General features: G+C 38.9%; 1 protein-coding gene and 1 long non-coding RNA gene across 2 annotated transcripts; both read right to left on the bottom strand.

Annotated features, from left to right (window-relative positions):
- Positions 1 to 27,803: 27,803 nt before the first annotated feature.
- On the bottom strand, positions 27,804 to 99,299 carry LOC116992244 (glutamate receptor 4-like). The gene is made up of 3 exons (XM_033051700.2): positions 98,778 to 99,299; positions 97,479 to 97,637; positions 27,804 to 28,144 (listed from the first exon to the last, which is right to left on the bottom strand). Exons 1-3 carry the CDS (start codon positions 98,863 to 98,865, stop codon positions 27,804 to 27,806), a joined length of 588 nt encoding a protein of 195 aa, XP_032907591.1. The 5' UTR covers positions 98,866 to 99,299.
- Positions 82,326 to 83,273, bottom strand: LOC116993054. Its single transcript, XR_004417176.1, has 2 exons — positions 83,162 to 83,273; positions 82,326 to 82,537 (listed from the first exon to the last, which is right to left on the bottom strand). It is a non-coding gene; the product is annotated as an uncharacterized LOC116993054 (long non-coding RNA).
- Positions 99,300 to 144,179: the final 44,880 nt, after the last annotated feature.

The raw sequence follows: 144,179 nt of genomic DNA, 5'->3' as shown, positions 1-144,179 counted from the left end.
CTCCATGCAGTATGACAAAAATGGTCAAAAAAGCAAGTTCCCAATCAAAGCGCAACATGAAGTGTAGGCATAGCCCACACTGTCTTGACTCATGTCTTATTGTGCTTAATGAATCGCTTGTCAGCTATCTATGCGAACCAAGAATTCTACATCTGAAAAGCTGGAATCTTAAAACCAAAGGCTTTGAATAATACTCGATGAAACAATCACCTGGATGTTTTGTTAGTAGCTATTCCATCCTACCGGAGGTAAAAAATAGTCATGACTATGCCACACTCCCACATTAATTCCTTTCAGCAACTCTGCCATCTGTAAGTGAACAGCACCTTGGGGATTGAATGCTCTTCTACAGAGCAGAAAAATCAGAGCACTGTGCAATGGTCCTCAGCTGTTTTGTACCCGGGCCTTGGTGCTGCCACCTTCTCCAGTTTTGCCCAGATTCCTCAAACATCTTTGCAGCTATATGAAATTAAAAGTTGTATGCCAGAGTACATTGAGAATCAGAAGGAAAGAGTGAGAAAGGAAAGGAAATAAGAAAATCCATTGCTTTTCATTTGCTGTTGCACCGCACTCGTGACAGGGTTTACCAGGTGACAGTGATAATTCAGTATGATCAGTAGTTGGACTTCTAGTAAGCGCAAGAGAAGCCAGAAAGTCCAATTAAAACTGCAAGAAAAAACAACACAGGATGCCTCAGTGTGCTCCTCTCTCTATGTTTCTGCATGTAATCAATCTATGAAATATATTTCATAAGAGGACGTAGAGTGTTATTGAGTAAGTTGCCTTTTTCATGCTTTGGAAAATTGTATCTGACAGATATTGAAGGGGAATCATCTGCACTTGGTTGTTTTGGCTTTCTACATGTAGCTGACATCACTTTATTAATTCGGGGGGGAGAGGTTTAAATAAAAATGTGAACTCCTGTAGCATAATGAATAGTTCAAAAAGGCAAAAAGGGGCATCAGTTTATGTCATAAACTGGCTCCTTGCCTACTCAAAGGATGTGACAGAAGACATATAGACTTTATTCTCTCCACAAACAAAAGTCATTTGCCATGTGATTTGACAAATCACGAAATAGAGGAAATGAGGAAAAACCCCTCTGTTTTATATTAATTATCACTTCTTTTATAATCTTCTGATTCCTTTTTCATAGACTTCAATAGCTTCTAGTATTCCTTTATCTCAGCATCTCAAACACTGTTCTTTATTGTGTATGTTTTTGCAACAGAGACCAGCTATTAACCCCATTTTACAGACAAACTTGGACAGACCCTATTCACTTCATATAATATTAACACTCTTAATATGCAGCTGTATGCCAAGGCCTGGTCCTTGACAGGCACCTAGAGATGAAGTTTTTCAGTGATCCCAGGGTAGGAATAATGTAGCCACTTGTAGAACACTTGTCTGTTATAAGGTAAAATCATTCTGTTTTTCAAAAGAGAAGGAAGTTGTTAAGAAATAAAATTATTGACAAAAAATGATAAATAAACTCTGCTGTGTCATTGTTGAACTATATGGTACAAATTATATTCCTGTGATTCTGTGAAGACTATGAAGGATTCCAATGACTGCCCACAAATATGTCCCCCTTTATGGAACATGGATAATTTGACCACTGCTAAAAAATACTGAAGCAAAATTTTGTATAAATCACTTTATAAACATAATTATTTTTTCTGTTCATACTTTGTTACTTCCTTTTTCTCAAACCCATGCAAAACTTCTTGCTCTTTTTTTTTCATTTTCCTCTCCAAGATCCTCATTAATTTTGCTATTTTTAGTACTTTGATAATATTGATTCCACTGTGATGGTGCAGCATTGCTGTTTGCATTTCCAAAGTATGTGTGTCACTGTTCTATACCAGACTGACATATTTCAGTATGCATGAGAGATAGCCTGTTTCCAAAAAGGAGGATGATACTATTACTTCTCAATCTCCCTCACTTCAGTTTTTAACTCTTGCCTGGAACAATGACTCAAAATCAGATCTAGAACAAATGCATCCATTTTAAAATTACAGCCTGGTCATTGCTGACAGTGTAGTATTGAAAAAATTGTTTTTCCCTTCCCTCTGGTGCTTTCATCCTGAGTTCACAGAATTGTCAGTCTTTACATACAACAGCTGCACACAAGCAGTGACAAGGAGAGATTTCAGTAGCTACAAGTGCTTATGCATTTCATTATGCTATCTCATCATATCCTGCATTTTTGCGAAGTCACAATACAAATGCATCCAGATCAGATGCTGTCTCAGTTACAGTACAGAGCCTGAAAGAAGCATCAGTTCAGGGACAGACTTCTGAAAAAATTACACTGTATCATTCAGGAATGTGCACTGCTATCTGTCTAATTATGCCCCCTCCTTTCCTGACTTTGTGCCTCCTTTCATCCTCATATCAGGACCCACAAACCTTTCCACTTACAACATTGGAAAAATGTACTGTATGAACACATAAAACAATGAGAATCTGAATGAGCAAATTTCAGTAATAATAAATCACATGTAAGGTAGCTATGAAATTAAAATTAAGGACAAGAAAGCAGTACTGAGAAATGCTAAGTTCTGCATATACCCAGCAGAAAGAAACTGCAATCTGTGAGAACACCAGTGCAAATTTTCTGGCATATGGACACTTAAAATTGTCTGATGTTGGATGTTCTGCATTAATATATTTATGGTTTGGAGGAGCCATACTATGATCAAAAATTTTCATCCTGCATAGTAATTCCATCAGGAAAAAATGCAACAAAAGGTATTTCTGCTGATGTTCCTATAAGCATAAAATGCAGTTATGAAGCCTTATGCTGTATAAGAAGCGCTCAACTTTTCAAAGAAAAGAAACAAAGAGCTGTTTTTGTTGGAGGAAAGTTAAATTGATACAAGCAACCTATCAAGAGCAATTATGCTGATTCATGTTGCAAACATCATTCCAATGTATGCCCACCAGAAAATGTAGAAGCATGACATTTAGTGCATTTAGTGCATTTAGTGAAATTTAGCTTTGTCATTGCCTTATCTACAGGGTAGAGAGCTTTGCACACATCTCCCAGGAGAGAAAAATATTCAGTTAAACTCTCCTCAAAATTACCCTTCATTTATAACTTGAAAATCAAATTTCAGTTGAAGAAATAATTATTTCAAAATTTTCTTTTTAGCATTTCTCTACACTCTACATAGACAGAGTGCACTGCAGTTCCATAAAACAGCCATTGTTCCAACTTATCTAATCACAGCTACATGAAAAGAAGTTCTGAAATTTATTTAGATCACATAGTCAGCATGATCCCTGAATAAGGAAAATGTGTAATTGCATAGCTCAGGGGCAGATTCGGGTGTGCACGGTGACCCAGAAAGTCACATTTCAGTCCCCTGCTTCCTCCTTGCAGTGGGAGCAGCCGGAGCCAGGCATGCACCAGGTGTACTGAGATGCCCTCCTGACAGCCCAGCTGCTGTGAGGAGAGTGCTGGGGGTCAGATGCAGCAAGCCTCTCATCTCTGCCTCCTCTACACTTCCTCCATCAGCTCACAGAGGTGCAGCACACTGGGGAAACAGCCCCCAACTACAAAGGCAAAAAACTACTGGAGCAAAAAAAATTCAGCCCTTAGCATTTTGTGTTTGCATATCTGAGAAGTGGGACATTTCCATGCCATTAGATTATCCCTACCCCTTGTGCGAACAATTCCTCACGCACTGCTCACTGAATCCTGAAACTCACTGGCTTTTCAAGAACTTTACTGCATCTGAGTGTCTCAGAAAAGGATGGGCTAAGGTGGAGGGGAGACAATAACCTAGAGAGTACAGAATGGAGCAGTGTCACTTGTTTTTCCCCCTACTAACAGGGAATATAACCAGCAAAGTCTAACACAATGTGCAGTTTCTGTCTCTGCAGTTAGTTTTGCCTCAAGGCAGGGAAAAAAAAATCCTATTATAAAATTATACTACTGACACTATAACTAAGATTGAAAAAGGCTATTACTGGTGTAAGTGACTCCAAATAAGTTTCTTTATTCATTTTGAATAGCTATGAAAAAAAGGTGCAAATAGATGCGTGCTCCAGACCCAAAATTTTAAATTCTCATAATGAAGGTAATCAAAATGAGAGATTTCTCAGAAATCTGTGATCCTTATCATTGGAGATATTATAAACTGATGAGAGAAGGTTTTGAGCAACCTTTCTAAGCCTGAATTTCACCCACATATTTGGGTGGGAAATTTTCACACGACATCCAGAGGTCCCTTCCAACACAAATTATTCTTTGATTCTGTGATTTTAGCAGGGATATTGGTCTGTTTTGCTATTGACTCAGATGTGTGTTTGCACTGAGTTTGCATGACCAGGTTTTGGTGGCAGAGAGTACTATAGAAGCGGCTTCTGTGAGAAGCTGCCAGAAGCTTTCCCCATGTCCAGCAGGGTCAATGCCAGTCAAAGATGTAACTGCAGCCAGGGAACAGCATGGTGAGAACACGTGAGAGGAAAAGCCCTGCAGACACCAAGGTCAGTGCAGAAAGGAGGGGCAGGAGGTGCTCCAGGTGCCAGAGCTGAGATTCCCCTGCAGCCCCAGGTGCATCCCATGGGGAGGCAGCTGTGCCCCTGCAGCCCCTGGAGGACCATGGGGACACAGAGATCCACCTGGAGCCCAAGGAGGAGATCCACACCAGAGCAGGGGGATGCCTGACACAGAGATCCACCTGGAGCCCAAGGAGGAGATCCACACCAGAGCAGGGGGATGCCTGACACAGAGATCCACACCAGAGCAGGAGATGCCTGACACAGAGATCCACCTGGAGCCCAAGGAGGAGATCCACACCAGAGCAGGGGATGTCTGACAGAGGGCTGTGACCCCATGAGAGGCCCATGCTGGAACAGGCTCAGCATGACCTGCAGGCCCATGGAGAGAGGAGCCCAGGCTGGAGCAGGTTTCCTGGTAGGTCTGTGACCCATGGTGGAGCAGCCTGTCCTTGAAGGACTGACCTTGTGGAAGAGTGGCCCATGGTGCAGAACTCTTGCCTGCAGGATGGACTCACGGTGCAGCAGTTTGCTGAGAACTTGAAACACTAATTTTAAAGAAATTAGGATTTTAGTTAAAAATTAAAAGAAACTAGGCTTGAGATAGTTACCTGAAACTTAAATAATTGATTGCCTGTCAATTTATGTTTGCTTAGCTGTGCTTGCAATGGGAAAGGAACAAACTAGTAGTTAGGTCCAAAGAACACGAACAATTGCAACCAGAAACTCATTCTTTGCAAAACTGGAGTTGCCCCAAAAGCCATTTGTATTGTCATTAATAGAAAAGGTCAGGGCGAGGAAGACTCGCCTTACTTCCTCCTTCTAAGACCCCTCCCCACAGAAACGACTCCAGACTTAATTCAAGAAGCCAACCACGCATGCTTCATAGCCATTCAAGCTTATTACCATAGGAAGTGGGGATGGGAGAGGCTGGTATTATGAATATGTATTTATTTAAACCTTTTGTCAATAAATAGACTCTGTGACCACCTGTAATTTTGCAGTGCATATTAGGGGGCTACACCACGCTGCTGCCCAGCGCTGAATAAACATTCACTTTCTAACTTTAAATTGTTAGAGAGTCTTTTGTCCATCACAGGTGAGTATTGATACTAGACCAATACTCATATTTTGGTAAATCAAACTGTTGCCCCATGTATGGCAAAATGCCCAGGGGATGAGCACAGCCCAGTAACTCATCTTTAGAACCCCTCAGTTCTCATTGAGTCAGACTGACAGGAACAGTAAGAAGTGCTGCATTTCTTCACTATTTTTGTGGTGTCCATCCAAAACGTGATGGTTTGCTATTCAAAGACAAAAAAGAAGAAACTAGACAGAAAGAATGTAATGTTAGAAATTCTGCCCATGTCTAACAAGACAATCTCTCACCCTCTTTTCATCTGTGCTCTCATTTTTAACACTGTGTCGAGTCTAACAAAGTAAGAAACCCATATAAAGGCAGAATACATAAATGTAATCCAAGAATTAGCAGGGGTGTTGATCAAAACTTTAGTAGTGGTATTTTCTCAATGAAGAAGACAGATTTTTTCTTGTATACTAACTCAAGCACTAACTACTAACTAATAGCAACTAAACAGGGCTTTCGTTCATTCTTTTTTTTTTTTTTTTTCATTTTAATAGCCAGATTAATCCTTTAAAGGGGATTCCCCAGTTTCCCATTTCAAAACTGCCACTGGGGCAGACCCTTATCAGGTTAAGAATCAGCCAAAAGGAAAATTGTATTTCCTTTAATTTAACTACATCTTTTTTGATTAATTCTCACAATGTAATTTGTACATGAGCATGTTTTCAAATGAATGTCAGTTTCTAGTAAAAAATTACTAGGAACATTCTAGAGCATCAACTTTCTAGCGAATATTCTTTCACTCATTAACAATAAACCACTTTTTTATTTTTGCATGCTCTCGATGTGAACTAGGCTGTTCTGATTATTTATAATTCCATTATTCATTATTAGGATGTTGCTATAAAACACTTTGTTGTGACATTGAAAATCTGCAAATGCATATATACTATGTAAAAAAAAGAGTTCCAGAGGGCAGACTTTGGCCTGTTTAGCATCTCACTTGACAGAATCCCTTGGGAGACAGCCCTGAAGGGCAAAGGAGTCCAGGAAGGTTGCACATTTTTCAAGAAGGAAATCTTAAAGACATAGGAGCAGGTCATCCAAAGGTGCTGAAAGATGAGCTGGCTTACCCACCTGGCTGAGCAGAGATTTGTCTGGAACTCAGGGTAAAAAGGAGACTTTAAAAAGGGGCAGGCAGCTCAGAGGGGCTACAAGGATGTTGTGTGGCTATGAAAGGAGAAAACTAGAAGGGCCAAAGCCCAACTACAACTTAATCTGGCTCCTGCTGGAAAAGACTAAAAGAGGTTTCTGTGAATGCATTAGCAACAAAAGGAGGGCTAAGGAGAAGCTCCATCCTTTACTAGATGCAGGGGAAAACACAGTAACAAAGGCTGAGGAAAAGGCTGAGGTACTCAGTATTAAGTACCTCTTTGCCTCAGTCTTTATTAGTAAAGATCAGTTGTATGCCAGGTATCCATCCATTCCCTGAACTGAAAGACAGAAATGGAGAGAAGAGTGGACTCCCCATAACCCAAGGAGAAAGAGTCAGCAACCTGCCACACCTGCCACAGAGGTTTTAGCTTGTTTCTGACAACATCTGGCAGTCTCTTGACTGTTGTCTAAATAATTCAGCTGGAGTTCAGCTGTGCATAGTGATATGGAACAGCACCTATTCCTAATTAGTAGATAGTGATAAAATACTTATTAACCATAGGGTGAGCAGTGCATGAGTTAAAGTGTAATGTACAGCAGAACAGATAGAGGTGAAGTGCAGATTCCTGATGCTGTAATCACAAATCACAGTGGTCAGTGGCTGGTCACTTAGTCAGCTGACATGACCATCAAGGATAACAAAGAGAACAGAAAAAAACAGGTAAGACAGAATTGGAAACCAGTGAAGAAAGACCAAGTGAGACAATAATTCTCAAAGCAGCTTTGTAATTAGCTAATTGCCAGTTTACCAGAAGTATCACTTTTTGGTAAGTGCTAAGAATATGCACAAATACTCTTTGCAAAGCAATGAGTAGATGTGTAAGACCTGATAACAACAGCAGAGATCTATGAAAAAACTTGGTTTAAAACTTCACTGAGGGTGGTTTTAGATTTTTAGATTCCTTTCCCTCTTTACATATATGTGTACCTTGTTACATTTGAAGCATGGCATTTTTGAGCTACCAGAAGGAATTTGTCCCACCTGTTTTGTGTTTTATTTTCATTACACACTTTACTTATTGCTACAGTATTCATAGAACTTTTATTCCTCTAGTTCAGAAAATATGACTCTATTTTCTGTGGGTTGATGGCCATTCTAAAGACTGATTATAGAAGAAGCACCAACATTTTCTAGGATATGGGTTCTCTCTTTTTTTCCCTTGTTCTATATATTTGAATAAGTTTTTCATTCTATGGTTAAAGAGTTTGTGGTAACTTTGACTGTCATGGCATCAGATATATGAGTATCTTTGACGCTGCTTAGGCAACATAATACCAAATGATACAGAAACACACACATATTTTTTCCTACTATTTCATCATCTACATTTATAATTTTATTGCTCCCAAACCCAGTAATATTAGCTGTTCAAAAAGTAGCATGATATTAGCATTTGAATGTTCCTATTTCCCACACAAACATTAGCCAGCTGTACTACCTCAATGGCTTCACCTGAAGATGAATTTTACCAGTTAACAACAGAAATCACGGGAGCTGCTTCCTGTGAGGAAACTATGTGATTTGGCTTGAAAATCAGAATGAAAGGCTGCTTCCCCACAAAAACTAGATTTTCACTTTATGTTGTCATTAGTTTAAAAAACAATTTGTTAGCTTTGTGGTAGTTTTTCAATCAGGAGTTAAAAGATTGATTGCTTCTCAGTGTTTTTTTGCTGAAGTCTCTTCTCTTATGTAGCTTATCTTAAAACTCTAAGACCTACTGTCACCTAGGATAAATTACCGCAGTTCTACTACACTGAATGCAATTGGGCAAACTATCCAAGAGAAACTTGGTCCAGATAATTTTTATAGACAGGTTTTATATCACCGTATTTGAGAGTCGTTGCCATCATTTTTACTTTGCAGCTTATACTTTTTGACACTGAACAAAGCCAAATCCATCCAGAATCCTACCTCTTATACTATGCAACACCAGCTGCTTCACAAGGCCAAAAGTCAGTTGCCATGTTCTATAGTCTCTATCAGTTTTGTCATGCTCCTTTATAATCAGATACTGGCTTAAAATCTGCCATAAAGTGTCTTCCTTCTAATAGTTCATCTTTGGTTCCACTCCAGAGATGTTATTTCTCATCACAGTCTGCAATTGATAATTGAGGTAGGCTACATTTATATCTTCAGCAATATCCTGTGTCATTTTCCTGGTATAATTCAAAACTGTATACAAAATTCTTCAGGAGTTTTAAAATGGTCACCTTTCCATGTCTGTTTCAATCTATCATATCTTTGCTCATATGCACTCAAAGGGAGAAAGAGAACTGGTCTCTTGTAACAACAGCTTTATTCTCTTTATGGGATAGCTTCTGTATTTCCTCTGATTAATTTCAAAGGCAATGAATAAAATCTACAGCTGTCTGTCCCTGGTATTCAATTGTTAGCTTTCTTTCCCTTTAGTGATAGTCCTGTAGTTACAACATTTTACATTTTCCAGCATCTGGATTCCCACTAGGCATTTTCTGAGCCTAGGACTCTGTTCCTTAAAGGTTTTCTTTAGCTACTTTAAAATAGTGTTCCAAGTAATTTTCCATGTAAGTTTTTGATGCTTAAATCTCCCATCTTAGTAGTTCTTTTTTAATCTTACCAAGCAAAAATAAGAGTTTGATATCCTTCTGCTTTCCTTTCACTAAATTTATTGAGCTCTTGTTGGCTATTAAAATTCTATCCCTGAGTGAATCTTGTGCCCTCTGCATGTTAAGCAGTTAGACTTAGGTGTCAGTTTGCACTTTGATTCGTTAGAAGAATATAGTGGCACTTTTTTGCTAAAGATCAAAACCAAGTGTTAGATCTAATTTGGAAAGAACAAGGACTTGCAAGAAAAAGATAAATTAAATGGCTTATTGAATTTTACTAACACCAGGTAGTGACTTGCAGTGTTCACTGTTAACCAAATATAAGCACTATACTAACCTGTACACATGGAAAGTTGAGAGGAGATAAAGCAGTTTGAAAAACACTCTGGAAATTAAATTCTTCATTGATCTGTTTAACCCAAAGTCATCCATCATTTATTAATTAAAGAATTAAACAGTCATAGAAGATTGCAATAGTTCAAAACTACATACATTAAAATACTCTAATCTGCAAATAAAGAATATTTCAGGGCAGTCTCTGGCATACATTTCTCCAAGTTGTCTGCTACCAGACAGACTTTGTCACCATTTTCAGAGACAAAAAGGCAAAAATACTGTGTTACAATCATTAAAGTGAAAATATCTTTGCAAAAGATCTTCCCATCCAGTACAACCTCTTCAAATTTTTTCAGTTGTTTTTCTGCATAAGAGCAGTGGCTAACAATGGCTCTACTTTTGTTCAGCATTGGGAAAAAAAAATCAATTGCTCATAGGCCACTACTATTTTTCCTTCCTTCAAGCTGTGTCATAGTCCATAAAGAAATAATCCATCACTGTGGTATATTTTCCTCACAGCTGTGACAATAAATTCCTCATTTTGTTCTCATCTTGTCCCAGGTAGCTCCACTGCCTTTGCTGGAGTTGCTCCTGATTTTCACCACTGTCAGTGAAAGCTGAATCAGCTGAAGAAATAGCCACTGCCATGTGCACTCTATGAAGTGTATCTATGAATCACAAAGTGTTTTAAAAGCTCTGTATCCCTTGTTTTATTAATTGAAGAACAGTTCATCTAGAATTTAATTTTCAGCCCCAAATGGTCCTTTTAACTCAGAAGGACAAGACATGCACATATATTAGTCATGCATTAAAAAGCTTTCACATTTGTAGAGCTGATATTAACTCTTTGCATACTGTGATTTATTTTGATTGATGTGATCTGTTCTAAATTTCTTGTCACATAAACCAGTGGCAGACCAAACCTAATTCTATGACAGAAAGCTTATGCTACATAAAATATAAACAGGGATAAGAAAATTCACCATAAATATTTATATGTTTTTACTTGCAGTTTTCTATTTCTATAAATCTGCTACGTTTCACTAGAGTTCTTTAATACATTATTTTAATTTCAAACACCCTATTTGAAAATTCAAGCATATGTATGATTCAAAGTAAGGCCAAGCTAAATTAATAGATTGTAATTTATAATACAATGATCCATGTGGAAAAAGGAGAGGTAGTAAGGAGATATACACTTTAGATGACATTAGGATTTGAATGTTTTAAGAGATAACACTGACCATCATCAATGTGAAGGTCAATACTCACTTGCCAAATGTACTGTAAACTTCAATGATCTGAAGAGTGAGGAATCAATATAAAAGGCCTTGCATTTTCATGATCATTTATGGTAATTAAATGCAAACCCAGTGTAGTGTGCTTTAATTCAGACAAATAATATTTCACCTAAGAGTAATCCTATTTTGTCTAGAAGTAAGCTACTTTGTCTTGCGAAACACCTGTACCAATATTGCTCACAACCAGTAAGAGCTCAGTGTGCCCAATACAGCAATGTCCTCTCCTTGTGCTTAGACTGCAGGATGCTGGAGGAAAATGTGTTTGCTCAGGGCCCAGAAACACCACCCCAAACACTTTAGGGGAAAACATCTCACCAAGTTTTACCAAGCGTGACTCTGAATACCCTGAATTCCTGGAAATGCAGGAAGCAAATTCTCTAGTTATTCCATGCTGGTGCATTTTCTTCTTCTGCCCAGGTTATGAAAATTCTGACAGCTATAGCAAAGATGGTACCAAGATGCTGGCAAACACCTCTTTTACTTACAGGAACATTATTATTATCTAGAAGATAAGAAATCAAAGAAAACGAGAGGGTAGGGGATAATCCAAATTAACTAAACTGTCAGTGATAGTGGATTTAATAGGATCTTTAGCAGTGTGTTGACTTTGGGGGTTCATTTTTTGGGGTTCTTTTTTTTTGGTAGGATCATGTTAACTAAAGTTTAACTAAGAAAAAAAATTTCCAAAGCAATTGCTTGATACTAAAAAAAAAAAAATGAAATAAAAAAAATTACAAGACTAGTACAAATAAAGGAATTTAAAGATAAATGTTTTGTTGCCTGATTTCAGAGCCAGTGCAGTGTCTGGGATCACAAACTCTTTTGCACAATGGAGGATGACAGAAATTTCCTTTTTTCATGTTTTCTTTTTGGGCAGAAAGAAGTGCTGAGAGCTTCACAAAACTGCCTGGCTCTCCAAGCAAGAGATTCAAGGAAGAAAACACTAAACACTGTTAGCTTTGAAATTAAGCCACCTGGTTTTGCAGAATGGGGTGAGAAGAGGTGCTATGAAGTCAAGAAAAAATGGATTTAAAAACAGCAAGTTAAAATGAGAATTGACTGTTTATGAGCTCAAAACAGCCTCAAAGGAGATGGCATCTTGCCATGCCGTGCAGCTAGTTGTGGCAAAAAAAAAAAAATATTTTCCTGATTATAGCAAAGCTGTTTATCAAATTCTAATGTAATAGATTTAGTCATTTGACACAGTGATATTCCAAACTGCAAGGTCTATACAGATCAGACACTAGTTTGCATTGTTTTTAGTACCATAATCCGAAGGAACCAGGGAAAAGTAACCTGGAAAAAATTCCTGACCACGTTAAACAGTTTAAGGCATTAGGTCTCATTAAAAGGCCTCAGGTCCTACTCTTCATTTTGGACAGCCTGATGTCAGAGAGCCATGTGTAAATCCATCTAATAGGATTTTTAGTTAAGTAGATCAAATTTTATAACTTCAGTCTCTGCCAGAGAGTGGATTTTTCTCTACATGCCAGATAACTTTTTAGGCCTTCAGAAACTGCCTCTTCACTACAAATGGAGCAGAGAACCAGAAAGAATTTAGTGTCTTGTACCAGACAGTTCTTTCAGACATATCAATTAAGGTACTCTGTTATTATCACAGCCTATGTGGTGTAACCCCTAATGAATAAGAGCAGTGGCCAAAGGGGATGTGATGTGGTATTTTAATGCAACTCACACACTTAGGGCAGGACAAGGCCAAGGCACAGCCACTGATAAGTGAATGCCAAAGTATCAGGAGCCTGTTTGCTTTTTTACAAAGGGGTTTGCCTTTTGCCACACTACTTTTTAATTACCACACTACTACCAAATTACTGGTATTTAGGGATGCTGTTGCCAGCAGTCAGAGTTGCCCTTCGTTCCAAACAGTAGACAGAAGATGCAGGCTGCAGAAATAGAAATGAGCTGTAGAACTGTTGCCTCAAAGTCTTCACACCCAACAATAAACCAAAAGCACTGCAGAGCACTGGAGACAAGCAAAGGATACCATACAAATATGAAATAAAGTTCATGACTGATGTGTGGTAGAAGATGGACAGGAGAGAAGAGAGGGGAGAAGCTCAGAGTGTACCAGCTTATGCTTGTTCTCCACATTCCTGGGGAAGGAAAACTCAACACCTAGCCAAAGCAAGCCATTGGTAGCTGCAACAGGAATGAAAGGTGCCAGGAGCAGAAACAGGTGCCATAGCTCACTGGAGCATGATCCACTGCTTTGCTCCTGCTCTGCACACATTCATACAGTTTGTAGAGATTTCTAGAGACTAAAGGCCAAGTTTTCCTCTTGACACAAAAAAATTAAACACTTTTAAACCTAAAAGGAGTGCTTTTTAGCATGTCTTGACACTAACTGGGCATGGCTATCCCAAAGCCTCTTCCACTATTAATTTTTGAGAGTTCATCTTGACTCTTTAAGACCTTTGCTTTTGCTTCCAAATAGGGCAAAAAGGATGAAACAAGATGAAATAAAGAGAAACAAGCTAAGCTCACATTGCACTAGAAAGTTGCTGCTGGAGATATAGTAGGCATGTATATTGCAGGTATTATCAGCTATGGTTCAGCTTTAGTAGTTTTTCCCTATTAGTTTAACCTCCACTCAAACCCTTCAATTGTTTCAACTCTTCTGAGTTTTGGCCACGGGGACACAGAGCACACTGCCCTGTCCCAGCTGTCCTCACAGGCATCAGGGCAAGGCTGTGGCCACTCGCCAGCTTTGGCTGGAGTCCATCCACTTTGCACCAGCTGAGCAGCATGACATGGACTGGAAAATCTGGCCTAAAGGTTTTTAAACATTTAGAGCTGCAAAGGCAAAAGGGTAGGCTGAAATAATGGTGTGGCCTGTCCTGACACACTTCTCAGCTCTGGGGCTATAAGAGATCCTTCCTATTTTCCTGGACAGAAGCTGAAAAATTACATCATACTGGAGGAATAGGACACAGGGGTTACTTTAGAGATGATTCAGATCTTGTTATTAATTCTCTCTACTTGGCAGAATGTTTAAAAATTGGCATTAGCATTGCTGGCAGAGCATTGTTACAGCTACACAGGTAGAGAGAGAAGTCAGCAAGAAGCTCTTTCCAGCCTGGTAAAAAGCAGAAAAGAGTACTGGCCCCATATACCCATGACAAAATCATGTGACAAAACTGAAAAGCAGGTCAAAAACCAGACAAGTGTTCTATCCTACAAGGTTGGCACCACAAAATTGAAGCATGTCGTATGTTGATATTTGGCCTGGCTCCATAGCAGATGTCTTTTCCACAGGTCAGGCAGAGAGGGTGAACAACTGATTCAATGGCTAGAAAAATGCTGAGAGAAAGAGAAAAACCTGGAGATGGTCCAGTGTGTAGTACACGTTTCATAAGTGCATGCGTAAGAAAGAGAGATAATCTTCTTCACAGTTCTTTCAGCAGGTGTTTTTCCTTTTTGGCATTGACAGCAATATTTTGTAGCTACACAGCAGATATGCAGAATAAGATTTCTTTCCACACTTGCAAAGAATAATTTCCCCTTATGTGATTTACAGCTGCTCCAGTCATTCATAGCTGATGTCCTCCTTCTTCAAATAAACACTATGAAAATACTGCTGCTTCTGGAATTTACTAAGAAAAACACAATCTCCAAGTTGTGTCCATTAGAGAGTGACCAAGGAGTTCTATTGGCTTCCTTTAAAAGCTAAGGAAGATGCAACCCTATGAACAAAACAGTAAAGCCTCAGAAGAAATACCATGTGCTGCTTTGATGCTAAGATGAAAAAAAACATATAAAGATCCAGAATAAGACAAGGATCAGTGTATGAGCAAAATTTAAACAATCCCTAACAAATTTTACTCAGACAAATTTTTTTCCCCTTCTTATATGCACAGAGGTGTGAGTATGTCTGCAATGCCAAAGTCAAAGACACTGTTTTCTCACTGTAGCTGAGGTGAACCCCTTGCTGGAATAACTGAAGTAGCTCAGGACAGTAACCACCTTTTAGTTAACCACTTCCTCATGAAATAGTTCAAATGCAGCTCTACAAAACCACCAACTGCTACTATGGACAAAGCCGAAATTAGACCTGCCCCAGTAACGAGACCTCTTGTAAGGACACATGGATTCATAAATCCTGCATGAGCACAGAGTATAGGATCTGTCCTGTGGAACAGAAAAGCTATATAACATTAGATGTTTAAACCCAGTGGCCCAATTCCTCCCCAGTACAGGATGCAGTCAGTAGTCATGCTGAGTTGCTCTGAGGATCTGACCCTGCATTTCCTTACATGTGAAAATGTTTCTCACATCACTGATGAATTAATTTACACTGTGTTTTCTATTGTCCTGGTTTCTGCATTTACCAGAACAATTTTATGTTCAAAACAAATTAAAATATTGGTTTATATGTTGTACCTTCTTTTAGCCAGCTTTGATTTGAAGTGAGCTGTGTTTTTAAATAAAATGGTACCATTTTATGCTAAAATAAATAACAAAATGGCAGACAAATACACAAAAAATATATTTCACATATTTTGGGTAGATTAGGCCAGTTATTCTGAAAGTGAAATGGACACTTCATACCAGCAATATTTTCCAGTGATCTCTAGCCTCATTAGGCATTCTCAGTACACCCAGAAGAGTAGTGTAAATAAAATACACTGTTTTCTGATGAGCTTTGATGAGCAGATGTTTGGGGTTTTTGTTGATTCATGTCTGGGATGTTTTTAAAACTTTCTGCTTGTGCTCCATTTCCTGTTGAAGGAATTCAGAATGACCCAGATGAAAAGAGACAATTGTGACTGTGTCTGCCTGGATGTCGCCCAGGCCAGCAGCTGTGCAGTGGCCACCGCAACGTGCCTGACTTGCAGAGGAGAAATTATGTAATTTTGTGTTTAGAATACTTGTGAATTCATCTTTTGGTATAGATGAAATACTGCACCTCTATGCATTTCCTATTGTCACTTGTCTGGAAGCTTGGAAGTGCAGTTGAGATTACAAGATAATGCACTTGGTAAACCTCTCCTTTTGCTGTTTGGTGATTCACGCACATGAAAACCATGGACATTTTAGCAGAAGTAAAGTAAGTAAACAAAAACTGGAATTCTTTCTCGTTCTAAAATGACTTAGACTAAAGCCAAAAATAATTGATATCTGGTTTTGTTTTGGGTTTTTGTTTTTTATGTCTTTTGTTTCATTCAAACTGGAATGTTGATGCATTAAAATATATTGATAACTATTTGTTCACTCTGAGACAAAACTGCATTTTTTTTTCACTATGACAGCCACAGACTAAATTTGAGTCTTATTACATGTTTGGTTTTGCTAATTTTTCAAGATAAAAACTGTAATCTATGATAATTGCAAATAGCAGAAATAAAAATAGGTGGCAGCGGGATGCTCCCAGACTCTGAAATAACATATAACAACTGAAAGTGGCTGGAATGTACTGATAGAACAAGAAAAGGTGGCAAAAGGAGTAGAAGAAGGTGTGGGGGAAAAGCCAATATAAGTTATCAAAGAGGAAAAGAAAAGCAGAATCAAGCTAATAAATGTGAAAGTAGGAATGCAGAGGTAGATCCTGAAGCGATTCACAAGATAATGCAACTGAAAATAATTAAACCTCCCTGAAGCAGTGGAAATGTGAGCAACAAAAAAGGTGAGTTTTGGGAGGTCCTACCAAAGAAGAGTTTCTGAAGGTACAGAAGAGAAAGTTGCTGCAGTTCTACCCATGGTCCAGAGATTCAGAACCCACAAGGGGATTTTCTGACACAGAGGAGAAAGGAAGTTCCTCTTCTCACAAGGGGTAATGAAGAGATCACCAGAGAGAAGGATGCATCAAGTGGGGGGGTTTAGGGGATGTTTCACAGAATAATAGAAGTCCTGTGCAGAAAGGCACACAGTGAACGTCACCCTTGGCTTCAGAACAGAGATTTTCATTCTGCCTCAAGATCAAGAGCATGTAGCTGCATTAGGAAATACCTGGCAGAATGCTTTGCTTATTTGAGGGAAATTGGATGTGAAATCAATCTAGCAAAAGGCACAAATGAAAAGATATATATAATGACTTACTGGTCTTTTAATACACATTTGTTAAATCCTTCAGAAGAAGGATATTATTTTTTGCAGTAAAACAATTACTTGATAGAATTAGCTGGGATGTTTTTTTCCTGAATCTTTCCTTGAAAAACAAATATTGAAATGCTTTTCTCAGGAAAAGGCTATTTTAGATGAGTTTCTTATTTTGAATAGTTTAAAGCCAAATAATGGAGATGTTGAGAAATATCAATTGAAGGTTGTAAAAAGACTTTGGTTTTAACATATTTCTTAATGAGAATGAAAATACAAATTAAAAAGAGAATATAATCTAAAATTACTGCTAGAATATTTTTCAGTAGTATGATTTGAATTTGTAAGATATGAAGATTTTTGCAATTTAAATGACTTCAGCTGTTCTGCATCCAGGGAAAGCTAGGAAATAAAATTATTAGGCATACGTGTACATTTCTATATAAATATAGAAATTCATCCACACCCTCAAAAGAAGATTCCACACAAAAAATAATTGATAGATCTGTGACAGGGATAGTCACTTGTATTTAAGGACCAGGTCAATGAAACTCTTTATAATGTAAATTTAGCAAAGCTGCCTTGTTTTTACTACCATTAAAGCTTCTTTAAAAGAGTTTTGAATAATTTAGGTCTATTTGAAACCCTCCTTGTCCCCTTATATAAAGGAGAATGCTTTGTTTTTTACAGGAAGGACATAATTGAAGACGTAGTTATCACAAAGCCTTACTTTTATCAAGTTTACTAACATAGTAAAAAGTTTTCTTTCCACTTGATTTATTTATATGTATCATATCATTTTATAAGAGGCATCTGCAAACACATTTCTCTGCTATGAGAGACTTCTTTGAATAACACACTTTAAAAAATGTTGCTTATTCTTTTTCTGTGTTTAATACTAGTTTATGTACACTGGTTATGTACATGTATGCTATGTACACTTGAAATTTTTTATTTTGTTTTCTTATTTCAAACTCACTATAGAGGAAATTCGGTTCTAATACCTTTTATGAAATAAAAGCATGTATTTAGGACCTTCCCAAGCTCACTGTCCATGCTGACTGGACTCACCCTTAGGAGAGGGATGATCTAGGATATAATTCTTTACTACCAGGACAGTTTCTTTATTTTTTTCCCAGTGAGAGGTTAACATAATATGCACATTTGTTCCAGGGACTTACACTAGCAACCAGTTGTGTATTCACAACCCTTCTCTTTGGTGACACTTCCACAATTTATTATTCCCAGATCTTCAAAACCACATTAAGTGTTCTGCTTGCCATTTGCAGATGAAGTCACACTGGGACAAAAAGTATTCCCCTTGTCCAAAGGAAATCGTCCTGCAGCATCCAGGTGTGCATTAATATTAAAACCCACCGAGGTAGTAGCACAAAAACAGGATTTTGAGACCCCAGGATTAAAGGACCCTTTGGTAACTCTCTTTCCAATTGCAAAATGAGAAATACCACAAACATGCATTGCAATTTTGGTAACAGAAGCAGCTGCTAATGCTGTTATCTGTGAATACTAGTGCAGGAAATTCCCTGTACAGAGGCAGAAATAGCATCTGTAGCACTGTGATAAGCAGTCAATCATTTAAAAGGATGTCTACACTTCAACCACCCCTTCTGGAATTGACCAAAGACAAATTATTTGTATAAATATGTATGCAAATAGGATTCAGCCGTAAGTTATGAGGAAACCACCTAAAATATATTTCATTTACAGGGAAAATGCATCTCTGAATAGTGAACCTCTAAATACATTGGAATATGCTTTTTTACAGAAGCAGAAAATGTAGCCCAAAAATCACAGATTGCATAGATGATAGAATGACAGTTCAATCAGCTGAACGAAGAATGTGTAACTCCAGAAGTACCCTTATATACAAACAGATTTACTCTAAAGCAGAATTACCTTTACTTCCTGCTCCAGCTCTGGAGGAGTAACTCACACTACATGAGGGATAAATGTCTCACAGATATGCCAAGGAGTGATCATGAAGAATTAAATTAGCCTCATACATTTTGATTCTTTTTTAAGTAATAGGCGCATAAAGAACGAAATAATATGTCTTGATATTTTTAAGTCTATATCTTGTTTATTTATTTTCATTTTTTAAAAGCCTGCTTTATAATCTATTAAAACTTGGAACATTCATCTACACATAGATAATACTATCAAAAGACAAGCTATTTTTTCTAACTAAAAATGCATTTAGAAACAACTTGGCACAAGCATTTGTTTTACATTCAGTATTAAACTGCACCACGTCTGGTCTCTGGCAGCACTGACTATGCTCCCCTTTGTTTGCTACCACCCCGTGCTCCCGCACTGAAGCCAACACCTGTGGCCATATAAAAGGCTACGTTCAGCAGCTGCAGGACTCGGATGTCCATACTGGAAGGAATTTCTAAAGCACAAGCATTTGGATGTGCGGCTGGCTTCCTCGTCTGAATCTTTTCAAGGCCTCCTTTGGCGGCCCACGCTGCTGGGTGCTGCATCCATCAACTGTCTGCACTGTTACTGCTGACCAGTGTGTAGTGGTGGCATGGCACAGCCATGAAGAAAAGATGCTCTGGGTTATGCTGATGTAAGGCTGCCTTCACTGAAGGTAGTTTTTTGCAGGGTTTGTCAAACGTGATACCACTGATACAGATATATGTAAAAAAGGGCAAAGTCTACCCTAAATATCAATATGAAAGCTAAATACTAGTGAACCATAACACAAAATTCTGCTTAACACATTCGCTCCCTGACAGTAATTTGTTTAATCCACAGAAAAGATGAACACAAGTCCAATCATTACATTATATATAAACACCCCCTCTTATTTGGGATCAAATAATAATAAAATCAGAAGTGTGATCAGAGTCGCTATTTGAAAATCATAAGAGCAGCTGAACTTAATTCTTCTATCCAGAAAATCCAGAAGAGAAATGCAAATAAATGAGAAAAAAATGGTATGAAGTCACTTTTTTCCTTAACTGCAGCATAACATTCTTGTGCGGAAAAGCTCTTAAGCAAATGGAAACATACATTCAGAATTACAGACCATACTGTCCCTGGTCTCAAGTAAATACAGAATGTGTGTAAAAACCAGATAAAAATGACATGTTTTCATTTAAAGGAATGTATTGCATATGCAGGTAACAACAAATTAGCTATTCTCTAATTCTCTGATATCATTAGAATAAGCCATTGGAAATTGCAATGTTATTTACAGTTGGATGTTGGAATATAAAAGCATATAGAAGTTACAGGCATAATCTTGTATTACACATGTGCAAAACTGAGATAAATGCTACTGAGAAAAGAACTTAGCTCTAAGAATTCTACAACACTGTCACAAACAAATCATGAGAAAGGGCAGAGATGATTCACTGGCATGGCAAGTTAAAAAGCAACATTTAAAATTATCATGAGTCTCTTGTCTTCTCCATGGCACCCACTAAGTCAAAATAAAGGAAAAAAAATTCTTCAGATTAGGAATATAATAAGCAGCAGTTTAGTTCATGTTTTAGGATTTATTTATTTTATGGCATTTGCATATTAGGCTGTGCTCCAAGTTCTGAGCGTTTAGCCAGATGACCAAACACACAGAAAAGTTCTGATGCAGCATAATTTGACCCGCATCTTACATGGAATAGCAAAGTCAGAGGACTCATCTGTACACTTAATCAGCTTTTGCTTCCAATACCTACATTTCCTGTTAATTTCTACCTTGATCTAATGTTCAATCATTTCAGTCAATAAGAGGAGCACTTTTGTTAAATGAAGCATTCTGAAAGCTCTTGGAAGATTTTTCACATATAGTAAATTAAATGATGACCCTGTTGATTTACCAGTATTGCTTCTCTTTAGTGGCAAAGACGAGAAAGATAGAAAGTCACAGTATTATTATTAATGCTGATTTTAGGATCCAGCTGTGTTTCACTTTCACGTGTGCATTTATTACCTGTATTTTCAAGCTGCTACCACCTGCTGTGAAGATGAGGATGAGCTGGCATTTTTCTGGTATAATTATTAATGAGCTAACACTGGCAAAACAAAATTTGCTGCAAGCCAATTTCTTCTGGAAATTTGCCCTATTTCATTAGAAACATGGAGTTTTCTGTTACTGAGTACAGAGAAAAGTGGATCATATGACAAACCTACTGCAGTTCTCTAAATTCACTGATATTTGACAAAACCTTTTTTCCAATGTTTTGTGTCTCAGTTCAGATTGGTCTGCATTATTAAATTACAATACAACTTTGGTAAAAACCAAACACAGTGGTAGTTGGATCCCAATATGTGTGACATGATTCACTGCCCATGTAAAAGTGTTTTCTGAAAACAAACAGCTTTTTATCAGATCTAGTGAGGAACATGGAAAAGTTCAAACCTGCATGATGTTGGAACATCTAAAAACTATGACAGCAGGTATTGGATGCTGTTTCTTTTATCAATATTTCTTCAATGTCATGACAACACTGATCTTTATTTCACAAAAGTTTGGGACAACACTGCATGATGCAAGTAAGAACCTTCCATTTTTAGTGGGCCCAGCCATGACCTTATGTTCTTTTTATATTGTCCAACATTTTGCCAAAGATCAGTAGGATGAAAAATTCATATTGCAGGAATCTTACCAAATTCTTCCTAGTGATAGTAATGAAAAAGGGCCCAAGACCAAGTGAATAACTGCAATTGAACAAAGTCAGATTCCCAACATAATGTTCTTTACAACTCAAGACATAACTTGTTTTTTCAGGCTTACCTGTGATGGTACTCTAGATGTTTAAGGTAAGAGTGATGTAGGTTTGGGCTTAACAGTGCTATGCAGAAAACAATGAATAAATAAAGAGCACTGGGTCTCAAAACCAATTTTTTCAGTATTGAGTTGTAAGGTCACCAGAAATTTGCTTTTTATTAGCAACATTTGGTCCTTTTAACTTATTTCACAAATAAGAGCCTTGACTCAGTATTTTTATACATCTAAAAATGTAAGTTATATGTTTGTATCACTACTGACTTTAGTAAGTTTAGCTCCTTCAATTGAGGTATTGAAATAACTTTACAACTTCCTATTATATTGCCACTGCTTTCACTACTGAGACATCAAAAAATTTGTTCAGAAGTGCAGCAAAAATATGGAGTAAAGCTTGATGCAGGGCCAATTCTTCCAGCACCTACATGCTCAGCAAATGATAACTTATTGAATACCATATTATACTGATAGTCCTTCAACCTGATTTTACAGTGTTTTTATGTAGTTCCCTTAGAACACTTTTGATCTGATTTTTGAATAATAGAACACACTAAATGTTTTACAAAGGCTACATATATATAATTGAATAGAAATAATATATTATTGAAAGTATGATAGAAAATTAAGAAAATTGTCTTTTCAGCATCCCAAATACTGTGAAGAAGCCATTCCCAGGTCCCTAGAGACATCATGACAACTACATAAAAAATCCTGAGGGGACATAAGAGATCATCTGAGGTGGATATAGCAAAGCCCATCACCACTGCAGATATTTACTAAACTCTTCAAAACCTCTGAAGAGGTAACAGTCTTACCCTAGTGGTAAGAACCTCATCAGCTTTTTAGAACGTGATTTAAACTATTTTTCCTAGCAACACTTTAAATCTGCCTAAAAACTTTTTTTTAAATATTCTTTCTCTTCAGTGGACACTTGAAACTTATATCTGTATGTGGTGGTCAGTGATCACAGTGCCATTCCAGCAATGGATCCCCGTGCTATGTTTATACTGAAGGCTCTTGTTAGAGCTGAAAACAGTATCTAGTGCTTTAAAAGGGGAAGAAAAAAATTTTTATGAAAATTTTTGATGTTTTCTTTTGCAGTGGAAATCTCAACTTGTGACACAGCAGCATGGTCAGCTGGGTGAGAGCAATATTCAGCCTTCATGTCGCACATGCAACACCGTTTTTCAAAATTTCAAAATAACCTCTATTGGACACAGTATGGCTTTCTGTACTTACATTATACTTATGGCTAACTACAACTCCTGAAATATATCCCATTATACTTATGGCTAACTACAACTCCTGAAATATATCCCATGATATTAATTCTGAGACAATAACTCTGCACTTTGTATCTACGAGTCTTTTCTACTATGTTTAGTCTTTATACCACCTTATCACATTTCACCTTCTTGAACTATCTATTTGGCAGATCCTTTGAACCCTGAACCCTTTTTGTACCACTGATACCTTGGCCAGGCTCAGGAACTCACCAAAGCCTTTCTCTGTGCTGTCATGCAAATTCAAATAAAAATCCCTTGCACCTCACCTGATACCTGCTCTTACTTTTAAAATATGTTTTTAGAAAAAAATTTGGAGTTATGGTTTCTACTTTTCAAATTGCCTTGCTATAGTTGAACCTTTATTTTCTGTGAGAAAGCCAGTCCTGAGAAAGTATCACTGGAGGTTCTAATCATGGATACACCAAAGCTAATAGCTACTGCTGAGCCAGACACTCTGCCAAAGCTGGAAATTAGATTAGCCGGATAAACTGATTGTAAATAAAATCCATAATCTCCCTCAGAATAAGAGGGAAAACTTTAAATTTCCTGTACCACTATTTGCCTTCTCCAGATATCTTCTGTTCTCTTCTGGGACTCACTTATCCTCTGCAAGTTCTTAGAGACAAAAGCCTAGAGATTGCTACTCTGTGTACTGTAGGATTAATTCAAACAGGCCACCAGTACTTGTATAAACCTTCTGCAAGGTTTAGATTGTCATAGAACAATTTCAATTTTAAAGGAGTTGCTATTAAAACACTATCCAGAAATGTGAGAAAATTACATTTACTTTGTGCACAGTGAGCTAATTTTCCTCATCTGCAGTCATGTCTGAGTTGGCTTTATGAACATGTAATTAAAAAGAGTGGAGGGCAAGAAAAAACCATTAACATAGGTACATAAGCAGGCTCACACATGATGCCTAATTTCTATAGAATATAACTATTTTACAGTCCTTGCCTCTGGTGAACCAACTGCTAGCCCAGCTGGTAGCTCTCCCCTCTGTGCTCCCCACTTTACTCACAGCCAGCCACTGAAAACTCTTGCTGGGAAACACAGCTGAATTCAAATGGATGCTGACATTTTGTGAAAGCAGTTTCCAGCTTGCTGGCTGCCACCCACCCTGCAGTCCTATGTGTCCCCATGCTGCTCTATAGCCCCTCTGCCACTCTCCGTCCTGGGACCCCCAGCTCTGGGCAATCCCTGCAGTTAAACTAGCATAGCCATTCCAGCTCTCAATAAGGCTGCACATGGTGTGGGAAACCAACACTCACCTCTTGTAGGCTCAATTCTCGAACCACTCAAGTCTATATTGGATATTGGCAGTGAGAGGTGAATGGTTGGACTTAACCTTAAGGGTCTTTTTCAACCTAAATCGTTCTCTGATTTAATTATTAAGCAGCTTCTCACATGTCACACAAACTCCTCCAGCCTTCTGTGGTTTCTGGGACCAAATTTTTATTTCTGGTGCCAGAAAATGTTGTCACCAACTAGTGAAATCACATTCAGGCATACTTGTTCTAGACCAAAAATCCCATGGATTTACAGATACACAGCTCCACTTGATTATATGCCTCTTTTTAAATTAAATACCTCCCAGTCACAATAAGACAACATATATAATGTTCTTCTGCTCTACTAATTTGGGTTTTTTCACTTAATTCTCTTTAGAGATGACATCAAATATTACCTGAGCTCTTTTTCCCTGCTGGACTTCCCTTTCCTCTGGGCAGCTCAAAGAGGCAGTGTTTTTGTTTGTGTTTGTTTGTAGTCCTTTCTTACTATGTTTTGTACAACTCAAATAGATGTTCTTCAGCCTTCTTTTTCCCTGTCCTGTCTGTTCCCTGTTCCTGTGCCAGTGTTCCTGGCACTTTGCTGTTAATATTAATTGTATTAAGCATCAGGTCATAATTAAACCTTTTTAAACCTGGAAGGAGGATAAGAAATAGAGGAATGTATTGAAACAAAAGGACCCTTCAGGCTTTAGCCTTCTGTGTCATTCTTTACTTGCTCATTTTTCCCTGTTAAATAATGAGCTGAATTTTCCTTCATCTTTCTCTTAGGTCTAATGCAAAACCTGCTCTCTTTTTCCATAATGTCCCCTGCTAGATCCAATTAATTTTGTATTTTTGCCATTCTTCCTTGTATCTTCATTCTGCCACAGGACAGTGATTTTCCAGACTCTGAGTTTGGCAGAACATCAGAAAGGGAGATTTAACATAATAGCTAAAGCCACCACCTCATCAGAGTTTGTGTGGTCCAAGACTGCTGCAGGGCGCAACCCCAAGTGTGATATGTGGGAATGACTTAAAGAGAAGCAACAAAAGTACATTCCTGACTTAAACTGAAATGTTAACATAGGTGGCTTCAGCATTAAAGACTGGGGTTCTGCAGGGAGCTTAGGGGCCGTCAAAGAGATGAATGGAATGACATAGCAGAGAAACCTACCTTGATAACAGGATTTAATTGCTCGACCCCCAAGAGTGAGCAGCAACTGAGTAACATGCAACAGAACCAAGAGGCAAGCAGGACAGAAAGGTTTGAAAGCAGGTCTGCAAACAACATTCATTTGTCCACCGCTGCTGAAGGTTTGCCTAAGTGTGGTTTGTCCTTGTACCTTTTGTGAAGGACTTCTGCCTTTTGCAATACTGACAGGTGCTAAATACTGCCTTCTTCACAGACAGCTACTGTGTCAGGCTGGAATTTAGGCTTATTGCTCACCTTCCCCCATAAGAGCTTATTCACAGCTTCCCACTTAAGCTGCAAAGATCAGCTTGCAAGCCCAGCAGCAAAATGCTGAGGGGGTTCACCTTCCTTCAATTTACTTTGATGGGGCTGCTCAGAGAAACAGGGAGACATCTGGCATGTAAAGGAAGGATCTCTGACAAAATCTGGACAAGGTTAATTTCTGGTCTCACCAACAGAGATTCTATGACTCAACAATAATGATTTTTTTTTGTGTTTACAGTTACTCTGATAGTAAGGTGGTGCTTAATTTTTTAAAGAATATCTCAGCTTCCCATTGAAATTTTGTCTTGTGCAAAATGTACTCAACAACTATGTAACTTTACAGTACTCTTAATACCAAAAGATACATTGAATCTTATTTTCTCCTGCATGAAACTGCATCACAAGACCTATTCAGAATTTGAGAGGCTACCCAATGCAGCACTCCCTGAATCCAAGCTGGAAAATGTCATGTCTTTATCAAAGGCGTGCTGAGGAGTTCAGAGTGGCCAAGTTCAGTGCCACAAGAATTAATTATTAACCATGCTGTTATAGACTGTTCTGAAACTGTCCTTGGTGCGATATCACCTGCTCAGAAATGATGTCTCAATCTAATTAAGTGTGTGAATTTAGATGAGAAAGGTAACTGCAGGTTGTGCACTTCTATACTTAACAGTCTGTTGAATTTGTAAGATCACATCTGTTTCTTGTTACCCATAACTATATCTTGTGTAGAAATACTTCAAAATTCTGCTATATTTTTCTCTTTCCAGTCACCTAATACATTCTACAATGCTTCCCAGAACTTCCCTTATGGGTTCAGCAGGCATTAAAATTATTTAATTAAAAACAACAAACAAGCAATTATGAAACAATATAAGCTCTTTCATTTTCTTCCATTATTCATCTTGATTCAAATTCAGGTATTTAGGCAGCACATCAAGGTAAAAACTCACTAAAATGTAGTGCTTATATATATGAGAAAATTAACTTCTATAGCTATAATCAAATAATTAAACAGATTTAGTTAGGTCTGTGTAATTCCTTATTTCTTCTGTAGAGTAATTATACTGGAATAAAGCCACTTTAATTCTGGAATAGAACTGTCCACATGGGGAACTATACTGAAACAGCTGTAGTAAACTAATTATTTGACTACAGCTATGCTGTTTGCTTCCTCCCAAATGCAAGCCACCAACATAAAAATCTTGCCTCTTTTGCAGCTCAGCTAAGCTGGTTCAGTCCTATTCCACAAACAAAGACTTTGCCAGCAAAATGAACACACAACTCAGAGAACAGCTTTTACCTCTCAATTCCTCACTGAGTGGTGGTGTACAGTGAGGCACTTGAAGTTTTTTGACACTTAAACAGTTCTGAGATGCACTGGGATGTGGAATGGAGACCATGGGTAGAAAAATACACCTTTTCTGTAAATAACTATATATTTTGTAAGAGTGTAGTCCATCACAGAGATAACTCCAGCTGAAAGGAGTAGAAGATGGGCTGTGGCAGCACTCCCTCCCTCTCTGGCCTGTGGATACCTCGTGCCTGGCAGGTATTGCCTCTGACCTGGACTACTCTGGCACAGACTGAGGGCAGAGCCTTTCTCTCCTTGACCTTCCAAAGCCTGGAAGTCCCACAGGCTCATTCTCATCCCAGCTTACACCAGTGCAGAGGCAGAGAAGTGGCTGTTTCTCGCTACTTCTTTGTACTGCTGTCACTTATGAAGTGAACTGAAGAGAGAACAGAGCTGTAACATTCTGCTTATTGAACTGTGCTTTTATTTCACTACCATTAGTTTAAAGATTTTAGTATTCTAGACTTCAAGCACAGGCTTTGGCTGGTCGATTAGATACTATGTGAATCCAATATCCAATTCTTGCAGACTAAGGAGTTCTTCCTTCAGCCACACAGCTACTCAATCAGAGGTATTTTGCCTCAAACGCCCTCTAAAAATTGGCTCCCCAAGCTCTCAACGGCACACAAAAGTCCTCAGATCTTGCAAAAGACATTTGAATGGCGAAGATGAGGAAGGTGGGTCCCGACTCACCTCGATCTGTGTCGTACAGGAAAACAAAGCGGTTCCATTCATAATGGTCCAGCAGGCTCAGGAGGGCTCCCCGCAGGGACGGCCGCAGCTGCAGCACGAACTGGCTCTCGCCCTCCGTGGGGAAACTGGGCGTGATGAGGGAGATGTGCAAGGCGCTGCAGAATGAGGTCAAGGTATGTACTGATCTCTTATCATACAGTCCAAAAATGGCAAAAACTCCTCTAGAGTACTGGGAGCAAACTGAAACAAACAAACAAACAAACAAACAGGGTTTAAGTAGTGACAAAATCTGTAAGCATGGACTTTCACATTCCAACATCATCAAATTATTAATTTGAAGATTTAAAATTCTGCCTGTGCAGTTACATTCAATTTTCACGTGTTTTATTCTGGAAACCAATAAATAAATAGCTAAATAACATTTCATGACCTTCTGATCCCATGCATGGAACACTAAAGTAGTGGCTTTGTTCTAAAATAAAATGTAAAATGAATAACGTGTTTTTGCATACCAGTGGGAAAAAAATTCATAGCTGTGCATAGCATCAGGCATTGAGCATTTCCATTACCTTGAACTGAAAAATGTTCACATCCTAAAATGTGAAAATCATCAAAACTATGTTACTGACCTTGTAAGTGAATTTTGGACATTTTGAATTGTAACAATGTAGAACCTTTGCTCCCTTTTAAGCAGGATGCCCTTGTGGTAATGAAAACACTTCTAGAGACAGGGAGTAAAATCCTACCTCATGAAAAAATGCCTTGATTTTAAGGGGGCAGTTTAAGTAAAACGCAGTAAGTCAATGTGATCTGACTTTTGCCCCAATCCTTTTGTTTCTACTCTGTGCTAACTGAAAACCAGAAAACAACTGACCTGAATATATATTCTGAGTTTTGATTTGCTCTTGGACTCAGACAAAGGGAAAGACTTCCATTGATTTCATTAGACTGGGTAAGGACTTTACTGATCTCTGCACATAAAAGTAGGCATGTGAGTACTTTCTTGAGCAACTACTGCATTTCTATCAATTCATAAAGGGTCTTATGAAAAACATCCCATTTTTTTGAAGCACAAACCAAGTTATTAGAAACTATGTGATCATTACCAGTGTTACCTCTCCCAGAATCAGAGAACATGGAGAAAGGAACAGTCAGTTAGGAGATCATCATATTTCTTATGCTTTCCTCTCAGTATTTCCTATGCTCTCTTGCTACAGATCCTCTCTTCTCACAGTCCAATGTTGCCTAAACATGGGAAAACTTTAAACACCCTCCCACAAGCCTGGAGTTAACAGTCATTCTGCATGTGCAGCACACTCAGGGTAAAATGTACACCCTTAGCAAATTTAAATCGCTTCAGCTTTAATTTTTTCATATTACATTTACTCCATAAAGAGCTGAAAATACGAATTGTGCATTTTTCTCATAAGATTTGGGTGATTTACCCAGTTCTGATGCCAGAACTAGAGTAAGTAGCTTGAGGGCAGTTTTGTGATTTTATGTTCTCCTCCACTGTTATGGCTCCCATCCTAATGATTTTTATAGCCAGATTTTATATCAATAAATCTTTCTGAAAAACTTTCTTCCTTTACCTAAGTTCACCTTCCATATACACATTCTGTTAGTATTTTCTTTGCTGGCCCACACAAAACAGATTCCCACAGGCCTCTCAAATGATTCCAATAATTCCTTTGTCATTCCACTAATCATCACAGAGAGCATTGCACTCTGCTTTCCCAGCTCCATCTCATCTTGCTTGAACACAGATAACCAACACGTTGAGAATTTCACTTAAATCCTCAACGTTTCCTGCTTTTTTAAAAATAATTTTTCCCCATCTCAACCATAACATATTTCTTCTGACACAACCTAAGAAGACACTGTGTTTTTCTAAAATCTGAACCTCAGTGATGGCTGATGATCATGTTGGGATCAAAAGTCTGCTCCTTCTTCCTTCTGGGCCATTTGCAAATTATAAGTTTCTGCTTATAGCAGAGTATTTTCATTAGCCACTGTTATTCATTTTCCATCATGCCACACATATTTATACACTCCTTTAAAATTACTTGCTTCTATGCTTATAGTCTTAGTCTGCTCTGCTGGATGTACTTATCTGCCTCTCCAGCAAATTCCGTCATGCTGCCCTGACATTTGATCTCTGTGTCTGCTGTAGAATTAGACCCTTATGATCTTTCTTCTGTAATTGTGCTTCTCCAGCCTGGTACCTCCTCTTCTACCAAAATTTGTTGCCATCTTCTCCACAGTTTCATGCTTATCTTTTGACTATGTTTGTCTTCATTTCCATAAATCTCTTGTCTTAAGAGCATGTCTATTTTATTGCATTCTCTTGGCAATTGGAAGATAGAGATCAATCCTCTACTGTCTACCTTAGTAACTTCTGGTTGCATTTTTTGCAATTTTCAGTCTATATACATATTTTAAAGCTTTCTTTCCATCAAAATCTGTTCTGTAACTTCACTGACCATACATATCACAACTTACTTAACAGGTGTAGTAAGAGATGCTTTTATTGCATCTGCCCTTCAGTAAACCAGTTCTTGAGGAACCAGGGAAGAAAGATGTGAGTTCTGTGCTCCCATTAGCCATCACACCTCTTTAAACATTCTTCTTGAGTGAAAATCAATATGAAATATCTATTAGTTTTAAATCTCCAACCAGATTTTCCTGCTTTTTTGTCCCATCATCAATAGAGAACAGCTTCAATTATTTTCCTATTTCCTGCATTTTTATTCAAGTATCTAAATGACCTTCTACTGTTTTAATGTCCTTTAAAAGTTTCATTTTTCAGTGGAAGCCCTAACTTAGGCTTTCATTTCTGCAGCAAATATCCTTTATATCTCCTCTTTTTAAAACACAATCTTTCTTATTAATAATTCTTTTCAAACACTTGTTTATTGTATCTTCCTTCTGTAATCATTCATTCAGTCAAATCCTGTATGTTACTTTCTCCTGCAAAGGGATTTCTCTGTGTTTTACAAGTATTTCTGTGAGGGTATGGCAGGCCTTCTCTATTTTTAAACACAGTTCAATTAACTCTGACAACTGAAATAATTGAACACAAACCTCATGTAAGTGGTAATTACTTTATGTGTTTCTTGTTTAAACAAAGTCTTTCCTAAGGCTCTTTGCTGTTGTATTTCTTTTCAGTTTTACAGGGGCACAGAGTACTTTTTGTAACACATGGTCCTTACAGTAGGAATCCACATGATGAAAAATTCAAGAAATCAATGCCAAGCTGTGAAATTGTACACTTAGTAAAGTTAAAGCTCGAATTCATTCTCAGGATGAAGAAAAAAGTCAAACCTGAAATATCATTAAATAACATAATATGACCCTGAAGTACTTATAACTTAAAGTAACAGAAAAATAATTCTTCATGTTCAAAGCAAGTTATCCTTTCCCCAGTCTAAATCCAAATGTGATAAAACATTATCTGAATACCATTAAAGTCCTGAATAGCTGATCCAAGAAAACTTGTGCTATTATACATGAGATCAAGTCAGGGAAATAGCTAAAGAGTGTCCTTCTTTGCTCCTTGATAAGAAAAGATGAGTGTTATGAGAGTTTTTTTCTTACTCAGTACAAAACCCATAGAGAGGAAAAATGCCCATGACAACACGGAGATGAAGCTTAAACATATGCAGAGATGCTGCAACACTCCTGAATCAATTTTACAGTAATCAGCAGGGACCACAAAATCAGCCATGAGGATTTGCATTCCAACTCACTACAGTTCTCAGAAAATGCCTCCCAGCAAACATGACTACCTGAATTTGCCAATTCTTCTTCCATTTCTCTAACACTTCTAAAGGCATTTTACTTATTAAAAATGCACTAAATTATGCTTGGCAGAAGAGTTGCATACTAGCATTCTAAGAAAATTTTGTTCAAGACTTTTCCCCTCATAAATACAAAGCAGTGACAAATACACTTTTATGAGCATACTTCGGAAACTATTACAGATATATTGACAGACACACTGATCTGTCATAAAAACACAAACTGTGGAAGTGCCAAAATCGAAAGACTCAAAAGTAGTTTGTATTGTGGAAGTTTTCAGATACAAGAAAAGTCTTTCATTGCTGTTTCTTCTCCCTATATTTCCTCCCTGCAGCCAAAGAAGGGCAGGCACTGATCTCTTCTCTGTGGTGACAGTGACAGGACCTGAGGGAATGGCCTGAAGCTGTGTCAGGGGAGGTTTAGGTTGAATATTAAGAAAAGGTTCTTCACCCAGAGAGTGTTTGGGCACTGGAACAGGCTCCCCAGGGAAGTGGTCACTGCACCAGCCTGGCAGAGTTCAAGAAGCACATTTGGACAATGTTCTCAGGCACATGGTATGATCTGTGAATGGTCCTGTGCAGGGCCAGGAGCTGGACTTGATTATCCTTGAGGGTCCCTTCCAACTTAGCTTGTTCTATGCTTCTTTGATCTGGTAAACTCCAGAGAGCAACCAATTTAAAAAAGTATATTTCGGGAATCACATTTCCTTGTGCCACCATAATAGCACACGGAGACTTTCATTTGAGATGCATCTGCAATGCTATCAGTGGTCCATGTCTTCATGGGTCACAGTCATAAACACTATTTTGTTCAGCTGCTGTGCACCTGCCAGCACTGATGTAAAAAATACCGTGTAAATTTTCCCAACCTGAAGAGCTCCTTCCAGGAGGAGCAGCCTACCCATATGGAGATGCAAGCTCTACATGTGAGATGAAGCACAGAAGGGAGAATAATTTAATCTAAATATGAACCTGCCTCCTAAGGTCAAATGATTTATCAACTTATGTCCATGATAACTCAGACATTGGAGATGAGATTAGGCAGTATTTTTAAAATAGCTCTGAGATTGGCCTTTCCTGTTAAAATGTCCAAAGATCTTTCTCCTCATTTTGCACAGGTAATCCCACCCCTCTCTTTCTTCTCTGTGCTCTCTGATCCACTTCTACCTGATCACTCCACTCCTGGAAGAGGACATATGGCTAGTTAGAGCTCTGGAACTAATATCAAAATTCATCCCTCTGAAGTTCTAAACTATCTTGCACCCAAACCCAGTACAGATTTGAAGCACATATGCTTTTCCTCAGTTGTGATGGAGACTGCTGATTTAATATTAAATTATGCTCTTGCATTAAGAAAAATTCCCAACACTGAGACGGACTTAATGAGCTGAGCTAAATCACTGATATAAGATGACAGACAGGATTATAAAAGAGAAACAGTGTTACATAAAGTGGGTAGATGAAAAAACATTATAGATGTATTAGGACCAGTTTGCTATCTTAAAAGTTGTCTGGAGTACAATAGGATACCTCTAAATATGGTTATCCAAAATAGGACAAAAGGGAAACAAGGAGTTTTTTACAAATTATACTGTTAAAACATCCAAAAACCCCCTATTCGTGTTCTATTTATAGACCCTGAACCCTCCAAATCATCATCTACCTTTGTCTTTTGATCACAAACTCCTTCAAGAAAATTAATTATCTTTCATTTAGGAGGCATATATCACATGTCAGGTAGTAGCATATCTAAAGCGTTATAACCAGAAATAATATCACAGCATTACTTGAACCAAAACCAGATTTTTACTCTAAAATTTAGCATCGTATTAGTGGTTGAGGTAAACAAAAAGACACTACATGAATCACAAGAATTATCCTCTTGAGTATTTATTCATCTCAAACATTTGTCCTCCTATAATAAGATATTGCATAATGAGAAGTCTGGCATGTCGGGTACTGAATCTCTGAAACTAAATTCATACCCTGGAGCAAGTCACTTTGCATTCCCACGTCTCAGTTTTCAAGGTTTAAACAGTCTGTTCTATTGAGGACTATAAACATTTGACAGGAAGGCCAGATTCCTATTAGTTATCTGTAAAAAGTGGAGCACAATGGTCCAGCTGTCTCAATGTGGCTCCTGAGTGCTACCCCAAAGTGTATGAATGTTACGCCTAGTGGGCCTGTATCTTGCAGTTCCTTAGTAAATTCTGATGTATTGCAGTTCCATAGTAAATTCTGATGTATTGCAGTTCCACAGTAAATTCTGAAACCCTAAAACCACATGAGCCTTTGTCCTAAAGGTCATTGTGTTTTGCTGTATGCGTAAGATTAAGCACGTACTAAAAAGTGTGCCGGAGTATTTAACTGGAGTTCAACAGACACATCCACTGAACACAGAAAATTCATGAGTGTTTTTTACTCACAGCAGTGAGTTCCTTCTAGTACTCCCTTCTAAGAGACTTACCAGCTCACTTAAAAATACTTTCCTAAGTACAAGGAAAGCCTTGGTTTAATGTGCTAGATCAAATGGTAATTTGGGGGATGCAATTCTGTTTGTTCAGATGCAGATGTGAGAACATATTGCAAAACAAGATACAAACTTACTATATTTTTAAATTAATTGTTGCATTTCCAGAAATCATTTTTGTGAATTGTCTCTAAAAGACTATTTCTGCTCAGACAATTCATGAAACAATATCAGAAAGTGATAGGGCATTTCTTGCCCATTGAATGGAAAATGGAATTGAATGAGCTTAACTAACATGCACGGCCTTTTCATCTTTAAAAATAAATTTAGACTTTGTAATACAGTGTTTAGGGTACAATGTCTTATATCAGATCACTAACCTACAGAACATTAACTTTAGAAGATTATTCTGAGAGATGCCCAAAATAAAAGAGAAGCCCATTGAGACCAGGTAAGACTGGCTTGTAGATCCAACTGCTGAACTCTTCTCCATGCTTCATATAAAGGCAAGATTTTCTCTCCACAAATTAATGCATTAATTAAAGTTTCTTCCAAGCCAATTGCAAAAGAAGTTGTGAAACAAGCCTGTGTGTCTTTGTATGTATGTCTCACCTGGTTCTTAGCACCCAAAAGTCAAGGGCTTAATTTCTGGTGGTTTTTTGTGTCTCTAAAATAGAAAAAAGGTAAATTCTGAAGACAGATGTTAAAATGGGTGATAAATTGCTTGTACTGATTTATCCTCTAGAGGTAACTTTCTCTTTTTAACTGCAAAATGAAACCACACAATTATGAAAGGCTTGGTACCTACATTTAGGTAGATAGATAGATTAAAAATTGTTCACACAATCTCAGTTTAGGAAAAATACCTCTGTATTTTTAATTCCCATTCCATCCCTTGACTCAATGTGATTTGGAGCTGCCCTTCTCTGAGGCCATCTCATTTGACTGACACAGGTCCCTTGCAGCCAGGGGCTCCAGGTGTTTCTCACACAGAGATCATGTATCTCTATTTTCCTTAAAAGCATTCTCAACTCTCATTTCTTGATACAGAACACAAAGTAGCCAGGCCATTTATAAATTTCTGCGAGGGAAACTGCTTTCATCTTTAAATATTTTCCATCTGAAAAGTTGGGCACCACTAAAGTATTTTACTTTCATTAATATAAAATTCTGCATAATTTCAATCCAATGGAATGTTTTTCCAGAACAAGAAAAAAAAACTTCCATTGTGTTTATTTACAAAATTTCTTTTTCCTCTGTGCCTTGGCAAACTTCCTTGATAGAACACCCCTCATGAATTTCACATTTGCTGAACACTTACAAATTTTTCTCATTTTTAAAAGCACTTCACAGCTCTGTCTACAATAAATCATCTAGTCTTTGTGCCTTTGTCCCCCAGTCCTGTGCACTCCATGGATCCGATATTTATAGCTGTCTGGCAATGCATACACACGTGCCTATCGCTAACTCTGCCAAAACTTTCTTTTTGAAAGCTCCCCCATAGAGAATCCACATGCAGCATTTACCTTTCACAGTCACATGAATGGGAATCCACATCAGTACAAAAGTTCTTTTTTGGTTGTTTTTAAAAGCTGATAAAAATAACAGTAGCATGTGAGAGTTCCAAGCTTTTCAGAACTACAGAAGTTTTGTAAAAAGTTAAACATGGTAGGAAGTTCCTATGACACTGGCAGGTTTTCCCAAGGACAAAGTCTCTACAGCCATATTTGAATTTTTTTTTTCTGCTTCAGGATGAAAGCTTAGAGAGGCATAACAGATTGCATGGAAATTAGACTGGACTACAGTAAAAAACTGGTTTATGGAATCAATTGTAAAATTCCCAGTTGCTTAACTGATGTGAACATTTCACCTCTGATACTCCTCTTGGTTAGAGATCTTGCAAAATCCTATCACCTTTTCAGTTTGCCAGCTGCAGGAAAACTCATCCTCATTAAATGAGTATCTAGAGAAATCATGTTTGATAACTTATCTAGCTTTCCTGTGTGATTAAACATTTTCTCTCTTTCTTAGATTGATTCATTTTCTTGCAGGACATATTACTTCTTTCAGCTCAAATTTGAACTTTATCCAAACATTTATTTGAAGAGAAAATAAATTACTTGGCAGCTTGTTTCTTCCCTCAAAATCTGGGATTTATAAAACCTGCCCCCATATCCTATTTTAATGAAACAGAGCAAAGAAAAATACTAATTTTGTTTTTTAAGAAGTAATCCTTTGATGGCCCCTTGTCTACAACACTAGCCACTTTATTTTTTTTTGGTTTATCTTGAAAAGGGAAAAAATAGCTGTATTTAAAAAGAAGTTTTTCTTTCCAGAAGAAAAAGAGCTGAATAAAACAATTAGTTGAATCAGTTTTAAATCAGAGGGTATCTTATGAAGCATGCAGTTAATTACATAAAAATAACTTTTTATACATAGCTATGTAATCACAGTTTTTTCTTACACATAGAACTATTTGCAGTTTACAGAAAAAAAGACCAACATTTTTTTTCTTCATTTTGGAGAAATACATGTTGATTTTGCAGTACTCCCACCAGCAAAACAGTCATTGACAGAATTAACTGAATTTCATTTGAGATGTGAGGTGAAGCCATACAATATGGCTTGTAAACTAAATTGTTTTGATGAAGCCTTTACCATAATTTGTACCTCAAACACTCTTTTCAGTTCTGGGCTCCTCACTGCAAGAAAGACATTGAGGGGCTGGAGCGTGTCCAGAGAAGGCAACAGAGCTGGGGAAGGGTCTGGGACACAAGTGCTGTGAGGAGCAGCTGAGGGAGCTGGGGGTGTTCAGCCTGGAGAAAAGGAGGCTCAGGGGGGACCTCATCACTCTACAGCTGCCTGAAAGGAGGGGGTGGCCAGGTAGGGTCAGCCTCTTCTCCCAGTTAACAAGTGACAAGACAAGAGGAAATGGGAAGTTGTGCCAGGAGAGGTTTAGAATCGAGATCAGAAAAATTTCTTCCCTAAAAAGGGGTCAAGCATTGGAACAGGCTGCTCACAAAGTGGTTAAATTCGCATACCTGAAAGTGTTCAGAAAGCCTGCAGATGTGCCACTTTTGGGACATGGTTTATAAGGCATGTAAATGTCTGGACACAATGGTCTTAAAGGTCTTTTTCCAACCTAAATGATTCTATTAAACTGGGGGGGTGGGGTGGGGCTCAAATGTTATCCATCATCTAAAGGGAGCACATGCTGGAGCATTCTACATCATAGCCTGCATTTTCTCTTGAAAGTACATTTTCCTAATGTACTGGTTTTCATATCTCTTCAGAGAAGGTTAGACTTCCAATCTTAGTTGCCTTTTCCAGCTTTAATGATTCTGATTCTGTGATTCTCTAACTCACATTTTGAACCAATGGTGCTTCTTTATGACAAACGTTGGGCTCTAATTTTACTGAACTAAAAAAAAAAAAAAATGAATGCTGCTTTAATCTGAGGAAGCTCAAGTACAGCATTTTTTGAAGTGTTGGGGAAGCTTGTTATAAGGCTTCCAAGTCATATTTAACTGCTCCTTCTGGTTTAGGAAATATCTCCCCAGATCACTGAAAAAAGGCAAAGGAAGATACAGAAGGCAGGTAACCATGAAAGAAGTAACTAACTTGGTCCAGCATGAGGACTCATTCCAGTATGGTTTTCATTCAAACTTGACCAAAGATGTTATTTTCTGTCTGGTTTGTAGTTTTATATTTAGAATTATAATCTGTCTTTAAGGGAATGATGTCATTTGATCCATCACTAGAACTCGATTTTTTTTTTTGTTGATGAGTCTGTTTTTCAAATTCTTATTCTTCCACCTTAACCTTCCAGCCAACGCTTCCAGGTTGTTCCCTGCGTGAAATGATCTCTCTCCAGGCTTTTGAATGTGTTGGCCCAGAGTGGGCCTGAGGTTCTACTTTCTCTCCTTAGTAACTGATTTCACACCATCAGGAGTTCCCTCACTAGCAACTTAAATCATTGCTGACTTTGATTCATGCTATTGTGCAAGGACATAATCTTAAATAACTTCTCCCACTTTGCTGTTCACTATTAAGAATGAGCGAAGCCATGGATTCCTTTTGGCCTCAATAAGATTAACAGACATTGATCACATGATGTTGATTAATAACATAAAATAAAACATTGCTTCCTTGGCCACTCTTAGATCTGAGTATCTTTTAAAGATACAGAAAACATGGTTTCTAATTTCTGAAAACATTATTCATGGTAAGAGGATATGTGTGATGAAAATATTACCTGTTTTTTTTTTTTCCAATTTCTCATGGATTAATAACCACTATTACCTAATTAGATATACTTTAACTTGGAAAAAAAAGCATTTTCAGTAATTTTTTTAACCCCCACACCTGGAATTTGCATACAAAAATTTCTGAATACTTTAGAAAAAATCTGGTTTTCTTTCCCTTGCTTCCTTCCTCTTGATGGTAGGAAGCACAACTTGAAACCAGCGTTACTGTCAGATAAATGGAACGTGCTATCACATCGTGAGGATGCATGCAACTTGAGCAGAGACACAAAACTTCAGAGCATCTAGAAAAATTCTGCTGCTGCCTGCTGCAGTCTGTGACTAGGTATTGGCAGGACAGCAGTTGTTGACAGAATGCATGAGGCTCTTCTGAAGCTATTCCCCAAACAAGGAGGATCTTCTGAGCTGTCATTTCAGGGATGAAGATATATAAAGTGCCAATTGTTCTATTAGCCTACCCACATTTGAGGACTTTTTATTGACAGTGGATAAGAGATTTACAGGCTCCCAGGAGTTTTATTATGTGATAGTGCAAGTGTGTTCTGAAGAGCAAATAAATTAAAAAAAAAAAAAGTGAAATTTACTTTGCCATGTACATCTAAAATGTATTTCATGATTATTTAGATTGTTTCTTCTTCCACACAAGGATTGGTAATGCTAGATTTTTCAGAATTTAGGTGCTTCCAACAGCCCAGAATTACCTCATAAATGGTACCATCTTTCTATTTTCACTGCTTTTCCTAGCCCTGATCTAATGAACTGCCCTAATGATACCTGGAAGGACAGAGAAGTGAAAGCCGAGGAGTTTGTAAATTTTCATACTTCCATTTTAATTTCCAATAGACATGTCAATTAGCTCTTCTGAGTTTTCCAAGAATCAGTTTTTGGAAAACCAAAATGCTAACACTTAAGTTCTTCCTATAATTGAAGTAAAGAATAAAATATTTTCAAAGAATCAGTAAGATGACTGTAGATACCCTTATTATCCATCTGTGGCCTGTTCAGCAAAGATTCTCTGAGATTTATCTCCTCATTCTGTACTTCATACTGCAGCCCTCCCTCAAAAATCCTAGACATTATAGTCTTTACTTCACAAAACCAAAACCATACCAAGAGATTGTCTCTCCAGAAATTTGGGTCTTAGCTTGCTTGGGTGACTATATACATCTGGGAAACACTTCAGACGTCTCATGCTGAACACTCAAACAGATTCTGTCTTCTGTATTTGTACTTGGTCCTCTATGTTGCCGTGGTGTTTCAAACATCTCACTGCACTGAGGTTTTTCCAGCATCTTATAGATTGCCTGTTTTCCCCAGATAATGCAGTAATCATAGCTAGGGATTTTTTTCAGATGTAGACTCTGCCTACTGCAGACATGTCTGATCAAAATGACATTAGGGAATTACTGTCTGTGGAGGGCCAGAAGTCCAAAATTTAAGAAACCCCAAACTAGCCCCCTACCCTCTGCCCATTTTCTTCCAGTGTGCCTTGAAATTTCTCCTCTACTTATTTTATGAGAGCTTCTTCCTAGCCTGTCATGTTTATGTCAGTGGAAATTAGCCACAGTACAAATGGGTGATTTTAAAATCAAATGCTTGGCATGGATGATTGGAAATGTATGTTTCACCGTCTTCCATTTTTGTCACCAAGCTGTTTTTTCTTTCTTTAAAAAAACTAATCTTTCAACTTCTTTTATGCATAAAAGACATTTTCCAATAGCTATAGGTCTCATATAATAATAAAAGTAATGAGAAGAAGGAATTACTTTTCTAAAAATAAAATATGGATGAACCATTTGATCAAGGTTATTTTTTTTTTTTACAGTGAAAGCCATTCACCTTCTAAATGGAAGACCAGCCTCATCAGACCCGAGTGCAAAATATATTCTGGCCATGCCCTGTGTTTAATGACTTCAAGCTCCAACTGTTTCCTATGAAAGGCAGTTTTCAGTGTCAGATGCCATGAATGGGGAATGCTTTCTAAATAACTCTTCTCAGCTAAAATAAGACTTAAGAAGTTTAATACATGCTTAAGCATACCTGTGTACACATGTATGCAAGTTCTCTGTTTCTGTCGATCGCAAATTTTTCTGTTCTGTACAGCTGCTTGTTTCAAACATAAATCTCTACTATCAAAAGACAGATGTTAGATGTGTCTAGAAGAAGTATGCAGATAAGCCTAATAAAGGACATCACTTTGTGTCTAACATATTTGTCTTACATATTTCTCCATGTTTAGTTTAACAAGGAGGGTTTATCTCATTTCAGTTCTGGGGCAGGACATACTTATGGAAATGAACATGCTATTGTCTGAGGGCCTAGCAGTTGATGAGAAGAGAATGTTTATGCTGTCTCATAAAGCATTGTTACCACACACAAAACAACTTTTCACATGAAATAATTAACATCTACATTAAATAATTAACTTCTGCTATGATTGAACATCTCTTTTTTAAGACTATACTTGTAAAACATTAAACAAAGTGGTGTCTTTGCCCAAAACTGAAGCTCTTAAGGGCTTCCAAACTAAAAGCAGACTGTAGAAGAGAGGTAAAGGTTTTGAATGCTTGGCATGACCTATCTCTCCTTGACTCAAGTAGCCATTCTGAAACCCAGCCCCACCCTTCATAGGCAGAAATTGCTTAGCACACCTTGTATTCTCCTCTAAGAGCAAAACTGCTAACTTGCATTAAAATCAATTGATGTTACTAAATTTAATTTAGTAACATATAACACTCTTGACTACAGTAATACCAGAAACTTTCTTGCAACCACACAAAAAGATGTCAGTACAACCTACTAACTTAAAATCATAAATCCCAAGAAATCAAACTGCATCTCAAAAACCATTTCCCCATTGCTCTCCTGAGGCATGCTGAGATGCAGATATTTCACATTCCATCCTGCTTTTGGCACAACAATCAAAAATGCTGTTTCCATCTCTCTTCCTATGACTTTGCCAGTTTGTGAGGTTACAAACGAGCACAATAGTCTGTAAAGCACAACAAAAAGATGGCAAAATGTATTTGAAACCATTTAAGTGAGAGGGCATTGCTGGTCCAAGCCTAAAGCAGCTGTCAATATCCAGTTTTGTGCACCAATTAACATCTTTCTACATGCAATGAGTTTTCTTCATTTCACAAAAAATACACCTTGTGAAGGCAGAGCTCATGACTTTTGTAGTTGGAAAATGCTTAACAACAACAACAACAACAAAAAGCAGTGACAAAAATATGTATTGAGTTCTCTCCATTTCTTCCTGAGTTTGCAGCTAATTCTGTCTTTTGTATGCCTGGTTTTGAGGCACCATCTTAATTATTTCCATAATTTCACTAATTTAAAACAGGAGCATGAGCCCTCTCATTTTGTTCTCTCATATCTTTTGCAGGAATGGGGCTTCATCCATAAGGCATTTTGAAATGGCCTATTTATAACTGGGATTTCTACAGAACTGGCAAATGTGCAGGTGATAGTTTTTGAAAAGCAGACAAGAAGGGAGCTGAGATTGTTTGTCTGGAACCCTGTTATCTCTGTGAAGGGACCAAAGGAGGGTATAGTGTGGAGTCTGGGGGAAAAGGAGGCAAATTGTTAAACAGGCTTTGTCATTACAATATTTTCTTAAAATCATGTTTATCACAAGAGATTTAGAATAGCAGTCATCTTACATAAACTTCTTTTGCTGTTCCAACAGCAACCTTCTCAACTGAAACCTTTGTTTTTCTATTTATTTTTGGAGTTTAGGCTGATCAAAGCAGAGTCCGTCACTTCACTGAACTGTTTGGTCAACAAAACAAGCAGTATACACTGTTCTTTTGTACATGAAAACAGACTACTGAAATTTAATAAAATATTTAACAGCTTGATATGCAAGAACATGTCTCTTTTGATGTATTGAAATTAATTTGCTGTAAAGACTGCTTTAAGAATAATAAAATATTTTACTTATCACCTTAGGCATTATGTAAGGCATTTGCAGAAATAAGCAAAATTAGCTCAGCACAGCTCACAGCTGTGATCACTGGACTAAAGCTCAGGGTCTAGGGCCCACTAGCTCTGATACTCTACTAAAAAGGCAGCTGTACTTTACTACTGATCCACTGGGCCTGATGCTAATAATTTTTAAATTACCTGTTTGTGGCCTCAAGCTACCTCTTATTTCAAATCCTATTAACATTTGTGTATCTTTAAACTACTTTATTGTCGTAATTAGCATATATTCATTCATAATTCCCAGCCAGTCTGTTGCAATATACAGCAAAGAGAAATGAGAAAGAAATATTAACAGTGGTCGAGGAGTTGGTGGATGAAATGTGACTGTGGTAATGTGGAACCAAACCAATTCCACGAAGCAGCGAGTGCAGAAATGCTTCAGTACACACTGCTTTTCTCCACAGTGCTCCGCAGGATCAAACTACTGCCTTGGGATAATGGATTGGTGCTGCCTACAGGCATACTGGGGGAAAAGAAACCAATATAAGTAGAGTATTTAAGAAAAACAGGTTCAATCTTATTTTTGTTAGTTATAAAATTAGATTTTAAAAAAGCAATGAAAGGTTTTCCACAGTTTTATTCATTCCAGCAAGATCTACTCAAAATAGTTCTAATAAATAAATTTTTCCTTATTACTCACACTCTGAGACTTATCTTGATTAGTCTTCTGTTTCAGGTAAAATTTCATTAACAGAAATGGAAGTTTTCCCTGAACAAGGATTGTAACACATTTCTTAATGCATATATGGTAACATATATAAGTACCTGTGTCATTAAAAACTATTAATTTCTGGTAGCTCAAAACTACCATAGTGTGTGGTTTTTTTTAAAGTCTCATTATATTGGTCTTGAAGAAGTTTTGTGACTTTACATTTCTAATATACAGAAAACTCAGTAGTTAGGCAGCACAATGATTTTATTACACAGATATGCAATTACTGGCCAAAATCAACTTCTTCAAGTCTAGAAAATGCTGATGATGCTGATTATGACTTTTCAATCAACCAAAGATTTAAAAGAAATGCTGACATATATCTAAACTTGGTCAGGGAAAAAGGAACAGAGCAAAGCACTTTTTACTCCTACACGGTTATGCAAAGTATAACTACTCTTTGCCTGATTAATTTGTTTTGCTTATGGGTAAACAAAGGAAGATAGATGCTACTCAAGCTTCAGAAGAAAAATGCAGAATATTTTTCACAGCTTGATTTGAAGTAAACGGGTTGTTGCGGAGAAGCACAGAAAAATTGTCCTTTTAAAACTTAATTTTCTCTACAGTCTCTTTCTTAGCCTATTTTTTAGCATTTCCACAGTACAGTAATTTCACGATTATAAGCCGCACCATTTTGACTAAAATTTTGGTCCGAACCCAGAAGTGCGGCTTATAATCAGGTGCGGTTTATATATGGACAAAGAATGAAAAGTTGCTGACACCTGGAGTTGCGGCTTATAGTCAGGTGTGGCTTATAATCGTGAAATTACTGTAATCATGCTTCTAGACTACTAGTTAGTCTTTTGCCTAAAGTAAAACATAATCTAGATAGGGTCATTTAACTTCCTTCCAGATTCATCTGGATTTAAGGTGTGTCTTGTTGAAATCACACTGCAGAGATAAAAAAAAAAATCCAGTCCTTCTTGGTTTTCATTGCCTGGATCATCTACTTCACAGCCACATCTACTTGCTGAGTGATTCTTCCTCTAAGTACGATATGATCAAGAGATATTTTAACCAAACCAGCTGCCTAATTTTCTTCTCTCCTTTATTCTAGACTGAAGAAGAGGGATGGCCTGCCAGCTGATGGCCTGCGAGAATAGAGAGGACTATATTGGAGACTCAGAGGAATCTCCTCCAGCATCATGCTCCTTGTCACAATGCTCTGATCTTAGTGCTGACAAACTCAGTACAATCTTACAGGATTTCCTTACCATGGTACCTTTTATCCTTGAGTTTAGCTGAGATCAAAATTCAGAGGAAGCAAATAGAGATAGAGGTTTCAAGTAACCTGTCTGGAGGGCAGAAACAGAATCACAGGATAGCTCAGACTGAGAGTGAACTCAGGAGAGCTCTGGTCCAACCTCCTGCTCACAGGAGGTCAGCTCTGAGGTCAGACCATATTTTCAGGGCTTTACCTGGCCAAGGCTGAAAATCTCTAAGGACAGAAAAGGCACAATGTATCTGCTTGTTCTGTTGCACTGCCGGTCTTCACAGGGGCATTTAAAAAAAAAAATCAGTGTGAACCTCTCTTCATTCACGTTACTTTCACTATCCTCTCACCCAGCCTCACTTCACTGAGCCCAGTTCCATCTCCTAGATGATCTCCCATAGGCACTGGGGGCTGCTGCCAGGTGCCTCCCAAAGCCATCCCTGCTCCAGGCTCAACAAGACCAGTGTCTCCAGCCTCTCCTCACATGGGTGAGTAATACTCTGATCTACTGTCTCTGCCTCTTTTCATACAGCCCAAGACACTGATATTGGTTAACAGGCCCTCTTATAAAATTTACCTGAAAACATCACAATTTTCATTGCACATTGCAAGCAGTAAGTAACTACTATGATCAAAGTCAGTACAGCTACTAGGAAAATAAACCATCCCAAAACCTTAACAACCAAGGCTTATCAATGAACACAAATGTACATATGTGTCTGAAAATATGACTTAAAACAATCTTATTTTCACTTGATAATCCTATTGTTCTATCCCAATACAAATTTGGACCACGAGCAAGCCAACTGTAGAAACATAAAGAAAGTCACACCCACTTATGCATGGACAAGCCCATGACAAAATGTTATTAACACACTGAGGAACATGTTTTATTCCAAATCACTTACTAACTCCAGAAATCCAGACGGATCATTTATTATGGATTTGCTGCACTATGAGGTGTTGCAAAAACACAGCTCCAATTGATTAGATAATTGCACTGCCATAAAGGCTGAGAGACAACATCCCACTTCTGTGTGGAGTCACCTTGCCTCAAAGTCAGTAAAAACTGCTTCTGCCCACACAAGGGCAAAATCTTGCCTGAAGTCATCCCACAGCATCAGAAAATAAAACATATATCAATGAGTATTTTAAACAACACAATTTGATTATTTGACACTGTACACAGCCTAAGGCATAGGTCTAGACATGTCAGAATAGTGCAAAGGCCTTGCTCTTTATAGGTTATATTTCATCCTGTGGTACCATTCTCTATTTACTCTCATATCTTTTTGCATTACCTCAAGGAAGTAAATGGCAGAACAGAGCTGCAACAGAACACCTGTGGAAATCAGTTCCTACATAGCAGATTCTGTTTATTAACAAAATTAGGAGCCTATGTAGACAGAGGACACACATTATAAGTGAACTATACCCTGAAGTTAATGGAAAGACTGTGAAGAAAATAGATATATGTCTTTGAAATATATTTCAGTTTAGTATTTAAGGAATATGACAGAGGTGTATATACATTTAAGAGAATCTGTTGGCTCTTCCCATTTTTTCACTCATCATTCCCTGCAACTGGATCAACAGAGAATATGACTAGTGCTCCTCATCCCTTGACTGGTCATCCCAAGGCCATAAAAATCTCTGGATTGCCCTTGGACTTCTTGGTGCAACTTCAACACTGCACACCTGATAAATCAATAATGATCTGAAAATCTGAGGCCCATGTCCAGGGTAGGAGGCTTTCCCTTCAAATGTTTAACCAGACCCCCCGGGAGGCAGCAGGCTTCCCTAAGGAGTGGGTCCAGTCTGCATATTGTGTTCCCTGCAGGAGGCCGTCCCCTATGGCAATGACAGGTCTTTTTTTCTTTATGGAAGTGGTTCTAATGCAGGGTGTAGGATGGGTTACTCCAGGCTAGATGAAGCATCATCCTCGTGGTTGCTCCATCCCACTTGCACAGCCTCACTCCTATTATGCCTCCCTGGGAAGGGGAGGCAGTCACAGCAACTGAGCACCTCACCACACAGCCTGTGATGGGATGCTTCTCCTTGGAGATAAAGCAACGAGCTGATGGTTACTGAGGGAAACACCAGCACTTAAGCCTCCTCCTGGTGCTTACATTTTGCCTGACACTGAGTGCTGTGACATTTCAGTGCTGAGCAGTGTTTTGGTTTGCACTCGTCTGGCCGGGTGAAGCGAGGTTATCGCCTGGCTTCACCTAAAAGCTCCTCTGCGCCAAACTAGGAAAGAGCAAGTTGCTTTCTGCACTAGCCTTGCAGCAAAGAAATAGTGAATAATTTGTCAAAACCACATAACTTTGCTTTTAGTGTAACTCCAATCTTCTGCAAAATGCTGAGCAATCAGGAAATCAAGCAGCTAGTGAGATATGCCTTAAGCGGTCGCTGATAGAGGGCTCTCTCTTATGCAAAATGCTGCATTTTTATCCTTGCTGTACTGCATCACATAGGCAATGACAAAATATCTTCTTTTTGCAAGGCTACTGTCTTTAAATTACATCTACTACATGATGCACATCTTTTAGATTTATGATAGGGACAAAACAGAATGATACAATACACAATGAAGTAAAAAGCTAGTTACATGCGCATATGCACACAGTCAAATTATTTTTTGCCATAATTACTTTTGGTTTTTGTATTTAACACAAGAGAAAAGTTATTAGAAGTGGAGACATTTTTCTGGGTTGGATTTCATAAACAACATGAAGTATTTTTAATTGCATGGATGATTACTTACTGACCTCTCTCGAATTTTCATCTGTTCATCTCTTGAGATCCCACATGTCAAAAACCAAAGACTACCAAATAATCTCAAAACAATAAAAAATCTAATGAGAACTAATGGTTCTAATTTCAGTAAAAGAACCACAAGCGTAGTATCACAGGGTAGAGTGATACTCTCTTTTTCTGACATTTAATTAGGAATTTCTATAAATGTAGAGGTCTCTGACATATATTCATAACTACCTGAAGACTTCCATATTTCACCAGTAAAATCTAAACAAATAATTATATTTGATATGAGATTAAACTATTTAATTAAAACTAAAATATTTCTTTTTTATAAACTGACTCAGAAAATTTTTTTCAGAACTGTCCATCCTTATTCATTTTATTTTCCAGACAATTTTTCATTCTCACTTGAAACAGAGCTCTCTGGGTAGACCACAATTCCCATGATGGAACAAAACATTTCCCCTGTCCTCCTGAACAGGATGGTTACAAGAGCTGCTGACAGGGTAGAGGGAAGAAGAAGGAGTGGAGGAACAGTGTTTTTGATTTACCATCTTAATTTATTCTAAAGATATGTAAGTATGTACCATATAATACAACTATTTGATCTCCATTTTTACTATAAATGTCTAAGAGCAAAGCAGGAAGAGGATTTTTTAACACGTGGCTTATTCATACCTGACACTAGGGCTACTCAAAAAACCTGACATGAAATGTCTAACTTTGAGAGCTGTGCAACTGGAAATACACCTGACATTCAAGGATCATGAATAATACACACACCTTCATCTCTGCCAAGTGTTGAAACAAGGACATCAAAATAGATAGTAGTTTTATAAGGACAGGAAGTCATAATTTTGTAAGTGAAAAACAGTTGACTTGGATTTCACAAAATATTGCAATTAAGCTTTGGTGACTCAGATTTTGAACTTGCTAAACAGAGCCCTGCAGTGATTATATTTTTATACTTCAGAAGATAACATTTCACTAAGCTAAAATCACGTGTACACAGCTCATGTGTTCAGCTTACAAGCTGTCCAGAGATGGATTTGTCAAAGATTTTTTAGCATCTTTTAGATTGTTAAGCTTTTCTCAGATCAGGAATGTTTAACTAGCTCCCCACAAAAACTCAGTTACTGAGTCTAAATATTCCCATGTTCCATCTCAGTTTTCCTTTCACCAGAAGACTCCAGTAATTAAGTCATCTGTAACAGTGAAAGAAAAGAAGTTTGAAACCATCATGATAAAGGATAGCTGACATAGTAAGAAAAACATAATTTTCAATCAAGAGTAGAGTGAGAGTCTGGGAAAGATATTAAACCATTCATAATGGTGGCTAAAGTTTATGGAGAGGAAATATTAATGTCATATATAATAATTTACAAAATACATGTAAGAGATGTTACACATATATCTGTATGGAAAAAACTCTGAGATCTCAATATCCACCTAACAGAAGGGTGAAATATAAAGTAGGCTAAGGTAAAAGATAGTATGACTGTGCCAGTGTACAATCAAATGTCTGAGGCTTATGAAAACAATTTTTCCCATGGAAAACAATAAAAGAAGTCCAAGAAGAAAACCATATTTAGTCCTGACAGCAGTGCAGAAGCACAGTAAGAAGCAAACTGGATTTGGTAATGCTGTCTAAAAGGGTAAAAGAGGCAAGGTTTGGGCAAGGATTGGGCATCAACCATATTCATGCCCAAGGCACAGTGGAAAAGAAGGAAGTGAATGGGCCCAGTGCCACAGACTGGCCCTCAGATTCTGAGCAGCAGCTATGGGGAAGCTCTAGCAGGCCACCAAAAGGCAGAATAATTCTCATCAATACAGAGCAGTAAACCCTAATTAACAGTTGATTGTGAGAGGGGAAAAAAATGGAGATAACAACCAGCAGAGTGAGGGAGATAAACTTATGCAAGAAGCAGCAGCATCTTAGGAACTGAATGATATAATTTGAAAAATATAAAATTTATATATAAAGCAAGATAGTAAGCTTTCATACATATACCCACACCAGAAAAGAACTTTAGCACAAAAGTACTAGAAAACAGAATGGAGAAAATGTATTTGGGCTTGGGAAGAACTTTTCTTTGGATGTTTTCACTGAATTGTGTCCCTTAGTATGAGTGTCAGCACCCAGGCACTGGTCAGGAGGGGTGCAGGGACCAGAGTGAGGGAGGCCTGGGCTGCCCCCAAGGGCCCCACCACAGGGCATGGCTGAGCCCTGCAGCCAAGGTGAAGGACTCAGGAGGGAAGGACTGAAGCTCACCCTGGGAAAAGATGCTTAATTAGTTTGCCCAAAATCAAGTCTGTGTTGTCCATGGCAGTAATTGGTAAAGTAGCCCTTAGCCAAGGTCAGGCAATGACACCCTTTATGAGATTCTTTCTATTATTAAAAAAAAAAAAAAAAAAAAACCAACAAAAAATACAAACATACAAAAGTGAGAAGCAAAGGGGAGAAAGAAGATTCTGAAGAAAAAATAATGTTAAATTTGCTTCCTCAAAGAGATCAGAGGAAACATTTCTAAAGGATAGAAAAGTAATAGTCTGCAAACATGTAAATGAAGAGAAGGATAGAAAAGATACTTTGGCTTACACAAATTGCACACTCAAGCAGGACAGAACTAATGCAATGCATGACTTAAGACAAGTATGAAGAATCAATCCAGCTATTCCAATGTGCAGATGAACTGCCCCATAAACAGAGGCAGAAGGCCTGCTCCCTCAGACACACTGAACTGCAAGATGAACACTCAGAAAGCTTCGTGAGATGAGAGAAAACCAACACCAACAGGACATCATGGAATCATGAAGGTTGGAAAAGACCTCCAAGATCATCAAATTCAACCTTCCAAAATACACTGGAATTTCCAATCTATGCACCGTAAAAAAACTCTTATTTCTCAGAGCAGATAAATTGCAGCAAATGTCAAATTCATGAAGACAAAAAACTCTTCAGGATTTGAAAAAAAAAAAAAAGGCACACTTTTAAGTAGTTTGTACAAGAAACGCTGTTCCAGCTAATTCCAATGTACACAATCTTCTGCATTGGTAAAGCTTAAAGTATGAGCAATTAATGCTCTGCCACTCTTAAGAAGGCCAAATACATCCTATAGCTTCTTCCACCAGTAGAAATTTCTGTCATCCCATCTAAGAGACGAGCTACTGTTACCCCAGCCAATATTTACAAGTAAGAGCCTTTGCGATCAACCAATCTACCACAACATTCTGAACACACAGATTTTTAGTTCAGAAGACACCATACTAAAATCTTGTCTAGGCACTCTCATGATATAAACTAATTAGATTACAGTAAATTCACGAATACAAGCTGCACTGAGTATAAGCCGCATCTCTGGGTGTTGGCAAATATTTCGGTTTTTGTCCATAAATAAGCCGCACCTGAATATAAGCCGCTCTGTCGTTCGCAGCGAGGACCCGCGTGCAACAAAGTTGCCAAATACTAACAGAACTGCGGCATGGCGGGGGGTTTACTGGCTCAACTAAGGCTGTGCAGGCTTGGCCCGCTCGGGGCTGCTGACGGGGCCAGGTGGCCCAGCTCAGTGGTGCCGCTTGGGGCTGGCCGCTGTCTCTGGGTTCGCTCGCCCCAGCTCCGCTCCCGCCGCAGCCCCGGCCGGGCAGGAGAGCGCGCCCCGCTCACGCCGCGGCGCCGGCCGGGTACCGAGCACCCCCTGCTCCCGCCACGGCGGCGGAGGGCGGGGGCAGAGCCCCCCCCGCCCTCCTCCCCGAGCCACGGCACTGGCGGTGCGGGGCCACCCCGTCTCTCCCCCGGGCTGTGGCAGAGGACGGAAGAAGAGAGCTCTCCTGCCTCTCTCCCCGCCCCTCGTGCAGCCTGCAGGGAGCCAGGGCAACAGAGTAACACTTTGTAACAATCGCGAAATGCCGGCTTTTACTGGCAGGTGCTTGGCTCAGCGCCCTGGCTGGCACGTCTGGGGTTGTAAATGTCAGAAAATTATTCACATATTAGCCACCCCCGGGTATTAGCCGCACTTCTGGGTTTCCACCAAAATTTTTGTCAAATTGCTGCGGCTTGTATTCGTGAAATTACTGTATTTGCCCTATTTAAATTGATTAATTAAAACTTTGATGACTCTTACAGATTTTTGAAAGTTAAATTTTGGGCGATCTTTTGTTTGTTTGTTTTTAATTGTAATAAAAAGTCTGATCAGATTAGAGAAAGGCAAGCAGGTATATTTGTAAATTAAGAAAAGGAATGGACTACAAAATTATGATGTTTTTTCTTGTTTCCAAACCTGCATTTAAAATTACATGTGCTAGAGTCATAGCCTCTGGTACCAGACTTTTGACTGATCCAACTCAGAGTCTGTAGATCTCAGCCCATTGAGCACTGGGGAATCAGTACCTAAATAACCCAATGCAGAATCCTGCAAATCCTGGCTGTGACTGTAAACCCTTTTCATGTGAGGAGTTTCACAACTGCAATAGCTTCCACTTGCTCTTGCTCATTGGTATAAATGTGGTACATTACACAAATAATTGTTTGATAATTGCTACAATAATTTTCCTAGATGGTCCATTCTCTGCTAGCACCCCTGCATAAACCATAACTTCAGGTTCACCTGCCTTAAGGTTATGGGTTTTTGTTCTCCTTTAATCTTAGAAAGTCTTAGGAATCTTAGAACATAAATCATATTTAAATTAATTTGTATCAGAAGACTTCAGTCCTTTGGGGTTGTGATTATTTCGCCTCAACTGTCATGCAGACACACTTACTTTTTTGCATTTATTTATTTAAAATCTTCTTTTGGGTATCACTACACAACTGGTTCATATCAATGAGGCAGCAGAAGTCATCATATCCCACTGCCTGAGGTTAACCCCCTGATAAACCTGGCTTCCTTCCATGTGAGACTGAAGCAATGCTTTTATGGGATCTGCTGCAGGCTGGTTATTGAAAATGGAAGATGCTTAGTGCTTTGCATGCATAGCCCTTTATAAATAATATATAAAGGTCAAATAAGTTATTTATTGGGTCTTTCTGCCTGTTTTATGTATGCTACTTTGTTTCAGTATTGAAGGTCTGATTTTCAGTTGTTATAAATTCAAACCAATTGACATGTTAATTTACCATGAGCTGAGAAACTGGAAAACAGTGAGAACAGTCATTATATTTTTTTGGCTCAGTCAAATGCAGTTGTCTATCCATATTCGCTGATTTCTCTTGAAGCTGCCTTTTTTCTCTCCTTTTTTTCCCCCAGTTTTGCATGCTCACACACTGTTAGGTAATATTCTTGTATAGGTGACTCACAGCAAAGCTGCTTCTTCAGTGATGGCCTGTCTCAATTTATTCAGTTCTATAAATCAACATAACTCAATATTTCACAGTATCTGCTCAACTCACAATGGCAAAGCAAAGCTCTTCTATTTCCTCTAGGAATTGCTTCACCATGTAGTTCTGATATAGCCCAACACAATGCTGACCCCTTTTCCTCATCTTCCTTCCTCCCACAAGTCACATCTAATACCTTTTTCCTCCCACTGCATATAAGACATCTTTGCTGTGTTCTCCTACTGCACCTTCACTAGCTCAACTCACAGCGATGCCTGCACACTGGCCTGACAAAAATCACACTCATTACTTTCTGGTCCATGTAAGAGTCATCTCTGACAGGGTGTCCCTTGCTGCTCCTCATCACAGCATCACCTCTGAGCTCTCACCAGTGTTACTTCTGAGATCTCCAGCTGCAGCAAATTGAAAGCAAATAGTCATGAAGGCATTATTCACACCTCATTTATTACATTTCTCACAGTTATGCCCTCACTTCCTTCCATGGTTCAACTCCAACGGGATCACCTGCTCTGAAATGTTTGGGAAAGCTTTCCACTCCCTGCCAGGTGTCTCCTTGAGTCACTCTTCCCTATGGCAGCTCTCAGATACGCATTATAGGGTCCATAGTTACAAAGCCTTCATTCAGCTAGTCAGAACTGTTGCAGGAAAAAGGCTAGAAGCAGCCCAAATTCCAGCTGCTACTACGTGCTGCATCATCACACTTCATGGGAATGAAAGTAAGAGACAGCCTGTCCCCCGAATGGGGCTGGGAGGCAGTGGAGCAGGGAAGCAAATCCCGAGTTCTGAAGCATTTCATACACAAAGGATGACATGGGAGCATTCCCCAGCCCAGCCACGAGCCACAGAGCCTCCCTGGCCTTGGCAGCATCCTGCAGCTGCTGTGGCTGTGGGGTTTGTTTCTCCAGTGGTGCCTGTGATGAACAGCCCCATGGTGGTTCCGCACACAGGGCTGCCTGTCGCCTACTCCAGAGCCACAGGCTGGTCACTCCTGACTGAGATGGATCCGTGTGGACAGCAACGGCTTAAATACCACACATGTGGTAAATTTAGACTCAGACAGGAGCAAACCTGTAAATAATGAGATATTTGCCTACCATCAATCTGACTCTCTGCATATTACATCTGTTCTTGCTGGTTTATGCTTTTTTTTAGATACAGGCTATGCTGTCTTCTGCATTTCTTAAGCACTCAGTAAATTCTGGAAAATAACAGAATACTAACAGTAGCAATAATTATGGCCCTGCTCTTGTCTAAAACACTTAATGTATTAATAATTTTCCACAGTATCAAAATTCTGTAATAATGAAATTGATAACTTTTGTAAAAATCATTAGCAATTAAAATTTATTTGTACACTATAATTTGAATATCTGAGAAATAACATAGTGCTAATTAGTGCATGCAGAACCTCTTACTAATGAGTAAAGGATATTAATTTGTTTTTTCTTTAATAAAGCCATATTTCTCTAAAATGACACAAACAGTCCAACAAGAAATTAAATTCTATAGAAATAGTGATTTTCAGCACTAGTCATTTTTTCAACAGTGCACCAGAATTCAAAAAGCAAGCCTTTACCCTCTGCCTTATGAATACTAAACAGCATTCTTTATCTAAAGGTTAAACCAGAAAAAAAACTCAGTCTCCCTGCCTGTATTTTTATCATTGCAGAGTATTTTATGTGTATTGTTCTTTTTAAGTGTAGTTAAACCTGTACTGTATGTCAGCAAACTTTAATGTAGCATATTGTTTTTCCATAAAAACATAACACTATAAATAACCTTCAAGTCACAATCCTGTATTTTCAGTCAGTTAAAACAGATTATTCAAAAACACCTCTCCCCTTCTTTATCTCATTCAGGAAATCCGCAAACACATTCCATGTCTTGAAAGAGACTGCCAATACATAAACATTTTGGGAGTCTTGTTCTTCAAAGGGCTCCTTTCAAAACAGGGATAGAGGCCACAAAGCATGACTATGGCCATTGAATTTAATTGACTCTGAGTCAGAGTTCAAATGACAAAAAGAGACAGTTACGAAACGGAAAGATTTCCTATCAGTCGGAGTCCATGGGCTGCATTACCCAGCACCTAAATCAGGGATGAGCTGAGCAGTACCAGACCTGTTTTTTGACACATGTATTTGAGGGATTCAACCAAAAGCAGTGTGGATGTGAAGCAGTTTATACCAGGGTTTTCCTGCCCTACACTCTGTTCTCAGAGCTGGACACAGGGGGTTCCCCATACTTCCAATGTGGGCAAACCACTGTAGGCCTGACAAGTGCTCCTGCTTTCAAATGTCACAAGCCTTCAAGACCAACATGATGAACCAGCTCAGTCAAAGATGATGCCATCAGATACGTACGATGAAAATATGTGTCTGGGGGAAGGATGCTGACAACATTTTGCTAACACACGCAAGACAAGGAAGGATATAAATTCCTGTGCTGTAATTCAGAGTGCTTCAAACACAAGTTCCCAGCACCAAGAATTGTTGCATCACCATCCAACACATATTGCAAATGTTTCCAGCAGTGCAGCATTAGCTGTAGCGCTATGGGGAGCATCTCTAGCATGGTAGGACCTTACTAAACTTTTTTAAAGCAAGGAAAAATGTGAATTCATAGCAGTCAGAAGCCTAAAATTATCCTTGGCAAATGCATGTGAAGGAAGATAACCAAAAATATTTTTCATTTACTGAGGGCAAACTACACATTCTAGGCAATGATTAATTCATTGATTGATGAGAATAAAGATCTCTGGGGAGCATCACCAGTTTAGACTGACTTTCCAGGGACGCTAAATTTTATGTCTGGATCTCTGTTTTACTAAAAATTGAGAGAAAAAATTACAAATCAAAAGTACAGAAAGTACAGGTGATTGTGTCTCTTTGTGGAAGGGTATTTTTGAAGGATCAAAGACATATTGATTTGAGGAAATAAAATGTATTCTTATGTTGGATACACAATGATATCTAAAGACAGCACCACCATGAGAGAAGATGAAAATATTGCAGACTGGCTCCACTTCCTGCCTTTACCTCATTGTTAAAAAAACAAAAAAACCCCAAAAAACCCCCAAAAAACCCCAAATTCATCCTTCCAATCTAACACATTTTAGGAGACAGGAGGAGAGCAGGGTAACTGTTTTGGACAGAAACTGCTATTAGCATTTCCAATACAGAATTTATTCCAAATTTGGTGCTATGCCTTTGCAGATCTCAGATCAGAATCAAGCCTTTAGGCATGAACTGAGATAAACAAAGTACGATATGTCAAATCTAATTATGCTATAAATATCCAAATAATATCTAGATCTCTAAGGTAATTCTAAAGAGCCTCAGTGGCAGAGAGGCAAATATGATTAAGTTTAAACTGCAAACAGCTTGTGAAATATGGGAAATAGCATTACATGTGAAAATATCTGTAGGGAAATATTTTCTTTTAACTAATAAGGCAGGAAATTTTGTGACATTGTAAATGATTTTTTCAGTAGCTTAAGGCATCTTAAAGAAAAAGCAAGGATGCTAAATAACTACTATATATTCCAGCTTTAAAACCATCATCAATAATACTTGTTTCATAACTACCAAATAATAAAAAATAGTGAAACAGCAAAGCAGTAGTAAAAAATAGTGGAACACACCTCCCCTTATACGTTTGCATCAATTATAATAATGAAATAAACACTTAAATTGATTAATGATTCAGTTTTATTCAGGACATGTGGAAATAAACCCTTTCTCCCCTCTCCTTTCACAATTTTTATAGCAAAAATAAATTTTCAGTAGGTAATTCAAATACAATGCTTTGCCCAAGAAGGGTTTGAAAAAAAAAAATAAAATTGTTAAATGTCAGACCTCTGCCATCCCATTTACTACCCATAGAGGCACTGATGTATGGTTAAGTGCACCTAGCTACAAATTTAAGATCAAACTGAAACTGAGCTTGTAAAATGCATACCAAGCATCTGTCTGACCCTACCCTCTACTCCTCCTGTTGAGTTCAAGTCATAGAAGTCCACAGATACTTCATGGTTTTCTCAATCAAACGACAGAAATTCCAAAACTGCTCAGTGAAGTTTTCAGGAACAAATTTGCTTGTAAGTCTTGTAAGGCACCTGAAGCTATATGCCTTAATTAAATCTTTTTCCTTTTGCGTTATCCTAAAGCAATTCCTTGAACTTTTTACCTCTTTGAGCTATGTGTACTGACACAGATTTATAGAACATTTGGCCAGTTCCACACTCACATGCCCTGTGGGAAACCTTTCAGGAGAACCCCAGGAATACCTCTTGGCAGGAAATCTTACACCCTGCACTTGTTAAACCTCCCTCTCTCCCATGCAAACACCGTACATACGGAGTGCCTCCATCTCACACTCAAATCCAAAGACAGCCACTTGGTTGTATCCTCCAGTGTGATTGTGGTACCACTCCTCTGTCAGTGACTGAAGTTGGCTCAGTTTGTACCACAAGTGATAAAATAGCAGATCACTCACACACGTGCATGAATACAGCTACCACTCGCTAGATTTTGACTCTCCACTAGGTTCTGTACTTCTCCTCAGTGATCACTAGCTAGGACTTGTTTCAACACATGGGTGTTACAGAAAGGACATACACCCAGCCACACAGGCTAATGTGGGATACAGCTTGGCCAAGGTGAAAAGCCCTGAACAGTCCAGAATTATCCTAAGCCTTCAGGTGCAAGTACAAAATTGTGTATACAGGCTCAAATAATTCTAAGACCCAGCTTCTAACTTTGGGGATGTAAGTAGAGAGATGTATAGAGAAATGAAACATCAGCTTTGACAGATACAGATTTAACTACTGGGACAGTTCTGCAGCAGCCAGCCTGCCGCATCCCCACAGCCTGAATTGAGGCCAATGACAGATATATTTGCAGGTCTTCTTCCAATGCTGAAGGAATATATTTCATGGTTTAAGAAAAGTGAAGTCATGTAAGAAGAACTAGATAAAGACAGAAACATCACCTAAAGGGAGGAATTATTCTGAGCTGCAAGAGGGACTTTTCTGAGCTGCAGATAGATAAGGTCGTGCAATGTGTAGTGACAGATGCAATCCCAGATCCCAATGGACGTTGCCACAAGTCCTCTTGTTAGCTATGCCCATTCTCAGGTCATTTCATGTTCCCAAAGCAGCAACCTAAGTGGCCCCAAAGGAAAACTGGGGCTGGTGGAAGAGACCCCTCTTGTCTTGGTACCTGGGTATCAATAGAACATTCCCCACAGAGCCTTGGAGCAAGGCTTTCAAACAGAGGAAATCTTAGGAAATGTTCCATTTCCTTCCTACTCTTTTGAGTTGTTGCAAAACAAACTGGAGGCTTTGGACACACTGCACAATTCCTTTATCATTCACAGTTCCCTCATATAACACTTCAGAAAATGCAAAGACTGAAAAAAGCTCTCCAGCCCCTCCAGCAATGCACTTTTTTCCTCCCCATTCACCTTGTAACCACACAGCCTCACCAGACATTACTGGATAAATATATGTCCGTTAAGTTATGATTCTGGTCAACAGTATCACATCTTTAAATAGCACCACAGATGTAAGCAGACAGAGAAATTACAACCCTGATCTGAAGACTTTAAATTAGACCCATTGAATACAGAAACATTATATTTGTAGGAGCAAGTGCTGAACAGAGTGACAGAGGGCTAATTGCACAGATATATTTTGCAAGGACAGTTTTATGGAGAAAACTCCTATGTTTACAAGACTGTCTCTACTGTTGGAGCAGGGAAGATTACAGGATCTTAGAGTCTGCCTCAGGAAAACCAAGCACCAAGATATACATCCTCAAAGCAACAACATGCAGTTACAATCCTTACTATTAACTATTAAAATGTGATCTTATAGACTTAAATACATGTATTTTTTAAAGGGTGCACTTTTAAAATTTACATTTATTTTAGGGACAGAAATTCACCGCAAACTATAAAACTTCATCCTAGAATTTAAGGTCACAGACACATATTTACATTGCAGGCAGCTGGAAGAGCTGCAAATGTTAGTACCTCAGGCCATTTTTTTCCACTTCCATGTTGGAGTTCACCATGACAACAGCAAGGCAAACTGAATGAAGCCCATGAGTGCTTCCTAGACTCAATGCCCCAGTGAAGAGCTTTTTTTAAAAAAAAATCCTAAATCAACAGTGAAGGCATTTCAATCTAACATGCTTGACTCCACAATCAAACAAGGAAAAGGTCAAGGGAATAGGGAAGGCAGCAGTCACACACACCGAGTTGTACAAGAGCAGTAACATGGAGTTACAGGAGTTGGGTTACCAGCATTAAAAGCATCAGCAGCTAGCTCCAGCAAAGAACAGCTGCCACTGCCAAGGAATTCACAGCAATCTCAGGCCAAAATATCCCAATGAGCAATGTTCTAGTGGAGTTTCTGGATCCATGATGAGACCTGCTTTGCAGTTTCTCGTCTTTGAAAGACATCAACTTACAGCTGCCACTTAGCTCACAGTTAAGACACAAAATGTTTACAGACAATTCTTAAGAAAAGACAGTAAATGATGATATTTTTCTACTGTTCCATTCACTTCTAATTACATACATGTATGTAAATTATAATGAACACCAGCTGATTTATGGTTCAGCTTTTGTTTCATTTCTGAGATGATATGCAGATCCCTAGACTTTGAAGTCATGAACATAAACTCCAAATTTATGTTTCTTCATTTTGTATAATGTTATCTTCTTTGTAATTTGACTGCAGATACCATGAGTTCTTAGAAAATTATTTTCAGTATCTAGAACAGTAATTAAAACATATCCCAAGTTCATAAAGTTTTTTGCAGACTTGCCCCACACTCTCATTACCTGGATTTCTGCATATAATTTAATATTCTGATATTTTGTCTCATGTTATCAGCCCTTAGAATTAATCGACAAATCTTTTTCTTGTAAAATCTGTTATTCAGATCATGAATGCCTTAAGCTTCAGGAAGCTGAAAAAATTGAATGTGATTTCTTTCAACAGAAATACCAGATGCATCTTGCTATGCTTCCATAGTATGAATGAAAAGAAGCATTTAATGATCCAGGAAATTTCTCTGTAAGTATCTGCAAGCACAGTGGTTTTTTATTTGCTTTTTTCTTCATTGCATTTGAAATTTCAAAATGCCTTCATTTCTACAAGTATAAGCAATATTTACTTTATGGAATTCTGTTCACAGGACTTGTTTCTTATATTGTGCATTGTGAAGGAGGCATTTAGTAGGTGGGTGAACATTTTATTCAAAATCAAAGTGCAATGGGTAATGAGAATAAGACTCAGAAAACCTGCAATTTCTGCATCCTTAAAAGATATAATTCAATGTTGTTTATCATTCTAAAACTCATAAGTTGGCTGCAATATGGTCATATGGAATTGAATGTAGTTTCTTGCAGGCAGTAACCTGTGAATAGTACTTCAAAAAACCCTTTTCTGACAACGAAGAACAAGGTTCTGTCTCTTAAAGTACCCTGGGCAATGGCTACCATGCACAATGGTTTTATATAGTCAGAAAAAAAAAATATTAAGTGACACAATATAATGCCATTATTTTATAGAAATTATTCATCAAACAACAGATATTAGAAATTAACTAAGAGGAGAATATCAGAACTCTCACTGACATTTTTAAGCTTTTCAGGACACCACTGCTCATTTTTATTAACTGCACTAAATAATATTTATTGTCTATGCACTAGATTTCTTATTCCACTGTACTTTTCCCTATTACTCATCATATCACCAGTATCTAAGGAGATAAACATAACTGTCTGAAAGTATGTTGATTGAAAATTAGCAGCAGGAACAGCATCTCTGACTGCTCTTTATTCATAAACTATTCGTTCAGCTCAATTTTTCAACATATCTTCAAAATTTAAACAGACATTTGAGCCATTAGGACTAGATTGGAAAGGCAACACAGTTAATTATGGGTTGGAGTGATCTTTTATTTAATCGAGGTTGGTTCACAAAAGTGGATCCCAAATGCGCTCAGCCCAGCACCGTACAACAAACTTGCATTTCTGTGATCTGTAACCTGACAAATAACATATTACATAAATCTGACATTACACAATGATGCTGTTATTCAACATTATTGGCAGTGAGCTATTTGGACAGCTGTTATTTGAGTTAGGATGACTATCGAACCTTACTTGTCTCAGGTAATCAAAATACAAAAGTGATCAAAAGCAGATGCTCCTACCACCTTTTCACAGCAAAGGAAGTCTATCTGAACTGTCTCCATGGCAGTGAATTTCCTGAATTTACTTGAACAGTTTTGTTAGCTCTCAGACATAAAGCAAACCTTAATATTTTGAGTTTCTCTCTGCCTGCTGTGGAAAGATACCCTGAGGAGCTACCCTTTAAAGGGTCTCCAAACACCAGTGATCCACTGTTATTTAGAAACCCATATCTCCAGTACTTTACATTACACCAGTCTCAGAGGATTAGCATGAAAAGGCTGATAGCTGAGGAGGGACTAGCACTGCTGAATTTTCAGTTTTACTCCCCAAGCCTCTATGTAAGCTGAGTCAGCAATTGCTTTATTTTAAAGACTCTCTTTATTCACCTGCACTGCTGCAAATTGATAAGACCTATAAATTTCAGTTACCTCTCAGAGTGCTGCTTTAGAGATTAAAAGTATATACCTGCTTTGATACTACAGTGTTGGTCCCAAAAGGATTAAGAGGAGTTAAGTGCGTGCATGGTATGCAGGAGACACTCTACACCTCCTCCCTACAGAAGGCAAGAGAGGAAACAGACTCTGCACAATCCTTCAGAGAAATGTAAAGGTCATGTAGGTGAACTGCTGACGAGCCCACCCTTTGCTCCCTCAAGCACGGCTGCAGCACACTATATGGTTCATGTTAGGAGTTCAATTCTAAGCAAGACACAAAGCCATTAATTAGACACTGAAATCCTCTTGTAGGAAAAGGCTTCACTGCACATTTACTACAAACTGGTAATACAATTTCAGCTTTCCTGATCTGCCCAAAAATTACGTTTCTTTTTTCTACACTGCAATTGCTTCTGATTTAATAGCTGTATTGCATATGTTCATAAATCAGCACAGGGTACTGAACCGTTCTGCTGTTTACCTAGAGCTTTTTACTTCATAGCAGAGAATACAAAATACAGGTAAAGACAGTGACCCGTCTGGTGACAACTGAGAGAAAACACCAGATCAATTCACAAGCTCACTAATTCTACATAGGATACAATGCAAGTTGATAGTACTTCACTACATAACTATTGCTCCCTGGTTATGCAGCAGGTTCAGCTTATGAGTGCAGGGTGTCATTTGCTCTTTTAGATTGTAAATACTAAAAATAAGAGGGGAAAAAAAAGCTGTATAAAACAGGAAATATCCTTGTGTAAGGCTATTTAATTAAGTTCAGGAAGTGGGGTCCGTATTCAGGCTTTAGAATTTACAATGAGTGCAGTTCAAAATGGACACTTTATTTTTGTTTTTCATCCTACCTGTTACTAGCCCTCTTCTATGCCAAATACTTTTGTAGAAAGAATTATGACAAAGCTTTTGTTTCAGCAGTTGCACAAAGAGTAAGTAACTTAAAACTGAACTAACATTTTTAGTAGCTTGTACAGTAATTTCACGAATACAAGCCGCACCAATTTGACCAAAATTTTGGTGGAAACCCGGAAGTGCGGCTAATATTCCGGGGCGGCTAATCTATTAACAAAATTCTAAAAGCTGCCAACACGGAAGTGAGAGCCCGCGGCAGCCCCAAGCCAAGCTGGAGCCCGGCCGGCCCCGGCAGAGGTGGGAAAGCCTGGCAGAGGCGGGGCCAGCAGTGTGGGGGGCGGGCGGCAGAGCCTGAGCCAGCAGGGCGGGGCAGGGGGGGCGGCAGAGCCCGGGCCAGCAGGGCGGGGGAGCCCGGGAGAACTGGGGCTAGCAGTGCAGGGGAGCATGGCAGAAGCAGGAAGGCCGGCGGGTGGGGCTGCCTGGCAGCGGGGGAAGCCCAGCACAATCGGGGCCAGCAGCGTGGGGGAGCCCGGCGGTGCGGGGGCCTACAGTGCTGGCCAGGGCGAGGAAACGCGGCGGCGGTGCAGACGGGAGGGGGCGGCCAGCGAGCCTGGCAGGGGCGGCAGCGGCTGGCCCGCCGGCAGGGCGAGTACGTGAACGCAGCAGCGAGGCGGCCGGCATGCCTGGCAGCGGCGGCGGCGGCAGGCCGCCGGCAGGGCTAGGGAACGCGGCGGCGGCCAGCAAGCCGGGCGGCGGCGGCGGCAGGCCGCCGGCAGGGCTAGGGAACGCGGCGGCGGCCAGCGAGCCGGGCGGCGGCAGGCCGCCGACAGGGCTAGGGAACGCGGCAGCGGGGCGGTGCTGACGGGAGAGGGGGGCCAGCGAGCCCGGCGGCGGCGGCAGCACCACCCGGCCAGCCCCGCCGAGCCGTGGCGCTGAGCTGGGCTACCCGGCCCCGTCGGCAACCATGAGCGGGCCGAGCCTTCCTGGCCCCGCCCCGAGCCAGTAAAGCCCGCTATGCCGCGATCCTGTTACTCATTGGCCAATTTGTGAAAGCTGCGCACGGATTCTCGCGACGAACGAAAGTGCGGTTAATATTCGGGTTGCGGCTTATCTATTGACAAAGACAGCAACATTGTCGAGGCACCGGAAGTGCGGCTTATAATCCGTGCGGCTTGTATTCGTGAAACTACTGTATATATAATGGGAAGGGATACTGCAGCAGTGCAAACAAGTTACAGGCACTTACGGTTCAAACAAGCATAGGTTTTATGGCAAGCATTTTCTAAATTAACAATGAATAAAATAGCAAACATTTCCACAACAAATGAAATTTGTAGGTGCTTTTATTCTGTAAGGGCTCTTTCCTAAATAAGTTGTGAACTATCTGAATATGGGGTACATTCTTGCAGTTGCCTTCACAGGAATATCTTCTCCCGACATGCAAGTGACAGGATGCCAACCCTGCAAGGCTGGCAAGGTCTGCTAGAATCTCTTTATGCCACAAGTGTTGTATAATGCTGCTCCTGATGGTGAAGGTCTAGTGATGCAGGTGAAGAGGATAGGAGAGATCAGAGGAAGACATAAAGACATAGTAGCTGCAAGAAATGAAGGATCTTCACAAACTGAAAATTTTTAAGCTGAGAAACAAGGAGACACAGTAGGAAGGACTGGAGAATGATCCAAGGAAGCACATATCCAAACAAGGTAGGAAGTTGAGATAATCTCAGGGCACTGGAATGGGAAAAGATACAGTGCACAGAAAACACTCTAGAAGAATCTACTGAATCCCAGTCTCACTAGCTGGTGTACCTGGTAACCTGCTGTTAGCAAAAACTTTCTAAGGAACCTGTAAAATTCCCAACAGGTTTATACCATTCAGTATCTCACTATTTATTCAGAGTGAGTTTTATCTATTTAGTTATCTTGTATCTTATCTGCAATTAGGGTTAGAAATTTAATGGATTCAAGACCGGTAAGCATACAATTTCACAAGCAAGTCAGTGTTGGAACATGGATTTGAGGCACAGGAGATACTGGACACAGGATATACAGACAGATCTTAGAACCAAGAAACACCTCCACGTCCAACAACTCCGGCACAGTCACTGCAGATGGCATAAACTTCAGCCACAGCATAAAAACTCTCCTAATGAGACTCTGGAACAATGCTACCACACACTCAGCATCAGCACATGTAAGCCATAAAGCTTCTTTGGCTGTTTTTCAGCAAGTTCCAATGAAGACAACTTGCCAAAATCTTCATTTCAGGAGGCTGATGACAAAACCCAGGGTAGAACAACTACTGCAAATTGGAGCTTTCTGTCACTTTCTGCCTTTTCCTAATTCAACATGGGCATGCAGCACTCCTCTCAGACCCTGCAGGCACTCATGAGGTGTGTAAGATGCCTAGATTACACCTGCAAACATATCCTTGATTTTCAAACATTGATTATTAATATTATTGTTTACATTTACCTTTCAATTGCTGAGATACTTTAAACTCTCTAAAGGAGACTTAAGTAAGAAGGCAAAAAGAACAAATGCTTTCATCTCCTTATGAGTCTATTCTTACAATATTTGTGTAAAAAAAATCTATTTTCTAGTGGTTTTATGCCAGTGAGACAAATTCAGTACAGACTTACATGGCAGAAGTGAATGCAACCACACTACATCTCTACTGGTGTTCTAACGTATTTCCTTACTGAGTTTGCAAAACTCAAAGCACAAAATCACATGAATGTTTCCTCTAATTTAATAAAATGTATTACCATACCATAAGTATTTAATAAATGAAGGAAAGAAAGCTTGTGGAGAGGCAGAAAGGGACACACAGAAAATGAAAACGGTGCAGTTTTTCTAACAGTCCTGAAAACAATTTATATTGAAGAATACTTATGTCTGTCATAATTTTTTTTCTCCACAGGTGCTAAAGGGCAATCCCCAGTGCACCCTTCAGAAAAATGGACAGCCTCCAAGATTTCGTTCTTGTGAGCATCAAGTCCTGAAGACTTGACACCAGAAATACCAGAAAACCCTTGATTTCATTTCCTAGGAGCCCTCAAATAGGAAGAGAATAACAATATGTTGTAGACCTTTGTGTAGGGTTTACATATCCATGATCCTGACAAAATTGTGCTGTGCAACTTTTGTATGTGGATACAGGCAGACCTCTCCTGTGTGATTTTGTTACTCCGGTTCTGCCCTTCCCTCTTAGAAACTAGAGAAATTGCTAGAATTCTAATTATGTTTTAAATAAACAATCTTTTACAAGAAAAGTAAAGGATGCAAACTATGAAGGAACACACTTATACATGGGGGTGGGATATAAAGGCGAACACCTCAATATTCATAGATTCAGGCCTGACTGAGGGAGCTGCCTCACCATCAGGTAATTTCAGTGGGAATAGTACGACATTCTCACTCCTCTCAAGCACTTAAAGTACTCGGTATTCACACCTGTAGTAGAAAATATAGGCTAAAATATCTTGTTTTCTTCTTTTCTCATATCAACGTGATTCATCCATAAATATTGTAGAGTTTGGTACCACTACTATCTTATCAGCATTGCTGACTCTTTTTGGGAGGGAGGGGACTCCTGCTCCCTGCAGGGACTGATTCCTTATGTGGCTGTCGTGCCTAGCACAGCATTATTTTAGATGTTACTAGCTTCAAATTATAACCACAGACAATACTAATATACAGTATACATGGAGACCACAATCTGGGACTTCTTGAAATTAAATACTTCCATTAGACTGACTTTTGGTAGTGAACAACTTGCAGTCTAAACCTTCATTGAACACTCACAGGCAGCTCTCACCTCTATGCTTTTCTGTATACTTCACATTCTAAATTCAGCATTTCATATACTCAACATTCAATATTTTTATACTAAATCAACACTTACCATTACACTTCTGTTGGACTGAAAAGTTAAATGGATGAAAAATGTTATGCTTCCAAAAGAAAATTTATGCATGAATAATATTCAGGGACTCATACACTGATTCAAGTAAAAAAAATATCCACCAAGTCCGCTTAAAATAGACGACAAATGGGCACATAAAAAACTTGTTGAGCTGCTGTAAGTTCTCCAAGAAAGTAATAAATCTATGTGATGGTTTCAGTACCTTGGTGTCCAAAGAGAAAAATTCACAAGGCAGCCAGATTATGAAGAAGTCTCTTTACATAGGTTACCTTTTTATTAGTAAAATTGACACAGTGTACCCATGCTACCCAAACTCCAAAGCATCTACAAACCCAGGACTCAGCCATACTCACAAATATGATATAAACAAAACAGAAATTTCAGTATAAAAAGTATAGTCCTAGTTTGGATTAATCTTTTGGCTCCAGATAGAGTCTTCTATTTGAATCTAGCAAAAAAAAAAAAAGAGAGAAAAATACCAACAAATAAAACAAAGTGTCAGTTCCCCCATTCCAACCAAGCTTCCACAACACAGTCTTGCCTGCTACATACAGAGTAAGAAAGTGTTAATAGCATGTAGCTACTATTGTAATAAAGATAACTAATCATCCTAGAAATTATTGTCTTACAATTTGAACCATATGAACTCAATCTACCAGAGCCAGCTCATATTTTCTCCATCAAAACAGAAAGAATCCTGCTCCCATCGTAGTCCCTGACACTCCCCTGCATTGCACTTCCTACAGACACTCACATTTGTCCAAAAACCTCCCCAAAATGATATTAGAAAGAGCTGTGTACCACTGATGAGGCTCCGAGTGTGCTTTATAGCCACCTTGCACAAAGTAGGGCAGAAGCACATCCTCCATGTCTCTGTTCAGCACTGAAAAGCAGCACAGCCTGATGGGGATCTGAGGTGACAAGCCAAGACGGCACATCAGGATATTTTAGGTCTTCAGCTGGGAAAGTGCATTTCTGGCTTGCACTGCAGCCAGGCAGCCCACCCTGGCAAGGCTCAGGGCTGGTGCCTGCAACCATCTTATAAGTGGTTCCTACCAGGAAACCTCAGGTATTAAAAAGATTTGATAATGCTCCTAACTGCTGAGTGAGCCACTGCTGACATAGAAATGTAAAGCAGAAATATCGAGCTCTTGCTTAGCAGCATTTCATCAGAGAGCATTTCATGTGGCTTTTAATTAGATTAAATCAAATCAATACTGGACACAAAGGGCATCTGTTTTGTATCCTTCCACCAAAACTACAGCCTAGTCTAACTTCTATAATAAATTCTTATGAGGAGATAATATTCCATTCTTAGTATTATAAAGAGTTTCTGTAACTAAATAGTGGTGGATTCCTGACACTAAATAATACATCACATCTATTCAAATACAAAAGAGCACAAAAGACACTGAAAGCCAAGGCATATAGTTGAATAGTACACAGAGGTATATAAGATTATCTTTTCTTAGAGAGAATATATAATAGAAATTTCAAAAAGCAAGGTAAATTTAATAGTAACTTGGTTTTATGTAACTCAAAGGCATTTTCTTTGATAATGCTTTTTTTTATTGCAAATAGGACTGCCTTTCTTTGGCATAAGAAAATATTCATCCTTCTATTCAGAAAGTTGTCAGTTAAAGAATACAGCTGTGATGTCTTAATGTTCTTCTCACTACTAAGAAACATAAACCATAAAGTATGTTTAGAAATGGCAGATATTTTTGCCAGATTTTTTGAAAGAAAGTTTTGCTTTGTTCAGTGGAGAACAATAATTTCATTTCTCTTCTGCCTTTGAAGTAGTATTTAAAACAGGCTAAAATAAAAATTTCAGTTACCTCCAAAGGATGAAAATAAAAACATAAACATTTCTTAATCTAAAGTAAAAAATCATCAGTTTTATTTAAAGATTTCAATTTTGCTAATTTTTAAACAATTTTTTTAAAAATCTACAGAAATTCTTTGGAAAAAAATGGTTTTGTTTTTTTGTCCAAGTCTATTGTAAAAATAAGGTATCTGTAAACCTTTCCTAGAATCCTGTAGTACAAAAAACCCAAAACCCTTACTATGATTGGCACATATAAAAGTATGTATTATGATACTTCCAGAACTCTATCTCAAAGTTAACTATGTAAATATACATTTTTTTTTCAGTTTGAAACACACAGACACTTCTTATTCCAATTCAGCAGCAAAACTAGAACCCTTACTACAGTCCTAAATTCACAGATCACATTTTGATTTCCATTTGATTTAAACAGTACTTGTATTAATGGAAATAATTTTCAAGCAAGAAAGAGAACATATTTCATCATTCAAGAATATACTACGCATCTGAAATAAAAAGACTCAAAATTATACTCTCTTACACATGTGTAAAAATACCTTTCCATATATTATCTATCCTAAGTGAAGAAACTCCACTGTTCAGGCACTTGAAAACCTCAAGGTTGTTGAGAGTTTACTTTACCTTCAAAAAGAAGTTAAGGCAAGGGTTAGGACATTTAAAGTAATAAAACATTTAATATTAATTATAATATTAATGACTATGAATCTGTCTATTAATTATTTGAACATTGCCTGCATAAAAACATGACTGACATTTCAGTATTATTACCCAGCTATAAAAATATTTTATGAGATTAAATTTGGCAGTGCAACCTTAAGTACAGGTTATCACTGCAATACTACAATGAATTTAGGGTTAGACATTGATTTATTTCAATTATCCCTTGTCAAGCTCACCACATCTTTTACTGAGCTGAGGAAATATGCTATCAAGCAGTTCCACCCTGAAACTGAAGAAATGTTGTTACAGTTCATATTAGTGAGATTTTCTCCCTGTTTCAGTGCATTGATATAAAGAATCAACTTGTTTTTTTGGGTTTTTTTTTTTTTTTTTTTTTTTTTTAAATACTTTCAGTTAAGCTATTATTTTATTTACTCTACCTGATTTTATGGTTTTTAAGTCCATAATCAATTTTAATTTTGAGATATGACTTCTCTTCAGCAGTGAATTCCTGCTGTTATTCAGTCGTAATACTGCACTCACTATCAGCTCTGATGGACAAAACCGCTGTGTTTTTTCCTTGTGTTGCACATCTAACCCAATATCTGGAAAGAACAGATTCCTTTTAAAAAGCCCACAAGGTCTGAGCCTGAGTTAGCAGCACTCGGATAACCCATAACCCAAATTTCCACATTTAGCATCCCATCCCAAGCTGGTCTCACTATTCCTGGCACGAGAGAGCTATTGTTAGTCACAGTCCTCTTGTAAAAGTGACACAACTGGACATCCCGAATTACTGCCCAGAGCTACTAATACTGCCCTCATTTAAGAACTGTATGTAAGGTTTTCTTATTTCTATGGCAAGAAAAAGTGATAATAGCATTTGGCAGTGTATTTATTTAATAGCTGTTTGCAGCTATGCTAGTCATCTCTGTAGAGAAAAGACATGTACCATGGGCCTGTGGTTGTTTTCTTTACTAAAGGAAAGACTGTGCATTTGCACTGCAGTAAATATTGACTTCTTACTCATGATCACTCAATGTAAATAGCATTTTCCAGATGTAAGCTTCCCCTCTCATTGTTCTATCTCTTCATTAATTTGTGGCACAAAGAAGACTGAGTAATGTTTAACTGAATCCCAGGGAAATCTGGTGGAGCCCCACTATAATTTTTTTATTTAAATATATATTATCTTGTCAGTCAACCTGGAACAGTACAAGCTGGTTAATGTTGTGGTATACAGACACTGATATATATTTTAAAGGTTTAAATTATAATTTTTAGTCAGTAGAGCAAAAAGAGATGCACTCTTTAATTAGTGTATGAAAACTGCCTTCTAGAAAGGCCCTCTATGAGTTACAGGGCAATTCCCTTAATTTCCAGCCCTGCTTAGCACTGACTGTAATACACTGACAGGAGCCACAGCAGCCAATTCACTGCACCCACAAGGTTCATTGCCATGAAGCTGGGCTGTGCAAGCAGGGAGTCATAGCTTGGCATAGGGATTTACCAGGTATGATATTTTCAGTTCAGCCCTGCCTTTCTTGGGTTCATTTTTGTCCTCTGAGTTTTACTCAATTTGAAATTCTTCCTCTACATCTCTAACTCTCCTTGTCTAATCAATATGATGAAGTGTGCCCCTCATGGCTTAATTTGGAATGTACTGATGGGCACCCGTCCCAGTACACGGGAGTCTATTATTTGATTTGTCAGGCATGACAAATCCACAGTGTACAGCCACTGTGGCTCTAACAAAACATCAGGTAAAGCTTTATAATTCCCATTCTACAACATTCATAATGCATTATGGTAAACTCCATGAAACTCAGCATGTGGGATATTAGAACACTCTGGAACTTGTAAGCAGTCAACAAACAAACTTCAGTGGTCCAGCTGAGGAATCCATTTAGTGCAGACATCTCAGTGTGCAGCTGCAGTGTGAGCTGCAGGCTGCGCTCTGGCTCTCAGGAAATCGTGGGAGCTCCAGGCAGAAGGTCCTGAATTGGTGCCACCCTTTTGCACAACAGAGAGACCACTGCGGCCAGCCAGGAGAGCAGACCCTCAGAGACACTGCAGGAGCCAAGGACTCAGCAGGAGCCCAGATTATGGCACAATTAGACTGCAAGGGTATAAAAGCTCAGGGATTTGGTTTTTCAAGGTCCCTACACTTTCATTTAATATTTTAGTTGTTCTTTTAAAGCAGTGCTTACTAATTAAAGAAATCACTTGTTCAAGTTATTGCAAAAATATTTATATAGTTAAGTCACATATCAACAACAAATTGCCTGTTAAGATAGAACACAAGGGATTGTTTAGAAAGCAAAATATATTTGCATGCTTTTCCTACTGTGAAAATGTAAGGTATACAAACTTATTTCATGACCCTGAATTGCTTTATGTTCATGAATACTTTTTGTAAAAGCAGCAGGACTGCCATGTCACTGAGCTGCTACAGGTGCAAATGGTTACCAGGGCAGGGTCACAGTAAAAGGTACACTAAATTTCCCATCGGGAAAGCCTTAAGGTTATACTTGGTCAAAAGCCAATTTGCCAGAGAGAAAAACTTCCACTACTCTTTGTAGCTAGCTTAATTTTAGCCAAGGGCTTTTGCTTCCCACAGGCTCCCTCGCCCTAGTCTCTGTACAAGATGGGGAGTTCAGGGACAAAATGCTTTAATCTCCATTCACACTTCTGGAAAGGAAAATAATTCTATGTGGGGTAAGGTTGTGTATCCGAAGAGAAGAAACCATTCAGAGAAATGGGGATACTTTGCTCTTTCTTCTGTTCTATCTTTGCAGTCAGGTTCAAAGTGTGGATTATTTCCTCCAGTGCCCACAGCTGGACCTACAGTCCCACAGCACTCCATGCCAGTCCTAGAGAACCTGCATGGCAGCCAGAAAATGGTTCAAAGGCAGAGAAATCTCACGCCTGGCTAGTTTGGTTGGTGTAAGCATCCCCAGAAACATGTTTATCTTTGCAAGCAAAAAAGAAGGAGCACATCTTTCACACAGTCTTTATTAACCTAATGATCTTATTTTCCAGAGGTATTTACAGTTGCTTCACTAGAGGTGTCAAACTCGCATCAAAACCAACAACTAGGCTTAGACTTACCCTAAGTCTAACATACACACATGAATGCCTGCATCTGTACACATACATATATATATATGCAAATGTTGCTGTAATTTATGAGAATTTTTTTTTCTAGAGGAAAGTAGGTAAAAATAAATAGGTAAAATAGGTAAACAGAAACAAAACACACATATTTTAAAATATCTAATATAAAAACAAACAAAACAAAAAAAAGAAACAAAATTAAGTCTCTTGCATTTCCCTGCTCGAACAGTTACATACTCACTTTGTAAAATCCTTTAGTACATAAAAGTACTAAAATGACATTACTTTTGCAAACAAAGGTGCGCCACAAAGGACAATAATTCAGCTGATCTCAAATACATGGAGAGGGACTTTGTCTGGAAGATCCACTGCCAAACTGGTAAAAAAAGCTACCCAATTTGGATGGGCTAGCTGCTTTTTCACCTATTGTACATACAAATGATCAAGAAAATTCTCATTGAAACCAGTCTAAGCAAAATGAATGGAAGAATGACTTACAAAAAGAATAAACTGCCTTTCTTCACTATTTCCACAACTTTACAGGATTTAGAATACAGATTTTCAGCTTTAAAAAAGCCAAAACATTTTGAAAGACTACTTTTAACATGAAGATTGGAATCACATTTGCTTTGCTTCCAGTTAAAAACAAGCCTTGAGCTTCCTCACAAAACTGTACAACCTGACTGCTGTGGTCTGGTAGACCAAGCAGCCTTTACCATTTTCAATGGAACAAAACCAATCACTTTGCACTGTATTGGACTTGGAACACTGCTTGGTCTCCAAGCAATTCTTCTTGACTCCTTTAGTCATCTGGGGGACATCTGAGGATGTTTCCTCAAATTAGCTGGTCAGCTGAAACAGATAGATGGTTTCATGCTCTGATAATAACTAGGTGTTCGTTATTCTAAACATATATTATGCAATAACAATGAAGAACATATTTTATACTATAATTCTTATCTAGCTGTAATTAAAAAGTTGAGAGAGATAAATATCTTTTCTGGTTTATGAAATATTTTGCAAATCTCTTTTGATGTCTGTTGGGGTGTCTCTGAGTATCTTTGCTCCAAGGACCAAAGACTCCTTGACTGAACTCAGCACCAGTTGCTATTTTCCTTCCACACTCTGCTCCTAACCAGCAACTCATCCCACATCTCCTTTCTGCTACCCGTGTACACACAGCTGCAAGTCTGGAGAAGCAAAAAAATCCTCTCAACAGCCCCACTACTACACCAAAAGATCGTGTCTGTGTTGGGTGGTGAGTATCTGCCTTGGTCCAGTGCGTGACTGTGCTGTGGGTTCCAGCAGTGCCCATGTGTCAGTAATGCCAAGCTGGAGCTATGTGCTATTGTTACTTGAATCCTTGGACCTCTGACAGCTCCCCACGACTATCTCCTCACTTGAATAAGCACCTATGGATTGCAGTGTTTCTGAGACGACATTTTATTCTGTAATATCTTATTTTCTCTCTTGCAATGACACTGATTGCCATCTCCAAATGTGTGAAGAGTTAATTTGCAGTCTAAAGTATAAAAAAATTGATTTTTTCATAAGTATTGTGACCCATTATCACCAAATCAGCAAATAGGAAGCAAAATATAAGGTCTGTTAGCACATGCTAGAGAAAAACCCAGAAACCAGTTTGTTTGTTCAACTATAAGTTCTGAGTCAAGAGTGGATGTCAAAAACTAAAAAAAAAAATGTATTTCCATTTTTGAGTAAAGTGTTCATTATCTTTAACTGAACATGACTGTTAGTTTTAAAAGCATTTATCTGTTCACCCATACTGCAATTTATATGGAAATATTTTTACTGGTCAGATAGTCTGCTTTTTTGACTGTAAAGACAGGAACTATAATTTCTTGAAGCTTTCTACAATCTTCTTGAGAAAAACATTAATTCCTTAAAAAACAAGAAAAACTTTAGTTGTCCAGGTCCAGCACAGAGGTCCCACTCCTCTTCTGTTCTCTAAGGTAAAGTAGCTAGAACATTAGATACGTAAGCAGCACCCTAAACTGCATTTCTTTGTTCTGATTCTGGTATGTACTATCAACTAATAACGCACATCCCTGTTCATTAGTGCTCTGCAGTAGGGTCACATTGGAAAGACCTCTTCATTACTCATGCACTGCTTGTCAGCACACTGACTGGAGCAAGATTACTAATACATCTGTCTAATTTTACTGAGAATATTGATGTTAAATCAGTCTCATTCACTGTCTGCACAACCAGAAGCCTGTCCAATTGGAGAAAAAAAGAAAAAATTGTTCTTCGTATGAAACATCCTAGGTGGAAATGAGGAAAAGGTGCATGTAGCCTATTCTGCTGTATTTGTAGTCTGCAACAGTAATCCAATGTCTTTATTTCAGAGATTACCACATGTAATGGTGAAAACTAAAATTCCACAAAGGTACATGTGCTGGTTTTATATAGGAAAAAAATAAGGGAAGAAAAGGAGAAAAAAAAGCATATCCTAACAGATTTTCTGATACCATTCACACTACATGAATAATATAAATCCTCTCCCCAATTTTAGCTTGCATTAAAAAGTTTTTTTTTTTTTTTAATGGCTCTTACAAAATAAATTTCTGCTAAAAATTATTAGGTCAATATTTAGCACCAAATACGAACACTTTTGGTGATTCTAGTTGTTTTCTGCTGCTCCAAAATAAACCAAGAAACGGCCCCAAATATTCAAGGAATTTTCTCACCTATCATGGATATCTTCCTAATTAGGCAGTGTGATAAAATACAGAGAGGGGAAAAATATAGAGAAAATAAAATGTAAATTATCTAGTTACACTGATTTCACATAAGGATTATTTCTTGTTCTCTATTAAGTGGTGTAAAGAGTTGAGAGTAAAGCAAGCAAATAAATTTCTACTTTTTCGAGGGACATAGAGTTGTAATAACTCTGGTAGGGAACAACTACCTGTAACACTATGGAATTAAACTTTTACATCCCAGCTCTGTCCCTGCTCACTGTTCTTCAATGTCTTTCTTCACTGGCATGACATAAAAACTTGTGCCCATTTAATAAATAATTTGCAATTTTTGATCATTCTTACAGACATTATATCCTTTAAAATTGTTCTATGCTTGCTTATCATAAAAGTACAATTTCCAAAATGATGTCTTCAAACACTCTCTATGTTTAAAAAATTTAGTGCAGTGGTTTCAGGAAAAGAAGTCCCAGATATTATAGAAAATTTTACTGTCATTTTGATCTTTTTAATCAAATGCCACCTCTCCAAAGGACTTTGACAAATCCAGTGTCCTGAAGAGGTGGTTGTTCAACCTGGATTTTGATTGACAGAGCAGTCACAAGAATCGTAAGGGGATGGGGAGCTGTGTAGCAACTTCATAGCTGCATAAAGGGACTAATTGTTGACTGTTAACTGTTTATTTTGGACAACCAGTACATTGTAGTACTACCACCTGTGATATTCTATTGAATGTACCAACGCCATACATGTTCTTTAATTATTTGCAAGAGTAGAGTACACCAGTGAGTACTACAATACAAATTATTGTCACCAGACGCTTCTAAAATAAATGTGAGTTTTCCAAAGATGCATGAGGAGAACTGCCAGAATAACTCATTTTTTCAGTTTGTTTGAAATTCTGCAAAAGAAATCAACATTTTATGGGGATTTTTTCTTGACACTAAAACCATCAGAAGCATATCTGAAAGTAAAAAAAAAACACTCCTGTATTTGAATAATTTTGTAAGTTCATTATTTTACACTGAATTCAAAGTAGTTTTCAAAACTGAAATGTCAAATACTAAACGTAGAAATTGGTATTTAAGTATATCTAATGTGAAGGAAATGAGAGACAGGGAGAGAACATGCTGTCAGACATACTCACAAAACCCAAATGGATTAATGAAATATATCAATAGCAACAGATCTGCTTGTTTGGCTAAATGATATTTTGGAGGAAACATTTTGTCTGGTTTAATCAAAGCTTAATGCAGCTTTCCACATAAACTCCAGAAAAGCATCTGCCAGTAGCTGAAGATTTTACTGTTTCCCATTCATTTCATAATTCTAAACAGGAAAGATGCTCTAGGTGATGGATATGATGTGTCTCCAGCTCCCTTCCCACACCAGGATGTTGAGAATTTCAGGAGGACACACAAATTCAGAAAGGGATTATGCTAATTCCTGAAGGATAGATAAAGTGATTGAATAAATCACCATGGCATGGATAAACATATTGGCTGCAGAAATCTCTGCATCCTGGTATAAATAGCACGGGTCACCGTGCAACTCTTCTCATGTTCCAGTGCCCTGGACTTGCTTTTTTCACTTTCCTAGATGTCTCACGGCAGTAAGTCCTTTCCATCTGCTTTTTACTATCTTTCGTTATCTTGATTGAAAGAGACCACATTAACAACAAGATTGCTTCACAAGTCTCCAACTCTGGGTGTGGAAAATTTTTTTCAAAATTAACCCAAACTACTGAAAATGAAAATTTGATAAAAGAATTAAGAGTCAATGGTAATTCAGATAAATGTCAATTAACTCAATCTAGTTAACTTTGTGTAAAGTCATTTTTGTTAAAAAAAACCAAAACCCAGTCTGACAAAGGCAGAATTTTAGTATTCCAGGTCTGTGAGTATATTTCTGGTGGCAAATCTGGTGGCAAATCATTTGAATTATGCTTCAGGGGTTGCAAGGCACCAGACACTCCTAAGAATTTTGTGTGACTGAAAAGTAATAAAATAGAAAGGAAATTGGGTTGACACAATTCCGGAACTACAGAAATGCAGCTGATAGACCTCAGCTCTTATCAGTCTTTGACAGGTGCATTTAGGTATTCTTGGGTTATTGCTTTAGGACCTATTAACTTCTACTGAGACCAGATTTCACCTCTTACATTCAAGATCATCCAGGGATACTTGGGGCATGTAATTTAATAGAAACCACCAAAAAGTACATAATTTCTCACATCCCCAATTTTGCTTCCACCCTCAAAAATCTCCTCACAGAATAAAATAAAAGTTTTGCTTTATCTCCCAAGCATAAAAAAACAGACATGGCATCCCAGGATGTCAACAGAACTGCTGTATAATGCATTTCCCTATTGGCTGTTTCCTTTGCAGGCTTTTTTTTTCAGGGGTCCCAGACAACCACAGTATGTAACTGTGGACTTGGCAATATTTACATTAAAGGCAATTTTACTGCCAAAGGTAACAATGGATAGCACGATGGATTTTATTTTTTGACCTCTTATATTCCTGACCTCAAAAAGTCCAGTTTTCAACTGCTGACTGTGAAAATATCTTTTCTTGCATCATCACTGTTATAAAAAAGTTCAGAAGATGAAAAATAACTTTTTGGTGTATCTGTACACCACAGGACTTTGGATTATACTCTTGAGTTTTACTGTTGTATTGCCCATTGCCTTCAATGGGACCATTACAGTAATGGATGGGAAAGTAGCAAAGGTGCAGCACTAACATGAGACACCAAGGCTTTTTCTCTCCAAAGTTTTGAATATATAGGATTTGGCCAAGATAAGGTTTCAGTCAAGATCCAATGCAGGGAAGTCTGCAAAAGAATTGACAAGAGTTTCTGGTATTCAGCCGAAGCATCTAGTTGCTGATAGCTTGGAGGCTGGCTTCCTTATTTTAATATTCAATGCATATTTTTCATTTCTTTTATGGTAGCCCAGAGTACAATACTGTTGCTTTGGCCTTCAGGGAGAAAAGTACCTCACCTGAAAGAAACTTAGTAAAACAGCATAGAATCATAAAATCACATAAGTTTTTATGTCGCAGACCTTTAAGATCACTAGGTTCAACTATTAACCAGTTTGTGTTGAAAAAAAAATAAAGAATGTGCCAAACATCCAAACAAAAAGAAAAAGACCACCAATAGTCTTAGGGCAATGCTACACTAACAATTTAATGATGTCTCTAAATGCGCAGTAAATGTCTTTAGGTACTCTTACACATTTTAGAAAGGTTTGTTTTACATAGAGATATCAGGTAAATAAATCAGTTCAGTAGTTCTGGGATGTAAGACTCCTATCCCTGCCTGGGAGGGGGAAACCCATAATATTATCTGGTCCACTTAGGTATCTAGCATGTCATCAAGTCTGTGCAAATTTCCTTGGCATATGTAGAGTGCAAAACAAAAGGCTCGGGGAGGTGAGGACATGCAGGTAGTATTTGACATTTTGGGAGGGTTACATACCCCAGTGTGCCAATTCTTTTCACCAGTTCCTGGAATAGACAGAACATTGTCACTGCACCATCCTGCCATGTGGTATTACCACACCAGCTAACAGACAATGCCAAACCATGGTTTTGCTTCATGACAGTGCTCTGTGGGACTCAGTGTTACCAACCAAAGCTGACCGTGACAACAGTGACAGCCCCCCAGCTCTACAAAATTACAACTGTTCATGAAGATGTGCAGTGGATACAGTGGAGTAACTCTGTCCTACCCTGCCTGCTAGGGTGTCTCACGTTTGCACTTCATTACCTACCAATGGTAATAGGCCGTTAGCTAAGGAGAACAGAGCTATTAATGGATTCTGCTACAATATAATGCTTCGTTAACAGAGCTCTCAAAGAAATCAACAACTTCAAAACTCCCATAATCAATCCAATTTAATCTGATATATGCTCTGTCAAATTGCATTTCAAAAGGCTTTTATAACACCGAAACTCAGTTATCTAATAACAGCATTAGCAATGTTAATTTTCTAATCAGAACGCAAAATCATTAATTAACCATGCCTTCTTTAACTAAAAGGAGCTGCAGTTCCTAATCAGTAACCCTACAAATCCTTTGATGTTTATGCATAGAAAGGGTACATTCTCCTCTGAAAATACCTGTGAGGCTTTCATTAGTGCTGGTGTTTGCATTGGGCACAGAATTGTTTCCCTGGTTCTGAGCCTCTCCCACCCTTCCATCCCGTGCCATTACCTACAGCCGCAAGGGGCTGATGCTCAGCAGCACGAGCGGCACTCCCGGGTGGCCCTCGCTTCCTACAAACAACACTCAGTGGTCCAAAGACACCTCAGGTCAGTCCCAGCAGTCCAAGATGCTGGTTTCCCATCGTGCCTAGCCTGTCCTTACACTAGCACACTGGTACACAGAAGAGCCTGTAATTTTAACAAGATTGGGAACATGCCCCAGAGTAAGAATGGCAATTTTGCCACAGGTAAAGGATCCACCTATCTCCACTAGTGTCCAGAAGTCAGTAATTCCCCTGAATATTCTCCCAGTACTCAACTATTTGCATTTACAACTCCTGGTTGAAGTTTCAGAGTGGTTTGGATTCATGGATCTCTGCCAGTGCACAGCTAATTTGAACTTGAAGCCATGCAAACTGTTGGCATCCCTATTTTTCTTCAGAAAAAGGTCCCATAGGACTACCACTTGTCATGCAACACTACATTTGTTTGTTGTTTCATTATTTGTTTGTTTGTTTTGAATCTGCTGCTTAAAAACTTTGTTGAGGAAATGCAAGAAATATATATAAAATAAATAACTTTAATTTACACCATTATTACTTAAACTCCAAAAGTTCATTCCACTCTCTGGAAACAATTGTTTCCATACTTCAATTGTTATTAAAAAGTCAGCACAGACATAAATTTTCCCTTTAAACAGCCCAACAATAAACAGAAGAATATTTTCAGATTTTTTTCAGGCAAAGATTATTGTGTCAGAAGCTTCCACTACATATTTGATATATTATTAAAACAAAATTTAAAAACAGAATAGTAAAACAATAGTTCAGCACCTTTTCTTGACATTTACAATCATGGAATTAATTTTCTTGGGAAATACTGTGCTCCATGTTGCAGGAATATACCCTTTAAATTGGATGATAAACCAACTAGCAATTGTCTATCCCACTAAAATTACATGACAGCTTTAATGTTTCAAGGGAAAATAAAATATACTGCTAAGACTATAAACTTATTCATGACAACACTATAAGATAAAAACAAGAAAGTATGCACAATTTTTAATTTATTTTCATAATAATAGATTGTCACATAATAGCTTATTTGTTCTTTTTAAAAAATCCTATTTTTCAGACAGAGCATTTACAGAGAATGAAGACAACCATAAAACATAGCCATCATGAAGTTTCTTACACCCATATCTAAATAAGTAAGTCTTTCAGACTGAACTCCATCTGTCAATAAGCTAGTGAGGGAATTTAGTCCTTTCCAAGCCTGCTGGCAACTGCTTCCTTAGACTCAAGCAAGTATTTCACTTTGTTTTCCCCATTTGTAAAATATTTGTTTTGGTCTGAAGAACAATGAAATGTCCTGAATGCCTTGTTCAGCTAAGCATTTTGAAGTACGTATGCTTAACTTTACACATACACATAACTGCAATGACTTTGACATAATAGGTTTTCTTGAAAAAGCAGAAAAAAGTATTTTTCTGAGATGAGCCTTGAAGAACATCTGTAGCTTGTATTTTAAAGTGGAAATGCTAAAAGCATACTGAATGGATCATAAAGTAATGATTATTTTCACTCATAGCTTGGCTACAAGTAACTCACGACTGATAGGGTGTAATGCATTTCTGAAGTATAAAAGTGCCCCCTTAAACTCAGATACAGGGAATAGGACCATGTCCGGCATGATTATGCCACTGATTTCCTTCTCTTAAACTTTTTTGTGTATTTTCAGTCTTTAAGTAGCAGATCACTGCTGATGAGATCATCTAGATAAAATGAAATTTCCGTGTTTGGTACATACATGAAATAACTGTGGGAGATCGGACCTCCAGTCATTTTGCCATGGTATTTCCCTAGGAGATGCTATTGCACACCCAGCATACATACCTGAGCATTGAACCTTTCTGAAATTTGCAGCTGTCCTGAAAATCATAAAAGAAGTTGGTTTTGGCTGATTTTGCTTATTTTCCAACCAAAAATAGAGCCAGAAGTTGATAGTGGAAGTCACTTCACCGAAATACCAACTTTGTAATTGCATGAAGCCATTTATGTGTTTCAGCAGAAACCCTACTGACCTTTTTTTCCAGACAAAATAAACTGCCTTTGACATTTGGTGATTCAATTGGGAGAAAAATTCAGCCCTATTTTTCAGAAAAGTGAGAACAACAGCTCCCATTAGCTTTCTGGTTGGTGGAACAGTGTGTGACGTCAGCACACCACTCCTGGAAATAAGACACCAAGTGCCTGATCAGTAGGAAATGAAAGAATCATAGACTGGGTGGAATTGGAAGGAGCCTGAGAGGCTTTCTCATTCCAACCCCTGCCATGGGTAGGGACATCAGACCAGGCTGCTCAAAGCCCCATCCAGCCTGGCCTTGAACACTACTAGGGATGAGGCATCCACAGCTTTTCTGGACAACTGGTTCTAGTGCCTCACCACCCTCACAGGGAAGAATGTCTTCCTAATATCTAATCTAAATCTTAGCATAGCTTCCAGGAGGACCTGCTCCATGACTTTGCCAGCCACCAAGGTGAGACTCATGGGTCTCTAGTTCCCCATGTCTTCCTTTTTTCCCCTTTTTAAAAACTGATGTTATGTTTCCTCTTTTACAGTCAGTGGGAACTTCACCTGCCTACCATGACTTCTTAAGAATGCTTCTGAATATAATTTTATAAGCAGGTGTTTCCATAGTAGGCAATGGGGTATCTGGTATTTTTTGACTTTTAAAAATTACAAGTGCCTTTTTCATTTAAAATCTATGAATTATGTTCCCAACTAAACCACATCATGAAGAGTACAACAAGTCACTGGCCCTGAAATTCTGTGCTCCCCCAGGTGTGAGGACTAGTAGAGACCATGAAGCCTCCCAGCCAAGCCCTGATAAGAAAAAGAACTATTCCATTTAGGAACCAGGTAACATATATCTGACACTAAGCCTCCACACAAATAGTATATTGTATTAAATGTCATTTCCATCCTAATTGTCCCAAGACACCTCCACAAAAAAAAGGATACTATGAAAGAATTTCCCCATCTTCCACTACATCTTACATTTGTGATGGTATTTCAAGCCATGGGCATATATACTGCAGCGGTGCCATTTATTCACCTTTAGGTTAAAAACATTCCTAGTTACAATAATTGCCTCTAATGATCTAAAATTATGTGCTCATCATTTTCTTATAGCTGATTACTTCTCCAAAGCCAGCCCGATGGTTAGACAATCGTGTGCTCTGCTTTCTAGCCTCAAGTTACAGCTGAGTATGTGATATACTGAATACATATTACACTTCTCACATACTACTTTTAATTTAGTCTGAAAAAAACCCCAAACTGTGGAAGGCGGTTAACAAGAGAAAGATTGTGAAAAGTTCATTACCTAAACATGGTTCTAGGTCATTAAAGCAATGACATATCATCTATCATACCACCAAAATTGATAAGCAATTCCTGGAATATTTATCATTAAGTCAGTTAAATTTATATATTAAAGAACAAATGCAATGGACATGGTTAAGAATTGTTTTATTTAATACAGCTGAAGCTTCAGTGGTCACTGTTAAGCAACTAGAAAAATATTTGCCACAGAACATACATAACATCATGGCTGATCATGTAGCTTTTGCATTCAACAGCTCACACTGTACTTAAAGCTCAGTTTCAGAATTCTGAACATTTGTGATGTATATTTGTCCTATTTCCAGCCCCTCTTCCTGAAATGACTTAGAGAGTTCAAGAAAAATAGCTGCAGCAAGACAAAATGGAGGAAAGAAAAATTCTACATATTCGACTTCAGCATCTATTTTCTATGCACCATCTCCCATTTATCTTTCTTACACTGCAAAGCCAGTCCAGTCTATTTTCTACCTCCTATTAATGAATTATGAATATACTTGATAATTAAAATTTGGCATTTACAGTCCTGGCTGTGCAGTGGCACAATGTGTGATTCAAAGCTGTCACTCTGTGTTAAAAGCAAGGTATGCAGATCTCCAGGTCTCTGGCAGCATTTCAAGATGTCTTGCTAGAAACACTTAGCAGACATGCTCTTATGACATGGCCACAGTGTATTAACCCTGAAGAGCAAGAAGAAAACCCACATCACTTCAAGGCATACAAATAAACACCAGTTATTTTGCTTATTAGAAAGTCTGATAGTTTCCCTCCAAAATCACCTATTTTTGGAGTCACTTCTATTCATCTTAGTAGCTGCAACTGAGCTTTTAATGGCAGAACTTTCCCTGCAGTAAGTCTGAAGCTGATAATCAGCATTTTTAGGTTCTTCCCTCTATGAAGAAATGCTGATGCCTTCTCCAGTCCTGCTGCCTGGCCATCTCCCCAGTAGGGATGTAGGTGGGCAGCTCCACGTCTGGAGCCCAGCGCCTGGCAGGCAGCCACAGAGGTGGGCACTGCTCCACAAAGCTGGAGCTCAGGGCAGGTTTGTTCCATTACTCTCAAAGAGCTGCAGCCCCCTTCGACTCCTGAACAATTTTACCAGCTACATCTCAGCCCCATCTGATAACCAGCCCAGTCTCTCCCCAATTTTTTTTTTTTTTTATTTAAGATTTACAAGATTTATGCAGGTGATTCTTGGTTATTAGTTTTGAATATGAGATAAAACAAAACAACCTCCAAACAACAAATGAAAAAACACACATCAAAGCAAAACTATCATCCCAAGCATATCTGAGAGATCACACCTGAATGTTCACATCTCTTGCTCACGCTTGATCACATCACCAACCCTCTTCTTACAAACACACGCATGTTAGGACACATTCTGCTCCCTCTGCAGAAGGACCTTCCTTCAGTTGGTCTTTTTGACTAGAGAACACAGAAAACACTGATGGTAGGTACAACAAAAATATTATATAGACATATATTTATATATATAATATGTGTGTGTGTATATATATGTGTATATATATGTATTTATATATATAACTCATCCCTGATAGTTGGCAGGTTCCTTTCATTAAGCTTGGTGGAAGTGATGGCCCAAGAGGGAAGGGAAAAGGAAGGGCAGCACCACATCAGGCAGGTCACTGGGACTTGACTCCACTCATCTCCTGCTCCCTGTTTTTGTTTTCCAGGATGCCCTGGTTACTACCTAGACCCGAGAGGTCTGCTATAGCCTCTTGAGATCCAGAGTGTGCTCTGGGCAACACCACAGACAATGACAGAGGAACAAGAGGGGCAGAACAAGCTGCTGAAAATCACTGTCATCCTGTGAGCAGCATGAGGAGTGGAACAGAGGTGACTCACTAAGCGCTTCTACAGTACATGTGCACTATATCCCTGAGTATCAGAAAACAATAATTAAGTTGAGATAGATAAGGACAGTACCTAAAATACAGTTAAATATACTAGTTGTTGCTCAGGGACAAATTTCGCTTTGGTTTTACATCTCTGCAAATTCTGAAAACTGCCTTAAGTGTCTGAAATGTCTCTGGTGTCCACATCCTGTGAGGGACAGCAGAGCACTGAGCCAAAGCTTTGCCCCAGGAATTTCTAGCTGCTCATTTTTTTGTTCTCACACTGTGTGCTCTAAATAAGCAACTGGATGAATATTACCACAGAGTTATTATTTCTGTCATAAATTTTCAAAACTACCTATATGAATAACTGTAAGCCAAAGTCCTTCAGGGACTGTCATAAATCCAAAAGTTGTCTGAGTGCTGCATTTAGTATTTCGATCATTAAAGTGGCTGAAAGTAGTACAAAATACATGCACAGAAGGACAGCTATACACATTTACACAGACTTCTGGGTGACAGTTTCAACCAGAAATTAACAACTTGGTCTAAGTAAAATGACTCCCATCCAGGCTTCCAACACAGTATTGGAATTTGCCCTTCCAGGATGTGCAATGCTTAAAGTACCTTAAATTCGCTTCCTGAAAAGTATCTCCTAAAGGTTTTCAGTTCTCCACATAAAGCCAAAATACAGCATTTTAAAGGTATTTACATGTTTTATAAAGCTTTCTCTATATACTGATGGAAGAAACCAAGTGCTTGTATCTGCAGCTCAATGTAAGACACCATCCCAAAATGCTCTAGTGAAGCCTCAGTGACCTATTCCTATTATCCAAAACCTCCTTTCTTGGGTAAAACCACTGTCAGCCAAGTGTATAATTTGAAACACAAGTAACAAACCTATGAAAACAGTCTGAGCTCCAAAAATTAATCTGGGTTGAGGCTGTACTGGATGAAATGTAGATGTAAAAGGCCCCAATAAGGTCAGGGTTTCCAGCCATCTTCTGCTCTCCTCATGTCCTTTACAAAGTCAAATGGAGACAGAATTAGCTGGGTAAACACATGAGTGGCAGAAACAAGATACTCCAGCAAACCTCTGCTGCAACCCTTTGGGGACCACTGTGGGGTGTTACAATTTCCAGAGGATTATAGCCAAACAGACGCCAGGGATCAAAAACATCTGTTTGGTGAGGATGAAGAGAGTGAGAAGTATTACAGTATAACCTCTGAGATTACCTTTTCATGAAATGATGATGACCAGGGTTAAAAGCTTCTCATCCAGTGCAGCACTGGGAATGCCCACATCCAAGCTGGGCCCAATGGAAGTCTACTGTGGGTAACAACTGGCTGTAAAGGGAGGAGAATTCTGGAACAACCTGGATTTTAGGAAGTCTAAACCATTATCTTCTCTCTTGAAGTCATGAATCAGGAGAGACACATTAATGGAAATTACAAACAAGTCCTTCAGTCACCCATGCTACAGATGCAGGGAGATAGTCTGCTTTGTTCCTGCCTTCTGACAGGTTTTGAATGCTTCCATCTCTGTCTGCTGAGAGAGGTGAGAAAAAGGGGCAGGTTACCACTAAAATCTGGAATTGTTCTTTATTCTCAGTGTGGGAAGTTACAGTCTTTATCAACAATAAAAAAATAAACACCCCAGGATTTTTAATGACTTTTCTATTTTTGTCTCAGTGAAAAAAAACATAGCACAACTTTATTATGGTCACATATCGTAAGGAACTTATCATCATCACAGCACTAACAATACGTACAAAGTTTTGAAAGCTTGACATTGAACCTTATAATTTTAGTTACATGTGAAACACTTTTATTGGGGCCAAGAAAAGGCCTCAAGGAATTTAATTTCAGTAGACAGAAACTGCTAACTTACTGTGCCAATAATTCAACAGTTTGCAGATAATTTTTTTCCCAGACAGGAAGGCGACATATTATTGAAATGCACATCTTTTAAGAAATCAACAGGCTTAAAGCTATACCTGTGTGCTACATTTTTGGTGGCACACACTTCACTCTCTTAACTAATACTTCTAAGACCTACATGATGTGCAGTCAAGAAAGAAAAATATCTTATGTAAGCATGCTCCCTCTGAACTGGAGAGATTACCCTTTTATGTTCTCCTGTCTCTTATAGGCACAAAAGAAAAAACTTCTTCATGGTGCCGATTCCTCTCATTCAGAGTCTCTTTCATGACTTCATTTGTACAGTCAATTGCTCACAGATGTGAATAGGAAGGTGGCAGCACAGCTCTGTTTTACCATATCAAATACAGGGGAGCAGGAAGGTGAGGCCCTGGAGAGCAGTTTCTCAAGGTGATGCTGCTGGCAGTGGATATCCACACCTCTTCAGAGGGGTAACATTATGCTGGATCTCATTTTAATCTCACAGACACTATATAAGTGCAAGGAACTGCAATAATTATTATTATCCTATTATTGTAATTGCTGTAAGGATTTTCTGCTAGTCTCCCATTTAGCACAGTATGTGAAAGGCTGACAAAGAAAATGTGATTAAGGTGTGAAGCTCTGGTGCCTGCCAACTGCTCTGAAGAGCAAGAGTTTCCCATTGCAAACAATAAATGATGGGCTTTCTGGTCCTTTCATCAGGAAATAAAAAACCAGTAGTCCTTCAACATCTGTCAGAGACCCAGAAAAGAATGGAGGGAAGCAATCCAGTTCATCTGCATGAACTGGTTTTTATCATACAGCACCACCACTCCCTCAAAGTGCTGGCCATGTTGAAGTCCAAGTCTGACTTGGGAGAGTAAGACAGAGATGGAAACAGGCAGAGTTTTTCTGAGGTTGTATAAGGATGAAATTTCTTTTTTGCTTGTAACTAAGAAGCAAAGATTTTATGCTCTTTTCCTTTCCTTCCTTTCCCTGCAGTAGTTAAGTTGACAGTTATCTGCAATCAATACATTAGAGGAGCTAATATGCTGCTGTGGCTTCTGGTGCTGAACCCAGAAGCCACAACAGCCTGTCCCTAGATGTGGGGTAGGCTTGGGACATTATGACTTCACTTCTGGGATGCCAGGATCCTCTTCAGTAGTGCAGAGCATGGGAAGCATCATGTCAGCTGGTTCCACTGGTGGTGGTTCTCGAACACTGTTCCCATTTTCTCAGGTACAGCTGGGGCATGTAACAACAAAAACCAGGGAGAAGAAGACAGCTGATGGAAGAGAACACAATTTTCTCTGTGTCTCTTGGATCAGTAATTTTTAGTCTTGTGCTATTCCATAACTCCTCCTGTGCTTCACTGGACATCTGGTCTACGTGTTACTTCCCCCTCTACAAAGTTTTCAGCTTGGCACAACCACATGTTCACCTTAAAGCTTTTTAAATTTATGTCAGCTCACACCAACTATAACCCCTGGTTCACAAGCACCAGCCACACCTTCCAGCTCTTTTCAGAAGCAGAAAATTCCCCATGCAGCAAGCAGTGCTCCATGTCAGTCTGTTCTCTGCTCTTTGAAATGTCTTTCCCTAACACCAAATAATGGTGTTTCCTTAATACACAGCTCCTGATGTATCCTGAACCTCTTCTCCCTCCCAGTTGAGGGTCAGTGGAGGGCAAAGAGGGGCAAGATCTCAAACTCTAAATTACCGTCCTTAGTCTGAATAACCTCTCATTTCTGAGTCTGCAAAGGTTCCTGAAGACCCACCTCCCACTTGGGTTCCAAATCATCTCACACAGCACCTGCCAAAACCTTGTCAATTATCTGCTGAACACATGCATTTGCATTAACTGTGCCTGTTCTTTTTGTGAGTTATCTGAAAACAGCTTTACATTTTTCAGCTGATGTCAATAATAACTAAAAAATAAACTATTTAAGTAAAGCATTTAGTGGATGGAGAGGTAGTAAACAGAACGTTGTAAATGCAGCTATTTCTGTAACAACAATTAATTGTTGAGATCTTCTTTACTATTTGCCCCTGTTTTAGTGACTTACAGTATCAGGAAAGAAAGGGTTTGTCCTTTTTTATTCTTTTCATATACATTTCCCATTCAGAACAGTGCAACAGATCATCATAGACAGCTATGGGAGCATTTCTTGTATTTCTTTATTTGGTCTTTTGCTTCCTGCAAATATTCCTGAGTTTTAAATCTCATTCATCATCATGTTTGTGTTCAGGCTGCAATCTCGTCCGACTCACAAAGCAGATGAAACTAGGGATTTCCAAAGCTAAATTCATAACTCTTGATATCTTAAGCTAACAGTCCAAAGCCTCCAGGTGAAAGCAGTAATAGATTCACATCCTCTGTGGCTCATAGAAAGTGAAATATGTATAACATATATGACCATTAAGTTGTATTTGGAGGTAGATGAGTCTGTGAATACAAATAATGGGGATTACCATACATTTCTTAGCAAAAATATACTAAATGGTCTTGGAACACATTTACCAGGCTTATATTACTGTAGCTTCAAGCCACAGTCCCTGCTGGGATTAGGACATGCTTTTTTTTCTTATGAGAGGGAAAAAGCCCTACTGTTTGTGTCCACCCTAAGTATTTTTCAAGGGAACTTGAAAAAGGCCCCAGTAAGTCCTTACATGTCTCGCCATACCTAAGCCATGCTACTAAGCGTGTCCCAAGTCACCTTTCTGTGCTGGCAAGACACAGTTCCAACCATCCAGAACAAACCTCAGGAGCTCTGGGAGCTGCACAAGTCATGCTGATTATGGTATCCCTCTAAAGCAAAAGCCATCAATAAACCCAGTAGACTTTTTTCCCCTTGCCTACTCTTTATGCCTCCTACATTCAACACAGATAAAGACACTGGGTGACGTATCCCAGTGAAGTGTTGATGGCAATTTACCTGTGATTTTTTTCAGCCTTCAAGTCAACACTGGATTTATTTGGGGAAAAAAAATAAAATACAGGTTGGATAAAGGTATTAAGGCTGTCTAACAAGTATCTTGATGGTCCCACTGGGTGACCAAAATGGTCCCACCTAGCCTTAAGCTGTGAACATTGTTGCATGCTCTCCCCACTCCCACTTATTGGTGACCTTTACTTTTTCTTCATTGAAGCAATGATGCTTGTAGCCATCAGTTAACATTTCCTCCCCCAGACTGCTTTCACATATTTTCTACATCATCTGGAAAGGACTTGTAACTTGTATCACTTCCATTCAGCACTACACCTGACCTTCCAGACACACACTTTCATGGGATATATGTAATCCTGCAGCAGATGCCAATGAAGGTCCTCCCAATACACTCCTTATGCTCTTTTTCTTGGACTTTTGTTTGTGCCTCCAGACAGCAACACTAATTACTAATTAATCTACACAATAACAACATATCATACAGTATTATCTGCTGCTTTTACCACCTGAGAGAAGCACTGACCAAAGATAGTGATTTTTAAACAAAGGACCTGAGAAAGAAAATCCCCTGACCAGCTCTCAGTTGGAGGCCACACAAACAGCTAGATACAAAGACAGTGTTAATAGGGTGTGCAAACAGCCCCAAATGCCAGCTTTTTACTTGGCTTGTGCTTTCTACTTGGAGGAGGAGGGAGAAAAACTCCTGAGTCAGCCAAGAGCCCATGACTATTGATTTTTAAAGGAAATTATCCTCCCAGCTGCAGTGTTTTTGAAAAGTCCACTCTTAAACACTCTTCTCAGGTTTAAACGAACGGAAAGGTCTTTATTAGAAAACCTCTCCAGGACACATCCACACAGAAAACCTGGAGGAAACCACTGAAACAAGAACGTACACTGCTCTGCTGAGACTGAGTGTCTGCAAAATCTTCTTCCGCCCATAAACTTAGGTGAGAAAACAGAGAGTTCAGCTTACTGATAGGCACATGCTATTTAAAAATTATTATACCTTTTTCTCCTGAATTTTACATGAACATATCTGTGTTTGATAAAATCTTTCTCCTTTATACTCAGTGTTTGCCAGACCTCAACACAGCATCATCCAGATCCATATCTCACGTAAACTAGTAGCATGAAACAGCTCGACTGAACATCAGGAATATTAAAGTAGCACAGGAAGCTTTTGGGGGAAATTAATATGCTACATTTTGTACTTTCTTTTCTACAAGAATTTCCTCTCTTTCTGCTGTTTTTACCTTGAATATGTAATACCTGAATCACTTTACCCACTGGGAAAACAGATCTGACCCTGACATCCATGGAATCTCTAACAGAAAGAAATCATGGAACAGTTTGGGATAATAAAAAATGAAGCATAACGCATTTCTGAGAATGAAATTAACAAAACCAGAATATTTTTATAATAATTCATAACCATTTTGCATAATAATTTCTAATACTAATATATGCATCACCTTTTGCACCGCAATGTGAAGATGTAAATTCCATATCCTTGAAAACTGTGGTAAGCAAAGCATAAAGGTGTCAATTCTTTCAGCAATTAACTCTCTACCTGTGAACTTTCCCAAAATTTGATGGATACTCACTCAGCATATCTGAACTTTACATCAAGAATATGTGCAAATAAAAATGAAGCTGCAATTTTATGGGTTTAAAAGTTCACTATGAAAATACACTACAGAAGCAACTGGAAGAATGTGCATGCAGAAATGGCAGAGGATCTACCCCACAGAGGCTCTGAAAGTGAGAAACAGAGAGCTGTTTTGACTAGTTAAATAATCATGTATTTTAATACATCTTCAAAATGTGTTTAAAATCTTTCCCCACAAGCAGCCTTATAAATAATCTAGTGAAAAGTGTATGCACTTTTTCTTTCTCTTGGGCTGTATTTGTATTTACAGGAAAAAAAACAGCTGCATGTTGGCCATGAATATAGTAAAAGGTACTGCAGAAGCCTGCATGCTTCAGGAGCAATTGCTGCATACAAATACAACACTGAAATAGCCTGTGGAACACAAGAAAACAGTAGCCCCACTGACTTTCTTTGTAAACAGGCAATTATGTACTAGGGGTTCAATTGCTAAATATGTTGGCTTTTAAAAATAATAGAAGTTAAGCAATTTAATATGTTTTAAAATTTGAGCTGAGATGAAAAATGAGAACAAACTCCCCTTGCAAGTAAAGTGGATTCCTACTACTTCTTTTTGAGAGGTTCCAATCTGCAATCACTGCTCAGGTAGAGCTCCTATTTAAATCACAAACAGCTCTGTTTGGAGGGAAAAAAGCCTGCTGGGGAAGGGCCAGTGTTTGCATTGGAATTTGTTAATGTTAGCATAGCTGGCCAAAATCCAGCCATTACAGTATCTTTGTAGTAAGTACCCTGGTATTCCCTGTTGAGTCCAACATAAAACTTAGCTATAGTCAGCTCTGGAGGAACTGGTGAAGAGGAAGGACGAGCTGTGTCTTTCCAATGCCTTGACAGGACAAGGGTGACAGGGATGTGTCACTCTGGTTCCATCTTCTTACCATATGGACCCTGCAATTATTTATACAAGTCAGGTAGATTTCTTCTGGACCACGGGAAAAAGAGCAGGGAAGAAACCTAGTCCTCACAAGGAAGTAGCACTACCAGCAGAAGACACTTGTCCTGTGCATTATTGCACAGTGGAGAACAGATTTTTCCAAGTGCTCAACAGGAAGGCAGGTGCTGCTAAGGACTCTGGAAAATACTAGAATGGTTCTGAGTCCCAAAATGTAGGGTAGCCTTTCTATTTAAACTTGGGTGCCTGAAAGAAGACATCACTAATATAGAATTTTTGAGATTACTCAAGATATAACTGCATTGGCAAACAACTGAATCCACACAAACATTGATAAAAGCCAGAAAGATCTTTATAAACCATAATAAAAACCAAAGTATATGTAAGAACCTGAACTAAATAGAGGAAGATGTTAAAAATTCTGAGAAAATTATTAAAAGTAAAGCAACGCCAAAATTTCAAAACAAGACACTGTGATCAGATACTTTTGAGTAAATTTATTTTCCAGAATTCAGAACAATTCTTGATTTACACAGGAATAAACTATCTAAATTGACTTTGTGTCCTACCACTTAACTGTGGTATGCCCACCTCAGTTGCAGAAGCAGACTTGATGCTGTACTAGTCCAAAATCTTTGCCTTAAGCTAAGGACCCAGAGGAATGGAAATCCGGAGAAGAGGCAAATTTTTCCCTATAATTACACTGGTGCAATCATAGGGACATTTTCACTTTTGCACTAGCACAAACTTCATACCCTTAAATCAGTCATATATTAAGGAATAGGAACTAAGAGAAATGATTATTTGGTCCAACATGTTTAAATTCAAAGAACTTCACCTGCTCACAATCTGAAATTGCACAATTCATTGTAGGATCTAAACCCGTTAAGAAATCAAAGCAGACGTCTTCCCCTCTCATGAGCAAGCAAGTCTCAAAACAATCAAGACCTAAAAATGAAATGCATGAGTTATTTTGACTAGCATACAAACTTAGATCACAATGATAAAGCTGAAGTTAATCAATTTAATTTACTTGTTAAAGTGCTTCATCCTACACAAGAAGTACTGCATTGCCTTCTGCAAAAGGAATGAAGGAACACAATCTTTCTTATTAACCCTCTGAAATGAACATTAAATTATTTCTACAGGCTACTGTAAAGCTTTTGAGTATAAAGTTTTAGTCAGCCCAGCAACATGCTAGGACAAAAGTCATGTTTAATGCCAGGGAAATGAAAGTTCTGTATTCCAGGGTAGAAATTTGACTATGTCAGCGAAGGTCCATAATTAATTTTCGAAACAATAACCTTGAAAATTAAAACCAGACTCTAATGGACTGGAGATACTGATAGTTGATCTTCTCTCTATTGTATGGTTCTTTACAAATATCACATTTAGAGCTATGAAACTCTTTTAATATGGATGTTCTTATCTCTTAAAAATATACAGAATCCTTCTTATGGTAGATGACACCCAAGCGCATGCACATTCTTTGATTCCATCAGCAAATGCTAATAATAAAAATGTTAAAGAGAAATTGCTTTCAATACTTGGAGTCTAGCTTGAGATAAAATCCACGTATCAAAGCAAAACACTCACTTCAAAATGATTTTTGTGATCAAACCTATCTTAAAAGGGTAAAATTTAATCCAGTTCCATCTTTCTAGCTAACTGGTACCCTATTTGCTTTTGCAGTTAAAACCTGAGTGTATGTTAACTCCCAACACACTCCAAGCTGTATCCTTGGGAATACTGCACTGCTTTTGATAATAAAACACCATTCAGCTGTATGAAACCTCACTTTCTAAATAAAGAGCACCATGGTTTTAAATGACACTGATTATTCAACCAAGGTTACACTTCCATTGCTAAATTGAGTTGTAATTATAAAGCAGAATTAATAACCAAATTTAATGAAAATCTCATTATGATGCATTTGAGTAAATCAAAGTTGAAACTCCTGTAGGTAAAATGAAAGATAATCACAATATAAGGGCAATACTATATGTGAGTCTATTTCCTCAATTTTCTGGAGTTCTCAGCAGAAAAGTTAACTCCAAAATGACATTGCCTCTCCCCTCAGTAGCATGCACAAGCCCAGAGACAAACACAAACAGAGGTGAGGGTGACAAGGGAGACTCCTGTCTGTCCTCAGGGCTGCCTCTGACCTCAGATCTTCCCCAGAAACTGTATTCCCACTAGTGAGGTAGAATCAGGCCCTCCAATTTCAGGTCACCAACCCCACATAAGTCTAGAAGGGCAAAAGAGTCAAAGACACTAACTCTTGGGGAAAGAGGAAACTTATTCCAAGGCACAAAATTTTTAATCCAACTAGGCTTTTCTTCTCATCCATGTGGTAGATAATGAACAAGGTTATGTTTTGGGGGGTTTGCTTCTCCTGGGATTAAAATCTAGTAAGAACAGAACTGTGCAAAAGAGGAAGGAAGTGTCTCATTTTCCCTAAATTCCACTTATTAGGTATCTATTCATCTCAGAATACACATGAAATCAAACAAAGAGAAAAGCTTTACTTTTAGTATAAAACACTAATGAGAGATTTGAATCAATCTTTCTTCATACCCTTCAGCTTAATTCTGTGCAAGAACTGTAAGCTGGTACAGATTACTTTCAAACTTCAACAGAAAAATTCTCAACCACAAGAGCTGAAAGGTAAATAGCTATTTGTAAAATTATAGCACTACCTCTCGTAAGTATTCAAGCATGTTTAATGTTGACTGTGTTGCTGAGATATACTAATGTACTGTATAGATGGTGCATGGAGGGAAGAAAATTATTTTGCATTCAGCTAAAGAATAAATATATACAATCCTCTCCAAAAATCAGTGTATTGCTCCAACATCTGAAATCAAACTAAATGCAGGTAGATTTCTAATCATGAACAGAATTTCCTACTTATAAACCAATGTATGCCAATAGACTAATGTTTCAGCTCTGGTGTATTGTGTTCTGATGAGTAAGAATCTTGTACTATTCATGTTTTGGAATAATTTCAGCTCTGTCAGTAAGAGGGATTCTCTGAATAATGTATGTAGTGCAGAAGAAATGATCAGAGTTTAAATAAAACACAAAAATGTGAAGGGAAAAGAAAAAGGACTGAAATCTCCAAAGTGATATAGATCAGATCAATTTTGATAACTCACAACAGGTTCTACCTGCTAAGGCAACCTGTTTCATATGCATTCAAAATTTAAAATAAAAATACTAGTGTTCTAGGCCTGTTTGAAGAAAACAAAAAAAGGCACAAAATAACCATTGGAAATTAGCTATGACATTGAATACACAAAATTATTCCAGTTCCAAAAGTACTACTGGGTGAACATTTTGATGCATGTTTTTTACCTAGTGAAAAGAAAAAAACACTGAAGTTTTGCCTGTGTTGCAGTGAGTTACCTGCTAGTATGCCATCCATAATCCTTTGGAATAATCTGTCTACTGTCCCTGACACATGCAAAGGGTCAGGCCCTGAATCTTCCCAAGTAACCTCTGCAGCAAATGGAAACAGAAATAAGAGGAAACTGGTAATGTCTCAGAGCTTTATGCTTGAACTCACATGAATATTCATCTCGGTCCAGCAGCTCTAAGGCTTTTATACTGTATATTTGGGGACATGTGCTCTGAGTAATTTCTACATAAACAGCAAGGTCCAAACCCGCAGCGGTTCAGCAAAAAGTTTCCATTTCATATTACCATGAAATCACTTAATTCAGAGCTGATGGTGGGGGTTTCTTTAATTAGATTAGAAAAACTCACACATCTTTGCTTTAGAAGCCTCTGTCAAGCCAGCAAATTCAATCACATGGAAGCCAGTGTCCTCCAGCTATCAGACAATTGATTTTTGCAGGATTCTGCTCACATTTAGCTTAAGGAACATGAGATATGTTCATTCAGTTGTCAGTCAGTTTGCTTACATTTCATTAGGAGAATATCTGTTGTTTAAAAAACATTCTTCAGTAATAACACGTTTTTAAAAAGAAGTAGTCAGATTATTGGCACAAGAATACAAAACATGAAATAAATGCAAACTTGGACTAATTAAAAGAAATACATGTGGGTTTAAGTGGTAGGAAGAACATAAATAAGGCCCTTAGGATCACTTGGATTTATTACAAAGATATAGAATTACATGAGCATACACACACATAAGCACATAAATTTAATTTTCCCTTTCTTCTCTGCCTCCCTCCATACTACATGGATTTATAATTTCTAAAGCCATTAAACATTTTGGAACTGAAACTGGGTTCAGCTTAAAGGGGAAAAAAAGGATCAGGCTATGAATCACTATTTCTATAAATGACAGCAAACATAATGGGAAAAGCGTTCCTCAGTTAAATATAAGGCAAAAAAACCCATAAAGTGGTTGGAATGAGAGAAGAATCTGCTGCAAATAGTGTAAATGAGCAAAGTTTTGGGCAAACACTTTTTGAATTTAAGGTGTTTAGTTTTACACAGAAAAGTGGTCCAATTATAGGCATTTTTATATTTGTGCAAATCAGAATCAACTCACTAAGATTCAAATGGAAAGACTAAGCAATATCCTTAATCTAAAAATTAACAATAGCCTGAGAAATTGTCGTAACTAGATGCATAGGCAGAATCTAGAATAACTGACTTCACCTAAAAATATTGATATTAGTATACCAAAATTTTAGTCCCATCCTCTTTTACTAAAAATTTAAGTTTAAAAAAGATACTATGTCATTGGTCTCCATGGAATAAATATTATCAGTGCTTGCAAAAGTTGACATGAACTGTAATATTTTCTCAATGAACTACACCTGCACAGACCTCATTCCTCGCGGTTTCAAAGAATTTTTTGAAATCTTTTTACCTTATGGAATTTGATACTGATTTCCATGCTAAACACAACGAATACATGGCTTAATACAGAATTCATGCTTTATGGGACATTGATCTTTCCTGCATAAAATGAATGGAGCCATTTTGGCAGCTCAGAAGCTTTTCCTCTCAAACGAGGTGGCAAGGTCATCTGAAACTTGAAGTAGCAAAGACTTGTATAAATAAATTTAGCAGTCACGCAATAAATTATTCATGAGAACTGCACAGCATATTGTATGTTTACATACTAAAAAGTGCCACAGAGATGGCAGTGAGAAAGCGAAGAGAAACACAGCACGTATTTTAAAGGCACGATGAGCACTAAGACATCCTCCAGTATGTTTCTATTTTAAACTTGCTCAGCAATGTTACTTAGTGCATCTACTTCCAGAGGCAATTCACTCTTCAGTGAAGAGGAGGGATTCGAAAACTTAAGAGCTACAGAGAAAAACCTATAGAGTCCTGAAATATGAACATCAAAGTAGTAACGCTACTACAGTCTTCAGCTTTGCCCCACTGTATACCACAGTCTTACATAATAACATGAATTCCTTTTAAGAATAGAGACAGACATACACTAAAATAATTAGAAATAATGTTTTGCCCCTCTCAGAGATTAGGCGTATCTAGCACGTGTTTTAGCCACTGGTAAAGACCCTGAGGTGACTGAAATGTAGCAAGTTCAGTTAATTACATGTCACTTTTTTAAAAATAAAAAAATAAAGAAATTAAATTTTACCTCATTTGTTAAGGGCATTTCTTGCTCTGTCTTCCTCTCATTGTGTCTGTGATTCTGTGTGTATGTGGGTGTGTGTGTTTATAAAATATATAGTAGGACGAGAATATTTGTTCCAGTTGAGGTGGTCTGTGAAATCAAGTAGATCAGATACTAACTTGATTTGGCACCAATGTATGGATGCATAGAGACATATCCACAGGATGTATGCATTACGAAATGGTAAGAGACATTTACAACCTAGAATATAAGAGCAGGGCTGCCTCAAGTGACATCACCAGATCAACTGCAGCGTCAAGCAACTCAGATATATTATCCTGCACACCACTGCTTCCCTGTCTCCTTTCCAGCCATTAGAAAAGCATTTGGAAGCACAAACATTATCATATATTTTCAAATACATGCACAGCATGCACAGAAGCAAACAAGAGTAAGTGTGGGGTTTATGCACTTACTGAGACATTCATAATTTTTCTTTACAACAACAAAATTCATCTCCATAGAAACCAGGAAGCAAGAAACTACAGTAATAACACTAAAGCAAATGTCACATCAGGTTAGTCAGCAGAAGGCAGGAGAGGGGATTTTGCTCCACTATGGAACTAACAAGGACTGCTGCCCCTTTTGGTCTTCTGCAAAGGGTATCTGTACTGAAGACAGACTTCCTGACGTATTTATAATGCAAGATAACGATGTAGTTTCCTGTTCTTTCCACTGCAATTTATGCCTAGGGTGGTCAGATCAGTGGCATGTTTACTTACAGGCATTTGTTACAGCGAAGCTGTTAGCTGTTTCAATGTTGTCTACATGAGGAACCAAATTAAAAGGTGCTTCGGATGCATTGGGGCTGGTGTTATGAAGAAAGATTGCTAATCGAAAAGCAGTGTATTCCTGATCTGTGTTCCTGATGAAGAGACCACCTACAAAAAAAAAACAGAAAAAAAAAAGAGCAAAAAGCAAAAGAAGCCGGGTAAATCATTTGCAAGCTACTCAGTGTCTTGTAAGACCGAGCAACTGTCTCTCCCAAAGCTGCACAGTAAGGCAAGTCCTAAGACTTTAATGGATAAGGGACTAATCGTATTCATAATCACAACCACTGCCTTTAAATCACCGTCCTCAATCGATTTTAAACTCCCTGATGCATTCATGCTTCTTTTCTGACTTCTCGGTTTTCAGCCTTTCATACATAAATACCCAGATTTGTCATGATTACAGTGACCTTTTAAAGTGTTTAGCCTCCATCTCCCTGATACCGAGCACACTGGTAAATCAGCTGCTCAACAGCCTCTCACATTAAGTGGCGGGCTGATTAAGCGGAACGATGCTTTCTGGATTAAAATAAGGGAATACCAACTCGGCGTAGGATAATCCGCACTGAAGAGGAATATAATGAACTTTGCTCCTCTGCAGCCATGTGCAGGCAGGGAGCAAGCCAGCCTTATTAGCAGCATCTTTACAAGTCCACAAGAAATGATGCAGTGATGGAGCTGAGCTGGAAAGAATTCAGATAGCTGCGTCCCATCCGAAACACGTCCGAAAGGAGGGAAGCAGGAGGCGATGGGAAAGGGGTGAGGATGGGGTACAGGACTACAGGGAGACACCTACAAAACCCTAAACTTTCCAACTACAGAGAGGAACGAAGGACGGTGTAGCGTTTTACCCCCGCATCCCTGCCGGCTACCGCAACCCCCGGGTGCCCAGGACTCGCCATTCCTTAGAGAGTCAGGCAAAAGCAAGGGGAGTCGGAGGGGGCTGGAGCAGCCAAGGGGCATCAGCCCCGAGCCCCTTCCTGCCCTGCCGATATCGCACACCCGGGGCTGGAAGGAGTTCTGCACAAGATGAGCATCCTCCCTCCCGCACGCGAACGCACACAGAAATATTTACACAACACACACACGGAGGCACATATACAGAAACACGAAGATGATTCGTGCAGGCATGGAAATGGGATGGTGCTGGAAGAGAAATGTGCAAAAACTGCCTTCAGAGCCTCCTTTCCAACTCACTTCGCAAAGCACCGAACCCCCGGACACACGCACGCAGCCCAATGCAGCGCTTACCTATTTGCACGCTGCTAGGAAAAGCTCCCATTGCTAGTCCCCAAAAGCCAGAAAACAACAAGACAAGCTGTCTGCAAATTATCCTCATCTTCTCTTCTGCCTCTCTGTCTCCCCTTCTCCCGCTCGCTCGCTGGATGCTGCTCAAAGAGGCATCGAGGGCGAGGAGGATGCACACAAAACCAGGAATTAAAAAAAAAAAAAAAAAAAAAAAGGGGGAGGGGGGAGAAAAAGAGAGGTTTCCTCCTTTTTCTTTCTTTCTTTTTTTCTCTCTCTCTTTTTTTTTTTTTTTTTTCGGCGGTTTTGTTTTAGAATTTGTCCGCTATCCTCTCCCGCTCGCGCTCTGCCTCTCTCCCGGCTGCCGCTTCAGCAAGCCACGCCGCCGCGGCGCATTTTTCCCGCAGTCTCCATCGCCGGGGAGCGGAGGAGTGTGTCCGGCTGCGAATGTTGCACATGCAGAAGATGGTGGTGAGTTTGGCGGCGGGGGGCAGCGTCTGGCGGAGGCGCGGCGGGCGCGGGCGGACATGCGCCGTGCGCCCCCCCCGCCGCCCGCACCGCCGCGGGCGGGAGCCGCCGCCGCCGCCGCCGTGCGCGCCCCGCTCCGCCCCGCGCCGCCCGCACCGCACCGCACCGCACCGCCCGCGGGCGCGGCGCGCCTTCAGCTCTCAGCCTTTGGGGGGTTGTTTTTGGCGGGTTTGGATTTTGGGGTTTTGTTGTGGGTTTTTTATTTTGTTTTTTTGGTCCTCCTCCCCCCGCCTTTTTCCTGCCGCTCGCCCATCCGCGGCCGCGCAGCGCCGCTTAACTTTGCGCTGCGGGCGTCGGGCGGGAGGGCCAGGCAAGGTGAGCGCCCCGGGCTGGGCGCGGGAGGCTCGGCCGCTGCAGCGCATCGCTGGGGTGGCACTGACCGAGAATGGAGGTGGCGGGGCGGATGCGCCTGTGCTGCGCGGCCGCGGAGCGGAGTGCGCGGGGTGCTCAGGGTGCGCGGGCTGTGCCCCCTCCCCGGGAGCGCTCCGCTCCGCGCGGGAGCCGCGGGACCCGGCCGCGCTTTGCGGCACAGCACGGAGCGCGGAGCGCAGGGACAGCGCTCAGCACTCGTGCCAGAGGGAGAGAGAGCCGATTTCCATCTTCAAACTTCACTGCTCCTATTTTTTTTTTCTTTTTCTTTCCTAATATTTTTAAGTAGGGGAAATAAAAACGAGCTCTAGTCTTTTTTTGGTGCCTTTGAGTTTTTTCTCTTCAAGCCTTGGAAGTTTCCCAGAGGAGCTGCCAGAAGTCTGGGTCTATTGCAGTTAATAATTAAAAGATATATATAATAAATGATAGGTAATGAAATCATCCAACAATAGCTGTGTGTCAGTGGAGGGAGCTTCTAGCTTCACATGTGGCTTTATGAGATATTTCTATCAGTCACAGGGAATGACTGGAGTTGCAGTAGCATGATTTTAAAATCTTAATTGACAATATGAAAGAATGTTGATTTTTTTTAAGGTGAACTTGGTGGCTCTGCTTTGAAACACACACAAGATCAGAGTTTTGCCTCCTTTCACTCAAGTTTACTTTCTTAGTTTTTTACTGCACCTTGTGTCCTCAAAATCTCCTGTTGCAGGGTGAAAGACAACCCCACTATTTGCTGCAGAGGGTGACAGTGATTTGTGAAGAATGATTGTGGGCTCCTACCACATGGGAGAGTAAGCAGAGAACACTGAAAACAGAAATGTAAAGACAGACAGACTTACCAGCATGGACATGTCCAGCTGTGCGCATGACTCTGTGTGTGTGTGTATGTGTGTGTGTGTTTGGGAGAGTGAAAATGCATTACTTTTTTAAAGATTTCTTTGCAGATCAATGGCAAACAGACTTAACCTGCATTTCAGAGTACTCATTCCTTTATGTTTCAGTAAATCTTCTACTTCTGTTTACTTTCCCTTCACGTTTTCCAGTCTTCTCTTTGAAACAGCAGGCTTGCTCTTCACATTATTTACCCATCTCTTTTTGTGACCTCTGCTTTTGCTCTTGCTTGATTTGCTTTTCTTCTTCCTTCATTTGCCTCCTTTGTCTCCCTAAATTCTCCCCAAAATTTGGTTCCTCTTTTCCTCCATTCTTCATCGTTTAACTTTTTGACATTTTAAACCCAAATAAAAAGCAATGAAAATGAGATAATATTTCCATGGCTGGCTGGTTCTTCACCACTAGGAGCAAGTGAACTTGGAAAAGTATTTAGTTAATTTGCTGGCATATATGCATGTGAATTCATGCAAAATAGATACTAATATTAGGGTTTCAGACATATATCCATTACAGTGGATCAGCAAGTTACTGCTGATTCCTTAGCTAACTAAGCTGAGGAATATGTTTTGGTCTTTTTCACACACAATGGTAGCATGTTAATTTAAATTTAATTTGAGAATGCACAAGGAACATATAGTGGTCCAAGCTGATCTGACCAAGAGTCCCACCCAGCAGTTCCTACATCAAATGTGTAATTTCTCTTGGAGTTGGACAAAGTATTTTAGAGAAACATCCAATCTTGATTTAAAGACTTCAAGAGACAGGAAATCCATCACTTCCCAGGGTAAGTTGTTCAAGTTGATATCTACTCTCATTTGTTAAAACCTGCATTTTTCTAGCTTTGGTTTCTAATGTTCACTGTCAGAGATGAACCTGGTATTCCTGTAATGGTATCACTCAGTGCTGTTCCTGGAAATAATCCTGTCCTCCACTTGATACTCTCTTGCTCAGACAGCTCAGGAACATTTTGGCAGCTGTGGAAAGCAGAGGAAAGAAAGGGGAGGAGGCCATACTGTAGCAATTTTATTTAAAAGACACAAGGGGAAAAAAAAAAAGAATTGCAGGATGAAAGTATCAAAGTATCAAAGCAGCAAGTTTTTAGAAGTGAATAGCAGATGATCAAGTAATTGATCACAATGTTTATTTTACAGAGGAACTGGAACAGGAAAGGTGACAGAGGTGTAATCAGGATTAAGGCTGGAGGGGAGGAAAAGTGAGATAAGAATTTAGACTCTCTGCTGCTCTGGTGGGTTAACTTTGTCTGATTGCCAAGTGCTTATGAAGCTACTGTCCCATTCCCAAAAGGGAGTGGGGGAAAAATAAGGTGAAAAAGCTGATGGGTCATGGTAAAAACGGGGATATCACTCATAAGTTACTATTGCAGGGAAAACAGACTCAAATTGGGTAAAGGTAATTTAATTTATTGTCCCTGAGGGATAGAATAGCATGGTAAGAAACAGTACAGAACTATAAACACCTCACACACACACCTCTTAGCAGGTCCAACTTCACTCCTTTCATGCCTTTTCTCCTTCCTCCCCCTGAGCAGTGTAGAGGGATGAGGAATGGTTAGTCCATAAAATTCTGCTGCTCCTTTCTTCTCATTGTTTTTCTCTGCTTTAGGGTGGGTCTTCCCCACTGGGAACAGTTCTTCAGGAACAGTCTGTTTCAGTGGAGACTCTCCATGGGCTGCAGTTCCTGACAGAAAACCTTCTCCAGCATGAGCTCTCAGAGGGCTGCAGCTTTTTGAGGCACCTCCACCTGCTCCAACATAGGGTATTCCTCAGGATGGTTGCAGTGCTGATATCTGCTCCATCATGGTCTTGACCATGGTAGCATGCGGTGCCTGGGCACCTCCTTCCCCTCCTTCTTCCCTTCTTCAGACACTTTGTTGTCTGCAGGGCTGTCTCTTCCCCATTTTTCTCACTCTTCTCATGCAGCTGCTCTGCTTTCACCACTTTCTTCAATATGTTATCCCTGAGGTGCCACCAAGCATGACTGATGGCCTCAGATTTGGGCAGCGATGGGTCTGTTTTGGAGCCGGATGAAACTTGGGAGCTTGTGGTGTCTTGTGACAGAGGCCACCCCTGCAGCACACCCTCCCACCCCAGCCTTGCCACACGAACCAGCAGAGCTGTATCCTGCCAAGCAAGAGGGGACCAGAAGGAAGAGCCTGTGTGTTTTCCTGGTGGCAGCTGGGGAGGTGCTGCACTGAAACCGTTTCTGAACTGAGGTCCCAGGATTCCCTTAGCTCCCCTCAGGCATACTAGGAAGGTTGTGGCTGGTGATTAAGGGAACAAGGGACCGATCCTGAAGTTCCACAATGGAATAGCAGAGAAATTAAGAAATTATTGGAAGAACTTTTGTTGAATGCATCAGTTGTATGGAATTGACTAGAGGGGATCTGTCTAGGGAGTGCTGGCTGTTGGTGGTGAAGGCTTACTCTGCCTTAGGGCACAAACAGCTCATGTTGGCCTTGGCTGGAGGCCACCACTAGGGAGAAGACTCACTCTGTGGAGAATCAGCTGAGGCTGTCTGCTGCAGAACATGAATGACTTGTGCTGCAGAAGGTGCATGAATGGGATTTTTTCCCCTCTGGCAAGGTTTGGAAACCCTTGGCTATTTTCTTGATCAGATAGTCTTGTGCTTGAACAAAATGCCTATATGAAAAGACCCTGCAGGAACTTGAATAATATGAGAAGATTTATTTTAAAGAAGAGATGAAGGTTGTATGTTAGCTAGGAGGAATAGAACTGCAGAGAAGATACCAGAGGCATTCAACTTACGGGAATCTCAGAGGAAAAGCAGGGTATGGGGAAGACAGGCACTTAGCACCATGGACAGAGTTTGTGTTGTGCGTATAGTAGATAAATACTCACATGCCAAAGTAGCAACTTTCCTTTTTTTTTTTTTTTTGCACCAAAATGCAAATGATAGCTACACCATCTATTGAAAAGGCATGTCATTATGTGTCTGGAGACATGTAACTTTGTGAAGGAGGTCTTGAGTGAGAAAGGGGGGAAGTAAAGGCTGTGCCAATTGTCAAGGACAGGTTGGTACAATTAGGAGCGCAGAGAGGAGGAAAGGAAAACGACAATTTCACTATCAAAAGACACAAAAATAAAGATCCACCATCACCCCTTCCTAGCAGGTTCCAGGTGCACAGAGGCAGGAACAGCTTTAAAACAGGCAACAGCATGCCCCTGGCCTGTTTGCCAGGGCTCCCAATGCGTCCTTTCAGAGTAGGTAAATGTCTGCACCACAATGGCTCCCTATGGCACAACCATCTGGGCACAGAGATCCATCCCAAAAAGGGACTCCTTCATTTAGATTAGTCTTGCTTCAATTTTCATTGCATCTTTCACAGTGTGGCCACTGGAAATGCTTCTGCAATAAATAAATGATGGCAAAACCAATTGAGTCTGTACTTTCTGAGTCCTTTCTTGCCTTATGAAATGCTGTAGCTCACACATCTATCAAATAGATCCCTTAGACTGTAAACTCTGGGACAAGGCTGTGTCTTTTGTGAAGTGCTTAGCACTTCTAAGCAATAAAAAGTAAATAAAATACGAATCATTTATGTAGAATTTTTTGCACTCCACCACGGCATGGTCTTGCCTGACCTTTTGTAGTCATGCCAGCAGTACTGAATAGATGAACAGCCCACAGAAGAAGATACAGTTTTCTTTCAGTAGCAGAACTCCTTTGCGGGAGATCACTTTACAGCAATTTCTTCCATTTTGTGAGATTTTTTCCTCCCATTTTCATTCTTACAATTTTTCATTCATCTAAATTCTGGGGTAGAGAGAAAAGTTAATTATTTTTAATAATACTTCTCATTAAGAGTTTTATTTTGATACTGGAATGACTGTAGTATAATGCATCTGGCTTTGAACACGTTCATCCACCAGTCCTACTCCTTTCTACTGTGATGCATGTTAGTATCATTCTTTGCAAACCTAATGACCTGAAGAGAAGTTAAAGGGATACTGTAAGACACCGTGAGCATGAAAGGAGTATTTGTGGAAAGTGAAAAATCCTGATCATAATTTAAGTTGTGCTGATATCAGTCAGGGAGTTTATTCAGTGTGAGAAAAATGTGGTAACACTGATATAATTAAGAACTGCCTTATTAAGTTGGACTCAGTGTCCTTTTTTAACAGTATCTTTTGAATAACATTAACTGATAGAGGTTTGTTAGGGAAGAGTATGATAGTTGAGCAACTTTTCCTTTAAATTTTAAGGGACTTTGGAGAGGTTATTTCTTGAAGAGTCCTCTGACCTCCTGACAGTCAGGGCTTTGAGACCTCTAAACTAAAGATTTTCTAGAGGTCCTCGGTCGAAGAGTTGCCTACGGTGTTGTTGCCTTATGTTTACTTCCATGTCCAGCAGCATCCTATGCAAATGCTCTCTATAACCCCATACTAAGAAAATATTTTATTTAGTTTGATTTAAACCTTTTTTTGTATTGACCATTTCCTGGAAATTCCCGAAGGCAATAATAAAAGATATTGTTTACTTTGCCATATCATCCCTAGCTTTATATACTGTTATAATGTCACCTTTTAGTCACCTCTTTATGTCTTCCCATATCTTATAGTCTTTGCTATATATAAATTCTCCTTGCCACTATTCTCTCTGCTACCTCTTATGCCTTTCTGAAAGACAGGACACATGAAACAGGACACATTTTTTGAGCTGTAAAACTGGTTTCTGCTTAACTCATTTTTTTCTTAATCATTCCTAAAACGTCATTTTCCTCTCACTGTGCAGACAATGTTTTCAGGAAACTATCCACAAAGACTTCCATATCTCTTTCCTGGATGACAGTAGCTAATTTAGAGCCTATCATTGTGTATGCATAGTTAAGGTTGTTTTTCTCATGTGCACTGATTTGTATTTTTTTTTAATTTGCTATTTTTCTTCTCAGTGAATTAGTATTATGAAAATATTCTGCAGTACTTCCCAGACAGCTTCAGTCCCTGGGAATTTGATAAAATAACAAAATCAGACTCTATTCCCTTTAAATTTGATCTCATATTCATTACATTTATAATGGCTTAATAGGTTTTTCCTGTCCATATTTATGACCTGGGCTGCATCATGGCATATACCTGAGAAAATACAAAAGTTTGAAGCAATGTTTCTTTCCTAAGTACAGCTTATTGCAGTAGTAAATGTCAGGCAATTCTGAAGGATAGGGCAATTTCCTCATCAATTAGAGGTGTGCTTGTGGGGAAAATGCAGCAACTTAAAAGTATTCCACCTGAGCCCATCTGGTCTTGTTTATACAGGGATAAAAGATCAACTTTTGCTAATGCTGATTTCTGCTCATCACTTGTAATAATTCCTGAATTCAAAATGAGTTATTGCTACTCTTCTAAGTACTGGGTGAGTTAGACCAACTGTCTGTAAACTTACATGAAATAGGTTTTAAAATAAGTGTGTTTCATTCTCATTTTCTAACTTACTCATTTGAGTAGCAATCTAAAGTAGCAAAAGGAGGGTACCCCTGGCTATATCTGAGGAGCGTAGTTAGTAATCACCCACACCAAAAAGTCAGGTTGCTACCTGAAAGTGAGGTACAAGTTGAGAAAGGGGATTCACCCGCATGTCCCTCTACTGTGGACAGGGGACATGCATATGGATCTTCTGAATCATGCAGTATTAAAAATTCCCTTTTTTATCTGGGATCGGGGCATTGATTCTACATCTCCTGAGCAAAGAACAGTCACAGTAACAAAGACACCTCCCTGCAGGTGAACGCTTTGTAGTGAAACTCAATTCAGTGTGGAATGAGATGGGAAGAAACCAGAAGAAAATCAGAGACAGAAACTCGGTTTAGGTAATTACAGAATGTGAATTCTTAAGAATAAAAATTCGTTTTTCCTAAATAAAAAAGACTGGGGTTTTGGGTTATATTAAAATAAACCCAAGACCACAAAAACACATTTAAACATCACCCTAATTCCATGAAAATAAATATTTTCCCCCTAAACATGTACTTTGGTACATTATGTACTTTGGTTTTATTTTTGCCAAAATTTGATGGAAAATATTTTTCATTTTCTTACCAGTTCTCATTAAAATGTTTTGCCATAACCTCTGTGACATAATCTACTCAGCAGAGTGAGGGAGATGTCAGACCTGTATGAAGAATAGCCTCTGTTCACTACCCACAGCATTTTGCTGTATTGACCTAATTGTCAATTCTTGTGAAAAAACACCCCAAAGTTCACCTTTGTTTGAAGGCAATAGTTTTTAGCTCATTTCTCTTGTTCACCTCCCTAGTGCTGTCATCCACAAGAAGGAGTGAGCTGGTTTCTGTGCCACCACTATCAGAGAAACACCTCAGCAAATCCAGCTGCAAAAGTCTCAGTATTGATGATGCTGGATGAACAAAAAGGACAATTCCAGATCCAGGAGGAGAAAGGGAATGGTGAAATTGCTGAGAAGGATCTGCCCTGTCTTTTTTAACTCGTGAAGTGAAACAAATTTGATAAAAAATATTTCAAGCATGATAACCAGGAAACCTTCAATGCTGTTTCTGCAAATTCATAGAATATAACTGCAGTTTGATACACCAAATTGCTCATAAAAATTAGTTTTAGTGAGCTTTATTGCCAATAAAAATGATACTTTTCACCCACATCCTGTGATCTTGTCTTGCATTTCACAGTCCCTAACAGACCTGTATCTACATGTCTGAGAGATAAATATCCTCCTGTCATAACATCTATACTTTTGTAACAAAGCATTACTTACTTACATGAAGCTATTTCTCAGCTTCAGGAAAAAAACCCAAACATACAATCAAGTAATGCAATTCTTTTCTCAAGTCACACACACACACACACATTCTCTATTTTCTGCTAAATTTTCACATTAATTAGAGCACATAAAATATTGCCTGGATTTGAAGATGCATTTTCAGCCCACAGTTTTGGCCTTTCTGTATGCAAAATTGTATTATTCTCTCCATGGTAGGGTTAAAGTTTATCTCAAATAAATCTGTCTCTTTGGCTCAGCTCTAGCTGGCTTCCAGCCCCCGTCCCCCACACTGCAAAAGCTGCAGACTAGATAATTGCTGTCATTCAGCTACAGCCATGTGCTGTGTTTGCAGAACTAGAGTCTGTTTCCCTAGAAAATCAGTCTTTGATGCCTTAAATGCTGTATGTATTAGTTCTTACTAGTACTCTGATAGTCAAGATGTGTCAGTTTTTGTCCAGTTATTTCTCCTCTGAAATATGTGGTGAGGGTACAAGGTGGGTTTATCTGTTGCATTATTAAGTAAAGTTTATGAAGCAATTTAGTGCTGTAATGGTCCCATCTATTACTAATGTCCCTGAAAATAAACTAATTTATAAGCTGTTGGTTTAATAGTTGATATACAATGATCCATACTCTAAGGATTAGGGATGACTGGTAGAAAGTTTTTCATTGAGCATCTTTTAAAACAGGTCAGATTTTGTCATGTACATTGATGTGTGCATACTTATAAAAATTGCCCTAAATATATTTTATGCTAACTTTCTCAGTCTTTTGCTGTGCTAAAGAGCACTGTAATCTGTAAGTAAGTGCAAGGCAAGCAGGGGTGCCTTTAGGGGAAGAAAATGCTACTTTGCAAAAGGGTGAAATTATCTAACCTTCTGTCACTGAGACCACTCTTTTAAAAAACCCAGAAGTGGTCCTCACTAAAGCACATCATGTGGTCATTGAATTAGAAATGCAGGGATGGAAGAGATTCCAAAGGTTATATCGTCCAGTCCTCTGGCTCTGGGGAAGGAACAAATACACCAGAGCTTCCTACAGAGATTTTTATCTGCTACTTTTTTTTAGAATTTCTGCTAAAAGACTCTCCAAGGGTGTCCTGTTCAAGCTTTCTCTTCTCCATTTTTTTATTAATATATGACCTATATAGTCTTTACTGCAAGTTATACTGGGTTCTTTTTGTCTTTCCTTCACAACTGGTAACAATTGATCATTGTCTTTCCTATTAACAATCTGCCATATCCTAAAAGATCTATCAGGCCTTTGTCTGCCCAGACTTAATGAACCCTTATTTTTGCAGTCTTCCTTCACTGCTAATACTTTCTGAGCCCTCTTCTCTTTCCTGCTGTTTTCTTCTGTATTCTTTCCAGAGTGACTGTGTGGGTTTTGGAGGATGGCACTGAAAGCCACTGGCACTTCTTCAGCTGCATTCTCCCTGTAAACAAGTAGAAGGAAATTATTCTGACCCATATCTTACCTGCAAAATGCTTGACAACAGATTTTCCCTTTCCTTCTTTTGCAGTAGAACTGCAGTGTTGACTCACATGTCTTTCCTAAAACTCTTAAACTTCCAGGTCCCACTTTCCTTACTTGGTATTTTCAGTATTCATTTCTCCATACTACTTATTTTGCTCTAAACTTTATTTCTGTTTTATTAATTTCTTTTTAATTCTAGATTTTCTATTTATTAGGACATTTCTGGATTTTCAGGTTGTTGTCCAGACTTCTGTAACCCTCACATACCCTATTTCATCTACAAACTTTTTAAACTTTTTAAGCCATACTTTTAATGAAAACACTGAACAGAGTTGGTCCTGAAATCTCTGAGGGATACAGTCTGAAAGAAAATCCCCATTTGATACTGAAAGTTATTCTTTGAGAAGAGCTTTCCAAGAAGTCATACACAGTCTCTATATGTTTTTTCATCTAGATGACATTTCCCTTATTTTCCTAGGAGAATTTAATATGAAAAAATATTAAATTTCTTACTGTACTCAAGATACTGCAAATTTATTCTCCTTCCCTGTGTCATAGTTTAACCCCAGCTGTTCCAGCTGTGTCCCCTCCCAGCACACTGAGCCTACTTGCTTGTAGTGTGGGGTGAGAGGCAGGAAAGAACTTAACTCTGTGTAAGCGCTGCTCAGCAGTGACTAAAACATCCCTGTGTTACCAACACTGCTTCCAGCACACATGCAGAGCCCCAAACCAACTACTGTGAAGGAAATTACACCAGCCAAAATCAGCTCTCCCATTAATATAGTTATCCAATCCCAGGAGTCTAACTTGGCTTGGCTCAGTTAATTTTTGAAAAATACACACTGTTTGATTTTATTCTTCTTCAAGTATTTCTAAGTTTTCCATGTACACATCTATTCCATTTTAATTCCATTTTAGTTAAGTGAAGTGTCCTGTTTTCTTTAGCAGCCCCATTATCCCTCTCTTAAAGATACACATTTTCTTATTTTCTGAGACTATCCCTCGCTAATAGGACTCCTCACATGCAATCACTGATTCTTCAAATACAGTATTGTTTATTTCTTTATGCACTTGGAGCTAAATTTAATCAAGTAGTGGATACTTTAAAATAAAAAAATAATTTTAAAATATTAGCTATTCTGTCTTAACTAATGAAATTCAAATGTTGCTCTTCAAGTAGTTTAGGTTTACAAGCACCTTGAAAGAATCCTCATTATCATAAAACTGTGCTTCAAACTATGCTAGTGTTTGAAATATCAAAAGCCTGTTTTACGCAAGTAGCCAAGACACTTGTAAAGCTTTTTTTCTGCATTTCTTTTGGAGCATTTAACTTTTTGTTCCTTGAAATGCTTTCTTATTTTGTTATCTTGTAAGGTGAGGAGCTAAAGCAACAGTTGAATAAAGCAGTATTTAAGGAAAAATCTTGATGGTGGGATAAAGATTGTGTAATGCCTGAGGTGAAAAGATTATTTTTTTTAGAGGTATTTTGAACATATTCATGTTGTACATGCACCTGATGCACTTAGCACATGTAAACCTTGCAGAGAGATTTTACATTCAGATCAGGTAAACTTCCAGCCAAATACACTCATGAATACAGAAGTAATTACTGAGCTCTAAGGACACGTTGCGAGGACATTATCATTTGTCAGCAGGATACCAGTGACTGCTGTCATGGAAAATTTACATTAGCATCATTGTTAAGTAGTCTGTTTACTAGTTTCTTAATGACCTGCAGCAAACAATGATTTGAACTACTTTATGAAGTTCAGCGTGGAAGGCTGCAGTTCTGTTGAATGTATTTTCACAGGTTAATGGTATTAAGATGGAATCAACAGCAGCTGTCAAGTCATATGCAACCAAACCATCTGTGAATAGGTCTAGGTAGCAGTTGCTTCTGTGATGCTAGTGTGGGTTGGAGATGTAAAGTGAGTTTTAAAATATGCACTTTAAATATAAGTAGCCAGATAGTTGTGCTGAAACATGGAGCGCAGGCAGGACTCTGAAAGTCCATCTCACAGGTTAGGAAAAGCAGGACTTGCTAAGCCAAAGCTGCCAAGAGTCATTCACTGTAGCAGTTCAGAAGTTTCTAGGATAGAAGTGTGGACAAATCAAAACTTGTATGGTTTTCTTGGTAATTACATCTTAAAAGTTACTCAAAAAACTGGACAGTACTAATAGGCTCAAAAATATCTTAGGTTTCACTGGCAATTACCTGCTGCTCAACAGCTGAGAATTTGGAAATTTCTTTTTGACTTCCACAGATTATTATTTGATCTATGATCAGATGTTTTTGGAAAAATTTAATTAAACCTTATTAATTGAAAAAATATGCATTATTTCTGATGATGCATCACAAACTTTACATGTATTTAATATTAGAAAGAATTCTTTGCCTGAGCCGCCTAACAGATTTCATGGAGGAAAAAATAGTCTTATTTGGCACACCTAAGAGAAGGAAAATGTTCTTGTAAAGGTCTCCTCATTTCTGTCTTTTATAGACTACCTCATCTCAGTACTGCAGTCTACCAGGAGCAACAAGCAGTGGGGATTTGTACATTCAACATTTTTTGACTTTTTAGGATTTAGGCTACAGTATAGTCCTGGAAGAAGAAATGGAAGCCTTAGAAAAATGGTGTTAGCTCAGTCTTTTCAATGAATATTACATATATTCAAGGGAGCTTAGTGAGGGAAAATATGTCAAATTTAGTGTTTGCTGATGTTATTGGCCAATGCATCATTGTAGCACATTCATCAGATCTCCCCATGAAGGCTCTTGTAGGTCTTTTCCAACCTAAACCATTCTATGAGTCTGTGATTGTAGATAAAGATGGGTTGAATTTTTCCACTAAATATTTACTCACTTGAATAATGACTACATACCGAGTCAGAATTATGTGGAAAATATTCAAAGTAATTGTGTAATGACAGTTTATAGTAATGACAGTTTAAATTATGTCTTAAAATGAACAAATTTAAAATCACAAATGCAGCTCCAACCCCTTGATTTTCACAGTTCTAACTGCTTGATTTTACTATTTTAGCTGCATATCTTGTAGGGCTTTTCTTCTTCTGTAGCATAACTATAAGAAGGAAGTGAAAAATGCTGCTCCAACAGGGTAACTACTGAATGTAAAAGTGGGAAAAATTTCTTTCTCAAGCTTCATTGTTTCGTTCTTCAAAATTACATTGGACACTGTGCTTGTATTTTCTTAAATTTTCCTCTTAATGTTCAGTGTCTTTTGAATAGATTTATAGCTACCTTTATGGAAAAAAGAGATCTTTCACTATTATGCAAACCCTGTAAAATGGTTAAGCTTAGACCAAAACTGAAAAATAAAATAAAATAAAATAAAATCTTAAACTGTAATGGAGCTGGGAAATTTATGGCTTCTAAATTTTTAGCAGGCTTATCTTGAAGCATGAGAGCTGATATAATAATAGTCTTTCTCTTTTTGGCGTGAACAAGTGGGCTTCTACAGAAAATTTCTTGAAAACTCAGTCTCTAGTAAGAGCATGCTTTCAAATTATTAGGTTCTCCCCCTAAAAAGTGTGGGAGCTTTTAAGGTGAAATTTACTCTGCTAACACGAACTTATGCAAATGCTCAGCAACCCTGTTTTTATAGGACAGGAAAGTCCTGACTTAACTAATGAATGAGATTTTTCAGGATGAAGTCTGAGTAAGGAAGCTCACTTACTGTAAATTAAGGGAATTTCTGTACAGCAGAAGAGGGAATAATAAAAAACCTGAAAACTGCTAATACTGAGCTAGTTTATCCAGATCTAAGCATAGAGCTATTCCACCTAAATGCAGAATTTTTTTTCAAAGTGTGCATTAATAGATACAGTTATGTTCTAGCAAATGGGGAAGTATTAGGCCTATTTAGTTCTTTTTTAGTAAAATATCTGTTATCTATAATTCAAGATTTGCCATTGGCACTAGTTGAAGATGTCATTGATGTGGGAATTGGGAGCTGGGGATCTTGACCTAGGGGAACAATACGTTCTTAATTTGAAAGAGCTTAAAACAAGATCTGATCAAGCAGTAGATATTGCATAACAAAGGACAAATCACAGTTAACAGGCACACATTATTGTAATCTGTTGTTTTCCTAATCTTGTTTCATCCTTACTGTGTGGCCCACCACTACGAGGAAGAAATCATATTGCTTGATTTATTTCCAAGCTTCAGTTCTTAACACCAGTTCTTACCCCATATCTCAATACCTGCATACCTGACTTGAGTGTCCAGTTCAAAGTGTGTCATTTCAAATTTGAAGAGAATCTAGCCCTTCCAGAAACCCTGTATCAACCAACTTTCTTCCTTATTATTTCTTCCCCAACAGATAACCAAATCATACCTTTGGAAAGTTGACTTAAAGGCTTATTGATAAAGTACCATTAGATTCAGGGAAAAAAAAAATCAAAAACTTGCAAAATAAAAACAATTTCGTATGTTTCCCCTGCTGAGATTAATAAAAATTGGAATCCTTGTGGATTAACTTTGTTCTAATAGACCTCTGGAAATATCATATAGTTGTGAAAACTTGCATCTGGATGTATAGTCCTGGTGTTACTTCTTGTTTTGCCAGCTCATTTCTGCTTGGAAGTCAACAAAAAAACAGAAGCACCTATTCTATTAATCATAAATTAGGAAATTCTAGGTTGTGTTATCCCAAATCCTGATTTTGTTGGGTTTTTTTCCCCCTGGACTTGGTAGATCTTGCTCTGGAAGAGATTTAACAGGAAAGCATAATCTGGCAGATTGCATCAGGAAAGCTCATCTCACAGTTTGAGAGCACTTGATCCGTGATACTGTCATATATTCTGTTACAGTGAAGAAACAAATATATCCAATTAAATCTGAATCTGAAGGCATTGTCAAATTGCAAAATAGAGAGTCTTGCAAATAAAAACAATAGAAGATGTTCTCGAAGGGTATCAGCTGTTTTGCATGAAATCAAAGTTGCTGTTTTTCTCCCTTGGTAGCTCTAGACAGGTTCAGTAACTGCAGAGGAGAAGGGAATGTCAATGTATAGCTATCTCCATGTATTCAAAACTACTGAAAACTATAGCAAATTGAAAACCAGACTGGTTTTCTGATAAAATTTCATGGAAATCAGCTGTAACTTTTTATCTCAAACAATACCAATTTTCATACTTAGTCTTTTTCTCCAAAGCTTACACTGAGTTGGTGAACTTTTTAGTAAAAATGCTTTCCAAGAGTTTAGGTGTATTTTCTCAGGCAGAGGAAAAAAAATGTCGTGTAGAAATCTAGTGGTATATATTGCAAGATATTTGAAGTTGTTATTAGTGCTAAAGGGTTCTGAGATTCCTTCAGGTACTATGTGCATGAAGGAGTAAAGTGTACTGCTTCGGATGGCCCCCCAAAGAACTTCTGAATAGGAAACAAATCCCAGCCAAATAAAGAAGTGGGAGCTGGCTGAGAAGGATATCAGGTAATCATAAAAACAGCAATAGCTGAGAGAGGCTAAGACATGATCAAATTATTTCTGAGCTTACTCCAGTGGCTTTAGAGTTTTCCCCTCAACAAAAGATGAATCTCAATGTGTCAGCACATCTTAAAAAAACCTATAAATTATTTTTAATAGGAATTTAAGAGATTATAGTATGCAAACTTCAAAAGTTTGACTGTTTGTGAATTATGTTCAAAAATGAACTGTGTTCAACCATGCAATTCAAATACACCTTAGATATAGTACATGACCCAAGTATTTACAGAGTGTTGTCTTGATCCTGTAAAATTATTTACATATATAAGTTAACAACAAAATAATTCTGCTACCTCTGAGGAATTATTCAAGGTTAATACAATGCAGAATTACTTACCATGTTGCAAGGAGGCGACTCCAAGATGACATGTGAGGTAGAGCATTGAAATATGGGGAAGGACCGTTGTGATTCTTCATAACTTGCAGCAGCAAATGGTTTAAATGCCACACCTGTGCCTTTGAAAAGCAGTCTGTAAGAATCAGTGCAAACAGATACTGGGCTGATTGACTGACTGATATTATATACTTTGACCTTTACTGTGAGTCTCAGTGAACATTTACAGACATTCATCATGTGGATCATAGTTCATGCTTTTTGAGCACAGATGTAGAACTAGGCTTTGAAAGAAGGCTGCATTTCTATTTATTGTGTGTTATTTAAAAGCCTCTTTTCATGATGCACAGCACTGTCTCTCATTCTAACTTCTGTTTTGGGAACTGGGCTCTTGTTTCAGGTCAGGATTGTAACTTAGATATGTAGAAAAGGAATATCAGCTTTATGCTCAAAAGCATTCTTTTCCGAAAGTTAATGAGTAAGAAATTAAATTCTCCACTGAATATTTACTGCCATGTCACCAGTTTTTCAGAACTTCAGCATGCAGATTCTTTGATAGTGGGGAAGATTCTCAAAAAGTGAGCAGACTTTTTAAGAAAGAGATATATCTGCAAAAATCACTGTCTTCTATTTCTTGTACCACAAAACGTTCAGGCATTATTTGACTTTTGTCAAATATAAATGTCTTTGTTACCTATAAAATCTTGTTGAGGACATACAGATAGAAAATTAAACAATCAGAATTATGATTTATACCTAGATATTCCCAGGTAAATAAGGATATGTTATAATTATTTATAATGTAAGCTTGCCACATATGGTAGATTTAGTGTTGATGGTATTGTTCCTGTGAGATGGTGTTATACTTGATAACACAACAAAATTGAAATTGTAGAAGAAGTACACTGATATTTGGGTCTCCAAGTGAAACAAAAGCATCACACAATCTGGCATGTCCTTTCATTGCTCTTTTCTCTTTTTTTTCATGCTGCTTTCTTTTAGCCTAAAGTAAAGTAACCAACTCATATAGATAGTTTCAAAGTCAAAGCATTTTAGTCAGTATCCATGATGCTTTGTAGGGTTACTAAAATTTCAGAAATGTAGGTTAGGAGTTTATTTTAATCATTAACACATGTTTTGTTTTGTGGTCAGAGGAAGATTGTGATGCACTGAGCTACTGTAATTTGAAAATCTCTAAGAAAGTGAGGCATATGAATCTAAGTAATGAAAAATCACCTTTATCATGACAGAAAAAGGTATACTGGCTTTGCTGAATGGCTGAATGGTACTTCAAAAAAAGTTAATTATTTCTTGTATACTACTTTGTGCCTGAGAACTTATTTTCATAACCACAGGGTCACAAGTCCTGCCAGCAAACCTCTTCCAGCATGGGCTCCTCTCTCCAAGAAACCACAGTTCCTACCAGGAGCCTGCTCCAGCATGGACTTCCCACAGGGTCACAGCCTTCTTTGGGCATCCCCCTGCTCTGGTGTGGGATATCTGCATCTCCACGGATCTCCAGAGGCTGCAGGGGCAGCATGGGCTGCACCAAGGGCTGCAGGGGAATCTCTGCTCTGGTGCCTGGAGCAGTCCTGTCCCTCCTTCTTTGCTGTTCGTTGTTCTTACAGATTCTCACTCCTCATTTCTTGATTATTTCTGCATACTAATTTTTTTCCCCTTCATAACTGTTTTAGCCCAGGCACTATCACTGTCACTGATGGGATCAGCTTTTACCTGTGGTGCATCCATCTGGAATTGGTTCTGTCAAACATGGGGAAAGCTTCAGGCTGCTTCTCAAAGCAGCCCCCCCTGTATCCCCACTGCTACCAAAACCTGGCTGCACAAACCCAGTGCAGTACAGGTTAGTAGACTTCTATTTTTCATCAAGTCATATCAGTTACAGAAGCTTTTCTGTATGATGCCTGTTGCCTGAACACTGGAGAAGATTTTTTCCCTCTCATAAACACTGCCCAAAAATGATGAAACAACTATTTGAAGTTAATGTCAAATGCTACTATAAATTAGCTGTTAGGATACAAAGTTAGTGTATTGATTTTTTTTCCATCTAGTACATGTTCTTTTCATAAACAAACTTGATCATGTGCCTATTGATATATTGCAGATGTAAATTTTATTAGAAAATGGACTGGAAAGTAATAAAAGGCAATCCTTATCAGCAAATTCCATTAGTAAACAGATAAATTTTCAAACAAGCTTATTATTTTTTAAAGAGGTTTTGATTATTCTAGGATGCTAAATTTGACTGATGTAAAATGGTCCCCAATAATTTTTAAAAATAAAGAGAAACCTTTTCAGTGACTGGTGGGGAATAGAAAGGTTTCCATACATGTTGATTTTATGTATATACTGCTGCACCAGGAAAGCAACAGGACATGATAAGCTATGAGTAACCTAGGCAGATTCTGTGGCAAGTGTCAGTCTTTGTTGGAAACTGGATTATGCATGCACCCTCAACAACAGTGTTTGGAAACGTCACACTGTCATGATCTGTGCTGTTAAAATGCCAGGACTCCTTAGTCTTGTGTTAGGGAAATGAATTGATTGAGCCCTACGGTAGGAAAATGAGATAACTGGGTACTGAAAGAGGCAACCAGTGAGACAAGAAGGAAAGAGGGTGGATGTAAATGCCCAGGTACAGACTGGGTGGGTGAGAATTATAGTCAGAGGCAGCATCACTGTCTCACCTGTGCTGCCACTGCAGCTAGCAGTAGTTAATGAGGTACAGTAAATTCACGAATACAAGCCGCACTGAGTATAAGCCGCATCTCTGGGTGTTGGCAAATATTTCGGTTTTTGTCCATAGATAAGCCGCACCCGAATATAAGCCGCTCTGTCGTTCGCAGCGAGGACCCGCGTGCAATTAGTAACAGAACTGCGGCAGGGCAGGGTTTACTGGCTGAGCTAAGGCTGTGCAGGCTCGGCCCGCTAGGGGCCGCTGACGGGGCCAGGTGGCCCAGCACGGTGCTGCAGCTCGGGGCCGGCCGCCGCTGCCACTGGGCTCGGTCACCCCGGGTCGGCGCTGCCCCGTGGTGGCAGGCAGGGACGGAGCTTCCCCCGCTCCTACGGCAGCGGCGGTGGGCGGGGATGGAGCTTTCCCGCGCCCGTGGCGCCGGCGGCGGGCAGGGACGGAGTTTCCCCGCTCCTGCCGCGGCGGCGGCGGGCGGGGACAAAGCACCCCGTCGGCTCCCCGAGCCGCGGCAATGGCTGCGCGGGGCTCCCGTCGGCTCCCCGGGCCACAGCAATGGCTTGCGCGGGGCTCCCGTCGGCTCCCCGAGCCGCAGCAATGGCGGCGCGCGCTTCCCCCCGCCTCCTTGGGCCGCAGCAATGGCAGCGCGGGGCTCCTGTCGGCTCCCCGAGCTGCAGCAATGGCGGCGCGGGCTTCCCCCCCCCTCCCCGGGCCGCAACAATGGCGGCGCGGGCTTCCCCCCCCCTCCCCGGGCTGCGGTAGGGGCGGCCCGGGTCCCCCCTCTCCTCCCCGGGCCGCGGTAGGGGCGGCCCGGGTCCCCCCTCTCCTCCCCGGGCCGCGGCAATGGCAGCGCCGGGCCCCCCCCCGTCTCTCCCCTGGGCTGTGGCAGAGGAGGAAAGAGAGCTCTCCCGCCTCTCTCCCCGCCCCCCGTGCTGCCTGCAGGCAGCCAGGCTCCACCTGCGGTGCAACAGAGTAGCGATTTGTAACAATCGCAAAATGCCGACTTTGCAGCTGCTCGGCTCAGCACTCTGGCAGACACTTCTGAGGTTGTATTAACCGCTCCTGATTATTAGCCGCATTTCTGGTTTAGGAGCAAAATCTTAGTCAAATTGGTGCGGCTTGTATTCGTGAAATTACTGTAATGTATTCTGCAGATGCAGAACAGGATGGAAGCATTATTGCTGGTTATTCCTTAAGGCTCAGGCACCTGGTTCTGCTCTGTGTTTTCTGCACAGTACTACCAACAGCTCACATTATAGCAGCACCATTGTTTTGATGAATTAGTTATTGTTGTAATAAGGGTGCATAAAACCTCCGTTTTGCGAGAGTACTATAAAATCAGCAGGGTTTTTTAAATCCCACACATTCCTATTTTAAATGCTTTTGTAAATCAATTTAGCTATGTCATAGAGCTTCACTGGAAATGAGAAAATAACTCTTTTACAGTAAGCTAAGCTTGTAAAGGGCAGTATGCTGTGATTTTACAGCCCAGTACTTTCTATTTTCCATTTCTGAGACTTGCATCACAGCTCGAGTGGTAAGTATTTTTGCACATGATTGTTAGGTGCAGTAGAGTTTACCTTACATACAGATGTAGGAGTCCTGAGGTCATAGATAGCCCTTGATGGCCTTGACAAGGCTGGCCTAGGACCTCTTTACATTTCTGAGTGAGGGTTCCAGGACCACTGAGTCCCTGTCTGAGCCCTGCTGCAGGGGTGTGTGCCTCTGGTTTCGTTCCTAGAAAATGGTGTGGATTGCCTGGCTTGACCTTGCTGCTGACTTCTGCCTTGTCATTGCCTGATGACCACTGGGCTGTTGACAAGACCCTGTGGTGTCGTCCCCCTGCCCTGCCCTGCCCTGCCCTACCCTGCCCTGTGTCAGTGGCACTGCACCCTTCAGGTGTAGGACTGTGGCCCCTGACTCGCCTCACCTGGAGCTCTCCCTGACCTTGCTGCACTCTTGTGATGAGCTGCATCCATCCCATTAAATTAATGTTTGGTGTTGCCAGAGCTTTTGGAGTAGCTGTGTGTGTGCACTGCAAGGCTGCAGAGCTTTGGGGTGATGGGGAGGATGCAGCTCCAACCAGAACCTGATTCACACAGACTCTGCTGTTGCTCAGCCCTTTACACGTGGCATTAGCAATGTGTGGCTTGTGACAAGCAGGCAACTTCTCACTCTGTGCACTATTTTGAAAACCTGTCTAAGAGAGATTCCTACACAAGATTCTCTGCAAGCACGTGGATTTTGCGTGTTTTCAAGTTCTGCTGCTTATAGTAGCACAGAAAATGTATTGCTCCTCCAGCACTTGTGATTATCCCAACCTCCATTTAATTAACACTTGCTGATCTGCAGAACTGGTGTTGCTAAATCACAGAGATTTGAAAGCAGAGGAAAGGACCCGAAGCTTCAGAAGCACAATTAAACTCACCAAGCAGTTTCTTTTCAGTAGAATAGATCAGAGCGCTTTAGGTGCCTAAAGCCCGTGTTGAAGATTAGAAAAGCTGTGCCTTCCTGCCCATTGTAGGCAGTAGGCAGGATTCTCTTCTGCAGACTGATAGGATTTGTTCTGTACTTTTCATAACATAGAAGAATGCCTAATACCTGCTGGGTGCTCCGATGTGGGAAACACTGATGTTTCCTGATGGCAGTGCACCACTGTGTAAATAATTGATTATTTTGTAGGTCAAAGGCATGAATTCAGTTATTTCCTAATATGACAGGAATAATCTGGAAGATGGAATCATGATTATCAAGAGCTAGCTTGGGCCAATTAGCAAAAAATTAAACCTCTAAACAGCAGGACTAACACACTTCATGAGTATGTCTGATCTATCTGGAGCCCTCCCTGTATTTTAACCTTTCATGGCATCCTGCAGTTAATTTCACAGTTTTATTTTATTTTATTTTATTTTATTTTATTTTATTTTATTTTATTTTATTTTATTTTATTTTATTTCATTTCATTTCATTTCATTTTAATTTCATGTTTGATCTACATTTACTGCCTGATTAGTTCTTAACATGTTCTCCAGGTATCTTGCTATGATAGAAAAAGGCATACATTTCTTCCTTTTTTATGTCAATAGGTATTTCCTGTGAAATCATTATATGTCTTTTCCTTGCTGGAATCTTCGTAATTTCCTGTAATATGCAAAATATTCTATAACTGTGTTCATCTTCTAGGATAGTTTTATGCAATGGTTTGTCCAGACCTTTATGAAATTTTCCAATGGAAACTGTGGCTTTAAAAGGTGATGCAATGATTTCTTGTAGGTTGTTTTTAATTTGTTCTGGAATGATCCTCAACATCCAGTTGCTACCTGAATTCCTGGTTGAGTGTTTCTCCTGACATTTTCAGAGGACTATCCAAAGTTCTCTTAGTTTTTTCTTAGTGGAGATTGTTGATGTGGAGTCCTCAGCATCCATCAATAAAAGTATTTTTCCTTCTTGCATTACTTCTCACTTTGCTGTTGGATTTCAACAGCCATTTTATCACTTGATTGCTGAGGTTTGCTAAACAGAATATAACAACAACAACAACAACAAAAGTTATTTATTATAGCTGGGAAAATAATGGCCATCAAACAATGACTTTTCAAGTGATCCTTACCTTGCAGTGATACTTTTGTGCTTAAGCCATCATCAGAGACTGTCACTGGGTCAGCAGCTGTCGTAGGAACAAACAAGTTTTGGAGAAGTGTTTTGAGGTGTCCTTGCCAGGAATAATCACACTGCTACCAAAATATCCATAGACTTCGACAAGAACCCTGTCTTGGAAAAGGAAATACTAAAAGTTTTTCATAGCAGTTTTCAGAGGAAGGTCCTTAAATATCGATGTAACCTTGTCTCTTTGCATAAATCTGTGGGTCCTGACTTATCAGGGCAGGAAGGGACTCTTAAAAATTGTGATTGTTTACCTGAAATAGCAGGAAAACAGAGCTTGTGTTTGAATCTAACCACTGTATTAGTCTACAGACAGATTAAATAAATGAAACAACAAGGAAGGAATAAAGTTTTAATTAATTTCAAAGAAGGTTTAATTCATGCCCTTGTTCTGTCACATTTTCTTCTTTTCATTAATACCACCCCTCCTCCACTTAAAAAAAAAGAGAAATCCCAGTGAAAATGTTTTCACAAAGGATTACTCTTGCTAGAATTACCTTCTGCACTTTCTGCACTAAAATCTGTTTCCATTTCAATTTTTCTGGACATTTCAAGCATTCAGCATGAGGAAAAAAGTAGGTCTGTAGCAAGAGATTACAAAGAGCTGACATTTTCAGAGTGTCCAGTGAAGAACATGGAAATATGTAAATTACTTGTTTAAAATTTAAAAGCAAAAATAATCAGGTCAAATTGAGTGTTACATAATAAAATAGATATATTTTTGAATTATAGATGCATTTGACAGACAAAAAGGTAATTTTTCTTTTCTCTAATAATCTAATGCATAGAAGATACTCTTAAGAAACCTAAGAAAAGTGGATTTGGGGATAGAAAATACTAATAAACAAAATAACTGGTGTTTTTCCTGGAATACTTGTTTTGTAGGAGTAGATTTAAATCAGAATAGGTTTTAAAGGACAGTGTTTTGAATTTGTGTTGGAAAGCATAGGAATGTTTTAGTCACTCCTGAGCAGGGTTTGCACAGAGTCAAGGCATTTTCTGCCTCTCACCCCATCCCTCCAGTGAGAAGACTAGGGGGGTGCACAAGGGGTTTATCTCCCCTTTTCATCTCTCACTGATGCTCTGTCACACACTTCAGATTTATTTTATGATGAATTACAAGATTGAAATAAAATTTGCATCTCTCAAAATTCTGGTTAATCAGTAAATATCCAATAGTACTGTTTCCTTTAACTAAAAGCATTTACTGTGTGTATCAGTGAAATGCTGAAGCAGAAGTTTTGAACAGATTCTCCTATTCTTGCAGCAATTAAAGATTTTTTTTTCAATTCTGAAATTTCCTTTTGTAATAATTTTATTATTTTTTAACTTCTAGAACATCTCTCAGCATCATCTTCCCAATATATCAGTTATGCCTTTATATAACACTCAAAAACTCCCAAACATCTGTAATCTAAGGTTTCTGTTATTTTGGGAGAGAAAGGGGGAAGTTAGGTACATGAGTAATACAGATAATAGTTATTTTTTTCCATTTCATCCAGCACATCAGACCAGTCATTGCAACATGCAAACCATGCAGTAGTTTCTAGATTACTGCATTCAATATAAGAATTATGTCTTGTCTTCACAAAAAATGCAAATGGCATGCAGACATACAGTATTTATGAAATAAGTTACTACACTGCTGGGGCAAGGCTCAAAAAAAGAGATTTAAGAATATATCTTATACTTTCATAGAAGCATCCTATTGTGTGAAATAGAGGTTTTCCTAGAGTAGTTTCAACTACTCCTGTAACTGACCTTTCAATAAAATATTTTTTGAATTTGTTGAATTTTCTGCAACAAAGACTTGCATGGGTGTTTCTGTTTGCAGCAGAGATCCTTTTCCTGGGGAAAGACGATAAAAATAATTAGGAGATTGGCAGGATTTTATTCTGATTTTTTCCCCCTGACCTAAACTTTTGGAGGTTCCTCAGAAACCTTCAGGAAATTAACACATGGTCTATGTCTTGTAAAAATTGTCCCTTTTAGTAGGGTCTGTGTATTTGAATAGTTTGAAATAGCCTTTTGAGGTGTCATGGTATATGTTTCAATTTATTTCTGTGTATTCCTTACTGTCCACAAAGCCTTGACTTCATCAGCATCTCCAAGGGGTGGAAATGAATATTTTCAAAAGGTGATGCATTTTTCCCTTAGCACAGGGGGCAGTGCAAGTGCAGGTGGGTCTGGTCCCTAGTCTTGCACTCAGCCATATTTCTCCAGTGTTCCTTGGTGTCTGCAGTGCTCTGAGATGTTGCAGCACTCTAGAAGTGGGTGCACCCTCTATATTTGTATTGTGCAGTGCAAGTCTCTCCCCATGAACAGATCTATTCACACAACTCTCAGACTTACTATGCTCTCTGCTTTATTTTTTCCCAGTTTATTGAGTCATCCTGCAGCTATTAACAGAACAAAATCTAGCAGATGACTTTTTCTTCAAGATGAAGGAGCACAACTAACATATTTAGATAGTTATTAAGATAATTTTCTTCAGTTAAGATATATCTTCTACAGCTTTTGCATTTTATCGGGAATAATTTTTGACCTTAGATTACTTTCACTTGCTAATACCAAGAATAAAAAGCAAGTGGAAGCTGCTGACTGTATTTTCTTCTGAGCTTCTATTTAAAAATTTAGCAGGTGTTCTGGAATATACAGTTGAGTGTCTTGTCTGGATCAATTCTTTCAATTCCAGGAACAGAGAAAGTGTAGAAGATGTGTCACTTGAATAATGATAATATTATGTTTTTCTAGCTAAGTTTGTTTTTGTTTTTGTTTTTTTTTAATCCAATTTTCATAAAATTGGATTAAAATTAAGTAAAATTAGCATAAAAGTATTGACACTCTTCTGGAAATCCATTAAAAGAGTGTTTCTGATCAAGTCAAGTGCTCAAGTGTCCCAATATAGAAGGTGTTGAGATACCATGGTGATTGTATCTATAAAAATCTATACCCTGTCAAATTTCAGGGATTAAGCACAAACACACTCTGCAGTATACCTTGGGAAAAATCATTAGTAGGAAAAAAAAGACTACAGCATATAAGGACTGTGATTTTCTTCACATGTCTGAACTCAGTCTACCATCTTAGCTGTTTTAAGTGTCACTAGAGTTTGACAGTAGAGAGTGAGAGCTGGACAGAAACTCCAACAAACTATACTCATTTCTGGAAGCTTTATAATGCAGTGCTGGAGATTAGGGCTGACTTTTTTGATGTGTCTTATCTTTCATTTTATCAAAATTCATTGCTGTGGAAGTCAATGATCTCCTTGAACCAATGTGAAATGGCAGCTGCAGGAAAGCCCTGGGCTTTAAACTCAAGCTCCCTGCTATCAGTGAGCTGACCTGATCTGGGCCATGTAAAATTTAGACATGGGCTCCCCTCTAGCCACCATGTAAACCAAAAACTTGTTCCAGAAGCTCCTTACTCTCAAAGCAGAATCCTAATTTTCAGCCTGAATTTATTTCTGTACTAGTTTACATACTTTTTGTGTTAGTCTCTCTTGCAGTTTATGTGCTTCTTCTACCTCCACACTGGTTCTCTTTCCAGCTGACACCATCCTACTTCATCTTCCTACACCTTCCTTCATTCCTTCATTCTGTAAAAAAAATCACTTGTAATTCCACATCACAGCCTTCATTTTGGTAAAATGAGCAAGTCATGCTTTTTGACTGCTGTCTGTGAAGACAACCATTCTCATTTCCCTGTTCATGGTAGGAAATTTTCTCTCTTGGTTTTGCCATTTTAACTCCTTTTTGTGTGAAGATAGCTAGAACTTTATGGAGTTTCCAGATGAAATCTCATGAGTACATTATAAAATGGCATTAATATTTCCTGAACCTCTGCAAATATTTTTATTGATACAGTCTACCACCATGAAATTTATTTTTTTAATTAATTAATGTTATATCTCTTGGATAAAAGAGATCTGTCTTTTTCTGCCATTTGTGTTATGTCCAGTTCAGTAGGTGCTTAGGCCTTACTGTAAGGTTTAATAATAAGTTTTATTAGTAGTATCAATGAAATGCATCTCTCATTACTTGAGAATGTTGGTGATATGCTTTGTTAATCCTTGATTTCCCCATTTCTCTGTGTAGTTTGAGTTGACTTGCTTCTTTTAGCATATGTTCATTTTACTATTTTTACTTCTCTACTGTGGCTACCTTTCAGGAAATACAAAACATTTTGCAAATCTTGCTGTTACATATTTAAATCTTGTTGCAATGTAACTGTGAAGGTTACTCTCCACATAATAAAGTGTACAGATTTTTTACAGGAACTGTAGAAACAGTAGTCAGCTTTACAGTACATTAGAAGTAGCATTACAGAACTGTAGAATTGTTTAGGTCAGAAAAGACTTTTAAGGTAATGAAGTTCAGCTGTAGCAGTACCACCATGTTCACCACTAAACCATGTCCTCATATCCACGTTTTTCGAACATTTCCAGGAGTGGTGAATCCACCAGTAGCTTGTACAGTCTGTTCCAGTGCTTGACAACCCTTTGTGTGAATTTTTTTTTCCTCCTATCTAATTTGAATCTCCCCAGATTTAAATTCATCCTATTACCTGTGACGAAAGACTGACCCCCACATGTCTGCAACCTCCTTTTAGGTACTTGCAGAAAGCATAAGGTCCTCCTTTCATCTCTGTTTCTCCAGGCTGAACACCCCCAGCTCCCTCAGCTGCTCCTCACAGCACTTGTGCCCCAGACCCTTCCCCACTCCATTGCCCTTCTCTGGACACGCTCCAGCCCCTCAATGTCTTTCTTGCAGTGAGGGGCCCAGAACTGAGCACAGGATTGGAGCTGTGGCCTCAGCAGTGCCCAGCACAGGGGGAGGTCACTGCCCTGCTCCTGCTGACCACACCACTGCTGATCCAGGCCAGGATGCCAGTGGCCTTAATAAAAATAATATTCATAATAAATTCTAATGAAGCTGATATTTAGATGGCAACATATTTCTTATACCTAATATAATTTAACTTATGCAATGACTTAGAAAGAAAAGTTAATATTGTTATAGAAACTGTATAGACTGCAACGGTACACAAAAAGGAAAACAGAGAGCAAAAAGAAAGTAAGAATCTTACTAGACTTTCTGATGTAATAAAACAGACTTTTATTGTATCTAAAGTGTGCTTTTATGACTTTAAATTCACGATGATTGAAGACCGAGACATATAAATGCATACATTTCACTTTATACAGCCATAGCAGTGTGATTTAAAGATTATAAGTTGCATAAAGTATTTCTTAGTTTACTTACGTGTTATGTACAAAGAATGTATTTACCTAACTTGAAAAGAAATAAGTCTCAAAATCTATTGCTACATTTAACATTTAAATCACCATTGTTTCTAGAACCTTACACTATCCTAACCCCAGCAGAGCAGGGACCTCATTTTAAGGGAATTAAATGCAAGAAAGATCAAGACTGGAGTCCATCTGATATGAGTCCTGTTCTTGCCATTGAAAGGTGGAAGAACAGCATTGCTGACTGATCAAAGAAGATCACAGAATCATGGAATGGTTTGGGTTGGAAGTGACCTAAAATGATGTGTTCCAAACCCCCTGCTGTGGGCAGGGACACCTCCCACCAGGTTGCTCAAAGACTCAGCCAGCCTGGATTTGAACTCTGCCAGCAATGAGACATCCACAACTTCTCTGGGCAACCTGTGCCAGTGTCTCAACACACTCTGGGTAAATTATGCCTAACATCTAAGTCTCTCTTTGTTTATAACCATTACCCATTGTCCTGTCACTATCTGCCGATGTAAAAAGTCACTCTCCCTCTATTTTATTAGCCTCCTTCAGGTACTGGAAAGCCACAGTCAGGCATTCCTGGGGCTTTTTTTCCTCTGTGGTGAACAACCCCAACTGTCTCTACCTGTCTTCATAGGAGAGGTCTCATAGGAGACTCCAGCAGGTCCCTGTGCTCCCTGTGCTGGCCCCCAGAGCTGGATGCAGCACTGCAGGTGGGGTCTCACAGAGCAGAGGGGCAGAATCCCCACCCTGGCCCTGCTGCCCACCATTGGATACAGCCCAGGACACATTTGGCTTTCTGGGCGCATTGACAGCTTCTGTCCAGCCTCTCACCCACCAGTATGACCAAGTCCTTCTCTGCAAGGCTGGTATCAAAGAGTTCTTCTAGCCTGTAGTCATCACTGGGCATGCTATTTGATGCCTTCCATTAATGATGTTAATGAAATCCTTATCAAGTTCTTCTGAACTTTGGGGAAAGTAATTTGCAGTTTTCAACTTTTTAAAAATCATGGCTAGTGAGATTACTTGGTGGACCATTATAAATATTGGTCAGTTAAATTTTCTTCCTACAAATTTGTTCTTGAAAACAATGTGACTCTGTTTACTGACAACATTAAAACTCTTAAAAATGAAAAAGGGAAATATTGTGGCCACTGATAAGTAATTATGGCAAAAATTTTGAGTGAATCTTCTGTTTTATTTATTACTCATATACACCTTTTTCATGTCAGAAGTAGATTAAAAGCAGTCTCAGAAAAATTACAGTAGTTTCACGAATACAAGCCGCACGGATTATAAGCCGCACTTCCGGTGCCTCGACAATGTTGCTGTCTTTGTCAATAGATAAGCCGCACCCCGAATATTAGCCGCACTTTCGTTCGTCGCGAGAATCCGTGCGCAGCTTTCACAAATTGGCCAAGTAGTAACAGGATCGCGGCATAGCGGGCTTTACTGGCTCGGGGCGGGGCCAGGCAGGCTCGGCCCGCTCATGGTTGCCGACGGGGCCGGGTAGCCCAGCTCAGCGCCACGGCTCGGCGGGGCTGGCCGAGTGGTGCTGCCGCCGCCGCCGGGCTTGCTGGCCCCCCTCTCCCGTCAGCACCGCCCCGCTGCCGCGTTCCCTAGCCCTGCCGGCGGGCTGCCGCCGCCCGGCTCGCCGGCCACGCCGCGCCGCGTTCCCTAGCCCTGCCGGCGGGCTGCCGCCGCCGCCGCCCCGCTCGCCGGCCGCGCCGCGCCGCGTTCCCTAGCCCTGCCGGCGGGCTGCCGCCGCCGCCACCAGGCTCGCCGGCCGCCCCCTCCCGTCTGCACCGCCGTCGCGTTTCCTCGCCCTGGTCGGCACTGCAGGCCCCCGCACCGCCGGGCTCCCCCACGCTGCTGGCCCCGATTCTGCTGGGCTTCCCCCGCTGCCAGGCAGCCCCACCCGCTGGGCTTCCTGCTTCTGCCATGCTCCCCTGCACTGCTAGCCCCAGTTCTCCCCAGGCTCCCTCGCCCTACTGACCCGGCTCTGCCGCCCCCCTGCCCCACCCTGCTGGCTCAGGCTCCGCCGCCCGCCCCCCACACTGCTGGCCCCGCCTCTGCCAGGCTTTCCCACCTCTGCCGGGGCCGGCCAGGCTCCAGCTTGGCTTGGGGCTGCCGCGGGCTCTCACTTCCGTGTTGGCAGCTTTTAGAATTTTGTTAATGTATTAGCCACCCCGGAATATTGGCCGCACTTCCGGGTTTCCACCAAAATTTTGGTCAAATTGGTGCGGCTTGTATTCGTGAAATTACTGTACCTTTTTGTTTAGTTTTGTGTAATGCAGAGCACAAGAGGATGTCTATAGAACTGCACAAGTAGCCTGGATTGTTGCCTGGACCAGGAGTAAGTTGGCAGAAAATAATCTTTTCTATTCACTTTTTGCCCTTTGTCAACCAGCATGGTGTTGCCTTTAAAAGAATATGTCTTTGAAGAATATGTCCTGTGTCTTCAAAAATTTGTTGTGGGGGAAAGAGGGAAAAACCCAACAACTTAATCACTAAATAGCAGAAAAAGAACACCCAAATTCAACACAAAGACATAAAACCCAGTTCTTTGTCATAAACGTAGCGGTTGCAGTCATTGCTACGGTGATCTGAGGTCATCATTCCAATATTTTATCACAGTGTCCACCTAAGAAATTTAGGGAGTAATCAAACAGTCCAATTCACGTCAGACTGATCTTGAAAGAGAAATATCTGCAAATATGTAATTTCACAGGTTACCTGTATGAGAACTACAAAAGCACAAAGACAATTCAAACTTTACTCTGGAATATGTCACTTGAATATTATGTAGAGAAATAGTGGCTGTGCCTGCTATGTATCCAGAGTAGAGTTTGATTGGAAAAATATTTGATCAGAGATTATTTTGAGTTGTCACAACATAAAGGGATTTTCTTCTAATCATTCCAATTTTGGGTACTTTTACATGACTGTGTCTGAACTGTACTGTGTGGTAGCTCCTTAACTTGATAGAAGAACCCACCTCAGAGGAATTGTACACTTTTTTGGAACTGTGGTATCATTGCCTTTCATTTAATACAAATATTCTTAAATTTGTCCCCAGTAAGAATGAAATCAAACCATAAAGCATCTCAGCAAGCACTGAAGTGGAATTCTTTCCCTCTTCTGATTTTTGAAAATTCAAACAATTTACACTCATCTAGGGACTGTCAATGCAAAATTTCCTAGCATTCTGAAAAAACGCAATTTGAGTTGGCTGTTAGGTCAATTTGATCTGGAATGAAATCAGGCCATCATATGTGAAGGAAGCTTGAATTTCTTCTCAAACATAGTACTGTCAGAACACATATGGCTTTGCATGAACTTAGGGGCTTTACCTATTCTAGTGCATATAATAGTGCATATAGAGTTAAGTGTTAAATATGTGTTAAATTTTTGCATTCCCTCTTAGAAGACAAACAAAATTTTTTTCTGTGGTAGGAGATGTTATTCCATTTTCTGGCATTACAGGAAATTTCTCAGTTTCTTCATCCTTGTTTCTCATTTTGTTTATAGAAAGCAGGTGCAACATTTTCCAGTGTTGCTAAATTACTCCAGTAAGTCTGATTCATGATGAGCAAATTCATAAGCATCTCAACACATTTTTTTGCAAGTAAAAAGTTTTTAAGACTTCTGTATGCTCCTATTCTGTACAGAATGTCAGCATGTGGACTACCTTAAGTGGCTTTAAAAGCTGACCACTCTAATATGCATTCCTGAAGCCAGTAACAGAATGCCAGTTTGTCTGAAAGGCAAAGATTCAGAGAATGACAATTACATGACCCCTCAGAACAAAAATCTATGTGCTAACACACACTATTGACTTATGGAATATTTGGTGATAGGGATTTTGATGGAAAATGGGGAAAATATTTCTGAGAGGAGGAGAAATATTTAACTTTTAGAGTCAAGTGCATGATACTGAGTCATAGAGAACTTTTTCTTTGAGAGTGCACACTACTTGAATCTAATAGAATTCAGTTCAGCCAGACAAAAAAAGAACTAAAGAGAAAGAGAGGTTAGATAACATAGCTGGCCAAAGTGTTTGGATATAGCAAACATAATCCTTTGTACAAGACAGGCTTTATAAAAAGTCCTGTTCAATATGAACTTACTGGAAAGAAGAAAAGCAACGAGAAAGTTGAATGTGTTGTCTGTGAATGCAGCTTTCAAAACTCTGAAGATTCAAAAAAGGATGAGAGTACAGTTTGATAATGCAACGTGGAAAGAGAAAATATGCTAGCAAAGAAGGTTAAAATTGGTTCATTACATTTGCATTTCATTTCAGCAAGTAGGAATTAATATCCAGGGAGATAAAAAACTATGCAATCAGAGATATAGTTGTGAAAACACAACTGCCTTCAGTTCTTTTTGAGATTGACCCTGTAACTTTGTTGCTATTGAAATGAGGGAAAATTATGGTTGAAAAATTCATGAGAATTTTTCTGTAATTGTTGTCAACAGCTTCTCTATATTGTTAAATGTCTTCATTGTTTTCTGACCTCAGTACAGCTCGCACAAATGTGAAGCTTCATCCAAGCAAGCACTTTGTAACGGGCTTTCTTTTTGTCCTTAATATGATACTGTTTGGATTTTTGACTAAAAACGAAAGAATGAATAGCCATTAAATATGTATATCACCAAAAAATAAAAGAAATGTCAAAATCCCGAGTTGAGGACATATGAAGTAGTGAGCATTGTGCTAGTTAACTCAGAGCTCAGTAGTCAAGGGACATGCTGGCTCTCAGTGAAATGGTCTGGCTGCTTCCTTCCTTGGGATTAATGCAGAACCAAGGGTAGGTTATCAGTCACCATAAAATACATGATTCAGAAGTTTTCCAAATGAACAGCAATGACAGGAAACATTTTATACTTATAACACTTTGAACAGCTAAGTTATAAACTGAAATTATTTCATATATTCGGGAAAATGTTAAGGATATAATTTTAAAGTTGAAGATCAATGCTTCTTAAGAGTGATCAATCATCTTAGTTTCATTTCATGACCACTCCACTATCAATCAGGAATTCACCATACAGGAACTCAGGTCGTGCCTATGATCATCAAAGACTTGGGGTAATGAAGTTGAAGAATAAAAATATCTTGCAAAAAACTGGATATGATAAGACACAGCAATAGCTGAAAAGGAATGAAGCAAAAAGAAGTCTTTTAGTGAAAAATGTAGGCATATTACAAGAAAAGTCATCATCACTGTCTGTAATTAGACATATATTTAGCTAGGTTACCAGACACTTCCCATTATCTTTTGTCATTTATGTTGAAACTTTAATCACTTGGGCTGGAATTTTCTGCACTATGACAGTAGCTTTAGGCCATATAGATTTGTATCTTCCTTAAATGTCAGTTAACACCACTGGAGAATTTCTTTAAATAAAAACAAGTGGGAGAAAAGAAACAGTACTTTTAAAATTATGTTTTAAAAAATCAGAACTACTGTTTTTAAGAACTACTGCAGTTTTGCAGCTAAAACTTGAAATCTATTATATTAGATGGAACCCTATTTGGTTGATGATTACTTTGGGTAGATTGCCAGCATAAGAAGGATTTAAGACTAAAAAAGCAGAAGTTCTTTCAAAAGTTCCTTTGGGATAGATGGGAACAGATATTTCTTTAAAAATTGCAAGAGGTCCCTGAAACTAGCTTACACTGAGTAGTATTTTTTCCTTCCAGCATGAGTTGAATACCTGAAGGAATTTCTGCAGAAGTTTCTCCTCAGAGCCACAGAGAGTAAAGCATGAAAGAGAATATGACCAGCTTTCATATAGCATTCACAACTGTGAAATGTAAAACAAAACACACCATCTCTCTCAGTTTTTTGCTAACAATGTTTCATCATCAGGACTGAATCGAGGTTCCGTTTATCATGTTCAAAAATATGTGTCTGAAGAGTGAGGAGAAGAGATCAGAGAGGACAAAGTTTTCAGTGGTTTATCTGGATAAAGTTTATTTCTATGTCTGAAATTGTTTTTGACAAGAAACATGGGAAGTATTGGAGATTTCGGATTTAAATTAGCTGATGTACAAATTTTTTCACATTCTTTTCATGATATGTGGGACCTTACAAGATTTTAAGGTTGTGTATTGATTATCACAGAGAAGAGGAAACTTATACTGAAATAGCAATATTCCCTTTCTGGATAGGGACAGTAAGTGAAACTTGGAAAGGATAATGAATAGCAGAGGTCCTAATGTCACAGAAAAGTCATCCAAGTTGAATTAAAGCAGGAACTCCATCTGTACCTGAGCTGGGAGGAAGCAGAATAAAGGAAGAATTCCAACTCTGATGCTGTGAATTGAGCATGACTTGGAAATATTTGCTCAAAAGCTTTTTAACTTGAAAGTACCCCAGGAAGTACATTTTGCATAGCATGTCCTTAAATATATTGTAATTACATATTTCAGTTTCACCTTGTAACCTCTTTATTCCCAAACTCATAATCATTCCTGTCCAAACCTTTTTCTAAAACCTTTATAAATACACCAGGGCTTAGCTGTACTGAACAGCCCAATACCATAGGACAAGACTGATGAGGAGGAAAACAGAGATCTGAAGACAAAGTGTTGCAAGGAAACAGCAGATGAATATATGGAAGGAAATACTGTCATTCTAGAGACAACACAGCTTCAAAGATGGGCTTGTAGAGCTCAGGGTCTGGAAAAGAAAATGTTTACTGAAATATACTGAGCCATAGTCTGCAGAGATGCGTCTGGATGCTTGAGGCACTAAGCACAGGGAGTTCAGGAAGGGAAAGACTGCTTTGTGTGATCTCTTCTGAGGTTGCTTAGAGACATTGCTGTGAATTCCAAGGGTGCGGTGCACTCGTTTTTCTATTAAACTAAGTGAATTGGTCAAATAGCTGAAAAAGAGGATCCCTGTTATCGACTTTCAAAATCAAAGCATTCACAATAGATGAAAAGAGTAATTTTAGCATAGGCTTTGGCAGTTTTGCTCTTCGGGTACGAAATGAAGTTGATCCTACAATCTAGACTCCCAGGTATTCTGTGAAGTTAAATTGGTTAATACCCTTGAAATACTTATATGGTAAAAAAAATGGAAGAAAATAACTGCTTGTAATACAAATTCTGAAAAGAACTTGGTTAAACAGACATACAAACACACATTGGGTTGAAAGATCAAAGCAGCTATTGAGAAGATAATGAAGATGGAGCTGTGAGAAAAACAAATGAAAAATATCTATGTCGGATCTGCAGCAAAATTGAGCATAAAGGAGTGAATTAAGAAGACATATATTGTGTATATATATATATATATATAGTTACATCCCCTATTTTATTCCATTGAATTTAAAGCAGAAGTACTTAAAACCACAAAAGTACTATTTCGTACAGACAAAAACGTTATTTTTTTGTGTGGAATCAAATGCTTTTCTGGAAGCAAATTCCAAAATCGCATGTATTAATAAAAAATGGAATGAGAGATGATAATCTGCTCCCCAGAAAACACCAGAACAGGTGGAGATGCCTGAAGGAAGCTGCAGGGGTGGGGAAGAGACAGAAGTGTCAGAAATGAAGGAGTGAAATTGAACCTGGGAAGAAGAGGGAGTGGGAAGAATATGCTTCTGGGTTTGGGTTTAGGGGGGTTTTCTGTTTGTTTAGTTTTGGGGTGGGTTTTTTTGGTTGGTTGGTTGGTTGGTTGGTTGGTTGGTTGGTTGGTGGGTTGGTTGGTTGGGGGTTTGGTGTTTTGGTTTGGGTTTGGTTTTTTTTTTGATATTTTTTCCTCAGTATCATTCTCTGTTTGTAATTGGCAATAGATTAAGTTAATCTTTTCCAAGCTGAGTCTACCTTGCCTCTGATGATAATTAGTGGGTGATGCCTGTGTTCTTATGCCAGCCCATAAGTATTTTTAATCTAATTTTCCCCCTTGTTCTGTTGCGGAGGGGTGCACGGGAGTGGTTTGCTGGACACCTGACAGCCAGCAAAGCTCAACCCACTACAAGAGATCTGAGCCTTTCCTCTCATTGCCTAATGAAACTTTGGGAAAAGGTGGTGTACATTACAGAAACAAAATATTTTTTCTTGAAATGTCAAAAATGCTGAAACATTGCCTGTGTAGGTACTGTATCTATTGAGGTCAGAAATGTGGGTCCACAGTGGAACTGGAAAACTCTAGAAAATGTGTGTAGAAATTCTGTCTCTTGAAAGCAGGAAAATTACAAATGAATGCATATACTGCCATTAAGTAAATGATTGGAAATAGCCATAACTTAATTAAGAGGCAGGTTACATATTACTTTAACACACTCTTCCACATCTGCTTGAATTTCTTCCTCTGTTGTTTTCTAGATACCAGTGAGTAGGCCTGCCCATTTTTTTGAGAATGAAAACTGCTTTGTGAAAATTTTGAACCAAGTGTGAGATAAGTTTACAATAAATGGAATAATTTAGCTGTCACATTTATAAAAGGATGGCAGAGTATGTGGATGCAGCATCACAAATATTACTTCTTTTTTTTATTCAGACACAGGATTTTCACAGTTTGCAGAAACAGGAACAGAGCAAAGTGATGTCAAAAGTTTCCCAGAACCTCTTGAGGGATGGATTGCTGCTGCTAACATATTAAGGAAAACATCTCAGAATCAAGAAGCAGTCTCTCTGTATGGTGGATGAAATGCTAAAAAAAAAGGCTGCAAAATATCTCCATCTAAGGTGACCAGCACCAATAATAATGCATTATTAGCAATGGAGGAAGATATAATTTTTAAAGGTGAGTAAATTAATGCTTATTGTTCTGATAGGAGCTTTTAGATGGAATACTTTACAGCTTTCTGATGAAGAGAATAGTACTTACAGGTTTATAGGGGCATACCCAGTCTATATTTGCTAAATTGCAGGCACAGTGTTAAAAATCACTCCAAGAGGAAGAGAAAATGTAGTTTGATGCATTGTGAGAGTTATATTTAGTCCTAACATTTGATATGAATTTTCTAGCTTTTGTGTGGTGATCATAGAAAATGATTTTTGGGAGCGTAGAGCAGTCAGTCAGTCAGAAATAAGGATCAGAGATGCCTGAGAAGAAAAATTCTCCATTGATGGCAAATTTTGTCACTATTAGGTCTCTCTCACTTCTCTGCAAGGGCAAAAAATCCTAGTCTTAGAAAATACTTTCTGCCATGTTTTACTCTTTTGAGTGAGGCTAGTGAAGTTTATAATAAAAAACCCAGGATATTGTTCTATCCCAGTTTTTTGGTGGTGGTGGTGTTTTTGTTTTGTTATTGGGGTTATTTGTTTGCTTGGTTTAGGGGGGGGTTGCTTGTTTGTTTGAGGTTTTGTTGTTTTTTGATGTTTGGTTTGTTTTGTTTTGTTTTTTTCTCCTGCTTAAATGATATGGATAGCCTGCAGAAAAGTGCTAATGGATGTTGAATATGTATTTCCCTTTCCAGGTGCAGGGACCAGAAAATACATCTATCCTGTGTGTATTACAAGAGGTGTCTGTTTCTATTTATAGTAATATTTTTGATAATAGAAGACTTCAATAATGCTTGCATATATCCTTGTAAAGCTATATGCTCCATTTTGTTTGTTTTGCCTTGCTAGGTTATCTTCAGCCTTTTCAATTTAATTTTATCTCCAGCTTGAACAAAGACATACTGGCAGAGAGTGAAGAATCCATTGGTAGCTGAATCCATTGGAGCTGTTGGCTCTCCTGATCAATACAGACATTGGACAAGGAAGCTCACAGAATCACAGAATGGGTCAGGTTGGAGGGGACCACAATGGATCACCTGGTCCAACCCCCCTGCTCAGGCAGGGCCATCCTTGAACACAGGATTGTGTACAGATGATTATTGATTATCTCCAGTGAAGGAGACTTCACAGCCTCTCTGGGCAGTCTATTCCAATGCTCAGTCACCCACAGAGTAAAAAAGTTCTTCCTCAGGTTCTGTGCATCAGTTTCTACCCATTCCCTCTTGTCCTGGTGCTTGGTACCACTGAGAAGAGTCTGGTCCATGCTCCCTGTACCTTCTCTTCAGATATTTGTATACATTGGTGAGGTCCCTTCTCAAGTGTCTCTTCTTGAGGCTGAACTGGCCCAGCATCCTCAGCCTGTCCTTCTAAGGGAGATGCTCCAGACCCCTCATAATGTTTTTCACTGTCCACTAGACCTGCTCCAGGAACTCCATGTCCTGAGGAGCCCAGAGCTGGACACAGCACTCCAGATGTGCCTCACCAGGGCTGGGCAGAGGGACAGGATCACCTCCCTGACCTGCAGGCACTGCTCTTCCTAGTGCCCCCCAGGATCCCATTGGTGTTCTTGGCCCCCAGGGCACACTGCTGGCTCAGGGACAGCTTGCTGTCCACCAGGACCCCCAGGTCCTTCTCTGCAGAGCTGCTTTCCAGCAGGTCACCCCCAGCCTGTGCTGGTGCCTGGGGTTACTCTCCAGGTGCAGAACCCTGCGTTTGCTCTAGGCTAAATAAACACAAGCATGGAGCAGAATGTCACCAGTAGAAGAGATAGAATTCAACTCTCTTTTAATATGGAGTCAAGTCTCAGGAAACAGCTGATGAAAGAATAATTGAAAAATAAAATGGACATGTTTGGTGCAGAAGTGGCAGGAAATACTTTCCTTTTTCCTCTGCAAGAAGAAATAAAAGAGATTTCACCAATATCCTACCACAGCAAAGGGATAAACTCAAGATCTTTTATAAATAATAATAGTTGCAAGATAGCAGAAGTGATAGAAGAATTTGGAGGGTATTATTTGCCTTGAGTGTCTGGAATCCAAATAGATCTTTCAATTTTTTTGCCAGGATAGTCTAAATCCTTCATCTTGGCCCTATTGGTCGCTTTGGGGTGGTGCTTTCAGGCTCTCCTTAAGCTGCACGAATGTTCACTTCAGCAGAGATTTGTTCAGTTACTGAACATTTGTGGTTTGGACCAATCCTACTGCAAGCCCTGTTGCCAGAGAGGGAGTTTTGAATAACTTTGAAATTTGTATAAATTATTTTTAAAGCAGAAACAGAAAAAACATTACCTATAAGTAACTGACATTGCCCCTCTGAAAATGAAGTTTAAATCTTTCAATTCAAGTGACTAGAACAGCCACTACAGGCAAGAATTTTAATTTTACTTGTTCAACAGCTGGACTTCATATAGAAGCAGAATGCCATGAATTAATAAAACCAAAAAATTCTTCAACATGTTATATAAATCCATATTTGACTACATAGGAAACAACCTTAAATAAGAGAAACACCTCATTACGTAGAAGTTCTATTTATTGTATTTTCATTAAATGAATACTTGTGTATATTCAGATGCCTCTATTATTATTATTCAAATTGTTTCTAAGCCAAAAATGGTAGAATCTGAGACAAACAAGAAATAGGCAAATCAAAAGAAAAAAAAATATTAAAAAAACCTTCCACACAATATTGTCTTAATTATGTTTTTGCTAACAGTAGAGATTATTTTACCACTCAGTTCAAAGGAGTCAGGATTAGGAATAGTTTAAGACTCCTTGAAAATCTCAGGTTACGGACACTACAACTGATTCCTACCCAGATCAAGAAAGACATGCTTTTCTTAGGGAATATGCAGCAAATCAGGAAATAAACAATCACAAATATTCACTGACATCTGTAACATTTCTCAGAGATGGAATTTATGAGTAAAAAAAATTATCTACACCATGAATGACATTTTATTAGAGTGCACAAATATATATTTCTTGCACCGGGTTAAATCCTTGGGAAAATACAGTGCATGAAAACCAGAAGTGCTACTTTTCAAGAGATACTTTTTTTTTGTTCCCATAGGTTTCTTCCCTCCCCTTTAGCAGCCTGTTTTTTGTCTGGATATTGTATTTAACTTTCCATGCCTTTTTGGTTCCCTGGATTGGAATAAAATAAAACCACTCTGTGCTGAACTTGAATGCTGAGCTCCACAGACTATTCCAGCATCTATCTATGATGCCCTATTTACATGGTATTGCCATCAATTGCTCTAATTGTTTGATCCTGGTGCACCGATTTTAGATTTAGCAAGTTAAGATGCTATTCCCCATTCATAATAATTCAATTCAATTCATTTAATTTGTAACACTAAGGGCTCAGTGTGTTCTTAATGCACATAAAATGCCTTGGTGTATTATGTCTAATGCGTTCTTCGGCATTGTTTAACTCAGTGAATTAAACATTGTTTAATTTAGTGAGTCGTGTTAGCTCTCAGACTGTTGCTGTAGTGAAAAGGCAGGTCATACATGGAGGTGTTTGGGGTGGATCCTTAGAGATCAAGCTAGCAGTGGGTCAGTAGCTGGTGTCCAACACATCACATGATGTGATGGCTGGGTTTAAAAGCAGGTTGTTGGTAACTGATTCCTCACAGAATGAAACAGAAGCAGGAGCTGTACTGACACACGGGACCTCTGAAGATCATTGGAAGCCAAATGCTATTGGGAGCTTGTCAAACCCAATGAACATTTTGTTAAACAAATTTCCTCAAAACAGTGTTTTTCACAGCTTTTCACATCAAGAACAACCCATCCACCCTTCCTGGAAGGATTAATTTCATTTTTGATAGGAGTCACTGCAAGCTGTAGTTAGAGCTAAGGACCTTCACCAGAAAAGTGAAAATTATTGTAACAGCTTTTAAAGCCAGTTCTGTACTTTGGAGAAATAGATGCTGTGGCATCTGATAGGGGATACATCAGAGAAATTTTTAGTAACACTTGTTCAATGAAGATAACAGTAGCACAGCACTTCCTAGTCTAATTGCATTTGTGATATATATATAAACCCCATGTGTATTTATAGATCTTACACAATGGCATTCTGCCCTCCCTCTTGATGTTTTAGCCTTAACCAATGAAGTCTTCTCTGCAGCAAAATTTCCCATGAAAAAAAATTAAGTCCCAACTTCCCTGCCTGCTGTGGCTGGCTGAATACAGAGAGAAAAGCAGTGTTAATTCAAAACAAAATCACACAGTGAAGATCCATTCACAGCTATTCTCATGTTCTGCGTGCTTTCCACAAGGAACTGAAAACATATGTCTGAAGCCAATTTTCTTTCCAAGGGGGTGCCTTTGTAAATACAGTTTGATTGGGAACACACCTGCCATTCAGTGAGCAAATATGTGCTCTGATCTCCCATGGATCTTGCCTTCCACCATGGCTTCAAAAATATCTGGGGTGTGTGTCAACCCTGCATATTACTAAATCCTCAATAGGGCATGTCAGATGAAATAAATAATCTTTTTGTAATGCCAGAAATCTCTGCTTGCTAGCATAAAGCTATGACTATGCCATATAAAGACTGATTTTCCAGTTTTTTATCCATTTTCAAATATCTGCATTATCTCACATTTCCATGTGAGGCAAGAACTCACAGATGCTGCTTTATAAACACTGTGACATTCAGAATAAAAGGTAAGAGTACTGCTACTGACCCAAATGACAATATTTCTGATTTCTGTGAAGTCCAGTTCAATTATTTTAAGGATCAATGGCCCCATTAACACTAGAGAAAAAGTGCAGTTGGACATTATGAATATTTTTAACTCTCTGTGTTATCCATAATAAGTGTGGCAAAACATAAGATAACTTTGACCTTTCACCTGGTTCTCCAAAGCATTCTTTGGGCTTCTTGGAAGTCAAATTCTTCTTACTTAGGCTTGAAATAGATAACTTTATTATGTCTTTTGTATATATTTCAAACATCAGATTTGACCTTTTCCCATATCTTCCAGAAAGTATGGCTGAGGATAGACTGCCATAACCTCAGACTGTAGTTTGATGCCCTTTCTGAATGTGGACACATCCTCCATTTTTATGTACACTTCTGCTGAAACAGAAACTTCTCTGTTTTTGAATTTTAATGTATAGATCTATTTTTCTAGTGTCATATCTAAGGATCTTTCATATGTAGATTTACCCAAACACCTCAGATCTTCAAAGTAAAAATCTTTGTCTCACAATGCCACAGTAATGAACTAAAAATTATACTCATTTTGATAGAAAGGGAAATAAGAAGTACAAAATGTACGTATGTTTCACAAGATAATATCAAATGAACCTGTCACCCAGGAAGAGCAAGAACTCAGTTCTCACTAATCTGTGATTTATCATCAGGATCACAGGATGATCCCTGAAGCTGCAGGCAAACTGCTGCTCAAGATTACTGATCTTAGGGAATGTCTAAATTATGTGCTCACTTACAAGATAACTTTACCATCAGAACTCTGGTAAACTGAAATTAAATACATTTTCATGAAGTTCCGTCCGTCTTTTGTATTCGTGACTGCATTATCTCAAGCTGATCATATCACACTTCATTCAGACATCCTGCTTTTCAGTGATGGGAAACCATTCCCAGTGACTGACTCGAAGATGCCGGTCCCCAGCCCATGGGACACCAACAAAAGGAAGGGAGGACCCAAGTGGGTTCTAAGTGATCTCCTTACTGCAGGCTCTATCAAGATGATGCTGTTCCATCAAGGCAAAGGCAAAAAATAAAAAGATGGACCTCTGCCATTTCCCTAGTATTGCCTCTGGCTTTGCACAGCATTTGGATGAGAATGGTAATGTGTCCCAAGATGAAGGGATAAGACAGTAAAAGGAAACAATCAGCAGGAGAAAAAAAAAAAGGAAGAAAGGTGGATTTGCACTCTACAATTTTTTTTCATTATTTCTTATTTTCTTTTTAAGAGATAATGATATCAGGCATAGCAGTCTTTCTGAGAATATCATGCTTTTGTGGTTATCTGGGTGCACATTCAGTGCATTTCTGTGATTTTCTAGAAATCTCTCTAGGAATGCTGATACAGATTTAAACATTTCTGCTGAAAAAAAAAAAAAAAAGTGGTGTTCATAACCATAAAGAGCTAGTTTACACCTTGATCTGACCTATCTAGGCCAGACACAAAATTGTCACATCCCAAACCAAATTGCTTATACACCAAAGGCTCTAAATACAGTGAAGTATTTTCTCATTCTTTGCTTTTCTTCCCCCATCTTTTGTGGTATTCCACGTATCTATGCCATATTTCTTCCCATACACATAATTATATCCCATAGTTGTTTTACCATCCTCCCTACAGATAAAATATACATAAATTTTAGGATCAATAGAGTAATAGAAAAGGGAAAAAAGAAATGCACCATTCAAGCTATTGACTTGTAAGAAGACGCCATCTTTTCCAAAAGACCCCTTTCTGGTCTCTTTGGGTATGCCACATTTAAGGGGTTAAAGGCCTCTGCATACAAGCTGGGGAAGCAGAAATATGCAGCTCCATGCTGGAAGGAGATAAGGGAGACTGTGAAATGCTAGACAAGAGAGAAAGAAATTTTAGCTGGGAGTAGGTCACTTCTTTCATAGAGCAATGGTATTATTAATTTTCTGCAGTTTATATTTCTCTCTCAGCAGAGTATCTATCTCTCCAGGTTACTGTTGTATAATAGCAAATTCTTAAGGTTTGCTTTTCTATTAGGTCACAGAGTACCAGATAGCTTTACAGCATGTCCAAATAATTCAACATCTCACTTAAAAAAAAAAAAAGGTTGTAGCAGCTATTAATATATGTGGCCCTCAAGGCTAACATAGGAAAACTGGAGACTTTATTATTTTTTTCATTAATTTCTAGAATGTGGGTTTGCTGAGGTGTGAGTGGAGGACAGTGTAAATTTTTAAACAGTGGCACTCTCAGCAGTTGTGCAGACTTCTGTAAATACAGCTCATCTCAGAGGACTGCAGTATTTGAACAGTGTTCTCCATTGGAATAGCACAAAAGAACACTTAATTTGTGGAGCTTGGGGTTGTTCAGTATCTGCTCACACCTTCCACAAGAAATCCAAAAGCAAGCCTAACATTATCTATCTGTCACAGTGGGGATGATCAGGTGGAGTTACACCTGAAATTAAAAAATTATATCTAGGCTGTTTTGGCTTCTCCACCCCATCCATCCCCTCACCCCCCCCACCTTCTGTCCACAAAGGAAATGAGAGAGTTAAGAAGTATTTTTATGTTTCTTAAGCTGGGCAATACAGAGTTAATTGAAACAAACTATCTGAGTGCTATTACAGGATGGAAACCACCCCAAGGGTTTTCTAGTACTACAGTGATTATGTATTCAAAGTCCTGTTGACTGCATTCCTGAGCTGATTCCACTGCTCCTTCAGGTAGGGAGTGGGGAACAACTTGGTCTGGAAAACTCCTACGTGAAAATCACCTGGAAAATCCTGTATGTGTTGCACTTTTTAGTGACTACAGATGTATATGATACTAGCATTCTTCACATCTTACACAGAGCATGAATTTAGTTTATGGACAATAAATACATCTGAGTTTATCCCTTGCGCTCAGAGTTAGCAGCAAGGACTGGAAAATTCATGTAGCAAGATAAATTTATTTGGGCTGCAAATTTGTTCTCTTGCAAAAGTTCCTCATATTTTAATAGCAAAATGTACAGTAATTTCACCATATAAGCTGCACCATTTTGACTAAAATTTTGGTCCAAACCTGAAGTGCGGCTTATAATCAGGTGCGGCTTATATATGGACAAAGAACAAAAAGTTGCTGTTTTAGTTTGGAGGACAGGTGTCTGCTGAGAAAGGCAGGAGCTTCTCTTTGAAATGGAGAATGTAAACCCCCTCCCTCCAAATTATTATAATTTTGAAATCAAGGGGCTTTCAGGCAAAGATATGGGAATTTGGAATAACAGTTCTTTACTAGGGAAATTAAAATAGAAATACAGTACTACAAAGAAACAAACTCCAAACCCTGACAAAGTCAGAGTACAACCTGACACCCTGTCAGGCAGGGTGTTGGTAGCAGTCCCATTAAATAGTGGCTGCAGTCCTCTTGCAGTGACAGATGTGATTCAGTTGGAGCAGTGCTCCTGCAGAAGGTGCAGTTTCCTTCCAGAGGTCCAGTGGTGATGTGGAGAAATCCGGTTTTCCTCTGGAGTCCAGTGGAGAAAGGGGTTACCTTAGTGTCCCAAAACCTCTGTTTTCATCTTGGTAAGAAATGCTGGGCTCTTCCCCCTGGCTGGAGCAACTTCCAATGGGATGCAGTAATTTTATCAGTCACACAGTGGGACTCAATGGGCCATTAGCAGAAAATGACTCGCTGGAGGAAGGATGGGCTGTGAAAAGATAAAGAACAATGCCCTGCCTGGTTTCAATGGATAGCCCATTAGCAGAATATCTACCGTTGAGATAAGGATCACTACCGTCACCCTCAACAGATGGTGATACAATAGATACATCACACTCTGTATTGTAACCCAAGACAATTGCGGACACCCGGACATGTGACTTATAATCAGGTGCGGCTTATATATGGACAAAGAACGAAAAGTTGCTGACACCTGGAAGCACAGCTTATAATCGTAAAATTACTGTACATACTAAGAACTATGATAATGTTCTACAGAAGAAAAACCAAATAAAGAGGAGGAGAATGAAGGTAGAAGTAGGACTGTGATGTGTGACAAGGACAGGGAAGGGACAGAGCAAATGTAATAAATCTCAATATTAAGTGAATGGCTGGTCAAAATTTTTTATTGCAGCGGTGATGCTACCTGCATGCTGTGGGAAATGAGAGAGCAGAAATCCAATAATATTCAAGAGAATTCAAGATAAAATTATTTTGGGGACAGATAATTTTTAAATAAGTGATTCTAAGTCACAAATCTGGTGGTAAGGATTTGGGGCATTAGTAAAATCAGAAAGATAGAGCGAGAGGAGGAGTCAAAGGATGCAGGAGAAAGATATTGTGTGGTAAGTGAATACATCCTAGGATTGTGGAATAGGTAATGGACTGATTTGGACATCTGGAAGCTTTGAAGGAAAAAATGAGAAAAACATGAAATGGGACAATGAAGAACAGTTTTCAGGGAA

This window comes from Catharus ustulatus, chromosome 2 (assembly GCF_009819885.2).
Source record: "Catharus ustulatus isolate bCatUst1 chromosome 2, bCatUst1.pri.v2, whole genome shotgun sequence".
Classification (NCBI taxonomy): domain Eukaryota; kingdom Metazoa; phylum Chordata; class Aves; order Passeriformes; family Turdidae; genus Catharus; species Catharus ustulatus.
The sequence above is the reverse complement of the archived record's forward strand: the minus strand, read 5'-3'. Positions and strand labels throughout refer to the sequence as shown.

Excerpts from the sequence above, each read along its gene's own strand:
- LOC116992244 (XM_033051700.2), bottom strand. The coding sequence starts at position 98,865 with ATGAGGATAATTTGCAGACAGCTTGTCTTGTTGTTTTCTGGCTTTTGG. Across the intron at positions 97,638-98,777 it reads TCCTAGCAGCGTGCAAATAG|GTGGTCTCTTCATCAGGAAC; the intron begins GTAAGCGCTGCA and ends TTTTTTTTGTAG. Across the intron at positions 28,145-97,478 it reads CTTCGCTGTAACAAATGCCT|TTTGCTCCCAGTACTCTAGA; the intron begins GTAAGTAAACAT and ends TGTTTGTTTCAG.